General features: G+C 29.7%; 2 protein-coding genes across 2 annotated transcripts; one reads left to right on the top strand and one right to left on the bottom strand.

The window, feature by feature from the left end:
- Nucleotides 1–48,702: 48,702 nt before the first annotated feature.
- LOC135955515 (uncharacterized) lies at nt 48,703–50,346 on the bottom strand. The gene has a single exon (XM_065505865.1). It carries the CDS (start codon nt 50,344–50,346, stop codon nt 48,703–48,705), a length of 1,644 nt encoding a protein of 547 aa, XP_065361937.1.
- A 4,525-nt stretch (nt 50,347–54,871) lies between these two features.
- On the top strand, nt 54,872–119,399 carry LOC135955514 (5-hydroxytryptamine receptor 1-like). The gene is made up of 6 exons (XM_065505864.1): nt 54,872–55,375; nt 78,395–78,537; nt 78,804–79,084; nt 84,396–84,517; nt 116,960–117,078; nt 119,309–119,399. Exons 1-6 carry the CDS (start codon nt 54,872–54,874, stop codon nt 119,397–119,399), a joined length of 1,260 nt encoding a protein of 419 aa, XP_065361936.1.
- The last annotated feature ends 24,780 nt before the right edge of the window (nt 119,400–144,179 follow it).

Raw genomic sequence — 144,179 nt, 5'->3', positions numbered from 1 at the left:
TCTCATGTTGATTGGTATCGTCTCAAATTCGACAATGTTGTTTGTTGACATAGCCATTCATCTAGAAATGTGCCTTAGAGTCAGTTCCCAACTGCTTTAAGGTCCATTCAGCGAACATATGTCGTTCTTGTTGAACGCTAATTCATCCATGGCACAGTGGGGCAGAATCGAAATTTTTTTGAAATAAATCTGGCAATTCTAAACGGCTGGTCCGATCGGATTAAAATTTGACGAATACACCGAGTTTAAGTTATTAAATTTTAAAATTTTGGCATACCTTGGTCCGCTTATTTAAAAATATAGGGCGTACTTTAACACCAATAATATACAAAATATTTCAGAGCAATATCAATTATGAATCCAAAAATAAACGATTTTCAATTTAAAAATTAAAAAAAATTTTTGCTGTTTTTTGGGCGAAAAGGTGACCTAGCTCGTTTTTAATTAAAAAACAATTTTATTTAAGAACATATAAAAGTTTTATGTTTTTCTGTAAGGTATCTGTACGGAGAATATTCCGGTATAAAAGATATGTTTTACTTTTCAGATATGTCGGCCTTACGACCTTTTTTATCAAAATTTCAAAATTGGGCCACATGTTCTAAAATCCCAAGGCTGGGATCAGAAAATGGAAAGCAGCTTTGGAAGCCTTAATATGTTCCCTATTTATCACCAAAGTATTTTCTCAGCCCCGATGGAAATGTGTACCCTATGTGGAAAATTGTTAAAAATACAATTTTTGGGATTTTCGCTCCAATTTTTAGGAATTGCGATATACCCTTTGACCTTTTAACAAGATTTTTAAAACTTTATTATTTAGAATGACAATTTTAAAAAATGTTAAAAATTTCATTGAGTTTTGTTAATAAAGAAAGATTTTATTACATATGTATGTATTTATTAAGTTTCTAAATCTAAAATTTGTATCAAAATTTTAATAGGATTGCAAATATTGGAACCAATTTGATCCACATTTAGTCCGAACTATTTTTGTTTGTTTAGATAAGTTAATTTTTAGTCTTACAAAATTTCAGGTCAATATCTCAATTAGATTCAAAAATATGCCACGTTTAAAACTCAGTCTTTGATTCGGCTGGTTGAAAGACGACAAGGAAAATAGACTATCAAGGTCTCTTGACATCAATTGGTGTGGTACTCAAGTTCCCAGCTTTTGGATGAATCCTGCTGCTCGCAAACGCCTTGTAATTGCTGCATGAGTAGCTCTCCTAATGAGTTTGCAAGTTATTGTTGAGTTTGACAACAATTTTCATGGAGTAATGCCTCCAATTCTTGGTCTTCAAACTTTTTTGGCTGGAGTAGACGATCTTTGTCTTCCGTGTCAAAATCACCACTTCTGAACCGAACAAACCATCTCCCACACGTTGAAACCGATGGAACGCATTCACCATAAGCTTTGGTGAGCAATCTCTGTGCTTCAATGGCACTTTTTTTCATACTAAAGAAGTAAAGCTAAACATCCCGCATATGACGCTTGGTACAAAATTCAAAAATAATAAAAAAACGTTGGTGTTTACACTATAATGATCAATAACCAAGTGAGAAAAACTGATCACTTTTACAAAAATATTTGATTTGTAAAAATAGTTTATGGATGCCTCCAAATGCAAAACTAACTAAAAAATCGTTACATTTCCCGCTAACCTCCAAAAAAAGATCTTCTTCCCGCGAATGGCACATAAAAAACCCAAGATTGGATGGAAAAATCTTCAAATTGGCAACACAGCCTATATTGTATAAAGTCATCGTCTTCATTATTCTGTTCGACACGAAAAGATGGATCTGTGCAAACAGCAGCAACTATAAGACCACAACAGCAATGTATTGCAACATATCTTCACATGAGTTTGTCACTAAAACAGAAATAACCACCAGCATATGAGGAATACCTCACACTCGAATGCACAGCAATATAATCGTATTGTTAAACATCAACGTCACCACCAGCATTCAAACAACATCACACGCATTCAAACCAGCAACAAGTGGTAGATAGCTGTGATATATTTTCAGGAAAATGTAGTAAGCTGACATTCATCCTTTATTTTTACTTTTTCTGGATTTAATTCATGTTATCTTCATGGAAAAATAATACAAAGTTTCTTCTTGTTTGTTACACATGATGGAAATTCGTAGAGTTTTTTTATATGTCTATTAAGCTTATGTTGCAGTATTATTTGAAAAACGAAAGAGAAGAGGATTTTACTTTACTTTTTTGTCATTTTATATTATCCACACTCTATCCAATTGCTTTTTTGAGTTTGAGTTAGTTGGAATTTCTTATTGCCTTAATGTACAAAGATATTTATAAGGATTTATTATTGGATTTTATATTTGCAAAATTTTACTAATACATATGTTGTTTTTTGTTGAGGAATTTGTTGCAAAGCTATAATATTTGGAAATGGAGCCCATCTAGGAAACAGAGAAATTGCAATACAAATAAATGTACGAACTAATTTTTAGTCATGATCAGCAAACTCAATATCTTGATCAATCATCTAGTAGTTTTAAGTGTAATCGATTGAAAATATTGTCATCTTCCATTGATCTTTTGGGCAAGTTTTAGTAGTTTCGTGTAATTTACTATTCTTCTTCCTCTTTATTTGCATATTCGATTTTCGAATGTTAGTGACCATACAATTACAAAATTTACATTTCAACAATTTAATGGTTATTCTATATTAGATTAAATTTTCATACATCGTTCACATTTTGAGCAAAGTCAGCTCTATTTCTCGCCGCAGTTATGAGATTCTCCACATTCTGAGATCTGGTCCATTGTTGTATATTTTCAAGCCATAACATCTCCTTTCTGCCCCTACTACGTTTTCAATCCACTTTGGCTTGGAGGATTGTTTGAAGTACCATATATTTAGGGTTCCTCATAATATGTCCTAAATATGCAGTTTTTCGTTTCCTCATGTGAGATAAGAGTCCACGTTCTCGATTCATTCTCCTTAAAACTTCGTTATTAGATATATAAGATGTCCAGGGTATTTTCAGTACTCGTCGGTAAGTCCATATTTCAAATGCTTCCAGTCTCCTAATATCTGCAGCCTTTATAGTCCATACTTCCACAGCATACAGCAATACTGACCATATATAATTTTCCATAAATCTCGATCCTGTCCCCATGTTCATATCATGATTGGTTAAAACTTTCATGTATCCAAAAAAGGAATCTCCTGCCATCTCCATTCGGCATCTAATTTCCTTCGATACGTCCCATTGATCATTAATTAGAACACCAAGGTACTTAAAATTCTGCACTCTCTCGGCGTATGAGTTTTGAATTTTAAGTATTGTATTGCCGCATTTATTTTTCTACCAATAATCATATATTCTGTCCTATGAATATTAATTCTGAGCCCATAATTTTCGCTGCATGAAGTGAGCCTTGTAACCAAGTTCCGAAGTCCAGACATACTGTCAGCCAATAAGGTAGTGTCATCGGCGTATCTGATGTTGTTGATATAAGCCCTGTTTATTTTCATACCTTCTTGGATGTTATTAATAGATTCTTGGAAAATTCTCTCCGAGTATACGTTGAATAATAGTGGAGATAGAATGCAACCTTGTCTGACACCTCTAGATATAGCTATTACATCTGTGACATCCCCGTTAATAGCAATTTGTGCAGTTTGATGCCAGTATAAGCTTCTAATACATCTGATCTCCTTATCACTTACTCCAAGGGACATGAGAATTTCCATCAGCTTATCATGTTGTACCGTATCAAAAGCTTTCTCATAGTCAATAAAACATATAAAAACGTCCCTGTTAACATTTCGACATTTCTGTACTAAAACCTGAACACAAAAAAGTGTCTCGCGTGTGCTCTTCCCTTCCTTGAATCCGAATTGAGTCTTCCCCATAGCACATTCGCATTTTTCATAAATCTTGTTATGAATTATTCCAAGAAATATTTTAAGTGACTCATTAAACTGATAAGTCGGTATTCATTACATTTCCTAGCGTGACCCTTCCTTGGAACTGTAATAAAGGTGAATTTAAGCCAATCTTGTGGATATTGGCCCGTGTCAAACATGTGGTTAAAAAGTTTCGTAAAAAGTTGGATGTCATTTTCATTTATGAGTTCAAGTATCTCGGAAGGGACTTCGTCTGGGCCGGTGGCCTTCTTACCCTTGAGGGATCTTATCGCACCCTACACTTCACTGTCCGTGATACAAGTTCCTGACATTTGACGTGATGCTTGGATGTCATAACATGATCTACTGTCATCGTTAAATAATTGTCGAATGTATTCTTCCCAAATCATCCTTTTCTCTCTAATATCAAACACTGCCTCATTATCGTTGTTGTAGAGAACTGATGGATTTGTTTTGCGGTATACTCCAGAAGTTTCCCTCAATTTCCTGTGTAGATTGAAATCGTCGTGTAGACTCCTTAGCCTCTCAATATCCTGACATTGATCATTAAGGTGTCTATTCCTAGCAGCACGTGTTGCAATTCGAATTTCCCTATTAAGCTCCCAGTATAATTCGTAATTTGAATTCTCATATTTACGGCGTTCGTCCATAAGCTGTTGTATTTCCGTTGTCATCCAATCCTTAGTTTTTGGCATTATGTATCGTCCGAGAGTATTTTGAGCAGTTGAGTTAATGGTATCTTTCATTGAGGACCATATATTTTCGACACCTTCTCTATCAATGTTATTAAGTTCCGTATTAATGAGATCCGTTACATTCGTTTTAATATCCGAGTTTTCAAGTTTTCCGGTGTAAAGTTTATGATGTTGTTTCCCCCTTGATTGCGAATTGAGTTTAATGCGCATGTTAGCCATACGAAGGTTATGGTCAGATGGTACGTCTGCTCCCGGGTATGTTGAGGTCTTCGTTATTGAGGTGCAATATCGTTTGCACCTATACACTTTAAGACCTCTATTTTAAACGACTTTCAATTTAAAAATTAAAAAATAGTATATTTTTATTATCTTTTGGGGGAAAAGGTGACTTTACTCTTTTTTTTGTTAAAAAAAAACTTTCTTTAAAAACATATAACAATTTTATGTTTTTCTGTAATGTATCGGAATTTGACCTATTTTTTTTTTATCAAAATTTCATGTTCTAAAGACCCAAGGCTGGGATCAGTAAACGGAAAGCAGTTTTGTGTTCCGTATTTATTCCCAAAGTATTTGTGGGCAAAATTTTCAAAAATATAATTTTATATTTTTTACAATTTCGACCATAGGGTCCACATTTCATTCGGTACTGGGAAGATACTTTAGAGATAAATAGGAAACACATCAAGGTTTCCAAAGCTGCTTTCCGTTTACTGATCCCAGCTTTGGAATTTTAGAACATGTGGACCAAAGTGGAAATTTTGATAAAAACTAGGTCAAATTCCGAAGGGAGTAGGGGCGACATATTCCAAAAAAAGTAAAGTTTTTTTATACCAAATAACAACAAATTACATGTCAGAATTTCCAAAATTTTTTTTCTTGATTTCTGCAAAAAATAAACTTTTTAACAATGAAAGTATGCTAAAAGTGTTTAAAAAAAGTATAAAATTATATGTGTTAAAGTAATAATGTGTAAAAAAACGTTATTTTATCAAAATTTAAAAGTTAAAATTTCAAGACATTTCATTTGTTTACATTTCTCTGAGCTCACACGGTACCCGTATATGTGAGAGAGTAATTTGAAAAAATTGAGAGTTGGACTACTTGGTATACTTTGGTTATAACCAGAGTTGGGGATAGTGCACTAAATGTTGAGTGCAATCAACAGTTCACTAGCACTAAATATTATTTTAAAAAATATATTTTTAACTAATTTTCATCAGCATTAGTGGTAGTGAAGCTTATATTTTTATCACTAATATTTTTTAGTGATAGTGATATTTTTTTAACTATAAATCAATTGAGTGGTAGTGTAGAAATAAGCACTAAACTCAAATAGTTAAAAAATTTAACAATAACTAAACAAAGCTTCAATAATTTTCTTTGCACTAATATATTCAAAATTAGTGATCATGAAGTTATTCCAGTTTAAACTAGAATATTAATATATATATATATATATATATATATATATATATATATATATATATATATATATATATATATATATATATATATATATATTAGAGTGACAGCCGATTTTTTTTTTAGATTTCAAAGAGTGCCGGGTGGAATATTGTGACACTAGGCCTAAATGTTAAGTGATGAAAATTTGATCCAAATCGGGCAACGATTTCTGGAAGCGCATCGAAGTCAAAGTTCAGATATATGCAAAATTTTACTGTTAATATGGAATAAATAGGTGAAACTCGTTAGCTTTCTGCATTGTTTTCTAGAAATATGTAGATTTATTTATATTAATGAATATTACATTAAAAAAAAAGTTTTGGAAATTAACCCTGTATCTTTCAAAATGACCCAAAAACTGTATTATCACCAAAATTAAAGAAAAATGCAAATTTTTCAGTTTTTGAAAACTTTTGCAATTGAATGCAAAATAATCAAATATGTAAATTCGCCAGACCATTAACGTGTTTCAGGCCACTTGAACAAAAAATTTAGGAACAAAATTAAGATATTTCGAGAAAAATTAAAATAAAAGATCATTTTTACATAAAATATGTCCATATTTACTTGTATATGAGTTTTTGTCTTCGTAGGATACCGTTAACCTATTCGCAGGTATGGCCAAAAAAAATAATTTTTTTAACGGCTGTTTCAAAACTCCATTTTCAAATTTTTAAAAATTTTGTTAAACAAATTACAGATTTTTTCGATCATCACATTGGGGTTTATTGAGATCAAAAAAGGGAATAAAAATATGAAAAAATTATGTCAATACTTCTTACAGTTTTTCCGTACCTGCGATTTAAATTTTGCGTTTTTCAAGAAAAACTAATTTTTTGTCCATATTTAGGCGAATAAGCCCAATTTCCTTACTGTTATAAATTTTAAGTAAAACTTATTCATAGTATTATAACCCTGGTAATTTTAAATATGGTCTGAAAGTTTTACTAAAATCGGAAAACGTTAACCTTTAAATCGTGAAGGTCAAAGGTCAAATTTTTCAATATTTGGAATTTCTAATGAAAAGATAGCGAAATGTTATCTATTTTTGGGCCGATTTTAATGCAACTTAAGGAAAATATAACATAAAGTCCAGAATTTAAAATAACAGCACAAAAATGGAAATTAGCCCTTAGCAGCACTTGGGGTCCAAATTACCCTCAACTTTTAAAATCACGAAAAACACAACCATTTTGACCCCAAGTTCTCTTAAAGGTTAAAATTCATTTTTGCACTGTGGTTGTAAATGCTAGACCCCAATATATATTTTCCTCAAGTTTCATTAAAATCGGCCCAAAAATATATAACATTTCGCTATCTTTTCATTAGAAATTCCAAATATTGAAAAATTTTACCTTTGACCTTCACGATTTAAAGGTTAACGTTTTCCGATTTTAGTAAAACTTTCAGACCATATTTAAAATTACCAGGATTATAATACTATGAATAAGTTTTACTTAAAATTTATAACAGTAAGGAAATTGGGCTTATTCAACTAAATATGGACAAAAAATTAGTTTTTCTTGAAAAACGCCAAATTTAAATCGCAGGTACGGAAAAACTGTAAGAGGTATTGACATAATTTTTGCATATTTTTATTCCCTATTTTGATCTCAATAAACCCCAATGTGATGATCAAAAAAATCTGAAATTTGTTTAACAAAATTTTTAAAAATTTGAAAATGGAGTTTTGAAACAGCCGTTAAAAAAATTATTTTTTTGGCCATACCTGCGAATAGGTTAACGGTATCCTACGAAGACAAAAACTCATATACAAGTAAATATGGACATATTTTATGTAAAAATGAGCTTTTATTTTAATTTTTCTCGAAATATCTTAATTTTTTTCCTAAATTTTTTGTTCAAGTGGCCTGAAACACGTTAATGGTCTGGCGAATTTGTAATAACTTTAAAATTTTTTAATCAAATTCTGTCATTTATATCTCATTACAACGATAATTACGTACATATTTCGATTCTTTTGCATTCAATTGCAAAAGTATTTATTTAGTAGCAAAATTTTTTCAAAAACTGAAAAATTTGCATTTTTCTCTAATTTTGGCGATAATACAGTTTTTGGGTCATTTTGAACCAAAGGAGATACAGGGTTAATTTCCAAAACTTTTTTTAGTGTAATATTCATTAATATAAATAAATCTACATATTTCTAGAAAACAATGCAGAAAGTTAACGAGTTTCACCTATTTATACCATATTAACAGTAAAATTTTGCATATTTCTGAACTTTGACCTCGATGCGCGTCCAGAAATCGTTGCCCGATTTGGCTCAAATTTTCATCACTTAACATTTAGGCCTAGTGTCACAATATTTCACCCGGCACTCTTCAAAATTTTAGGGTTATATTTTTCAACTCATCACTAAACATTAAAAAAACTTAATGAATAATTTTACAATACCACTAACTATTAGTGATAGTTAAAAATTAGTGCACTACCCACAACTCTGGTTATAACTATGTTCTTAAAGAAAGTTTTTTTTAATAAAAAAAAGATTTAAGTCACCTTTTCGTCCAAAAAAAAAACAGTTAATATTGATTACTGCACTCCCTTACCCTTTATTGACAGGCGCTTCTCTGTGTCATTGACGGGCGAGTCTCCTTTCTCTATGGACACGCTTGTCATATACACAGATGGCTCCAAGTCTGCGGATGGGGTGGGTGGAGGCTTTTATATTCCCCATCTTCAGAAGAGGGTGTGTTTCAGGCTACATGATCAATATAGTGTAATTCAAGCTGAGATTTCAGCGATCAAAAGGGCGGTACACTGGATGAAGTACTATAGGCTATTTGGTGTGAATATCTGAATATGTACCGACAGTAAGCCTGCTATCAAATCCCTATCTGGCGTCTACTCGACATCCAGATTGGTACATGAATGCCGGGTATCTCTTAATGAGATGGCGAGACATTCTAACCTGGAGTTATTCTGGGTGCCTGGTCACTCTGGTGTACCCGGCAATGCTATTGCGGATGAACTGGCCAAAAGAGGCTCACGTCTACATATTGACGAGATCGATCACTTGGTCGGTTTACCGCTATCCTACTATAAGTCAACCATACAGCGTAAATTATTTGAGTCTGCTCAGCTCAGATATTCTAATTTCACAAATTGCTCGATATCGAGACTCACTTGGCCCGCATTTGACCATCATAGGTCAATGTCCCTCACGGGGCTACCACGCGCTAGGCTACGAGCTCTGATATCAGTGCTCACCGGGCATTGCTTGATAGGTGCGCATGCTAGGAGATTGAATACTCCATACAATGACTTCTGTAGCAGTTGCCATGATGAAGACGAGGATGAGACGATTGAACATCTCCTCTGTCTTTGCCCTGCCCTAGCAGGGGTGCGGACTGCGACAATAGGTAGTCCATTTTTGCATGGCCTAGCGGATCTATCTACTCTGGATGTCAGGAGGTTGGATTCGTTCATTCGTGCGTCAGGTTGGTTCGGCATTGAACCCATTTCTGACATGTGAAGGACCTCCTGAGGCCCTGAGCATGATCCTTAGGGTAACACAAAGGCACCAATTTAATGGACCCAAGTGAGCTGGTTGATAACTAGCTGCCTTTATACCCTAACCTAACCTAAACCACTACACAATTTTGATGTATTGTGGTTCTAGTATCACAAATATGGTCCAAATTTTAAATTCTATGGAGAATTTTTTTTTTTTTTAATTTCTAGATGTTTCTCCACATAATTTATGATAACTCAAAAAGGGTTAGTTCGATATTACTGAAATAAACTTGGAAAAGTTCAAATTTACATAGCCTTTAAATTGCATTTTTCACGTAAAAAATATATATTCAATATTGTTCAATTTGTTATTATAACTCCGAAACTACTGAGTCCATTAAAACGCAGTATATGTTTGAAAATTTTTACATAGCATGGGGAAAATGTTTTCAAAATTCAATCAATCGAAAGAAGAATATTAACCACTCAATTTTATGTATATCAAACAAAAAACTAAAATTTTGTGAAAATGAGCGAATTCACTTAATTGTGAATTAATTCGAAAACAATTAATCGATTTTTATGACAGATATCTCATTTAGTTGCTATTATATTGGGTTTTGCGATAAAATAATAAACCAGAACCATTTCGGCCGTTTTAGATTTTTCATGATTTTTTTAAAACAAACAAATTTGCTATTTTCACGAAAAAATATATTTTTTGCTTAAATTTTTTATTATAACTCCGAAACTACTGAGTCCATTAAAACGCAATATAGAAACATATTAAAGATTGTGTAAATTTGAACTTTTTTCAGTTTACTTCAATAATATCGGACTAACGTTTTTTGAGTTATCATAAATTATGTGGAGAAACAACTACAAAAATTAGCAATTTTAGAAAAAAAAAATTTTTTAAAAAATCTATACATAGAATTAATATATTTTACCATTTTTGGACTCAGTTAACCATGATGCATCAAATCTATATAGTGGTTAGTGAAGCCTTTTTTTGCTGTTGATCTGTCTTATTTTTACTCTCAGTTGCGCCTGTAGTTCTATCCTATGATCATAACTTTAACCCTTTAACCCAATTTTAGACTAACTTTATTTTGATACTAATTAAGATTCTCCTTCAGCAAAATCCAATGGATTACGAAAAGTTTCAGCTAAAGAAATTCTAAATCAAACTAAAGCTAAACTTTATTTGATACTTTATAGAAAAATAAAAGTAAAAATCATGCATTTAATGGTTAAGAGGTGAAATATTAGCATTTTCTTTTTTTTTAATTTCGTAACACAAAATACAGTTTCAACGAACATTTTTAAATTCCCCCATATATGTCTTTACTGCACGACAATTTATAAAAAGAAGATACATATATTTCTTTCGATATTTATCTATTTATACAACATGTTGTGAATTGAGCAATCAACCTCAAAGATACATATGAGCAGTTATTTGCATGGAAATAAGTGTATCAGCAATCTTAAATTGATGGTGGCTTTTCAACGGAAACATAACAAACAGCCTGACTACTGCATTAAGTAGTTTCAGCATAAGTATAAAAAAAAATACTTTCAGATTATTTATGAAATATGTATGTATGTAAGTGAATAAATAAAGATCACTGTGTGGATAAAAGTGAAAACCCACACTCAACCTGAAACAACCTTTCAAAAGGGGAAGAGTAGGGAACACGGAGAACCAAATTCCAAACTGTCTTTCAAAATAAGATAAAAGAAATAACAATAAGGAGGATCGTTAGTCACACAGAAAAAATAGAAAAACGATTTCAATCAAAAAAGTCTTTGATAGTAACTTTTTTTTTAAAATTCCGGTAGCGAAAATATTTGTATTATTAATTAACGATTTTGTACGATTGAGGTTTTGGCCTTTTTTAAGATTAATTAAACGTTTAATTGAAATGTAAATGCAAGTTTCAATTAAACGTGTAATTGAACCAATTAAAGAATTAATTAAAAATTTTTAAATTTTTCAATTAATATTTTAATTCAACTAATTAAAAAATTAATTAAAGTTTTTAACATTTATCAATAAACAAGTTAATTCAATTAATTAAAATAATAATTGAATTTAATGATATAAATATATTAAAATTTTAATTCAATTAATTAAAACTTTAATTAATTTTTTTCAAAAATATCAAATAAATAAATTGTTTAATTCAATTAAAAATTTAATTGATCTGCTGTTCTAAATTAATTAAATAATTTTATATTAAAAGACAAAAATTTTTTTTATTTCTTTATTTATAAAAACATAAAAATTTCACAGTTTTTAAATAATACAAGTATGTATTTAAATTAAAATAAATTCATATGCAATAAAAAATAATCTTTGGATTTATGATAAAGGAATAATTACATTCAAATAATAGTCTAAAGTAAATATTTTTCCATTTTGTACATTTCAGGTATATATTTATAAATCTATTTTATAAGGACAAATTAAATATTTTTATATTTTTTATATACATATTACTAATATTAAGTAAATGCTTCGAAAGAAAATTAATTGTATATAACTATAAATACTAATTTTTCATTTTAAGTATCTCATGTTTAATTATATTTGATTTAATAAATTTTTTGTTTGTAAGCAAATCATAGAAAAGAGATTGAATAAAGTGGTAAAAAATTTCGGACTTAAGGGTTGAAACAAAAGGATACCTTAAATTATCAAAGTATACAAAAATTTGTTTTACTTTCAACGTATCCCCAATCACAAGTAACTTTGGTTGAATTTTTCGACCTTGTAATTTTAATAATTTTAGTTTTGTCTCTAATTCATCCATTGTACTGGCAACAACAGCAAATGATTCTTGCGAATCCGCTATGGTAAACTTTTTCTTATATTTTGCTCCATTTTCATCCGTACTTAAGTACTTTGAGTTGGGGAGGAAATAAATTATGACAATACTACAAAATTGTAAACATTTTAGAATCTGTAAACATAAATAATAATTAGATTGAATTATGACGAAAATGTATGCGATTTTTTACCTTCATCGGTACGTTCAGTTTGCAGTAATTTTTTTGAAATTAATGAGCAGGATATTCTTGTCTTCAAAATAAATAACAAATCTTCTGCAAAATAAGGCCAACGCTCCTCAAAACTTAAATCGACTACACTATATGCTAGACTAGACTGTAAGCTATACTATAAACAAGACTAGATTATGTACTAGATTAAATAACTAGACTTGAATAAAGTACACATTTTTTTGCGTGGTACTTACCAAAAGGTGTCCAGAAGGTTTTGTGTATTCTGGCCATAATTTAAAAATTCCACACGTATCCTCAGAGTTTGTAATTTGTTGGAAACGTAACGGGGCACACTTCCGCCAATAAATATCAAATTCATCTTGTTTTATTTTTGAAGATCTTAAAACTTCGATTATTAAAGTGTAATCTTCTTCACTTTCTGCAATAAAGAAAAAAATATAGTTCAAATATTTATGATGAAAATAATGAAAATTATAATGTCAAAACTTACCAGACAATCCTTGCTTCATCTCAGGTTCATCTACTTTTAAAGCATTTTTAGAAAACCTCTTACAATTTGCTAATTTGACATCCACTGAGTAGTTTTCAACACAGTGAAACGATGGTATGTCATTGAAAATGCATATAGTACTCACTCCCGTTTCAGCCATTAACCCCTGTTCAAGCGACTCTCTATAATTAATTCTATTTCTTAAGATATTATTCCTTTCAGTTGGTTCTACTTGAGCTTCGGATTTTTTAATCAAACAAAATCTGCAATAGTAATTAGCTGAGAAGGATTTTGAAAAGCCTAGTATACAATTTAACTCTAAGTTATCTCCCAGAAATAATGACATAACAAAATGAATTTTTTTTGTACCATTTTTAGTTTTAATTAAAATTCCTTCCTTTTCTAATTTTACTAGAGTATCAACTAATCCATAAGTCTTTACGTCAGAAGATTTAACCGTCGAAGCTAAATAAATGTCATCCAATTTCGATGACTTCTTTGGAATACACGCGAAACTATAATAGAAATTGCAAATAGAGTTCTTATTAGATTTTGACCCAAGGGGATTATTGATGCCAAAATCATCTGCGTAAAGATAAAAAGGTATAACAATTTCATGGGGGTATAAACTTTTCTTTTGTCTCCACAAAGGCCCTTGAATATAATTTATGAATTTGTCATTACTTTTAATAAATTCCATATGTTCTAAAACTTTATCTAGGAAATCATCGTGCTCAAATATTTTTTTGAATTGGAATTCTAATGGCATTACTATTCCGTTAGATTTTGCGTTATTATTAATTTGAAACGAATGAACATTTCCAATAAGATCTTTTTCTTGTAAAACTTTAACTTCGATTCGGTATTTATACCATCGAACAACATTGTAACATCTTTTAAAACATTTATTAGACTTTTATTGGAATTGTTGTAAGGATTTTGGGATTGTTCAATAAATTGAACCACTGGATTTAGAATCAAGGTTTCAAGAAAAGATCGTATGTTATTTACGTCTGAACGTGACAAATTATTGAATGAATGAAGTTTTGCAACGAATTTTGTACCAGAGTTATAAACACTTAGCACATTTTCTTGGTAATTGTAGCTATTTGAAATGGAATTATTTTCAGTATCTGTCGGAAGACATTGTTCATAATTTTTTTCAGATACAATTTTATTTTCTTTTTCAGCATTTCGAAAATGTCTCGATATGTGTGTTTTAAAAGAATCTTTAACGGAAAAATTTTGGGAGCAATTTTCATATGTACATTTATAGACAATGTCTTTCGGGATAGCATGTTCTTTCAAGTGGAGAAAAAAATTGTTTAAGGAATCAAATGTATTAATACACAAAAAACATTTAAAGTTCATTTTTAAATGAATATTTAGAAAAACTTTTTACGGCCACTATTGCAATAATTGTTTTATGTATATTTACATACAAACCGAAGAAAAAATTATAATATAAATTTATTTCTTTAAAATATCTGTTTAATTTTATCCAAAAGGGAATTCTATTGATAAAATATTCACTTTATAAAACTAATAAGAAAACATTAAATTTTTCAAATTAATTTTGCTAAAAAGCCAAAAAACAAAATTAACTTGTTTTGTTTTTTATCTTATTCCTGTACTCCCTTTACAAGCATTTAATTTATTTCCTTAACATAAGCTATAAGTAGCAACGAGTATTCATATTTAAAAAGATTGAGTACTTAAATTGAAGTACCCAACGGCTTATTTTATACACCACTAAAACAAAATATAAAAACATACACACAAACCTAGAAATTTTTTAATTTCAATTAAAAAATTAATTGACCCAATTAAAAAATTGTTTAAAATTTAAATTTAAAGTTAATCATTTTTTTAATTGCTGGATTTTTTCCTATAATTTTTTCTGTGCACAAAACCAAATAGTAAGATGAATGCATACTTGAAACAAATTTGTGTTAAGTTTTTTATCAATAGCGATTTATATTGTCCCGCGTTAGTTTTTAAAATTGTCCCGCTTTTTGTAAACATAAAACTGGCAACCCTAGTACGAACTTAAAGCTAAAATAAAAAAACAGCAACCAAAATAATCATTGAATCCATAAGAAACCAGACATACATATGTATGTCATCCTTAAAAGGTTGTCGTGGTTTTATGAAGGCTATAAAATAAAATAAGTGCAAATGTTTTTATATTGTCTGTCCGAAAGCCTCCCAGTAAATGATAAACAAATGTGTGCCAAATAAAAAATTAAAAAAAAAATTCCAAATGTTAGTGTCAGTTTAGAAACATTTTTATACCCTCCACCACCACAAGTGGTGAATGAGGAATATTCATCTGAGACCCCACAAAGTATATATATTATTGATCCTTATGAAATTCTAAGTCGATTGAGCCATGACCGTCTGTCTGTCCGTCTGTGTAAAACACGCTCACGTCCAAAATACGCAAACAAACTTAGTATAGTTGCAACAAAAATATTTATTATTGTCCTAAGCAGTTTGGTATTGAAAATCGGCGAAATCGGTATAGTAGAACCAAAGTTATGAATCAAAATGTAGGACAACCTCAAACAAAAATTGATAATTTTCATATGTTTTTGGTCATTTGTGTAAATATATTGCAGCTAATACCGTAAAATTTTGCACTCGTTACTTTTATGATAAAGTAAGAAAATTATAGGAATCGGTCCATGATTTCCCAAAGCCCCCATACAAATTTCTTCCCGAAATATGGTTCTATGGTCTGTAAATGAATACAAAATTGCAGTATCCACACAAAATTCAGGAAAAATAAGTTTTGTGCTTAAAAAAATCACAACACCAAATTTTTTGTGGATCGGCCCATATTTGACCATAGCCCCCATATAAAGTTCACTTCCGTAAATGATTTAAATAAGTATAAATGTCTAATAAATATCGCTATTATGTTGAAATTCGTCATAAATCTCTTATAAATAACTTTAACATGATAAAATTCGACACAAATAATACTCATATACATAGAAATCGCTGTACCAAATTTTATGCAGATTGACCGATAATTGGTCATAGCTCCCCTATAAGGCCCATTTCCGAAAAAGATATTAACCTTAATAAATATTTACAACAATTCGATATCAAAATAAAATTACGCACAGATCAGTAATTTGTATCCAGCAATCATACTACTGGATTTTGTGAATATCGGTCCATATTTAACCATAGCTCCCATATAAGGTCTACTCCCGAAAATCACTAAAATCCACATAAATTTCTTACAAATACAGTTATCAAATCGATGCACCAAATGTTACGATGATAGGTCCATAATTGGTCATAGCATCCATATAAGAACCACCTCCGGAAAACACATTAGCCTGCACAAATATACAAAATAATCTGTACTGAACCAAAATTTTACACCGATCAGTACTTTGTATCCAAGAATCGCACTACAAGATTTTTTAAATATTGGTTCATAATTCGGCATAGCTCCCATATAAGATCCACTCTTGTTATTAGCGTTGTTTATATAAAATTCTACAAAAATAGCCCTCAAATACTTAGGCCCGTAATACGTAATAGTTTCCATATATTGAACCGAAATAGTACACAGATCAGTAATTTGTATTCAAAAATCATACTACTGAATTTTGTGAATATCGGTCTATAATTGACCACAGCTCCCATATAAATACATAAAATTCCCGTTAAAATATTTTATGATAATCGAATCATAATAGGTTATAGCTCCCACATAAGTTCCACACCCAAATATTTTGAAATTTGTCTGAATATATACCCTTTTTGATACTCTGTTTCTTCACTTGAGGTTAAAAGGGAAAAATGTTGATCCAAACGTAATAACTAATTACTAAGTATATAAATGGTTCTAATAGGAATTTCAATAATAAATTGCAGAATTAGATAAAATTTTTTGTACATCTATATAAATAAAAATCAAATGTCGTTCGTTGGTAATTGCATCAGTAGAGAACGGCCGGACCGATTTAAACAAATTTTTTTTTAAATGTTGGTCATAGCCCAACTTATCATATCTCATCAGGAGCTCTATCTGTGATCACTCATATTTCTGACCAAAAATCGATTTTTTATACAAAAACTCAAAATATCTAAATACGCTAATAACTTGTCCAATAAGCTTTGAATCAAGAAAAGGAACGCGATCTGTGATCACTCATATTTCTTTAAAAAATCTTTTTTTTATATAAAAACTCAAAATATCCAAATACGCTAATAACTTATCCAATAAGCGTTTTATCAAAAAAAGGAGCTCGATCTGTGATCACTCATATTTCTGACAAAAATTCGATTTTTTATATAAAAACACAAAATATCTAAATTCGCTAATAACTTGGCCAATAAGAGATCTGTGATACCTAATATTTCTGATCAAAATATCTAAATTCGCTAATAACTTGGCCAATAAGCGTTGAATCAAGAAAAGGAGCTCGATCTGTGGTCACTCATATTTCTGACCAAAAATCTATTTTTTATATAAAAACTCAAAATATTGACATTGATTTACATCGAACACAAGCATTTTTTTAACTTGGACAGGACAACATCTGTCGGGTCAGCTAGTTTGAAATAAAATATCTTCTTCGTAAACTAGTCTTTCTAACAATTGTTATATTATTTCAGTTGTTATACCATCATTATTAGGTGGAGGGCACGGCCGAATATAGTACTCTTACTTGTTTTTTTTAAATAATTCGGTATCTTGAGAATTATTGGATATATTGTTGCGAAATTTCACATGGCTTGAGCTGAGGTGTTTTCGAGTTGATTTACGTTTGTTCAGCTTCCTAGCGATAATGGGGGCCAGTGTGTAGAACCTCAAAGTTGGTCACCTCGGGTCTCAATTTTTTTTAAGAAAATCGCCAAAAATTCATTTATCATCCGAATGAGCTGAAATTTTAAGTATAAATAGTCTTGAGAAGGTCTACAAAAAATATGCTCACAAGTGTAGGTTATCTCTATTAGTTGAAGAGATATTCAGGTTTATTGATTTATTTTTTTTTTAATTTTGCTCGATCTTTCTATCAACTATATTGGCGATAAAATTCTAAATAAAATAAAATCAACTTGCTAACAGTTATCTTGTCCCTATAAAAAGTTATACGCACCCAAATTTGGAACTTGTAAAAACGGCCGTATTTCTTACGTTTTTTCCCAAAACAGCCCATATATTTTATCTTTTGTAGAAAAAAATTTTCTTCAGGACTATATAGAATTTTTATATGGACCGGAAAGATAACTTAATGCAAAAGCGTGTAATGAAAAACTTGGCTCACTTAAGCGGACATATCACCCCCCAGACATATCCAAACTTGGCCAACTTTAAAAAAAATTTCGGTTTGAGTAAAAAAGTCTAAAAAGGCAAAGCACCGATCCTCGAAAAAGTTCCAGATTAGTATAACCCCATATGTTTCTTAAATAGTTGCTAAGTGTTTTTACTATCACACGGTAAATAACGTCACAGTAGGCACTTTTCTAAAAAAACTCAGTTTTTGGAACACATTTTCCCCGTTTTAGGAATTTCGGTATTTTAAAATAAAAAAATGTCAAAAATTCGAATGCCATTGATTTAAGGACATTTTATTCTATATTGCCTACATATCTTGTTATGATATCTTTAACCGTTAAAATTTTACATTAAGTCAAATTTTATATTTTTATTCGTGGATAATTACAATATTATATTTTTTAGTTTTTAAGGTAAATGAAGTCCCAAAATTTTATAACTTTATTTAATTTTACTAAAATATTAATTCTCAAGTCACAATGTTTTCAACAGTATCAAATACTTATATAAAGGGCATTTATTTACTTCTCAGAAGTTTCACAAACCTTGCCCCTTTTGACAAATTAGTACATTTTTTCATATTCTATCAAGTTAAAATTTTTAATAAATATTTCCCATATATACGAAAATCTATGTGTTGAATTGTATGAAGATCGACCGATAATTGGACATAGCTCCTATATATGGACGACTTCATCATATTTATGTGGATGGCATTTAATATTCGTTATACTATATAACTTGTTATATATTATATAGATAGATTAAGAAAATAATATTTTTATTTGGAATAATAACACTCTGCTACAAAATGACACTTTTTGTCAGAACTTGAAAAGCGACCTAATGGGAGTTGTAGGCCTAGGTGAGGAAATACTAAAACCGTTTTCAAAGATTTTGAAACACTCTCAAAATTTTGAGATATTTTGAAAAAACTTTTTTAGGGTAGGTTTTTAGACCGATTTCAAAATTTTAAACAATTATGGATAGACAAAGAATTAAGCGTAATTAATTGCGTAAGTTTTTATTAAAAGTTTCGCTTTATTTTTCATATTCAACAATAGTTAATTTAATTTTTTTTCTATGAAAACCTATTCTTTTTTGCACAGTGTTTTAAGGACAACTTTATATGGGAAAAAATGAGATATTGCTTGTTAAAATCGGTTTTGAAAAAAGTTCGAAAAATGTACCTTGTAAAAATTCAAAATTTTACAAATATGGTGTTAATTAAATTTGAATAACTTTTAGAATTTTCATCCGATTTGAATAATTAAAACCATGTTTTTTAAGAACTAAATTTTCTATATATGTTGGTATAAATTTTTATAAACTTTCATATCAAAATAAGCAATGAAAAGCGACTAAAATCAAAAAAGTTGATAAATTTTCTTTTTCTTTTAGATATTCTTAACAAAAACAATACTTATAATTTAAAAATGTATCAAAAAATGCATGTCATTTTAAAGCGTATTCAGTTTTCTTTTCAAACCCGTTAAATAATTTAAAGGTGGACAAAAACTGACTAAGCTACAGGTCGATAAGTCGACAAACATCACTGAAAACTTTTTTTCAGAATAACTTCTGAATTTGAGGGTGTTTCTGAAATTTTTAGAGACAATTTGTAGTGTACTCAGCAAGATCTATAACCCAGGCCATTTTCCAAGTTTTTTTTCCATCGTAGCACCGTGTAACCAGAAAAATATAGATCAACTTTTAATTTGTAAAATATGTACATTGTTTTTCATAAAGTGAACAATATACTATTTAAGGATGTGGAAAAATCTTTTTAAATTGATAAGGCAGTTTTCATGTTGATGTACTTCTTGCATTAGAATCTAATGTATGAAGTACATCTAATGATTAGATAGAGGTGTTGCTAATAACACTGTGGTTGCCATTAACTCTATATTACACTACTAAGACGGTAAACATTAAAGCAACAGAGTATTTACAATGATAAGTAATTTCTTTGTAAACACAATAAATATTACATATTTAAGATTTGAAAATAAATAACTTCTCATAATAACTTATTTCTAAAAGGAAAAGCATAGATATAATTAATTTCAATCGCAATTGCTCCAACTTTTTCGATAGAAATGTTCTTAAACTTCAATATAAACTGCTAAGCAACGCATTTAATGTAAGCAATGTACCAACATTGTCATAAGTATTCTAAAAGTGAAAAAAATACATAACTAAAAGTTAAAGATTAAATGAAGAAACCAAACAGAAAAAAAATAATAACTAAAGCACTTTACTGTGTAAAATGTGGAAATGATGATAAGACGAAGACAGAGAATTGGACTGAAACAATTTTGAAAAAATCTGTGCTCAAAACCTCAACAAGTTTAAGAAAAGTTTGCTTAACACTAAACTCTACAAATAAAAACTAACAATAAATAGTTGTACTATATTCAATTATTGCAGTAATTACCAATATAATTTATTACTAAGCGCAAAATGTTCTTAAAATTAGTTTAATTCATTTTTGAAAAAATAAATTCCATATAATGTCATACTGTACGTATGAGTGTTATGTTGATATTGTTAGCACTCATACATCACAGGGTTTGGTATACCGATGAATTGAAAAATAATAATATACCCTAAGCTATTTACGATAAAAAAATTAAAATTTTATTATCGACTGAATTTTAATGCCTAAACGAAGGGAATTAGTATTCTTTGTTGCTCAAAAATATATAACTTCTAAAGCAATAGTCCGATTTTAATAAAATAAAGCAGGTGTAGCTGAGTTTAAGTTTTGAATTTGGACTTTAAACAGTAAGGTGGGGCAGAGCCTCAAAGCCTTAAAGTGGGGTTTCTCGGGTATATGACAAATTAAAAATTATGCCAAATTTTTGTCTCCACAAAGTGGGTCAAACATTTTAAACTCAATTATTTCGAAATGGCAAAAAAATTATACACTATTGTTTTATTAGGGTTTTCGTTATTGGTTGTACTTTAAATACAATAAATATTGAATATTAAATTTTCGTAATTGAAAACACATAAAATAACAAAAATGTGTTTTCAATTACGAAAATTGTATATTCAATAATTTTTGTATTTAAAGTTCAACCAATAACGAAAATTGTATATTCAATTATCTAAATGATCAAATTCAAAACTCAAAATTCAGTACAAAATATTAGAAAATTTTGTTTTTGATTCAATTATGAAATAATTGAAACCTGTTCAATATGTGATAAATATTTGAATTTAAATCTGTGTACAGAAAATAAGAATATAACAAGAAAAATAATTTCACAATTTGTATAACGGCAAGTTCCAGAGCCTTCCGAATTAGACCTATTTTTTGTTTAAATTGCAAATTTATGACAAATTTTCTCTAATCGCATAACTGCTTTAAAAACTTAAAACCATTCTTGTATGACCTGATATGTTCGTTACAGTCAACAGAGTAAAAAATGTAAAAAATAACATTTTAAGGATTTTTGAATTTTTTTTTTGGGAAATTGTGGGATTGTTAATAACAATTAACAAATTTCATGAAAAACGATTCAGAAACAAAACTTTTATTGCATTTTAAAAATTAAAATTTTCTATAAAAATCAGCTAAGATTTTGTATATCTATATTTTATATATTTTTGAAATGAAGACACAATTTCCTACATTGATATATTAATGGCTTCAAAATACATAACTCACAGTAATTAAGTTCATCTTGTAGTGTTTTCCGATTTTTGGTAACAGAGAGCACAAAACTATATTACAAAACGGAAATATTCTGTAAATTTTCTGTTTGTTAAATTTACAAATTATAAAAATTGCCTTTGATTCTGATAAGCGCTAAATGATATTCAAAACTCACAAATTTGGTTCATATATGAATTAGCATGATGAGTTCCAATATGAAATTGGTGGATTTCGAGTCGAGTCACAAATTTGTTAAAATTATTTCTCAATTTCGTAGCTTATTGCGTGTTTTTATTTTTCTAGCGCTTTGTTAACCCTTTTATAGCTGAGTTCAAAAATAGAAAAATTTGTTTGAAATTTCGATTTGAAAATGCATAATTTGATTTTGAGGTATGTATGTTTTAAAAGTATTACGTATTCATTTTCAAAATATATGGAACACTCTCGAGTGTCCCAATTACATCATGCTGGAAATTGTAAGAGGATGTGCGCGGTATATAAATAGTGCCAGCAAAAACCAGGACCAGGCAGTTTGTCGTAAGCAGTTATTGAATTAACAAGTGTAATTCTAAAACCGTACTTTAAGTGTGTATATTGAAGTTAATTATTAAAAGTCTATCTGTATAATAACACGGAGTGACTATTTAAACTGTTGCTGTGTAAATTTTAATGAACAACAACTCTTTAGAGATAAAGCAAAGTTTTAAAAACGATATGAAATCTGTCACTATAACTTTAGCCCCATTGTGAAAATATTAGGTTACCTGTTTTCAAAAATCCCTTTATAGTGAATCTAATTGACTGATGTGGTATGCGTTTTTCCAAAATAACACTGACTGACAAAGATGGTACTTTTGGGATATTGGAAAGCTATAAATTGGCAACAAGAACTTAGAGGATGATATTTTCATCAAATATTTTCTGTTGATCATAAAATTTTGATATTTAAAAATAGAAATAAATCCGTCCTTAAAAAACAAGTAAGGCACAATAAGGCCGAAACTAGGAGACCTAGAAAATAGAAATTGTGTCACAAATATTATGTCGTGATCAGAAATGTTTGGTACTCAGAAGGTGCTAATATGTCCAACCAAACAATTGTGCCGTCTGTACAATAGAGCCTATATGAAAGAACTTAGGAAGATAAAATCTTCCTCAAATATATTCTATCAGAAATGATTGGTATTGAAACTGGGTCCAACATAAAAAATAAGAACAAATTGTCCTTTCGACTTTTAAAAACAATTGAAGAACGATATGCCCTAATCGAGTATAACTTGAAATTTGATAATAGTTATTGTGTGTAACGTGTGTCCAAAATTTAAAAAAAATGGTTGAACCGGTGAGGTTTTGAATCAATATTTATGAAAAACTTTGTTCAAATTTGCCACTATATATATTTGATTCCCTATAACAATTAAAAGCTTGAAGCTAGCAAGGTGAAATTTCAGGAGATGGTTTGTAAAGAAAAAAATCTAAAAATTCCGGGTAAAACACGTAAATTTTTTTTTTGACCCCAGTCAAACTCCAGCTCCCTAAAGTATGCAGTACAAATTTAGATATTTTATTTGCAAATAAATAAGAACAGGCAGGTGTATGTGGGTTGGAGAAACTTGAAGAACTAACATTAACAGCTATTGGGCGAAGCCGGGGCGGTCAACTAGTAACAAATATAAAATTAAGCAAACTAGACTAGGTTAATCAGATACATTTTTATATAATGTACAAAATCGGTATGTACTTGTTTTACAATATATTGATGGTGGTTACATAAGATATAAATTTTAATATTTTTTTTTAATTTCTTACATGACCTTTAATAAAACGATATCTATAAATAAGCATTTGAATGGTTGACATGTTAATAATGAATCAATTTAAATGAAGTATTTATTTAAAAGAATTGAAAATAAATAGTTGTATAACAATAAATCCGCCTGTCAATTTATAAATAACTGTAGGAAAGTATTGCAATATTGCACAGGTTTACAAAATGATGGCAAGAAAAATTAAACAAATTAATAATTTAAGGCAATCATGATTGGATTTAATACAAATAAAAAGAAATGCAAAACATATTTCTGTAAAACTGTACATAAGTGTGGAAAAACATTTTGTACATATGATTTTGTAAAAAAGAGTCAACTCAGTCATTCCCAAAATATTACAGAAATGAGAAAATTTATTTTTTGCCAGGCCCCAAAATATCGTTTATGTTTTAGTAATAGTTATTTTTAAATCCAAATTGTAGAAGTGACATATGGCATATCCGATCCTTCCCTCTCCTATGTTCAATTATTTCTAAATAAAAATAAAGACTTGTGAATTCAATATTAATACTTTTTAAATAAAAGTCTTTACGGTTAATTGGCAAAAGTTATCTCTTTTAGTTCAGGAGGTATGTAGGTTTATTTATTTATTTATTTATTTATTTTAATTCAGCTCGAACTTTTTTTAGTCTTTTAGATATGGCGAGCCTATGTAGGGCCAAAATTTGTTCTAAAAATATCAGCTATATTTGCTATAAAATTCTGAATAAAATCAAAACAACTTGCAAACAATTATCTAGTACACAGAAAAAATTATATTTCAATTCAAACATTTATCCCATATTGAACTGGTTTCAATTATTTCATAATTAAATCAAGTATTCATGTGCTCAAAAACAAAATTTTCTGATATTTTCTATTGAATTTTTAGTTTTGAATTTGATAATTTTGACAATTGAATATACATTTTTCGTTATTGGTTAAACTTTAAATACAAAAATTATTGAATAGATAATTTTCGTAATTGAAAACACAAAAAATAACAAAAATGTGTTTTCAATAGCTCTGTTCAATAACTAAAAGTGGTTACTAGTTAGTAACAATTGTTACTGGAAAAGCGTTCATTAACTCAAAAAACTTGCAAGTAGAGAAAAAATCAAGAGCGTATAAATTTTCGAGAGTGTTCTCTCGTTGCAAACTATTACAAGTTCTATTTGGAACTCGTAATAGTTAGCAGCTTATATTTCAAATGTTTTGTATTATTGTTTATTTATTTACAATTTTATTTTTGTGGTGAAAAAATGCCAAAGAAAGAATTATCAATAAAATTTAAGAAAATGTGAGTATTTATACATTTTAAAAGGAATAAAATAAGAAAATTGTGTGTATAAATCAATTGTTACTGGAAAAGCGTTCATTTACTTTTTACTATTATTGAGAATTTAAAAGAGTAATTTTGTAAATTTTGATTTTATTCTCTCGTAGCAAGTATTTACTGGGAAAGTAAATGAACAGACCTAATTACGAAAATTATCTATTCAATAATTTTTGTACTTGAAATTCAACCAATAACGAAAATTGTATATTCAATTGTCAGAATTATCAAATTCAAAACTAAAAATTCAATAGAAAATATCAGAAAATTTTGTTTTTGAGCACATGAATACTTGATTCAATTATAAAATAATTGAAACCAGTTCAATATGTGATATATATTTGAATTGAAACGGTTTAAGAAATAGCTTTTTTTGTGTATCTACAAAAAGTTACATCAAACGTTGTAACATGTAAAAATAGCCCTATTATTAACGTTTTTTTCCCAAAAAAGACCCTATGTTTTATCATTTGTAGAAAAAAAAATTTTCCGGGACTAATATACAATTTGTATATGATCCGAAAAGATAACTTAATGTGTAAAGTAAAACTTGGCTCACTTAAGCGGACCTAGTCGCCCCCAGATCTATCCAAGCTTTGCGAATTTAAAAAAAAATTTAGGTTTGAGTAAAAAATTCCGATCATTATAAAATTTAGTGACATGACTTTTGTATATATGTATTAGGGTATTCATTCGACTAATGATCGTTCGATTAATCGAATAATATATTGCCTTGGCGTTATGCCTGCCAATGTTTTTATATGGGATAGAAATATACTCGGGTATGTCTCAGCATAACACCTCAAAACTTAAGCAAAGTTTTAATAGAGTACTTAGATATATTTTTGGACTTAGGTATAGGGATCAGAGACATATGACTTCTTATGTGATTAATATTTTGGGCTGTGATTTTGAAGATTTTGTTAACATAAGAATTTTGTTACAATTTTATAAAATTTTCAAGTTTGGAGCACCGTCATATCTTCTTGAAAGATTCAGTTTTGGACACTCAACTCGGACACATTCATTAAATTTTCCAAATTATTCCACACTTGTTATGAACAGATCGTTTGTAGTTCGGGTAACCAGATTATGGAACCAAGTTTTACCATATGAGGAGCGAAGATTATCTAGGTCTGTTTCTAGTTTTAAACATTTTTTATTAAATCAAGTATAGGAAACATTTTGTCGCTGCTGCTAAAAATCTACTTGGTTCGGTTATATTTTTCATTTTCAATATATGTGCAAAAAGGGGGGTTTTATTATGGTACAACTATGTACATATGTACAACATAATAATTTTTAAATCAACAATATTTTATATATGTTAAGATTAAATAGAAATATGAAAATTTTGGAATTATTTAAATAATAATTTTAGCCAATTGTATTTACTGGATTAACTAGGCCCTAAGGGCTTGAAATCTACAATGAATAAATAAATAAAATAAATAAATAATTATTCGAACAATTTCAAAATGGCCATTTTCGCATAACGAATAATTCGAACAATTTTATGTAGAATAATCGAATGTTCATATATATTTAAATTTATTAAATTGCTTAAATTTTTTCATAATTTCAAATTTAAATAAGTAATAATGACTCATAAAAATTGTATGGTTTCTGAAATTCGACAAATAACTAAAGACAAATGGACTTTCGATCACTGTTCCGATAGCTCCTTCTATAAATATATAAATATTACTGCAAGATGTTACAATTCTAAAAACAAATCTTTCAAAATTTTTAACTTAGGACTTGAACCAATGAAAATAAAAGGTACGGAATAAAATATTTCTTATTTGGCTGGCGAAATATTAGAAGAATCGCAATTAATAATCAAAATATTAATTAAGATTAAAGTGGAGTTGAATGTGATGGAGAATGTGATTTTGAAACGGTCGTCGAAAGTGATATTGAGGATGAAATTTATAATGATTACATTGAAACAGATGAAGGCCATGATTTTAAAATATATTTATGTGATGTTATTAACCGCACACATAAGTGTTGCAAAATATTTAATAAATCGAATGATAATCACAAATATTGCAAACTAACGTTTTGTTGCAAGAAAAGCATGGAGTTCGTCTAATACATGATTTTGAACATCGTTGAACATCTTTATCTAACATGGTAATAAAGCTTTTGCGTATTTGTAAATGCGTCAATCATGCACGGCCTGACTTCAAATTAGCCACGTTCACTGACAATGATATCAAACTTTGGACAGATTCCTTTATTGTGTAATTCCCCAAGACCACTTTATTAAGCAAAGATTCGGCAACGTTGGTAGAATTTGATGTATAATACACTTTGTTATAAATAATTTAGAAATAGTGACTAATTAATTTACTAAAGAATTAGTTTAAACAAGCTTTTTTAAATTTTTGATAACAGAAATTATGACAAAAAAATTTTTTGATGAAAAATAAAATCGGGTTAAACATTTTTTTCCGATTTTTACCCATTTTAGGTCCAACTTACCTTATATTAGCCTTATATACATAATTGCAATGGACTTTTAAATATCTATCAGTAGATATCCATATTGTCTACATTAATGACATAGTAATCCACATATACAGTAGCGAGCCTAAAAAATGCAACGCTATGCAATGTGATTTTCAACAGCACTGATTTTGCTTAAAAAGGTATCCAATTGTCCACATCTGCTGTTTATACCCTACACCACCATAGTGGGGAGGGTATAATGCGTTTGTGCAGATGTGTGTAACGCCCAAAAATATTGGTCTAACACCCACCTTAAAGTATACCGATCGACTTAGAATCACTTTCTGAGTCGATTAAACGATGTCCGTCCGTCTGGCTGGCTGGCTGTCCATGTAAACCTTGTGCGCAAAGTACAGGTCGCAATTTTGAAGATATTTCGATAAAATTTCGTACAATAGGCACAAGCCTATTGAAACTGGCTGAAATAGGTCCATTATTTCACATAGCCCCCATACAAATGTCCTCTCGTAATTGGACTTTATAGGTCATAAATATTTAATTTAAATATGTATATATACAATATTCATGCCACCAAATTTTGTTACGATCGGTTCATAATTAGTCATAGCTCCCATATAGACCCGCTTTCGAAAATCACTTTAACGTGCATAAATCGCTTAAAAATGTTGGTATGCTCACAAAATTCAACATAGTAAACTTTCATATAGACATAAATCACACGACCTAATTTCATGGTGATCGGTCCATAATTGGTCATAGCCCCCATATAACCCCACTTCCGTGAGTTGGTTCTGCTTACAATTTTATTATAAGTAATGCTGATACAAAAACAAGTAAGAGTACTATATTCGGCCGTGCCGAATCTTAAATACCCTCCACCTAAATATAATGGTATAAAAACTGAAATAATATAACAATTGTTAGAAAGACTAGTTTACTCAGAAGATATTTTATTTCAAATGTACAAAAAATTGTATCTAATTCAGCAATTTGTAACTGAAATTCCTATTAGAGCGTATGAAATTTAATAATGTATATACTTAAAAATCAGTTAAAACGTTTGGATCAACATTTTTCCCTTTTAACATCAAGTGAAGAAACAGAGTATAAAAAGGGTATACAAATATATTTAGACAAATTTCAAAATATTTGGTTGTGGGACTTATATGGGAGCTATGACCTATTATGATTTGATTGTCATAAAATATTTTAGCGTGATTTTTATAGACTTATATGGGAGCTATGGCTAAATATGTACCGATATTCACAAAATTCAGTATTATGATTTTTGAATACAAATTACTGATCTGTGTACTATTTTGGTTTAATATATGGATGCTATGACCTATTATGGTCCTAAGTATTTGAGTGCTATTTTTGTAGAATTTCATATAAACAACGCTATTAACAAGAGTGGACCTTATATGGGAGCTATGCCGAATTATGGACCAATATTTAAAAAATCTTGTAGCTCGATTCTTGGATACAAATTACTGATCGGTGTAAAGTTTTGGTTCAGTACAGATTTTTTTGGATATTTGTGCAGGTTAATGTGTTTTCCTGAAGTAGTTCTTATATGGAGGCTATGACCAATAATGGGCCTACCATAATAAAATTTGGTACATCGATTTTTGTATATACTGAATAAATTTGTTTCGAATTTCAACCTGATAACTATATTTGTAACAAATTTATGAGGATTTTAGTGATTTTCGAAAGTGGACCTTATATGGGAGCTATGGCTAAATATGGACCGATATTCAAAGAATTCAGAAGTATGATTACTGGATACAAATTACTGACCTGTGCGTTATTTCATTTTGATATCGATATGTTTTAAATATTTTTTAAGGTTAATATCTTTTTCGGAAATGGGCCTTATAGGGGAGCTATGACCAATAATCGGCCAATCTGCATACAATTTAGTACAGTCATTTCTATGTATATGAGTATTATTTTTGTCGAATTTTAGCATCATAAAGATATTTATAAGAGATTTATGAGTACTTAACTGATTTTCGGAAGTGGACCTTATATGGGAGCTATGGTCAAATATGGACCGATATTTACAAAATCCTGTAGTATGATTTCTAAGTATAAATTATGGATCTATGTAAAATTTTGTTTTGATATTGATATTTTTTAGATATTTATGTAGATTATTGTGTTTTTCGGAAGTGGTCCTTATATGGGAGCTATAACCAATTATCGGTCGATCTTCATTGAATTAGGTACAGCGATTTTGGTATATATGGGGACTATATGACGAATTTCAACTTAATAGCGATTTTTATAAGACATTTATGCTTATTTAAGTGATTTTCGGAAATGAACTTTATATGGGGGCTACGGTCAAATATGGGCCGATCCACAAAAAATTTGGGGTTGTAATTTTTTTAAGCACGAAACTTATTTCTCCTGAATTTTGTGTGGATAATGCAATTTTGTAGGCATTTACAGACTTAATAACCATATTTCGGGAAGAAATTTGTATGGGGACTAGGAGAAATCATGGACCGATTCTTAAAATTTTCGCCAGAGTTAGTCCCTTTAACATAAAAATATCGTGTGTTCAATTTTATGGTATTATCTGCAATATATTTGCACAAATAAGGAAAACTATGTTAAAATTATCAAGTTTTTTTTTAGGTTGTCTCACATTTTGGTTCATAACTCTGGTTCCACTGAACCGATTTTGCTGATTTTCAATACCAAACTGCTTAGGAGAACAATAAACATTTTTTTGCAAGTCTACCAATTATGTTTGCCTATTTTGGACGTGAGCGTGTTTTACACAGACGGACAGATATACGGACATGGTTCAATCGACTTAGAATTTCATAAGGATCAGATGAATATTTCTCAATGTTACACACGGAATGACAAACTTATATATACCCTCATTCACCACTTATGGTGGTGGAGGGTATAAAAATTAAGTGCGTTTATAGGAATATGCACCAGTGTAGTCTTAGAATTTTACAAGTACCCAAAATATATATACTTTTTGGTTGTACGTTTCTTTTTGGAGCTGGGTATAAAAAATAATAATAAAATATTAAAAGCAATTTTTAATTGTATTTTTAATTGTATCAGATGACGGGGACATCCATCATCCGATTTTGCTAAAATTTACAGCTTTTTAGATAAAAAATTCCAAAAACTGCAAAATAAGGTCCAGCATAATATAGATTGTAAGTGGGACAACAAAGACCAGTGTGAAAAAGGTAAACAAACCGGTATTGTTTTCCTGTTTGTATCATTTATTCATGAATTACAATGCATTCAATGTTTATTACTGAAATCTATACAACTAACAAATGAGAATAAAAATTTCTCTGTTTCCGTATTTTGTAAGCAAGCGCATAGCATCCATCGAGTTTTAAGAGAGTAGCAGGTATCCTGTTGAATGGTATTTTTTGTTCATGGAAAAGCACTGGAAATGCCACAATTGGACAATGTTTTTCTTTGCATTTCAAGAAAAATATCATTTAAAGTAGCAGTCAGTTGTAAAATAACTTTAGTCGTTGCTGTTGCGTTTAACTGTTAACATTCGAAATAAAAAATATAAAACAAAAAAAAAATTATAACTTTTAAAACATAAAAGGATTAATTAACGGATTTTATTACAAGAATGTTTCAATTAATATAAAAATGCCAACATGAATTAAAAATTTGCAACATCGGTGAATTAATAAAATTAAATAATTGCATATTTAAGAGAAATTGTTATGTGTTAAACAAAATATTAAACTTGAAAGTGAATAAATAAATTAATTCGGAATTTTTGAAAATCAATAAATAATAAAATTTTAACTAAATAACAGAAATTTAAAGGTGAATTTTAAATTAAAAAAAATGTCAGTGTTTTAAAATGTTTGTCATAAATTTCATTTTCATATTTTAATGAAAACCAAAAATAATCTTCTTAAAAATAAATGCTTCTGCATTTCAAGGAATAAATGAAAATGCTGCTGACTTGGAAGCCATTAAAATATTTATTGCTTTATTTAATAAATGCTTCCGCAGTGGCAACAAAGTAACATTAGTGGCATATTTTAGTGTTTCCAGGAACTTTATAATGACTGTTTGACAATACCATTTGAAGTTTATGGTTAAGTTTGTGAACAAATTATTTTGTTTTAATAAAAAATAGCTTTTTCAAAAAATAAAATGTTGGTGAATAGCATTGTGATTAAATAAAATTCTATAAAGTAGTAACAAAATATCTTTCTATAAGAATTTGTAAAACAAAAATAAACAAAGCTATTGTTTTAAAATAAAAATTAAATATTACAATAGCAAAATTACACATGGAATGAATGACAACCTTATTTCGCCATAGCACAGTGGTTTAGAAACTTTTTATTTTGGAATTAAGTCTGTAGCTCATAAACTATTGGATATTATCTTAATGAAGTTTCACATATTTAGTGCTGGGCTGTTTTGAATTGATTTATAACTACATGAGAACGGCGGCTACAGGGCGGCTCTCCAAAGTTGCTCACATTAGTGTTTTCACAATTTTTTAAAAATCTCAAAAAATCAGTGTATTTAGATAGCACTAAAAATTATCTGCAACAAATATCCTTACACGAGTTGGTTATCTCTTTAAATTCATGAGATGTTTATGTTGACAAATATTTTTACAAATTTTTGGTCGAAACTTTTTTGATATTTCTGATAAAATCTCGAATAAAATATAAAAATATTCCATACAGTTATCTGGTCCCGTTTGTTCAGCTTCCTAGCGCTAATGGGGGGCAAGTACGTAGCCCCTCAATGTTGGTCACCTCGGGTCTCAAATTTTTTAAAAATATCTCCAAAAATCCATTTATGATCCGAATGAGCTGAAATTTTGAATGTAAATAGTCCTTGAAAATATCTAATACTAATATAAATACGCTTACAAGTGTAGGTTATCTCTATTAGTTGAAGAGATATTCAGGTTTATTGATTTATTTTTTTTAATTTTGCTCGATCTTTTTATGGTTTATTAGATATGGCGGGTCTGCGGAGGGTTAAAATTAATTTTTAAAATATTAGCTATATTGGCGATAAAATTCTAAATAAAATAAAAAAAATTGCTAACAGTTATCTCTTCCCTATAAAAAATTATACGCATCCAAAGTTGGAACTTGTAAAAAGGACCGCATTTTTTACGTTTTTTCCCCAAAAAAGCCCATATATTTTTTCTTTTGTAGAAAAAAAATTTCTTCGGGACTATATATAATTTTTATATGATCCGGAAAGATAACTTAATGAAAAAGCGTGTAAAGAAAAACTTGGCTCACTAAAGCGGACATACCACCCCTCAATCCTATCCAAACTTGGCCAATTAAAAAAAAAAAATTCTGTTTGAGTAAAAAAGTCTAAAAAGGCAAAGCACCGATCCACGAAAAAGCTTCAGATTTGTATATCCCCATATGTTTCTTAAATACCTATTAAGTATTTTTACTATCATACAGTAAATAACTTCACAGTAGGCACTTTTCTAAAAAAATCAGGTTTTGGAACACATTTTCCCGTTTTAGGAATTTCATTATTTGAAAATAAAAAATTTCAAAAATTGTAATGCCATTGATTTAAGGACATTTTAGTCTATATTGGTTCCAAATTTGGTTATGATATCTTTAATTGTTAAAATTTTAAATTAATTCAAATTTTATATGTTTATTCGTGGAAAATCACCATTTGAATTTTTTTTTAGTTTTTAAGGTAAATGAAGTCCCAAATGTTTATAAAATTATTTAATTTTAATAAAATATCAATCCTCAAGTCATAGTGTTTTCAACAATTTCAAATACTTATTTTAGAAGCCTTTATTTACTCCTCAGAAGTTCCACAAACCTTGCCCCATTTGACAAGTTTGTACGTTTTTTATATAATGAGTGCATGGTTTCAGCTCATACTATGTGAAATTTCGTAACAATATCTCCAATAGTTCCCAAGATACCGAATTATTTCCAAAAAAAAAGTTTCTAAACCACTGTGCATCGGCTCTCTCCAAACTTGACCAATGTTGAATAATAATGTCAGATATATCATAAAAGTTCTAGATTACAAAATAAATAAAATGTAAAGATTTTACATACACAATGAGTTCTCTTGTGACAGTGACAGAAGTTATCATCACATTTGCATATACTATAATATATGAAAAAACGTTAAAGGGGCAATGTTTGTGGAGCTTGTGAATAGTAAATATAAACATTTTATATAAGTATTTAGCATTTGTGCAAACCTTAGGACTTGTAGATTTATATTTTAATAAAACGAAATAATTTTATAAATTTTTAAAACGTCATTTACCTTAAAAACTAAAAAAAATATAATATGGTGATTTTCCATGAAGAAAAATATGAAATTTGAACTAATGTAAAATTTTAACGGTTAAAGATATCATAACAAAATTTGGAACTAATATAGACCCAAATGTCCTAAAATCAATGGCATTATAATTTATGAAATTTTTTTATTTTCAAAAGCCGAAATTCCTAAAACGGGGAAAATGTGATAAAAAAAACTGAGTTTTTTTAGAAAAGTGAAAACTGTGACGTTACTTACCGTGTGATAGTAAAACAACTTTGTAATTATTTAGGCTACATATAGTGTTGTGCAAATATTGAGCTTTTGCGAGGATCGGTGCTTTGCCCTTTTAGAATTTTTCACTCAAACCTAAATTTTCTTTTTAAATATTCAAAGTTTGGATAGGATTGGTGGGTACTATGTCCACTTAAGTGAGTCAAATTTTACTTTACACGCTTTTTCATTAAATTCTCTTTTCGGATCATATAAAAATTGTAGATAGGACAGAAGAATTTTTTTTTTTACAAAGGAATATATGTATATAGGGACTTTTAAAATACCGCCCTTTTTACATGTTCCAATTTTGAATGCTTGTAACTTTTTAAATGTACAAGATTAGCATGTTCATTCATACATGAACCATTTCATTTATATATAAATATACTAGCATATCACCCACTACTTCGTTAGCATATATTTTGTTATTAAAAAAAAATATATCAATGTACAATTAGCATGAAACATCTTAACATAACAAATTATTTGATTAGCAAATAACGTTTGTACTTAATTTTCAAAATATTTAATCGTCCTATTTCATCTGATTTCTATTTAATTTTATTTTTCCAGGTCCATTATTATAGAAAATTAAAAAAAGTACCATAAAAATATAAAGCCCAAACAGCATTTCCACTCGATCGATTCCATATAAGCTTTATTTCATGTTACTGGGTTCGTTGGTGAAGTAAATACAAAAACTACAATTAGAATAACGAAAAAGTACCATATATTCTTAGAAAATTCAAAAAGTACCGTTATAATAAACAAAAAGTTCCATATTGTCACTACTTCTTGATTTGGGTCCATATAAACTAAGCATAATATTGCTAAGTTCATGGGTGAAAAAAATATAAAAAGCAATTTATGGTACCCCTTTAAATTCTCACTCATTTAGAACCATATATGCTTAATTTTATGTTTATAGGTTCATTATCATCATAATATTAATAGGCAAGTCGATTTCTTTAGACCCCTTTTACGCTCACATTATACATTCAATTTGGGCAAGAAATATATCATTTTAAAGGGATTTATTCACAGAACTGCAGAATATATATTTTATTTAAATCGGTTCAGTTTTTAGGAGTTATAAGCGTTTAAAGATGTTACTAACACATATGCAAAAACGTGTAGAGTAACTTCGGGTAATGTGGACTACCGTTTTGTTTTTTCTAAATTTTGGCAACAATATATAGGGATATTAAAAAAGTTGTGAAGCAATAAATTAGCTAATGTATTCTCTAATTGTTTTTGCAGTTGAAATTTTTTTCCGTCAAAGGATAAAAAATTTATGTGAAAATATTTTAAGGAACCCAAAAATCAGCATTAAAAAAATTGGAGGGTAATATGGACCACTATATGAGGGTAATGTGGACTAGTATTTAATACATAAAATTCATGAACAAGCTAATCATGAATGATTAAAAAATTTAATTTCAATATATTTTTATTAATACAAACTAAAAAGTCGCGTTCTTGGCTTAGATAGATTGCTTACAAAGTACATAGTTATTGTCGGGTAATATGGACCAGTAGTACATAATCAAGTAATTTAAGTTGTCCACATTAAACGAACTTGAGTTACAGTGGTAACAAATTATTTTTACCTTATAATCTAAATGTGCTTAAATTCTTACCAAATATATGCAAAACTACGTGTCCACTTTAACTATATAAAACAACCAAACATTAAATTCTACCAAGTAACTGTACCAAATTTTGTTTCTTACTTGAGCCGAAAAAAATGTTGAGCTGTCGCATTAATTTCAATACAAGAATAAAAAGCCAACATATCAATTACTCATGAAAGCAAATGAGCAATTGTCGTTTCAAACAAATTGTAAAATGTACGATAAATCAGTTTTATCATACCTTCAATAGTTTCTGAAAAAAGACACTGGTCCACATTAGACGCATAGTCCACAACTACGCTCTGTTTTAAGTGAGAGTTGTTATAGAAAACAATGAAGAAGAAGATTTTAATAATTTAAAGTCGCTTGAAAAAAATATTTTGAAGGTTTTTTTTATTTTCTCAATATGTAAATAGTAAGTAAATAGTTATTTTATAATATCTGCAGAACTATAATTGTGACGGTCTTTAACCTTTATACGAATCAATTTCTTATCACTGCATGAAGTTTAAGCAAAAATGGGACGGATCGGAACAGGTGCCGAGTCACCTCCCATATAAAGTAAATAGTTATTTTTAAATATTTTGTGAACTATAATTCCAAGATTATTCAAACTTTGTATAAATAAATGGCTCTTTTATCATTTTGCATAGTTTCGCTGAAAATTTTCGGGATTGGAATAGTGGGCGTTGCACAACTTATACAAAGTAAATATTTAATTTTGAATATCTGGAGAATTATTACAATAATAAAAGTGTTAAAACTTTTTACGAATTAATTTCTTATTATTGTGCGGAGTTAGCTGAATATAGGCGAAGTTAGATTAGAGGGCGTAGCACCTCCCATACAAAGTAAATATTTATTCCGAAAGTCTGGGGAACCAAAATGGAGGGTTGGTAAAGGAGGTGAGTCACCTCCCATACAAAGTAATAATTACAAGATTCTTCAAACTTTGTCCGCATAGCTCTATTACCATTTTACAGAGATTGGATGGAAATGTGTCGGGATTGCATTAGTGGTCGTGGCAATTCCCATACAAAGTAAATAATTAATTTCGAATATCTGGAAAACTATAATTCTAAAAGTATTTAAAATGTGTATCAATCAATTTATTACCATCTACGGAGGTTAGCTAAAAACGAATTTATTCCTGATCCTTTTTACAAATTTTATCTAAACGTGATCGGATTAATAGGAATGACCCCTCCCATATAAAGGAAAGTTACCAAATCCAAATCCCATACCAAATTAGTTATTGTTTGAATATCAAGTAAACTGTAATTGAGAGATTCTCAAAATTTTTAGGTTGTATAAGAAATCCATTCATATTTTTTAATTTTACTAGAATAGGGGTAGCGAAGTGCACCGGGATATGCTAGTTATAGAAAATTCAAAAAAGTATCATTACAATAAAAGTACGATGAAGTATCCCCTTGAATTATCACCCACATTGGCCCATATACGCTTAATTTTATATTTCTAGGTTCATTATTATAGAAAATTTAAAAAGTACCATTACAATAAAGAAAGAGTACCAAAACACCAACACTTGTGGTTTCCCACTCACTCGGGTCCATATAAGCTTCATTTCATGTTTCAAGGTTCATTGGTGAAGAAATTACAAAAAGTAGAATCCGAATAAAAAAAAAAGTAATAAAAAGTCTCCCCCTAGAATTCTCACTCACTTAGGACCATATTGCTTAATTTCATGATTCTTGGTCCATTATTATAGAAAATTCTAAAACTACCATTATAATAAAGAAAAAGTACCATGAAGTATCCGCTTGAATTTTCACTCACATAGGACCATATATGCTTAATTTCATGTTTCTAAGTCCATTTTTATAGAAATTTCAAAAAAGTACCATTAGAAGAACAAAAAAGTACCTATAGTTCAGTTCTCACATTTTGGTACCTAAATATTATCCCCTATTCCTAACACTAACTTCACTCAGATGCATATCAGCTATCTTAATGTCGATAAGTGAAATAATTTAAAATATTAAAAAAGTACCATTAGGAAAAAAGAACCAATTTCCCTTTTCCTCCTTGAACACCCCTTAAGTTTGAAATTTAATTTAATATTCCATTTTGTCAAAATTGTTTATGCTATAGACATTAGAGTGACAGCCTATTTTTTTTTTAGATTTCAAAGAGTGCCGGGTGGAATATTGTGTCACTAGACCTAAATGTTAAGTGCTGAAAATTTGAGCCAAATCGGGCAACGATTTCTGGAGGTCGAGGTCAAAGTTCAGATATATGCAAAATTATACTATTTATATGGAATAAATAGGTGAAACTCGTTGAATTTCTGCATTGTTTTCTAGAAATGTATAGATTTATTTATATTAATGAATATTACATTAAAATTTTTTTTGGAAGTTAACCCTGCATCTCCTTTGGGTCAAAATGACCCAAAAACTGTATTATCGCCAAAATTCGGAAAAAATGCAAATTTTTCAGATATTTTAAAAATTTTGCTACTAAATAAATACTTTTACAATTAAATGCAAAAGAATCGAAATGTGTACGTAATTATCGTTGTAATGAGATATAAATGACAAAATTTGATTAAAAAATGTTAAAGTTATTACAAATTCGCCAGACCATTAACGTGTTTCAGGCCACTTGAACAAAAAATTTAGAAAAAAAAATTAACATATTTCGAGAAAAATTAAAATAAAAGATAATTTTTATTTAAAATATATCCGTATTTACTTGTGTATGAGTTTTTGTCTTCGTAGGATACCGTTAACCTATTCGCAGATATGGCCAAAAAAAATATTTTTTTTAACGGCTGTTTCAAATCTCCATTTTCAAATTTTTAAAAATATTGTTAAACAAATTTCAGAATTTTTTGATCATCACATTATGATTTATTGAGATCAAAAAAGGGAATAAAAATATGAAAAAATTATGCGATTTCAATTTTGCGATTTTCAAGAAAAACAAATTTTTTGTCCATATTTAGGCGATTGAGCCCAATTTCCTTAATGTTATAAATTTTAAGTAAAACCTATTCATAATATTATAGTCCTTGTAATTTTAAATATGGTCTGAAAGTTTTACTAAAATCTGAAAACGATAACCTTAAATCATGAAGGTCAAAGGTCAAATTTTTCAATATTTGGAATTTCTAAAGAAAAGATAGCGAAATGTTTTATATTTTTGGGCTGATTTTAATGAGACTTGAGGAAAGTATACATTGGGGTCTAACATTTACAACAACAGTGCAAAAATGGATTTAATCCTTTAAGAGCACTTGGGGTCAAAATGGCTGTGTTTTTCGTTATTTTAAATGTTGAGGGTAATTTGGACCCCAAGTGCTGCTAAAAGTTAATTTCCATTTTTGTGCTGTTATTTTAAATTCTGGACTTTATGTTATACTTTCCTCAAGTCTCATTAAAATTAGCCCAAAAATATATAACATTTCGCTATCTTTTCTTTAGAAATTCCAAATATTGAAAAATTTGACCTTTGACCTTCACGATTTAAGGTTATCGTTTTCAGATTTTAGTAAAACTTTCAGACCATATTTAAAATTACAAGGAGTATAATATTATGAATAGGTTTTACTTAAAATTTATAACGTTAGGGAAATTGGGCTCAATCGCCTAAATATGGACAAAAAATTAGTTTTTCTTGAAAATCGCAAAATTTAAATCGCAGGTACGGAAAAACTGTAAGAGGTATTGACATAATTTTTTCATATTTTTATTCCCTTTTTTGATCTCAATAAATCCCAATGTGATGATCAAAAAATTCTGAAATTTGTTTAACAAAATTTTTAAAAATTTGAAAATGGAAATTTGAAACAGCCGTTAAAAAAAATTATTTTTTTTGGCCATACCTGGGAATAGGTTAACGGTATCCTACGAAGACAAAAACTCATACACAAGTAAATACGGATATATTTTAAATAAAAATTAGCTTTTATTTTAATTTTTCTCGAAATATGTTAATTTTTATACCCTTTAGCTTCGTGAGAAGGGTATATAAGTTTGTCATTCCGTTTGTAATTTCTACATTTTTCATTTCCGACCCTATAAAGTATATATATTCTGGATCCTTATAGATAGCGGAGTCGATTAAGCCATGTCCGTCTGTCTGTCTGTCTGTCTGTCTGTCTGTCTGTCTGTCTGTCTGTCTGTCTGTCTGTCTGTCTGTCTGTCTGTCTGTCTGTCTGTCTGTCTGTCTGTCTGTCTGTCTGTCTGTCTGTCTGTCTGTCTGTCTGTCTGTCTGTCTGTCTGTCTGTCTGTCTGTCTGTCTGTCTGTCTGTCTGTCTGTCTGTCTGTCTGTCTGTCTGTCTGTCTGTCTGTCCGTCTGTCTGTCTGTTGAAATCAATTTTCTGAAGGCCCCAGATATCTCCGGGATCCAAATCTTCAATAATTCTGTCAGACATACTTTCGAGAATTTTGCTATTTAAAATCAGCAAAATCCGTCCATAAATAACGGAGATATGAGCAAAAATCCGAGACAACCTCTGAAAATTTCATCAAAAAACACAATGTATTGCATGCTTTGACAAAAAAACAACAAAACGTATGCTTGGATGTGCAAGCTTTGTGTATTTTGTTTTTTTTTTGTGTTTTGTTTCTTTTGGCGTTGTTGTTGTTTTTTATACAACTAAAGTTTAAAGGGGGGTCAGACGGCATGTATTGCTTGTGTTTTGTGCCATGTATTGGGACATTTTTCCATATGTAAACATATACATGCCGTGTGATCCATATGAAACTTTGTGTATGTAAAATACATGTGTATTACTCGTGACATTTTTGGCAATTAGAGCATGTTCTATTTTCGTGTGTATAACAGAGTTGTATTTTGAAATACAACACTGTGTGAGTGCAAAATAAAAAAAACAAAACAAAAAAGAGTGAAGAAAAATCATAACAAAATAAATTTCATTGCATTAAATATATATATTGTGATTTAAAAATGTTTTAAATAAATATATTGTTAAAAACAACAAACATATAAACTAATAGAGGTTATGTCACATGCAATTACATATGTACGTTTGAACGTGGAAATTATGAATCACATGTATAACGTGAATTTTGACATACACATGGAATTCCATATGTATCGAATACATGTCCCAATACACAAGCAATACATGCCGTCTGACCCCCCTATTAGTTTGGTTGTGTGTTGTTTTTTTTGACAAAAAAACAACAAATCGTATGTTTGGATGTGCATGCTTTGCGTATTTTGTTTTTTTTTGTGTTTTGTTTCTTTTGGCGTTGTTGTTGTTTTTTATACAACTAAACTTTTGTTTGGTTGTGTGTTGGTTTTTTTCACAAAAAATCAACAAATCGTATGTTTGAATATGCATGCTTTGCGTATTTTGTTTCTTTTGGCGTTGTTGTTGTTTTTTTATACAATTAAACGTATGTTTGGATGTGTGTTGGTTTCATTGCCTTGCGTATTTTGATTTTGTTTTTTCTTTGGTGTTTTGTTTCGTTTGGCGTTGTTGTTGTTTTTTGTGTTCTTGATAAATTTAGGATGCTGTACGCTGAAAGTGGGCAATGTACATACATATATACTAATTATAAAAAATAATAATGCATCCACAACAAAGGTGAAGGGTATATAAGATTCGGCATAGCCGAATATAGCACTCTTACTTGTTTTTTCTAAATTTTTTGTTCAAGTGGCCTGAAACACGTTAATGGTCTGGCGAATTTGTAATAACTTTAACATTTTTTAACCAAATTTTGTCATTTATATCTCATTACAACTATAATTACGTACACATTTCAATTCTTTTGCACCCAATTGCAAAAGTATTTATTTAGTAGCAAAATTTTTAAAATATCTGAAAAATTTGAATTTTTTCCGAATTTTGGCGATAATACAGTTTTTGGGTCATTTTGACCCAAAGGAAATGCAGAGTTAACTTCCAAAAATGTAATGTAATATTCATTAATATAAATAAATCTATACATTTCTAGAAAACAATGCAGAAATTTAACGAGTTTCACCTATTTATTCCATATAAATAGTATAATTTTGCATATATCTGAACTTTGACCTCGATGCGCGTCCAGAAATCGTGGACTGATTTGGCTCAAATTTTCAGCACTTAACATTTAGGCCTAGTGTCACAATATTCCACCCGGCACGCTTCAAAATTTTAACAAAAAATTTTTTCCATACAACTGATTGTCACTCTAATAGACATGTCTCAAACGATTAAAATCTGTGTTAATGTGCCCAATAAAAATATGTTTTTGTCCCAATATTCACTCGAGTTCCAAACAACACCCTGTTAGTTAATTTTTTCATCGAAAACCCTTTCCATTTCAATCAAAATATCGCGATTTGAAAATTGAAGAAATTGTTAAAATTGTCAAAAATTATATACACATAATAGCCCATAACATTGAAACTACTCCAACATAATTTTTTTTTGATTCCATTTAAATGCAAATATATTGTCCTTAAAATTGTGTGAATAAAATGGTTTGATTCCAAAAGGTTAAAGGTATATATTTCGCAGTATATATTTCAATGTAAAAAATATCAAAAATCGCGGTGTTAAAAATTCAAAAAAGAAAATAGCATGAAGACACCTTACTCTCTACTATATTCGTGCAAAATAATTTCGATGGAGACTCGATTAGTTCAGGAGTTATAAAGAAAAACATTGTTTATTTATTATTTTATTTATTTTTATTTACTATAATTAAAATTACAATAAATCTTAAGAACTAGAGCACTAGCAACTAAAGCTATCGGCTTAAAAACATTGTTAAAAATACGTTTTTTCATACAAATTCATATAAAATTTATGCAAATAGAAAACAGAACACAGTTGAATCAATTTCAATTTATGTATATGGGGGATTTCACGTCAAGTGAACATACTTTTAAAATCGATGTCTTCCGATCGGGATGACATTTACACCAAGGTTAGATATATTGGATAGTAATTCAGACACAATTTTTCAACAAGATCGGTCCACTTTCTTTTTCAAAATGGACTCTTTTTTTAATTGTTTTTTTTTTGCTCAAAAGAAAGCTTGGATATTTTCCTTTCAGACCTATATAGTCGCTTAGTGGGATGCGAGTGGGATATCTTGCAAAATAAATGTTTTGTAACTCAAAACATGCAAACATATTTGGTCGCTTAGTGGGATGCGAGTGGGATATATAGCAAAATAAATGTTTTGTAACTCAAGATATACAATTTTTGATTTTTTTTTTTTGGCAAAATCGAACTTTTTTTTCAAAAGGAGCCCTTTTTTTAATTTTGTTTTGCTCAAAAGAAAGCTTAGGTCTATTCCTTTAAGAGCTTTTTGGTCTCGTAGTGGGAAGTAATCTTTGGCTTTAAAATGGAGTCAAACATTATGCTGGTCTTTGAGTGGTTTCAAAGTTATGGCCAATTATGTGCATATAATTTTAGACAATTTTTCATTTTTCAAGTCGCGATATTTTTACATCGGAATGAGTTTCCATTGAAAAAGTCACTGTTATAAGGAACATATTGGATATATTATGTATGTGGTAAATTTCATTAAAATCGGAGATGTTAAATTCGACTGCTGTCCGCTTTTGCATGGATCCTCCCATTGATTGTTACTATTGGATACAATACTTGTTAATTTTTAACAATTACTATGTTACCTTATGGCTAGTAGTGTCATTGACATAGAATCATTTCCTATTTTGTCCAATTCATAAACACTTAATAAATAATGAGAAATTAATATCAGTTTCATAGATTTTAAAAGAAAAATATTTTGCCCATATTTAATTGAGTTTATAAAATAGTTTAAGGATTAAATGTTTCAATTTTCATTGAAAAACTATTTTATTTTACAGAAATTCTGTTATATATTTTTGTACTAAGTGAAAGTAAAATGCAAAAATCTTGAGCCATAAATAGATGGAAGGATTAAAAACTTGTTGCTATTAGGAGGTTTTAGAAGTATGTAATGTTTTGTTTTTCAACAATTAATGAGATTAAATTTTTCTTCAAACAGCAAAAGTGCTTTTCAAATAAAAGATGTTACTATTTATGTAACGTCTTAATTCCTAACATCTTATTTCCTAAATATGCACAATTAATCTGATTATTTCGCATAATATATTGAAAGCTAAATCTAAATAAAATTATAAGTATTGTTGAATAATGAAAAAAACTAAATAAAATTAACAAATTGTATTTTGGAGTGCATATTTACAAACAATATTATTTGCATAATTAAATTCTTTATAGAGATTTAAAAGAAAACTAATTAATTATCAAGACCAACATTGCAACAAAATTGTTCGCTTAATATGTTGGTTTGTTTAATTTGAGTTTCCTTTTAAATGTCTAGAACTTTTTAGTTTATTTTATTTTGCAAGGATTAGCTGAGGACTGGTGTGAATAGTTAATTATGAAATTGCAAAACAAAACAGTTGCTTTTTGAAAGATAATGGAAGTTTTAGGAAAGGATTTATATAGAATTAATGGGAAATATAATTACATTTGAAGACAAAATAAAAAAACAATAATATATAGTCGGTCAAGTCCGACCGACATAGTATCATGATTTCTGAGCATATTCAACTTATTTGAGTTAAATTTTATCTAGATATTAATAAAAATTATTTATATAATTTAATAATTTTCCGATTCACCTTATTTGTAAATTAGTAGACAACACGAAAATCAAAAGCAATCTATGTATGTTCCTCAAATAACAGCCTGGATTATACTACATTGATCACGTAGCCTGATATTTTTTAAAATTTTGCCCATAAGGTCCACATTTCCTTCGGGGCCGGTAAAATACTTTGGAGGTAAACAACAAGTTATCCAAGGCTGATTACCGTTTTCTGATCCCAGCATTGGGATTTTAGAACATGAGGCCCAAAGTTAAAATTTTGATAAAAAAAAAATAGGTGAAATTCCGCGAGGCTTAGGGCCGATATATTCGAAAAAAAGGACATGTTTTTATACGAAAATGTTTTGCTTGAAGATACCTTACAGAAAAACATAAAATTGTTATGTGTTCTTAAAGAATTTTTTTTTTAAATAAAAAAAGAGTTAAGTCACCTTTAAGTTCAAAAAACAGAAAAATCTACTATTTTTGGAATTTTTAAATTGAACATCGCACAGTGGTATGCGAAAAAAAGAGGGAAATAAATCTGTAACTGCTAAACCCTTAGCCCGCAAAGGGGAAGTGTATTATCGCAAAAATTAAAGAAAAATGCAAATTTTGAAAAAATTTTGCTACTAAATAAATACTTTTGCAATTGAATGCAAAAGAATCGAAATATGTACGTAATTATCGTTGTAATGAGATATAAATGACAAAATTTGGTTAAAAAATTTTAAAGTTATTACAAATTCGCCAGACCATTAACGTGTTTCAGGCCACTTGAACATAAAATTTACGAAAAAAATTAATATATTTCGAGAAAATTTAAAATAAAAGCTAATTTTTATTTAAAATATATCCGTATTTACTTGTGTACGAGTTTTTGTCTTCGTAGGATACCGTTAACCTATCCGCAGGTATGGCCAAAAAAAAATATTTTTTTTTAACGGCCGTTTCGAATCTCCATTTTCAAATTTTTAAAAATTTTGTTAAAGAAATTTCAGAATTTTTTGATCATCACATTGGGATTTATTGAGATCAAAATAGGGAATAAAAATATGAAAAAATTATGTCAATACCTCTTACAGTTTTTCCGTACCTGCGATTTAAATTTTGCGATTTTCAAGAAAAACTAATTTTTTGTCCATATTTAGGCGAATGAGCTCAATTTCCTTACTGCTATACATTTTAAGTAAAACCTATTCATAATATTATAGTCCTTGTAATTTTAAATATGGTCTGAAAGTTTTACTAAAATCGGAAAACGATAACCTTAAATAGTGAAGGTCAAAGGTCAAATTTTTCAATATTTGGAATTTCTAAAGAAAAGATAGCGAAATGTTTTATATTTTTGGGCCGATTTTAATGAAACTAGTGTAGATTGTGTAATTTAAAATTCAAATAAATATTATTTAATTTTGTAAACATGTGCATCTATAGTAATTAAATTTGATATAAATAATATACACTACAACAAAATTTAAAACAACAATAATTTACATAAATAAATTTGATACAAAGATTGTTTAAATGCTACTGGCAAAAACCAGTGACCAAAGCAAATATTATAAGCTTATAACTGAGAAACGTAGAGTAACTTCGGGTATTGTGGACTATGCGTCTAATGTGGACCAGTGACTTTTTTCAGAAACTATTGAAGGTATGATAAAACTGATTTGTCGTACATTTTACAATTTGTTTGAAACAACAATTACACATTTGCTTTCATGAGTTATTGATATGTTGACTTTTTATTCTTGTATTGAAATTAATGCGACAGCTCAACATTTTTTTCGGCTCAAGTAAGAAACAAAATTTGGTACAGTTTGTAACGACACGTTTTTCCGCTGGTTGCCGGGGTAGTATCAGCGGAGTCCAGGGTCGTATTGTTGTCTTGATTGAAGAGAAACCACAAAGTTCTCCTATGTTGTCTCAGTAAAGAGAATAAAAGACGCAGTTCTCTTAAACGTTATAATACGTATCACTTTATTTTAATTTTACAAAAAACACAAAAACTCAATCTAGAGAGTAACGCCAACTGTCTGGGTGGAGCCACGGGAAGCAAGGTAGCAACTAGTCAGTCGTGCTAAGATAAAATCTGCTGACAACGACGCTGTTGGGCTAAAGTAACAAGCGACTATTGGGACTTGCCTACACCACGTCGCTAACGTCGTAGGTGTCGGACAAGAGTGTCACAAGGTAGAGGTATAACCTCTGGATGTACCACTGGTTTCCCACTAGTGCCTCTTAGAATAGCCAATTAGTTGTACCCTGGTGAGCTAGATCAATAAGCTACTATTGGGACTTGCCTACACCACGTCGCTAACGTCGTAGGTGTCGGACAAGAGTGTTACAAAGTAGAGGTATAACCTCTGGATGTACCACTGGTTTCCCACTAGTGCCTATTAGAATAGCCAATTAGTCTTAAAATGCCTCTATTGGGACTTGTTTACACCACGTCGCTAACGTCGTAAGTGTCGGACAAGAGTGTTACAAGGTAGAGGTATAACCTCTGGATGTACCACTGGTTTCCCACTAGTTGCCTTTTAAAGCTAACCAATTAGTTAGTACTACTCGTCGCTAACGTCGAGTGGTTCTTACCGCTTGGCCTCCTGCTGGCAGACTGACTTCAATTTCACAGTGTGCCTTCTTTTATACCCGTGTCGGACAACTAAGTTACTACAACCATCGTTGGTAACGATCGTACTATGGTAATTTTATTACATTCAACATGGTTGTATTTTGGTGTAATATTAAATTGACTCTCTGATTTACCAACAGGTGGCGTACTTATACAAATAAAAACGTTAAATTCAAATCATTTATATAAAACAAATAAAATAAGTATTTCATTTAAGCAAAACATAAAATAAATACAATTCACTTAGAAATAAAAATAAAAAAAATAATAAAATAAAATTCGATGTGGACAAAAACGAGTTTAACGACTTTTGTCGTTACATTATCCCCTTCCTTCCCCTTGTGGAATTACGGGTTGAGCCACATTATGCGTATATTGCCTGTTCGGGATACCAGTACGCGATAACGCTGCCCATCAATGATTTTCATCATACGTAATTGTTGATGTGACTCCCGGACAGCCAAGTCATCCGCTATACTTTGTCTGAGGCGCTCGGGAACCTGCGCCAGACGTAACTCCCTGGGGCTTGACGGTATGGGAGGTTTGGTGGACATCGCCGGTGATCGTAGGGTTGTAGGTGAGGGCGACATTAATGGGGGCAGTGTGGGTGATGTGGTTGATGACGTAGCTGATGATGTAGATGAAGATGATGTAGATGAAGATGTTGATGATGATGATGATGATGATGTAGAAGCAGATGTTGATGATGATGATGTAGAGGCAGATGTTGATGATATTTTGTCTGCACTACTACTTATTGGCTTGGGTGGTGTAACCATTTCTGGTGGTTGTGTATTTGATGGAAGCCATGATGCAGCCGAATTGGGGCATGATGACGGCGACTTTGTCGATGGACTAAACCAATCTCGGCCAGGCGTCTTCGGTACATTGCCATCAAAGGAGGGAGTTGTTGTCTCATTGGTTGTGGTTGGTATGGGTGAGGCTAAAATATGCTCAATATGTTCCTCTGGTATATTATGACTTATGTTTTCCCGGTTGAGTTCTAACGCCGACGAGGGTTGCGTTGCAGGTACTAACAACCTCACACGTAAGGTTCTCTCGTAGCATTGATAACCTAAGTGACGATACTGGCTATCCCTAATCTCCCAAGATCCAAGACCTTGTCTACGTGGTGGTGTTGGTGCATGAAAATTTTCATTTTCCCAATCGAGTGATGAGGGTGAGCGGGGTGGCAGTGGAGATGGTGGTGTTGGTGGTCTCACACATACTGTTCTATCACTGAAACCAAAAAAAGTCCGATATACCTCCTCTACCAAAGGCATATCACAGTCTTGGAGCAAAGTTTCCACATCGTCCAACCCAATAAAGGTTTCCTCTTCTTCTATTGCTGGTGGTGGTGGTGGTGGTGATTCGATTTCCTCCTCTTCTTCTATTTCTGGTGGTGGTGATGGTTCGACTTCCTCTTCTATCTCTGGTCGTGGTAATGATCCGACCTCCTCTTGGACATCCTTATTTTGAACCCCTTTCGGCGGAGTGTCATCAATCAAGATCACTTCTGGATCACATGGCCTGTTGACGTTTTGTTGTGCTGACATCCGGTAATAACAGGCGGATCCTCTAGGCTTAGGAGTCCTCAATGGTGATTTTTTTAGCTTTGGGTTCTCGGTTTTTACAAAAACTGGCTCGGCGTTTCCTTGAGTTGTATTGACTGCGAGCCCCTTTGCTGGTACTGGGAATGTTATCTTCGTCCAAAAAAATGGTTTTTCGAATTTTCGCTTTCTCTCTTTCGACATTCTTTTTGAACTTCTGACTCGTCTTTTCAAACTTGCGTCGTTCTGCACTCATCTTTGTTTTTGAAATTTGTTTTTGAATCTGAAGTTCTTGACTTCTATTGCAGAGGTTCATATTGTTGTTTTCCGGTTTTCTACTTCCACAGTTTACTTCAAGGCCGGCACAAGTGAGAGTAGTGTTGAAGATTCGTAAGAAGTCAATCCCCAGGATGATGTCTTCTGTAGATTCTTCCATAATTAGGAAATTACATTCTGCTGAAATATTTCCTAAGGTAACCATATATTTTGCAGCTTCCTTTATGAGTTTCTTTGACCCATCAGCTAGGAGTACATCAATGTCTACTGGTACATAAACAGGTTGGCTGGAAAATCGTTGTATTTGCTGTGGAGTTATGAAACTTCTAGTTGCACCGGTGTCAATAATGGTGGTGACAAAATTGTTTCCGATTAAAACAATGGCCTTTAATTTTTCATCTTCATAGAGAAGTCGTGTGCTGTTCATGGTACCTTTGTGACCTTGGACTTCGAAGTCATTACATCGTGTGACGTCATTACGAGAGTATGGGCTTTCAATAACCATTCGATGATGAGCGCTTCGACTTTGGGGTGTGTTTGTAGGTATACTTTCTAGATCATCAGCTAATTGTAAGAGATCATCGAGGGTAGTAAAATCCTTTCTTCGGATATACCACTGATAATCCGGCTGGGCATTACGGAAGATTCTCTCCAGTTTCTGCGCTTCGGATAGATCTGCATGTCGCATTAAATCTTGTAAGGCAAGGACATATTCCTTAAACGGTTCTCGAGCGTGTTGAGTTCTTTTACGGATTTCGTCTTCCAGCTTCTCGAAGTAGCGTGTGGGAAGGAAAAATCTATAAAAATCTTTCTTAAAAAGTGACCATTTCGTCCAGTGTCGGTTATTGTTTCGTAACCAAACCAGTGCTTTCTCTTTGAATAGCTCCGGCAACACTAGTGGTAACTGGTCCAGGTCGATGTTGTACATTTTGGCAAGTTCTTCCGCCCTTTCAATAAAACCTAATGGATCTCTGCCTCCATCGAACTTCAATCCCCATTTTCGAACCAGCTCTACGACCATAATACGGCTTTCACTTGGTGCTCGTTGGGGTTCATTATGACTCGGTAATGGTATTGGCAATATCATGGCTGCTTCTGATGTATCCCCTGTTTTATTGGGAGTCTCCATTTTTACTGGTGACGTTGGCGGGATATACGTGGCTGCGACAGGTATCTGTAATGTTGAACCAGGGGATAGTGGAGCTGGATTATTTATAGCATCATGTTTTGACTGCAATTCCAGTAGATCTTTCATCTCGTCCTCCGTGTGATCTGTGGTCAGGAATTTTGCAAACCTTTTCCGTAATTCATCTACGTTTCCTGTGGCATCTTTTCCAACCTGGGATAGATATTTCACTAGATCTTCCCGTTTTAGGGAGTATGCCCAGGAGGTTTTCAGCATTTTCTTCTGGGTTGTTGGACAATTTAATGTCCCTGCTCGGGCGCCAATGTAACGACACGTTTTTCCGCTGGTTGCCGGGGTAGTCTCAGCGGAGTCCAGGGTCGTATTGTTGTCTTGATTGAAGAGAAACCACAAAGTTCTCCTATGTCGTCTCAGTAAAGAGAATAAAAGACGCAGTTCTCTTAAACGTTATAATACGTATCACTTTATTTTAATTTTACAAACAACACAAAAACTCAATCTAGAGAGTAACGCCAACTGTCTGGGTGGAGCCACGGGAAGCAAGGTAGCAACTAGTCAGTCGTGCTGAGATAAAATCTGCTGACAACGACGCTGTTTATGCGTTAGGGACTTGCCTACATCACGTCGCTAACGTCGTAGGTGTCGGACAAGAGTGTCACAAGGTAGAGGTATAACCTCTGGATGTACCACTGGTTCCCACTAGTGCCTCTTAGAATAGCCAATTAGTTGTACCCTGGTGAGCTAGATCAATAAGCTACTATTGGGACTTGCCTACACCACGTCGCTAACGTCGTAGGTGTCGGACAAGAGTGTTACAAAGTAGAGGTATAACCTCTGGATGTACCACTGGTTTCCCACTAGTGCCTATTAGAATAGCCAATTAGTCTTAAAATGCCTCTATTGGGACTTGTTTACACCACGTCGCTAACGTCGTAAGTGTCGGACAAGAGTGTTACAAGGTAGAGGTATAACCTCTGGATGTACCACTGGTTTCCCACTAGTTGCCTTTTAAAGCTAACCAATTAGTTAGTACTACTCGTCGCTAACGTCGAGTGGTTCTTACCGCTTGGCCTCCTGCTGGCAGACTGACTTCAATTTCACAGTGTGCCTTCTTTTATACCCGTGTCGGACAACTAAGTTACTACAACCATCGTTGGTAACGATCGTACTATGGTACTTTTATTACATTCAACATGGTTGTATTTTGGTGTAATATTAAATTGACTCTCTGATTTACCAACAGGTGGCGTACTTATACAAATAAAAACGTTAAATTCAAATCATTTATATAAAACAAATAAAATAAGTATTTCATTTAAGCAAAACATAAAATAAATACAATTCACTTAGAAATAAAAATAATAAAATAAAATTCGATGTGGACAAAAACGAGTTTAACGACTTTTGTCGTTACAAGTTACTTGGTAGAATTTAATGTTTGGTTGTTTTATATAGTTAAAGTGGACACGTAGTTTTGCATATATTTGGTAAGAATTTAAGCACATTTAGATTATTAGGTAAAAATAACTTTTTACCACTGTAACCCAAGTTCGTGTAATGTGGACCACTTAAATTACTTGATTATGTACTACTGGTCCATATTACCCGACAATAACTATGTACTTTGTAAGCAATCTATCTAAGCCACGAACGCGACTTTTTAGTTTGTATTAATAAAAATATATTGAAATTAAATTTTTTAATCATTCATGATTAGCTGGTTCATGAATTTTATGTATTAAATACTAGTCCACATTAGCCTCATATAGTGGTCCATATTATCCTCCAATTTTTTTAATGCTGATTTTTGGGTTCCTTACAATACTTTCACATAAATTTTTTATCCTTTAACGGAAAAAATATTCAACTGCAAAAACCATTAGAGAATACATTAGCTAATTTATTGCTTCACAACTCTTTTAATATCCATATATATTGTGGCCAAAATTTAGAAAAAACAAAACGGTAGTCCACATTACCCGAAGTTACTCCAGTTTCAAGTAAAATTACTGTCTAAAGTCTTTAATTTTTAAATGTCTTAAAAATGCTGGATTTTTTTAAATTTTTAGCTTTTATTATGAAATATAAATTTATTCAAAGTATTGGCCATTGTTAGCTATGAACTGCTCAGTTTTGTAAATTATATGCATTTATAATATTCCAGCATAATTTCGGACATGCAAAAGTTCTCTCGGTTTCAATTCGTATGGTGCCCAATTTCCCAGCTTTTGGATGAATCCTGTTGCTTTGTCTTTCGTGTTAAAATCACCACTTCTGAACCGCACAAACTATCTCTGGTACAAAATTCGACATTTTCGTTTCATTTTTGTTTTCACTATAATGTTCAATTTCTAATTGAGAATAAAGTACCCTTCAAAATGACACAAAAGTTATGGAAAACAACAAAAGATATCAAATCTATAGTAAAACCCGCAAATAAAACCGATATATATAAGAAAATAAAAAGAAATTTTGAGAATCAATTTTTTTAGAACTTAATTCAAATGGCTAGTGGTCTTTAGTGTTCACACAAAAAATTTTATTAATTATATACTTTGTTTTTTTTGTTAAATTAAGATAATAAAAGTATACAAATAAAATACTACAAAAATGGTAAAATTTATTAAAAAAACAAGTAAGAAAGTATGGTCGGTCAAGCCCGACCTACACCAAGTAAATGAGTAAAAATATTTTTCTTTTAAAATATCAATAATTTATATTTTTGAGTGATTTTCGGAAGTGGGCCTTATATGGGAGCTATGACCAATTATGGACCGATCACCATAAAATTAGGTCGTGTGATTTATGTCTATATCAAAGTTAACTATGTTTAATTTTGTGTGTATACCAACATTTTTAAGCGATTTATGCACGTTAAAGTGATTTTCGGAAGCGGGTCTATATGGGAGCTATGACTAATTATGGACCGATCGTAACAAAATTTGGTGACATGAATTTTGTATATATAAAACTTATTCGGAGCGAAATTTGTGTAGATACATAGATAAATTAAACATTTATGACCGATAAAGTCCAATTTCGAGGGGACATTTGTATGGGGGCTAGGTGAAATAATGGACCGATTTCATCCAGTTTCAATAGGCTTGGTCCTTGGGCCAAAAAAGTAATATGTACCAAATTTGATCGAAATATCTTCAAAATTGCGACCTGTACTCTGCGCACAAAGTTTACATGGACAGCCAGCCAGCCAGCCAACCAGACGGACGGACGGACGGACATCGTTTAATCGACTCAGAAAGTGATTCTAAGTCGATCGGTATACTTTAAGGTGGGTGTTAGACTAATATTTTTGGGCGTTACAAACATCTGCACAAACGCATAATACCCTCCCCACTATGGTGGTGTAGGGTATAATTATTTCTGATTTTAGGCCACTAATGAAATATTTGGAAAAGTTTCCATTGTTTTGTCAACCACGGTATATTCTGGATCATTATAGATTGCGGAGTCGATTAAGCCATGTCCGTCTGTCCGTCTGTTTGTTGAAATCAATTTTCTGAAGACCCCAGATATCTTCGGGATCCAATTCTTTAATAATTCTGTCAGACATGCTTTCGAGAAGTTCCCCATTTAAAATCAGCAAAATCGGTCCACAAATGGCTGTGATATGAAGAAAAAACCAGGACAACCTCGATTTTTGGCCTATATCTGGATTATTATATCATTAATATAGACAATATGGATATCTAATTATAGATATTTCAAAGACCTTTGCCTTTGGACCAACAATGGGAAAAAAAATTTTCCAAATAATGAAAAAGGAACTTTGGAAAAAAATTAAATTTAGTTTACCTAAAAATATTTAAAATTTGTATTTTGAAGTATAATTTGGTGAAGGGTATATAAGTTTCGGCACAGCCAAATATAAGTAGCTCTCCTACTTGTTAAACTTATAGTGTTATTACCACACAGATAAAGCATATTCGTTTTGAATTATAGCTAGCAAGACGGACGGACGGACATAGTTTAATCGTCTCAGAAAGTGATTCTAAAAACATAGACTCTGAGGAGTATGTGTTTATCGAATATGATTAAAACCGGAACATTTCAAGGTCAATTTTTTGTGATGTTGTATTGGATTCATGATATAACAGAGATTTATGCGTTTGCTTTTCAATTGAATTTAAACCAAAATTTTCACCAATATTATGTGTATAACAAATTAAGTTTTTAATTCGACGTTTCTTAAAATATAGGAAATTTTTGTAAAATAATAAAACAGTTTAGAAGATTTTAGCACTCAAATCTTTTGTTAGATTTTGAAAACGTACAATAAACTTGTCCTGTAAAATATTTTGTGTTCTAGTTTCAATGTTATTGAGAAATTTACAAAATATTGTTTACAAATCTTTTGCAAACAAACCAATAAATAGCTCTATTATAATCGGTAATTCAAGGCAGGACAGAAAAACAATACGCATATCAATTTGCTGTTAATTTGAGGGCAAATATTTTTAAATAAATGAATAATAAAAACAATATAAACAATATTATAATAACAATCTTTAGTGAAACTACGCTTCTTACAAAAACTAACAATAACAACATAATGAGGACAAAGAGCAGCATAACAACGTCCATGTCGGCTAATATGACAAGCCCAACCAACAATATGACCAATACAGCAACTTGGTTGAGTGAATATGAATTGACAACCATTGGCAGCAACAACAACAATTTTAGACATCCTTTTAAAAACCTCAACACCACAACAAACCACACCTCCGCCATTAGCAACGACACTTACAGCGACGATAGTGAAATGTTACAAACCATCGAATACATTGGCACAGTCTTGAGCTTTTACTATATTCCCATCATTGTGGGCACCGGGTCGATTGGCAATATTCTTTCGGTGTTTGTATTCTTCAGCACAAAATTACGTAAACTTTCGTCGAGTGTTTATTTGGCCGCTTTGGCTGTTAGTGACACTTGCTTCTTGTTTGGTCTCTTTGCCCAGTGGCTGAACTTTGTGGATGTGCACATCTACAATCGTGAATACTTTTGCCAGTTCTTTACGTTCTTCAGTAATCTGGCATGTTTTTGTTCGGTCTGGTTTGTGGTTGCCTTTACGGTGGAACGTTTCATAGCCGTAATGTATCCTTTGCGACGTCAGACCATGTGCACGGTGAGAAGGGCCAAAATGGTTTTGGTTGGCTTGACGTTATTGGGTTGCTTGCATTGTGCCCCTTTTTGGATTTCGTCCACGCCTGTGTACTCGCCCATGCTGGGAACTACAATATGTGATATCAAAAGTGAATATAAGGTAAGTGCATTTTATTTATTTATTCAGTTACATATTTATTTAATTAGTTGTTATTTATTTAAGCTTCACTTCATGTGTTTGGGAATTTAAATTTATGTAGGCGTTCTTATGTCTACATTTGTAGTCAGACTGTAGCTACATATTTGTATGTAAAAGCCTCTAATTGTAATATATGAACAAAAAACATTTGTACGCAGATTGTTATGCACTTTAATAGGTTTATTTATTTATTTAAACAAGTAGATTTTTATACCCTCCACCCTCCACTCACCGCCAAAAGTGTTGAATGAGGGTAGGTATTTACAAGTTTGTCATTCCGTGTGTAACATTAAGAAATATTCACCTGAGACCCAACAAAGTAAATACATATGTATATTCCATATGAAATTCTGTCTGTCCGCCTGGTTAAAACACTTTCGCAATCAATATACGAAACTGAACTTATCAAGATTTACATAAATACGTTTATCATTCTTATAGGCAGTTTGGTATTGAAAATCAGTAAAATAAAAAAAAAGTAAGAAAGTATGGTCGGTCAAGTCCGACCATATAATACCCTACACCAAGTATATGAGCAAAAACATTTTTCTTTTTAAAAAAATATCAGTAATTTATATTCGTGAGTGATTTTCGGAAGAGTGCATTATATGGGAGCTATGACCAATTATGGACCTATCACCATGAAATTAGGTCATGTGATTTATGTCTATATGAAAGTTATTTGTGGTGAATTTTTGTGTGTATACCAAAATTTTTAAGAGATTTATGCTAGGTCTATATGGGAGCTATGACTAATTATGGACCGATCGTAACAAAATGTGGTAACATACATTTTGTATATATAAAACTTATTTGGAGAGAAATTTGTGGAGATACATTTATAAATTAAACATTTATGACCGATAAAGTCCAATTTCGGGAGGACATTTGTATGGGGGCTTGGTGAAATAATGGACCGATTTCAGGCAGTTTCAATAGGCTTGGTACTTGGGCCAAAAAAATTGTATATACCAAATTTTAAATTCTTCAAAATTGCGACCTGTACTTTGCGCACAAGGTTTATATGGACAGCTAGCCATCCAGTCAGACGGACGGACGGACATCGCACAGTGGTATGAGAAAAAAAAAAGAGGGAAATAAATCTGAACTTGGACCTCAAGACCCCTCCAAGAGCGGGACCAGGGACCCCAAAGTAAGACACCTCTTGTATGTTAAATTTTAAATATGCTCCTATTTCTTCGTTTGTGTTCCGATTTCAAAAAAATTACACATATAGAATTTTCTCGTGGAGCACTACATAAAATCAATTATCTCTTATAGCTTAGGAGATATTCACATTTGAAAATTAAATTTTCAACATTTTTACCCACCCTACTCCAGTTTTTTGATGACCGCGGTACCAAATATTTCCCGATCCATTTTGTTTTATAGGATTAACAACAGATGTGTATATCAAATAAAGAAAGACTTGTTTAAAAATCATGACTGAGTTTAAAGTTACATGCATTTGAATTTAAATAATTTAAAAAAGCAATTTTTCGCTATTTTTTTGGAAATAAGTACTTTTATTCTTTTTAAGTTATCTAAAAAATTTCTAAAAAGATGTATAATGAGTTTGTGCTCTTTAAAAAGCTAACTTTACACCAAATATTTAAAATGAAAAAAAAAAAATATAATTTTTGATACCGAGGGGAGCAGGTCCATTCAAAAAATGTCTATTTTTTATGTAGAATTCAAATTTAGGGAAAAAATCACATAGTCGATATCAAAATATAGTAATGCATTTTTGATGGCCCAATATGTTCCAAATTATTTTGTAAAGGGTTCCGATAACCCCACCCCGCCTTGGATATTATAGCAAAAGAACGAAAATATCCCATTTTTGGAAGTTTTTAATATTTTTTTTGGGAATTACGGGATTCCTGATTACAAATTTCAAAATTTGGTTTTAGTTTTCTATTTTAAATTAATATTAATTCATAAATAAACATTTTTATTTCAATTTGAAAAATTTGTATCTATGCAAAAACTCAATAAAAAGCATTTTTTGTCATATTTTTCAAAAAAGTATTCCATGAATTTGTTAATTGTCAAAAGTTATATACCTTATTGAAAACTAGACAAAATCTTCTATCCATTGATATATAAATAACAGTAAGGAAATTGGGCTCATTCGAGAAAATATGGCCAAAAAATTAGTTTATCTCTAAAATCGCAAAATTTAAATCACAGGTACGGAAAAACTATAGGAGGATTGACATACGTTTTTATTCCTTATTAAGTTGTAAATAAATCCCCATGTTCCAAATTTTTAAAAATTTTAAATTGGATTATTGAAACTACCGTTAAAAAAATATATTTTTGTTGGTTATACCTGTGAATATGTTAACTTTATCCTATGAAGATAAAAACTCATATACAAGTAAATATGGATATATTTTAAGTAATAATAAACTTTTGTTTTAATATTTCTCAAAATATGTTAATTTTGTTCCTACATTTCTTGCCTGAGACACGTTAATGGCCTGGCGATTTTTTAATAACTTTAACATTTTTAAACCAATTTTTGTCTTTTATATCTCATTAGAACGACAATTACGTACAAATTTCGATTCTTTTAAATTAAATTGCAAAACTAATTACTTAATAGCTAAATTTTTTTAAAAAAAACTGAAAAAATGCTTTTTATCCCCTTGTAAATGCACCTCAAAACTAAATCGAAAGTCGGCACGGGTTGCACTTCTTAGAACAAGCTAAAATTTTTTTGGTGGTATTTTAGGTCATTACGAAAGTTTTCAGCGGGTACCGTTTCAACATTTCAAAAAGTTTAATGCTAAGGGACATTCTAATCTTCTATCTATATACATATATAAAAATGAAATGGTCGATGTATGTAATCTCATCACTTGAGAATGTCTGGAGCGACTTGGCAGATTTTTTTTTTATTCGATTCGAAATTTTCAGGAGATGGTTTGTAAAGAAAAAAATTCAAAAATTCCGGGTAAAACTCGGAAATTATTTTTTTGTGAGTCCAGTCAACTGTAATAAAAAAGCTCCCTAAAGTATGCTGTACAAATTTAGATATTTTATTTGCAAATAAATAAGAACACCAGAACTACCCAGCGGCGAAAAGAAGTAGTAAGCAGGCATTCTGGACTGGTAGTAAGCAGACACAAGGACTTATTGACCCATTGCATACTCATACATTTTTTATCCACGATGTCCTAGCCAGCCAAGGCCTTCTTTAACAGGCCTTTTAAACTATGTTTAAAATTTAATAACTTACCCGGCCTAAACGATATCTTATTTATTTTAATTTTTTTATAATAAAATCCAATAATGACCAAGTAAAAAATTCTCACAACCGCTTTGTCCAAGAATTAAAGCAAAACTATTTTAAGTTTATTTATTTTTTTCTCTTCACTTTTTGCATTTTTTTGTATTTGTAGTTTTGTCTTTGGAATGTGAGTTTTTAACGGTATTTTCTGCTTGTACTACGTTTGTAGCAACAAAAAGAAGCGAGCAGGTAGGCCTTCCATAAGGTCTTCCTGAGAAGGCAAGCGAGCATGACTACTGGATCTAAAAAAAGGTCCAGGAAGGTCTTACAGATGGCCTTATAGCTGAAGGCCTCAAAAATTTCGCCGCTGGGTACTGGTGTGAGTGGTTGTGTATGTATGAATATGATCAGATAGAGGTTTTTGCATTTTACTAAAAAATAAATTATTTTGATTTCATGCCAATTGTCATTTTTTAACGTAATTTATTTAAGATAACGGCTAATTAAATATTAGTGGTTAGTTTGTCGAACGATTTATGCATAAAATAAAAAAATAAACAATATTAAACAAAAAGTTATAGAAAAAAAGTTTTTTTTAAAGTTTGATTGGTGTAAATTATCATAAAAATAATGGTATGCCGGTGGTATTAAGCTCTTCCACTTATTTGCCTGAATTGATAGTGGACAAGAATATAGAGGTTTTGTTTCAATATGTCCTGTATAAGGTTGAATACGAACAGGCAGATCAGTGATCTGTATCTAAATTTTATTTATATTTTATGGTATCATCTGGAACATATAAAAGAGATCTTAAATTATACAATGTAATCTCTATCTTCTCTAAGAACTTCTGTTCAACAACTTTATTATTATCAAAATAATGGTTGCGGTTTTGATAGCCACAACCATGATGATGACACTTAAAAAGTAGACACATTTTAGTCCCTCGATATGTAAATAATTATGTATGAAATTTTATGATTACAGTGCACTCGCGATAATATGAACTACATAATTAAAACCAGGCCAGTTCACGTTTACAAGATTGTTCATATTTGCGAATGGCATCTAATACCCATCTATAGGACATATTTTGGGGTGTTCATATTATCGCGAATGGACTGCATTTGATATCAAATTATAATGAGTTATCGATGTCAGAAAATGTTTTGTACATATGTATGTACATTTAATTTTGTTTGCAAAATATTGCTACTAGAAAATTTAAATTAAATATCGCTACCTTAATATAGAAAGGCCCTAACTAACTTTTTCCTTACTTTACGGGAGTAGGAAACAACTTAATAAAACTTAAAGTTTTGCAGTTGCGATTTTTTTTAAAACAGAGTTTTATGAAGATTTTCAAACAATTTAATGTTGTGGTATTTTATTTTATCAATGGTCTATTAGGGGATTACCTATCGAAGTATGCAAAAAAACTTAATTTTGGAAAAAAAACGAGTTAGGGCTTTTCTATATTAAGGTGACTATTTAAAACATCTAAACATTATGGCTTCCTGGGCATCAATTGTGGCTGCTTTATCAGCATAACCCAGCTAAAAATGAGCCTCATCGTTAAACACAATTTTGCGATAAAGCAGTCGTCTACAAGTTGCTCGAATCGATGAATACTTTTCATAGTAAATTTTGTAGCAATGTTCAAGCGAGAATCCATTCATGATGATTTGCCAGAGTATACTATTAATAAATGTCAAAAAGTGAGCGCAGTATGATACTTTGTTTGACAGTTAACCCTTTCGTAAGTTCAATCGGGCATAAAGAACACCCTTTATATAAATTTTAAGATGATGTCAGCTTTAGCATTTCTTAAACATTCACAAAGAAGCTATCATATAACATATTAATGGAGTATTGACAGTAATCATATTGCAGATAATAATAAAAATCTAAGAGTATAGAAAAAACAGAAGTATGTTTTATATACAAGAAATAATACGAGTGGGCCGACAAAGAAATAGATTAGAAAGACATAATTTACAAGTAGTTCAACAACAATTGTATTAGAATTGAAATGTTTGTGATCAATGTTTTGACATATGTATGTTGCTGTGTTGCATCAACATGTAGTTAAGCACTACTTTTCCATTTGCAATCTTAACAACTATTTATGGAATCTGAAAGAGACTGAATGGAAAAAGAAAACTTAAAATACCGAAAAAAAATCGTTTAAAGAAAATTGCAGTCATTTCAAATAGATCTGCATATTAAGTGTATGGAAATTGGAAGACCAAATTGTTTAAATTTAATATTTAGTGACTGATAGTGAATTGTGTGCATGATAAGTAAATTTTTGCAAAGCAGTTAACAAATACTTTGTTAAATGTATTCGCAGCAATAATTTATATTTATTTTATTGCTTTATCATTAAAAGAAATTTTAATTTCTGCATAATAACTGGCATTAATTTTGTCAGATAAAAGAGTGCCATGAATAAAACATGAATAAACATGCGCCAAATCTTGTATACCCATCGTCAATGTCAATATGTTGATATACACTTACGGCCGTATTCATAAAAATTTTAAACAGCATTTTAAGGCATTTTTAAGCAAAATTGCTTAAATTTGTATTCATAAACGTATTTTAGCTTAAAATACCTATTTCAAATGTGTTTTAAATAAACGAATTTTAAAATTGCTTCGACCCTATTTTAAAACCTATTTTAAGGTATTCTTTTTACATTTTATCTTAAAAAAATGGAATTTTAAAGATAAATGTTTATAAATTTGCAATAATAGACGATAATATTGCAATTGCTTAACATAATTCTAACTCCGCTGGGGAATAATTACCTTATAATAATAGCTATGTTCAATAACTAAAAGTTGTTACTAGTTAGTAACAATTGTTACTGGAAAAGCGTTCATTAACTCAAAAACTTGCAAGTAGAGAAAAAATCAAGATCGTATAAATTTTAGAGAGTTTTCTCTCGTTGCAAACTATTACAAGTTCTATTTTGAACTCGTAATAATTAGTAGCTTATATTCTATATGTTTTGTGTTATTGTTTACTTATTTAAAATTTTATTTTTGTGGTGAAAAAATGTCAAAACAAAAGAATTTTCAATAAAATTGAAGAAAATGTGAGTATTTATACATCTTAAAAGGAATAAAATAAGGAAATTGTGTGTATAAAACAATTGTTACTGGAAAAGCGTTCATTTACTTTTTACTATTTTTGAGAATTTAAGAAAGTAATTTTGTAAATTTTGATTTTATTCTCTCGTTGCAAATATTTACTGGGAAAGTAAATGAACAGACCTAATATATGATTTTGTTAGATATTACTCCGGCAGTGAACTACAAGAGGTTCACAAGTTAGTATTATAGAGATTTTTGTCATTTACTGTTAACCTGTAATGACATGTAGTAATTAAATGTGTAAAGATCGTGGAAGAAGGTCTAAACAAACTAATATACTCACTCCGGCATTAAAATTAAGAGTTTTATCATAGAAATTAGATTTTTAGATTTAGATTTAGAAATGCATTTTTTTCAGTTTTTTTTTAAATTTAGCTATTAAGTAATTCATTTTGCAATTTAATTTAAAATAATCGAAATGTGTACGTAATTGTCGTTCTAATGAGATATAAAATACAAAAATTGGTTAAAGAATGTTAAAGTTATTAAAAAATCGCCAGTCTATTAACGTGTCTCAGGCCACTACACCATTTCCAATTGTATTTCAGAAATTTCGAATTGAATTTAAGAAATTTCTAATTTTCAGAAATTTCCAATTATATTTCAGAATTTTCTAATTATATTTCAGAATTTTCCAATTGTATTTCAGAAGTTTCCATTTGTATTTTTTGGAAAAATTGGAAAAATAAAAACGAATTTTGAAATTTATTATCAGCAATTTCCAAAAAAGTGTTGAAAAATTCCAAAAATTCCATACCAGGGTCGGGTTTATCGGGACTCTTTACACAATAATTAGAAACATATTGAGCCACCTATAATCGATTACTATATTTTGATATCGGATACGCGATTTGAGAATTTTTGCCCTAAAGTTTTATTTTACATAAAAAATAGGTGTTTTTTGAAAGGACCTGGTCCCCTCGGTAACAACAATTTTGAAATTGGTTTTCCTTTAAAATATTTTGTGAAAACTTAGCTTTCAGAAAGTAGAAATTCCTTATACATCCTCTTAGAAATTTTTTGCGATAACTTAAAAAGAAAAAAAGTTCTATTTTCCCAAAAAAATAGCGAAAAATTGTTTAAATTCAAATGCATATAACTTTGGACTTAGTCATTATTTTTAAACAGTTCTTTTTCCATTTGACACATACATGTGTTGTTAGTCCAATAAAGAAAAACTGGAGAAAATCGGGAAATATTTGGATACGCTGTTATCAAAAAACTGGACTAGAGTGGGTAAAAATGTTGAAAATTTAAGTTTCAAATGCGAATATCTCCTAAGCTGTAATAGATAATTGATAGCTACGATGAGGTTTTTTGTAGTCCTCGATGAGAAGATGTATGTATAATGTTTTTGAAATCGGAGCTCAAACCAAGAAATAATATCGTTTTAAAAATGTAACATACCCGAGGTGTCCTATTTGGAGGGCCCTTGGTCGCGAACCTTGTAGGCCCATGAGGTCCACGTTCAAAACTTAAACTCGACAACACTTCTTCTTTGCGCATGTGAAATTTCATTCAAACCAATCTAACCATTTAGAAGTTGCAGATTTATTTCCCTATTTTTTTTCTATACCACTGTGTGTCGCTTACGATAAAATTTGTTTACTGTAAAATATAAACATTGACTTACAATAAAATCTTACCCCCTATATTTTTGATGTTATTAACAATTTTGATATTCTGAGAACGCTAAAACATCAGTCGGTCCATAAAAAATGTCGCTTACGATAATTTGGCGCTAAGGGCTCGATATATTTGTTGTTCTCATCCAATAGCAAAATTTTACTTTTTTAATGAGAGACAAATTAACGGTTTTTTTCTTATGCTTGTTGTTTGCCTTAATTATGCTACCAAATGTTCTTGGTGGAAGATTCGTAAAAACGCAGACGTGAAATTTGTTTTTAAAAAAGTTACCAAAAATAAAATATTATCAATTTTAGTTTTTTTTCTTCAACCAAAGGTACGTTTCTAACATCTCAATTTACTGCAACTTTTTCTTTTTGAATCAATAAATTTCATCACTTTTAAAGATGCCCTAGTGAACCTTTCTGTCCTATCAAGAAAAGATTCAAATTAAATTTTTTCACGACCAAGGATGTTCCAATAGAGAAATTGGAAGTAAAATCGATCGTTCGAAAACTGTAGTGCGAAGAAAGGCCAAAATTATGGAGTTCGCAAACCTACAAAGAGAAATACAAAGCTAACAAGAAGACAACTTAACCTAATAAAACAAGAAGCAACCCGCAACAAATTGAATTTCACACAAATAAAGAATAAATTGAATCTTCCAGTGACTTCCAAACACGTTGCACACATTTTACGAAACGATGAAAACATAAAATGGAAAAAGCCGAAATGTAAACTAATGCTAAAAAAGCACCATAAAGAAAATCGTCTAAAATTCGCAAGAAAATATATGAAATGGATAGATGAGTGGACGAAAAAAAAAATTTAATTTAGACGGTCCTGACTCATACTCATGCTATTTGAACGATTTGAGATCAAACGATGTTTGGATGTCAAAACGTAAAAAAAGATGCTCTTCTCTCATTTATGGATGAAAAAATGGATGAAGATTGCATATTCCAACAAGATAATGCTGCAATCCATGTTTCTAAGCAATCGAAATCTTGGTTTAATGAACACAGAATTCCTCTGTTGGTAGTCCAGACTTAAACCCAATGGAAAACTTGTGGGGATACATGGCCCGTAAAGTTTATGCAAATAATGCCCAGAATGAAAGCGTAATGACTGTGACAGAGCTGAAACTAAGAATTAAACAAGTCTGGGAGGAAATTGATTCCGATCTGCTTAAAAAATTAGTGGAATCAATGCCAGACCGTATTTTTGAAACAATCCATAATCCATAAAGGATCACCCACGAAGCATTATTAATAATGCTACAGTGGCCCTTAAATTAAAGTGCGTTTATAGGAAAATACACTTAAAAATGTTTTTTAATCTCGAAAATTAAGTAAAAAAAAATAAATAAAGTACAAATGATTTTTTTTAAACAATATTTTAAGTGAAGTCTTAACTAATTTAATAAAAAAATGTGTAGCCCCCTAAATATGTTCTTGTTTAATTTTTACAATCTTTTTTAAAAAAAGTAGTTGGCGTTTATAGGAATATGCACCAGTGTATATTTAAAATTAACCGGACTATAATATTCTGAACAGGTTTTACATAAAATTACTTAATAACAGTAAGGAAATTGGACTCATTCGCCAAAATATGGCCAAAAAATTAGTTTTAAATCGCAGGTAGGGAAAAAACTATTGTCATACATTTTTCAAATTTTTATTCCCTATTATATTGTAAATAAATCCCCATGTTATGATCAAAAAATTATGAAATTTGTTTAACAAAATTTTTAAAAATGGAGTTTTGAAATTGCCGTTAAAAAATTATCTTGTTTGGTCATACCTGCGATTAGGTTAATGGTATCCTACGAAGACAAAAACTCATATGCAAGTAAATATGGACATATTTTAAGTAAAATGAGATATAATTTTTTAATATTTCTCAAAATATGTTAATTTTTTTCATACATTTCTTGTTCTAGTGGCCATTGAAAAAGTAATTATTTAGTGGCAAAATTTTTACAAAAAGTGAAAAAATAGCATTTTTCTCCTTGTAAATAACGAAAAAACGCATATTTCACTCTTTAAGGCCTTGTCGCTTAGGGAAGGCGTTGTCGTTGGGGCGTAAAATTTTACATGAGTTATATTCAAGTCCAATAGAAAAAAATAGCGGATACCGTTTCAACATTTCCAACATTTTAATCTAAGGGACACTCTAATATACATATAACATATAATTAAGTATTTCTAAGTATTTCAGTGAAATAATTAATGAACAGGATACGGATAAAAGGATATGGTTAAACAAATATGATGATAAAAATTATAATAAATCAATACGCATAGCACATATTCAAATTACGTTAGAAAAAAAATATTATTTTATTACAATTTTAATAGGAAAGGAAACTTAACAAAAAGCTTTGTTTTTTACATAGAATACTTTGATTTTTTTTCACAATCATTGAAAGTTAATTTAATATTTTATAGAATTGGATTTTTTACCGTAAAAAAATTGATTTGCTTGCAAAAATAATTGTGTGTGGATGTGTCTAAAAACAGTATGTGTATGTTATCTTTATTATATTTTTATTGGAAAATGAAAAGTCAGCAATTTATAAACGAACAAATCAACAAGCTATATTGAGTTCTAGAAATGAATTTTTTGTTTGTTGAAATTATGACATGTGGTAACATTTGAATGCTGTGACAGCAAATATAAAATAAAATATCATTCGTAATATTTTATTTTGGAATCTTTGAATTTTTTCAATATTAGAAGCTGAGGCCGTGCCCCATAATTGAATTCCGTAGCACCATATGGGTTTTATTATTGAGCTGTACAGCAAAAGTTTGCAATCTAAACTCAATCTCGAGTTTTTACCAATTAGCCAGTAAATTTTTAGTAATTTTAACTTCATTTGAGTCAATTTCGTATCTATATGCTTTTTCCAGGTAAGACGTCGGTCTGGATGCAGACCTAGATATTTAACTTCAGTTTGTTAAGGTATTATATGATTATTTATTAGGATTGGAGGGCACGATTCTCTACGCAATGTGAATGTAAGATGTATACATTTTTGCTCGTTTACTTATATTCTTCATTGTTTTAACCACCTTTCTATGTCGAGTATATGGTCTTGTAACAGTATAGCTGTGTCATCCGCAAAAGTTGATATGTGGGTTCGACTGTTTGTAGGCATATCACAAGTATATAGCAAATATAGGAAGGGACCCAGTATTTTTTCTTGGGGTACGCCTGCTTCAATAGGCTGTGGTGAACTTATAAAGTCTCCCTCTTTAAGAACGAACTTTCGATGACTTAAATAACTTTCTAGATGCTTGTGTGTGTTCACTGGTAAATATTGTTTTATTTTTATCGATAATCCTTCATGCCATACTTTGCCGAAGGCTTGCGAAACGTCGATGAAGAGTGCAGAACAATATTTTTATCTTCAAATGTCTTGGATATGATTTCTACCAACCTGTGAGTTTGTTCTATGGTGTTATGTTTTTCTCGAAATCCGAATTGATGAGTTGGAATACAATCAAAATGATTCACTATCGGCTTTAACTTGTGCATTAACAGTTTTTCGAATAGCTTTGATATATTTGAAAATAGGCTAATGCGTCTATATTATTCTACTTTACTGCGATCTTTTCCCGGCTTAGGTATCATTGTAACTAAAGAAACCTTCCCTTCTGGTGGATAATATTCAAGGCGTAGTATAGCATTAAAAATAAATAGGATTATTCTTAATGCAATTTGGGGTAGCTCGAGGAGCATCTTGTTACTGATTTTATCAATACCAGGTGATTTTTTGGAGTTTAAATCAACAATAGCCTTGACAATGCTGCAGTAATATGGGGTAAAGTAGGTGGTAACTCTAGTATGTCGTTTGACTCTTTTGGGGGAAATACATTCTTTAGATGACTAACAGACAGGTTTCCTTTTTCAGTATCGTTTCTCGCCCAGCCTCCACTAGAATTACGTAGAGGAGGTCTGCTCATAACAGGTCTTTTTAATTTTTTTGTAGCTCGCCATAGAGAGTAATTTGAGTACTGGGTGGCATCTAAGTTCTCCAGGATATTTATTAATTGAGTCAGTTTTGCGTTTGTGAAGAAGCATACTGAGGCGTTTGCGACATTTTCTAAGCTCCGTCTTAAGTTGAGGGGATCTGTAGAGTTGCCTTTTTCAGCTAATAGCTAAAAACCTTTTAGATGATAATTTATTTGTTTAAAAACAAAATTATACCAGCTTTAACTTTACAAATTTTTAAATTTACACTCTTAACCATAGAGAAAACACATAGAGCGGAAACTCTCCTGTCAAAGACCTAACTCAGTTGACAAAAACCTTAGTGGTGAGAATGCATTAGTAAAAAAAACTATGTGAAAACAAAAACAACACTCGCATGTGTTTTTTTTTGTTGAGTTTTTCTCGAGTTTCCGCTCTATGTTCTCTATGCTCTTAAGAACCAGAATTTGAAAGACACTCATAGGGCCTGATTTAGACACATTGATAGGAAATCAATTTTGAAATTTTTTTTATGAATAGCTCTCAAAAATTATTTAAAAACTGAGTGTTTTCATATACAAATTTTTACATTGTTTTCCTTTCGTGTTTCTGAATCAGGTTCTTAATTTGTATTAGCATATTTTCAAGGAAATTGCAGCCATTTAAACAGTTTTTGCAATTTCAGTGTAATTGGGAGGCCAAAATGTTTAAATTTTTGTGAATAAATACTTTCGCAATGGAAACTGAAGGAATAACACAATTTATTTCTTCTTAATTACATTTATAGACATAATATTCTTGCATTTATTTAAATGGTTTTTCGTTAAAACAAATCTTATTATTTCTTCTTAATTATATTTAAAAAATTAATACATAAATAAATAACATTAACAGTATTAAATGGCAGGTAAAAGAATTCCATGCATAGCATACGGAGAAATATAACAAAATATAAATAATTGTCCTTGAGAATGAAATCATTAACAAGAAAAGCTTAAAGTTTATCAAACACATATAAATTTATTACGTTAAATGTTTAAAGAAGTAAGAGTGCTATATTCGGTTGTGTCGAATCTTAATTACCCTCCACCAAAATATAATAACTTAAAAATGCCGATTTTTTTTAAATGTTTAGCTTTTATTTTGAAACATTTGTACAATTTGTACAACTGCTAATCTGTTCGGCCCAAAAATATATAACATATGGCTATCTTTCCATTTTTTTCTCCATTACCCCACTTGGGGGCATTTGGCTTCCACAAAGCATATCTATCTTCTACGAATTATTGCAGTTGTTTTTCGCGTACATCCTAATTATTGGGGTATCGTGCGTCTCCATGCACGATTTTGCCATTAGATCCATTGATATACCCTACACCAACACAGTTGGGAGGGTATTATGCGTTTGTGCAGATGTTTGTAACACCCAAAAATATTAGTCTAACACCCACCTTAAAGTATACCGATCGACTTAGAATCACTTTCTGAGTCGATTCAATAATGTCCGACCGTCCGTCCGTCTGGTTGGCTGGCTGGCTGTCCATGTAAACATTGTGCGCAGAGTAAAGGTCGCAATTTTGAAGATGTTTCGATCAAATTTGGTACATATTATTTTTTCGGCCCAAGGACCAAGCCTATTGAAACTGGCTGAAATCGGTCCATTATTTCACATAGCCCCTATACAAATGTCCTTCCGAAATTGGACTTTATCGGTCATAAATATTTAATTTATAAATGTATCTCCACTCCAAATAAGTTTTATATATACGAAATTCATGTCACGAAATTTTGTTACGATCGGTCCATAATTAGTCATAGCTCTCATATAGACCCGTTTCCGAAAATCACTATAACGTGCATAAATCGCTTAAAAATGTTGGTATACACACAAAATTCATCATAGTAAACTTTCATATAGACATAAATCACACGACCTAATTTCATGGTGATCGGTCCATAATTGGTCATAGCCCCCATTATAAGGCCCACTTCCGAAAATCACTCAAAAATATAAATTATTGAAATTTTAAAAGAAAAAGGTTTTTGGTCTTTTACTTAGTGTAGGGCTTGACCGACCATACTTTCTTACTTGTTATTGTTTGTATCAGTTTAAACGGTTGTTGTTCCAGTAGATGATTGATCAGAAATTTGTTTAACGAAATTTTTAAAAATTTGTAAATGGAGAGTCGAAAAAATAAAATAAATAAAACGAATAAAAATATAAAATTTTACTTAATGTAAAATTTTAATAGTTAAAGATATCGGAACAAAATTTGGAACGAATATAGACTCAAATGTCCTTAAATCAATAGCGTTAGAATTTTTGACATTTTTTGTTCTAAAATAACGAAATTCCTAAAACGGAAAAAAGGTGTTCCAAAAACTGAGTTTTTTCAGAAAAGTACATACTGTGACGTTATTTACCTTGTGATAGTAAAAACACTTAGTAAGTATTTAGGAAACATATGGGGTTATACAAATATGGAGCTTTTTCTTTGATCCGTGCTTTGCTTTTTTAGAATTTTCTACTCAAAACTAATTTTTTTTTTAAAAATTGGCCAAGTTTGGATAGGTCTGGGGGGTGATATGTCCGCTTAAGTGATCCCAATTTTTCTTAACACGCTTTTGCATTAAGTTATCTTTCCGGATCACATACAAATTCTATATAGTCCCGAAGAAAATTTTTTTCTAAAAAAGAAAAAAATATATGGGCTTTTTTGGGAAAAAACGTAAAAAATACGGCCTTTTTACAAGTTCCAACTTTGGATGCGTATAACTTTTTATAGAGAAAAGATAACTGTTATCAAGTTGTTTTTATTTTATTTAATTTAGCGATGGCAGGCACAAGAATAAATTGGCTCAAATATAAAAAATACCTCAGTACACATTGCTCGGAAAACATACCGCTAAGAACACCAGAAAACATCGATCACTCTCTTATCAATTTCGATAAAAATCTCAGAATGGCTGCTCAACATGCTACCCAAACACCCCGACAATTCAGATATAATAGAATTAATTCTGCAGATGTCGAACGACTCTTAAATGAAAAAAGAAGATTTCGAAGAGAGTGGCAATTGCACAGATCCCCCCAACTAAAATCGAAGCTTAAAGATTGTATAAAAAGACTTAAAAAGCTCTTGGAATTTCGAAAAATGGAATCATTGAATAAATATTTAGAAAGCCTGGACGCAACGCCGCAATCGGATTACTCATTATGGCGAGCAACAAAAAATCTTAAAAGACCCGTTATATGTAAGTCCCCCTTGCGAAATTCAAGTGGTGGTTGGGCAAGAAATGATACTGAAAAAGGGAATCTGTTTGTTAATCATTTAAAAAAAGTATTTACACCGAACACATCAAACGAAGCAATTGAGTTGCCACCTGTTGCACCCTATTTTGGAGCAGCCGTACCCCTACGATTTGAGATTCGAGAGATCGAAAATGCTATTGCTGATTTAAATCCCAAGAAAGCGCCTGGTATGGATAAGATCAGCAACAAGATGCTTATGGAGCTACCCCGGATAGCAATAAAAATAATTCTTTTTATTTTTAATGCTATATTACGACTTGAATATTATCCTCCAGAATGGAAGGTTTCACTGGTTACCATGATACCCAAGCCGGGAAAAGATCACACAAAAGTAGAATCATACAGACCCATCAGCCTATTGTCTAATATATCAAAGCTATTTGAGAAGATACTTATGAACAAGTTGTACCCGATGTTAACTGAAAAGAATTGTATTCCGAATCATCAATTTGGATTTAGAAGAAAACACAGTACTATCGAACAAACCCATAGACTTGTAAATATGGTGAGAAAAGCGTTTGAAGAAAAGAAATACTGTTCTGCACTCTTCATCGACATCTCTCAAGCGTTTGATAAGGTATGGCATGCTGGATTAATATACAAATTGAGTCAAAATTTACCGGCAAACACACATAAGCTGTTGGAAAGCTATTTAACTGGTCGAACATTTAAGGTTAAAGAGGGAAACTTTTTAAGTACTGCACAACCCATTGAAGCTGGAGTCCCCCAAGGCAGTATCCTGGGACCTTTTTTATATTTGATGTATTCGTCTGATATGCCAACTAACAATCGCACTCATACATCAACATTTGCTGATGATACTGCTATTCTAAGCATTCATGAAAACCCTCAAGAAGCGTCTCGTTACTTACAAAACCACATATTTGAATTAGAAAAATGGTTAAAACAATGGAAAATTAAAGTCAACGAGCAAAAATGTACACACATTACATTTACATTGCGTAGAGAATCATGCCCCCCTATTCATATCAACAACCAAACAATAATTCAACAATCGGAAGTGAAATACCTCGGAATACATCTCGATCGTCGCCTTACATGGAAAAGTCATATAGATGCAAAGTTGACTCAAATGAAATTGAAATCAATTCAAATTAATTGGCTTATTGGCAGAAACTCCACGCTTAGTTTAGATTGTAAACTTCTACTTTACAACATGATCATAAAACCGATATGGTGTTATGGCATACAGTTATGGGGCACGGCCTCAGCGTCAAATGTAGAAAAGATCCAAAGACGCCAAAACAAGTTTCTAAGAATGATCACAGTTGCCCCCTGGTATATCTAAAACGCGAATATACACAAAGATCTAAACGTGCCCATTGTAAAAACTGAAATCTCGAAAAACGTACAAAAATATTTAAAAAAACTTGAAGTTCACCCAAACCCGCTGGCCCGCAACATATTAGATAACCGTGGCCACACTCGATTAAGAAGGAGGGACACAGCAGACCTAATCTAGAAGGAAGAATGCCAATTTAACCAAAACAACCATGAACACAAAATTTTTTCGTCCGGCACTGGCTGGACTAATTAAATAATAATATTAGATATAAGATTTGAATCACTTATTGTTAGTTCATTAAATAATGAAGATACAATAAACAAATGATGAAAAAAAAAAAAAAAAAAAAAAATAATTATTTCGAATTTTATCGCCAATATAGCTGATATTTTAAAAATAAATTTCGACCCTCCTTAAGCCAGCCATATCTAAAAAACCATAAAAAGATCGAGCAAAATTAAAAAAAATAAATCAATAAACCTGAATATCTCTTCAACTAATAGAGATAACCTACACTTGTAAGCGTTTTTTTGTAGACCATCTCAAGTACTATTTATATTTAAAATTTCAGCTCATTCTTATTATAAATGGATTTTTGGCGATTTTTTCTAAAAATTTGAGACCCGTGGTGACCAACTTTGGGGGGCTACGCACTGGCCCCCATTATCGCTAGGAAGCTGAATAAACCTAAATCAACTCGAAAGCACCTCAGCTCAAACCACATGAAATTTCGTAATAATATATCCAATAATTCACAAGATATCGAATTATTTAAAAAAAAAAAGTTTCTAAACCACTGTGGCATGTCTTAACCGCAACCGATTTACCAACTTTCGTTTATTAAGGGCCACCCTAATGTGCACAAATTACGTTATAGGAAATTGTTTTAATTCAGTTTTAGTAAAAAAAAAAACGAAAAAACAAATTGCATTTTTTTACATTAAATACTTTAATTATTTTTCGTAAGTCATAAAAAGTTTATTTAAGTTTGTATGTTATTGTATATTTGCTATACAGATATTACTTTGGGTGCTTAAATGAAAATTGTTTATGTTTAAATTTCTTTAATATGTACAATACATTTTTCTAAAGTTTAGAAATAAACAGTCAACAATCAACGAAGCAGTTACAAACTCAGTTGAGTTTAAAATTTATTTTTTGTTTTAGTTTAATTGCTGTAATTTCAATTTTCTTTTCCTGACATCAAGACATAAATCGCATTATAAACAACATCAATGTTGTTTGTCTTCGCTTTCAACACATGTTATAAGTGGACATAAGGAGAACAACTAAACAACTTATGTTTAACTAAAATGTCACCTGTCACCACCATACCAACAATATAATTAAATTGCAATACTATTTATTTTCTCCTGGTTGTAAGAATGAAAATTTATTACTTTTTATTTTGCATTAATAGCTTTCGAAAATAACGTTTCTCCATAATTGATTATTTTAACTAACCTCTAACATAAACATACAGCATTAATTGATTAACAATTATTATGCAAAAAAAAAAATTAAATAATGACAGCAATCAATTGATAAATGTACTGCTTACGTAAATATAAGGTTTCAATCATTTATATTTTATTAGTAACACGACATAAAACGATTAAATAACTGTGAAATTTATACAGTTTAATAATGTCGTCATTCATTAATTCTTCAATTTAATAATTTGTTTAGGTTACAATAAATGTCGAAATAAAAATTCCGTGTCACATTTTATGTGGCCACAACAACACAAATGGATTAAATATTTCTTAATTTGGCTAAATAAATTCCATGTTTATACCCTACACCAACACAGTTGGGAGGGTATTATGCGTTTGTGCTGATGTTTGTACCGCCAAAAAATATTAGTCTAACAACCACCTTAAAGAATACAGATAGACTTAGCATTACTTTCTGTCTATTAAAGTGATTAAAAATTAAAGTGAAAAAACGCAGTCCAAAGAATATATAAGAAAAAAAATAAGAACACGATATAAGTATAGACTGGGATACACATAGTTGCGTTACCTAAAAAAATCCTGCCTATTCTCATGATAAAACCTTGTAGATTTCCTAGATCATATCTAGCTATATTCCCTAGTTCATCATGGAGTCTTTCCCTTAGCAAATTTTGCCTGAGACCCTGTTACACAGAATATCTTCCACTGTTACTAGTTCTTCAATATCCTCGCACAACCTACAGAAGTCCAAAACCCAACTCCTTTGCCTTGGCCGTGGTTGAGAGACTTTTCCTTGATCAGAATCACAACTTCATCCGCATCAACAATCTTGAGAATAGATTGTAACCATAACAGGAGAGACAATACTCCGTCTTCTAATCCGTCTCGCCTAGGTTTGAGTTGATAATCCAGCTACCAAGTTGGAACGTCCAGGAAGTCCTAAATTCCAAGTTCAACTAACGACTCTCTTATGGCCTATAATATAGGCCATATATCCTAATGTTATATCTCCATCTATATCTAAAAACGCAGCTAAAGTAAATTCCCTATGCTCTTATATATTTCGATCAAATTTGGTAAATATAATTTTTTCGGCCCAAGGACGCAGCCTATTGAAATTGGCTGAAATCGGTCCAAGCCAAGCCCCCATACAAATGTCCTTCCGAAATTGGACTTTATAGGTCATAAATGTTTAATTTATATATGTAGCTACACAAATTTAACTCCAATAGATTTATATACACGAAATTCATGTCATAAAATTTTGTTTCGATCGATCAATAATTGGTCATAGCTCCCATATAAGGCCCACTTCCGAAAATCACCCACGAATATAAATTATTGATATTTTAGAAATTTTCTGTTTGTTGTTTATAAATTTGACTAGTGGAAAATATAAGATATATATATTTGATACTATATATCAATGTGTAAGAAATTCTGTCTTCTTTTCACAAATACATACATATATACAATTTTTAAGAATGAAAAAATTTATAGAAGACTTTTTGCAAATTGTAATTTCTTTTGTGTATAAAATCAAATGTTGTTGCCAGATCTTAATCATTTGGAGCTTTTTTTGTTTGGAACATTGTTTTCTAAAAGCGTAGCTGCACAGAGAAAACAGATTCGTGATAGCAACCGAATTTGTTGCCAATCGAATGATTCTATATTAGTAATCGAATTTTACAGTTGTGGGCACAAAATTTTAGAAGGGGTAACATTGATTGCTTCAACCGAAATTCTTCTTTATCAACTGACTTTCTGTTGATAGAACCGAAAAATTCTATGGTTGCATACGTATGCAACCGAATCATACGATTGGCAACAAATACGGTTGCTATCACGAATCTTTTTTCTCTGTGTGCATTTTCCAATTTAAAACCAAATCGATATAATTTTTGCTACAATTTGTTATTATAACTCCGATTGAAACGCAATATATCATTTTGTTTCTATTATATGTGAAAAATTTCTGCCGTTTTCGATTTTTCATGAGTTTTTTAAAACATAAAAATTTGCTATTTTCACGTAAAAAATATATTTTTTGTTCAATTTGTTATTATAACTCCGAAACTACTTAGCCGATTAAAACGCAATAAATTATGTTGAGAAACATGTACAAAAAAAATGTTAAAAAAATCTATCCATAGAATTAATAAATTTTACCATTTTTGTACTTAGGTAGCCATGATGCATCAAATAAATACAGTGGTTAGTGAAGCCCTTTTTGTTGAAAAAAAATTGTTAAATTAGATAAACATTTGAAATCAGTTATAATTTGAGTAAATTTGTCTTCCTAACAAGATACAAAATATTAATACCGAACAAAGTAATGAAAACATACAACTAACTAACACGTTTTCCCAATTCATATAATCCCTGCTAAGCCCAAATAACGAACAACAAATATGGAAATTCTAATTGAAATTCGAATTGTTTTCATACCCTCCACCACCACAAGTGGTGAATGAGGTAATATATAAGGTTGTCTGTCCGCCTGTGTGTCTGTGTAAAACACGGCCACGTCCAAAATACGCAAAAAAAAATTGGTAGACTTGCAAAAAATATATTTATTGTTGTCCTAAGCAGTTTAATATGGAAAATTAACGAAATCGGTACAGTGGAACCAAAGTTATTAATTAAAATATGGGAAAACCTCAAAAAAAAAAAATTGATAATTTACACACATTTTCACATTTTTGGTAATTTTTGTAAATATATTGCAGCTAATATCATAAAATTTTGCACTCGTTACTTTTATGATAAAACGAGTAACTCTAGTGAAAATTATAAGGATCGGTCCATGATTTCTCCTAGCCCCCATATAAATTTCTTCCCGAAATATGGTTCTATGGTCTATAAATGCCTACAGAATAGGAATATCCATAGAAAATTCAGCAAAAATATGTTTTGTGGCAAAAAAAATTATATTACAAAATTTTTCGTGGATCGGCCCATATTTGACCATTGCCCGCATATAAAGTACACTTCCGAAAATCTCTTAAATAAGCATAAATGTCTTATAAGTGTCGCTATCAAGTTGAAATTCGACATAAATAATCCCCATATACATATACCAAAATCGCTGTACCTAATTCTATGAAGATCGGCCGATAATTGGTTATAGCTCCCATAAATATCTAAAAAATATCAATATCAAAACAAAATTTCACACAGATCCGTAATTTAGAAATCGTACTACAGGATTTTGTGAATATCGGTCCATATTTAACTATAGCTCCCATATAAGGTCCACTTCCAAAAATCAGTTAAGTACTCATAAATCTCTTATAAATATCTTTATCATGCTAAAATTCGACATAAATAATACTCATATACATAGAAATCACTGTACTAAATTGTATGCAGACGCACAGATCAGTAATTTGTATCCAGTAATCATACTTCTGGATTTTGTGAATATCGGTCCATATTTAACCATAGCTCCCATATAAGGTCCACTCCCGAAAATCACTAAAATCCTCATAAATTTTATATGAAATTCTACAAAAATAGCCCTCAAATACATAGGCCCATAATAGGTCATAGCATCCATATATTAAACCAAAATAGTACACAGATCAGTAATTTGTATTCAGAAATCATAATACTGAATTTTGTAAATATTGGTCCATAATTGGCCACAGCTCTCATATAATTTTTTGGAAAATACTCATAATACTTACTTTGATTCAGCTCATTCGACTCATGCATGTGTAATTTTTGTATTTATAAAGGTTGCTAACAGTGTTACCATAACTCTTTAAAATAAAGAAAAATATCATTTCAACTCATTCATGTATTTGTAATAGTTTAGTCATTAAACAGTTTGCAACTAGTATAAACTGTATAAAAATATACAAAAGCATAAAATTGTAAGTTTATGCAGAAACATTTCGGGTAAATCATGACAGAATCAACCAGGTACAATTATTAGGGAGAGTTGTCAATATTTATCCTTACAACGTCAAACTCTGCATGTTATCACGTTATGTTTTCATTTGATTTGTGTGCGTTTTTAGAAATTGTTTGCGTTAAATTTTTCACATTTTTATTTCGTAAAATTATTTATTTTTCAGAAATAAACTTTTCAATTGGATTTTTTTCAACAAAACTGGAATTAATTTTATTTGTTTTAAGATTTTATTTTGATATTTTTAGTTTTCTTTTGTTTGACATTTTAGGGAAATTATAATTGAGAACATACTTTCTAATAATTGTCCTTTTTGATTCTGCCATGGGGTAAATTAATTTTTTTTTATTATTTATCATTTTTATGAGCAGGTTGTGAAATGGATAGCAAGAGTGAGATTGAGGAAAAAATAAATAGCAGAGTTTTTCAATTAGTGCAAAAACGTAAGGGTAAAAGCGCAATATGGGAAGCTTCCGCTCCTGTAAAAATATATTTAAGTATAATGGACGGCAGTCATCCAATCTGAGTCGTCATAAATGCCACATTTTTTTTTCTACACACATTTTTATCAGCTATTTGTACTTTCGGATTTATTGCAGATATTAATCCGCAAATATTGGACGGAAAAAATCGGCAATTTGCATTGAATAAATATTAATAATAATAATAATAATGTTTTTTTAGAAATAAAATATTGACAATTTGTATATTAAACGTTGAAAGAAAGATTACACACTTTGTGTGTAAAACTTCTATTTATGCACAATACTTATGTATATGTAATTTTAAACATAAAATATTCCAAATACTATATTTTGTTTGTATTTTTGCAGATAAAATTATGTATGTAATTGATTTTGATAAACAAATAAATAAGTAAATTTACTCATATTGTGCAATTTTACTTGAAAACTTACTTATTTTATAATAGTAAATATAATATTCATAATATATGTATATTAAAATTATTTTTTTTTGTATTTAGGACTATATAACGTTACTTAATTATTGGGACACACTTGTTGTTTTTGCTGTGCCCTTTACAACGATTGCCGTCCTGAACACATTTACCGGATTTACTGTTTGGAAATTTGCCACAGTAAGAAGAACATTAACCATGCAAAAAATGTAAGTATAAGTAAAAGAAAATATTTGTAAAAGAAAATAAATACAAATCAAAGACATTCTTAGTCATTGAAGCATAATGTTATACTAAATTAGTTTGAAATATTCTTAATGTCCGCATTAGATTATGTCTCAATGATTTTTCGATATCTGTTTTTTGTTGTTGACACATACTATGTACAGATATTGTAATATACTTATGTATATGTATGTATGCACTCACAAACTCTTGATTTAATTCATTATTTTTCATTGTATGTCATTCTTAGGAAAACGAAACATTTAACACTACACGGTACAATGTCATCGCCTTCATCAACCTGTTCAGCAAGAGAATGTGGATCAGTGACAACAGCAGCAACTACAATGGCACAACAAGGTATTTCAACATATCGTATCACGGTTTCATCCTTAAAACGACAAAAGACAGCATCTTGTGCGAATACATCATCACACTCCAATGGACCACAGCATCACACACATCCTAATCGTGCAACCATGATAAAACATGCAACAAATGGCAGCACTGATATATTCTCCAGAAAATCAAGTAAGTTTACATTCGTTTTCAGGCTTAACATGGCATTTCTTATGAAAACAAATTTATCTGACCTGAGCAAAAACAAGAATTTATTCGATTAAGGTGAATCACGTATGACTTTATCACAAACGTATCATTGGAGGGCAAATGTACATACAGTCAGCGTCAAAAGAAAGTGTACAACTTGTTTTTACATTTAAAACGTTTTATTTACATATTAAAAAACAATTTTTTCTCCAGTTCTAGTATATTTAACAAAACACTTAATTGTTCTCTTGCAATATATAAACAAAAAACTAAACTATTTCAACTACAACAAAAACAGTAGCAACAAAACCAAAAATACTCCATTTTTAACGCGTTTTCATTCATCACTTTTAACGTGAGGGTCTTACTTTGAATCCTGTATCATCCTTATCTATTATAGAGATATCGGCAAAGTGTATATTTTTTTAAATTTTAGATATTCGCTTCTGGATTTCTTCTTCCTCGCTCCAATAATTTATTTCAGATGGTAACAGATGATACCCACTGAACAATAAAATACCTACCAAACATTTTTTTTGTCAATTTTCACAATGAAATCTGGACCATTTTTGGTTTTTGCATATTTTAGCGTTTCTTTAATAATACACTACACCAAGTAAATGAGTACAAATATTTTTCTTTTAAAATATCAATAATTTATATTTTTGCGTGATTTTCGGAAGTGGAACTTATATGGGAGCTATGACCAATTATGGACCGATCACCATAAAATTAGGTCGTGTGATTTATGTCTATATTAAAGTTAACTATGTTGAATTTTGTGTGTATACCAACATTTTTAAGCGATTTATGCACGTTAAAGTGATTTTCGGAAGCGGGTCTATATGGGAGCTATGACTAATTATGGACCGATCGTAACAAAATTTGGTGATATGAATTTTGTATATACAAAACTTATTTGGAGCGAAATTTGTGTAGATACATAGATAAATTAAACTTTTATGACCGATAAAGTCCAATTTCGAGGGGACATTTGTATGGGGGCTAGGTGAAATAAAGGACCGATTTCAACCAGTTTCAATAGGCTTGGTCCTTGGGCCAAAAAAGTAATATGTACCAAATTTGATCAAAATATCTTCAAAATTGCGACCTGTACTCTGCGCAAAAGGTTTACATGGACAGCCAGCCAGCCGGCCAGCCAACCAGACGGACGGACGGACATCGTTTAATCGACTCAGAAAGTGATTCTAAGTCGATCGGTATACTTTAAGGTGGGTGTTAGACTAATATTTTTGGGCGTTACAAACATCTGCACAAACGCATAATACCCTCCCCACTATGGTGGTGTAGGGTATAAAAACGGCGCACAGTGGGGGAACTGAAAAAAAGTAGAAATAAATTTTTATTTTCTAAACGAATAGCTCGATTTTAATAAAATTTCCCATGGCTATAGAGGAAGTGTTAATTAGATTAAGTTTTGAATTTGGGCTTATAACACCAAGGGGAGCCGTGCCACAATGCCCCAAATTGCAGCTCGGTTATATCAAAAATTAAAAATTATGCCAAATTTTTGGCATCCGATTTGAAAGATTTTTATATATATGGAATCTACTAGACGAGATCTCTATATTATACTATTTATTAGTATATATTATCTCTTACAGTTTATGAGTTATTCGCATTTGAAAAGTAAAATTTTATTTTTTTACCTATCTTGGTCTGCTTTTTTGCTAATAACGGATCCAATTCTTTCTCGATATGCTTGAAATATCTTTTTTTGAATTAACAACAAATTTATTAATAATCGTAATAAAGTAATCTCAAAGTAAAGTCAAATGTTATATGCATTCAAACTTAAAAAAATAGTTTTTTCGCCATTTTTTTCGAAAAAAGTACATATGTACATTAATTTTAAATTATACAGAAAATAAGACAATCATATATAATGTATTTATATTTTTCTTAAAGATAACATCTCGGGAAATACTAAATTTAAAGTTTAGACAACATTTGCTCTAAGCGCATAGCCGCTTTCAAAAAACTAAGATCTGTTTTGTATATCCCAATATGTTCTTCAATATCGTGCAAAAGGATTTCATAGCCCCGTACTTGGTGACTTCAATAGATCTAAAAGCCAAAAAATCCCAATTTTGGGATTTTTGGGAATTGTGGGATTGTCATTAATAACTCACAAATATCTTTTTCACTTTTGGATTTGGATCAAAAAAGTGTAAAATTTCATTGAAAACGACTCATAATCAAAACTTTTATAGAATTTTAAAAATTTCAATTTTCCAAAAAAACATTTTTTTAATTTTCCTTTTTTATATCAAACCTCCATTTTTCCTTTTTTATATCAAACCTCTGGATCGATTCCTATTTTGTTTATAATCTAATGAGTTAGTATATCTATATTAGAGTGACAATCAGTTGTATGGAAAAAATTGTTTGTTAAAATTTTGAAGAATGCCGGGTGGAATATTGTGACACTAGGCCTAAAAGTTAAGTGCTGAAAATTTGAGCCAAATTGGGCAACGATTTCTGGACGCGCATCGATGTCAAATTTCAGATATATGCAAAATTTTACTATTTATATGGAATAAATAGGTGAAACTCGTTAAATTTCTGCATTGTTTTCTAGAAATGTATAGATTTATTTATATTAACGAATATTACATTAAAAAATTTTTTCGAAGTTAACCCTGGATTTCCTTTGGGTCAAAATGACCCATAAACTGTATTATCGCCAAAATTCGGAAAAAATGCAAATTTTTCAGATATTTTAAAAATTTTGCTACTAAATAAATAATTTTGCAATTGAATGCAAAATAATCGAAATGTGTACGTAATTATCGCTGTAATGAGATATAAATGACAAAATTTGGTTAAAAAATTTTAAAGTTATTACAAATTCGCCATACCATTAACATGTTTCAGGTCACTTGAACAAAAAATTTAGAGAAAAAAATTAACATATTTCGAGAAAAATTAAAATATAAGCTAATTTTTATTTAAAATATATCCGTATTTAGTTGTGTATATGTTTTTGTCTTCGTAGGATACCGTCAACCTAATCACAGGTATGGCCAAAAAAAATATTTTTTTAACGGCTGTTTCAAATCTCCATTTTAAAATTTTTAAAAATTTTCTTAAACAAATTTCAGAATTTTTTTATCATCACATTGGAATTTATTGAGATCAAAATAGGGAATAAAAGTGTGAAAAAATTATGTCAATACCTCTTACAGTTTTTCCGTACCTGCGATTTCAATTTTCAAGAAAAACAAATTTTTTGCCCATATTTAGGCGAATGAGCCCAATTTCCTTACTGTTATAAATATTAAGTAAAACTTATTCATAATATTATAATACTGGTAATTTTAATTATGGTCTGAAAGTTTTACTAAAATCGGAAAACCATAACCATAAAATCGTGAAGGTCAAAAGTCAAATTTTTCAATATGTGGAATTTCTAATGAAAATATAGCGAAATGTTATATATTTTTGTTCCGATTTTAATAAAACTTGAGGAAAGTATAGCATAAAGTCCAGACTTTAAAATAACAGCACAAAAATAGAAATTAACCCTTAGCAGCACTTGGGGTCCAAATTACCCTCAACTTTTAAAATCACGAAAAACACAGCCATTTTGACCCCAAGTGCTCTTAAAGGATTAAATCCATTTTTGCACTGTTGTTATAAATGTTAGACCCCAATGTATATTTTGCACAAGTTTCATTAAAATCGGCCCAAAAATATATAACATTTCGCTATCTTTTCTTTAGAAATTCCAAATATTGAAAAATTTGACCTTTAACCTTCACGATTTAAGGTTATCGTTTTCCGATTTTAGTAAAACTTTTAGACCATATTTTAAATCACAAGGACTATAATACCATGAATAGGTTTTACTTAAAATTTATAACATTAAGGAAATTGGGCTCATTCGCCTAAATATGGACAAAAAATTAGTTTATCTTGAAAATCGCAAAATTTAAATCGCAGGTACGGAAAAACTGTAAGAGGTATTGACATAATTTTTTCATATTTTTATTCCCTAATTTGATCTCAATAAATCCCAATGTGATGATCAAAAAATTCTAAAATTTCTTTAACAAAATTTTTAAAAATTTGAAAATGGAGATACGAAACGGACGTTAAAAAAAATATTTTTTTTTTGGCCATACCTGATAATAGGTTAAAGATATCCTACGAAGACAAAAACTCGTACACAAGTAAATACGGATATATTTTAAATAAAAATTAGCTTTTATTTTAATTTTTCTCGAAATATGATAATTTTTTTCCTAAATTTTATGTTCAAGTGGCCTGAAACACGTTAATGGTCTGGCGAATTTGTAATAACTTTAACATTTTTTAATCAAATTTTGTCATTTATATCTCATTACAACGATAATTACGTACATATTTCGATTCTTTTGCATTCAATTGCAAAAGTATTTATTTAGTAGCAAAATTTTTTCAAAAACTGAAAAATTTGCATTTTTCTTTAATTTTGGCGATAATACAGTTTTTGGGTCATTTTGACCCAAAGGAGATACGGACATCTTTTTTTGAGTCCAGTCAAAAGCTCCCTAAAGTATGCTGTACAAATTAAGATATTTTATTTGCAAATAAATAAGAACTAATATTAGTAAATGCTATCGGGCGAAGCTGGGCGGTCAACTAGTTACATATAATTATAAAACAATTTACAAAGCTATATTGGGCTGTCCCGCATCTTATATACCCTCCACCTAAAGGTAAAAATCCAATATTTGTGGACTTTTCATAAAAATCTGTGAAATTCAAAAAGTTTTGATAATTTAATTTAACTTAATTTTTTGATTTTTTTTAACAAAAATGTGTTTTTTTTAATTATTTTGATTCTACCCCATTGAGCAATGTTGACCAAGTCTTGTGTTAAAACTTTTCAATGAATTTAAATGATTTCAATTATTTTCCATTTAAGAGTTTGTAAAATAAATTCTTTTTATGGCTTTCACAAATTAAATTTGTATAAATATTGCCAATTAAGATATTGTTGTACTTGGAAAAATATTTGCAACTAAAAATATATATAGTTTTTAGTTTTCATGTTATTTAACAACTATTGTTGTTGATAGCTTTACATACAACATTTGTTATGGATGTATGTATGTATTTATACATTTAATTCATTTCAACAATTTCCTTCCCATCGGGTTTTATTTTCTTCAACATTTTATTTCTGCTTTTTTAGTTTTTTAGACAAATAAATAAAATAAATAATTGAAAAAAGTAAACATTTTATATTTACTTTTCTAATTTGATTTTATTTTTCATTTTACAGGAAGACGAAAAGTTACAAATTCATCACAATTGAAGGTCACAAAAATGCTCTTAATTGTCTCAACGGTCTTTGTGTGTTTAAATTTACCAAGTTTTATTATGAGAATGATTACGTACTTGGAGGTAAGAACGAACATCTATCATATTTACTTTATATTAAGAATTCTTTTATAAATACTTAACTGTTTGCTTCTGCTGAAGGTAAATAACTAACAAAAAAAGAGCTCTTATAAACTTGTTATCGTTAACTATAATACAAAATACCATATCTAGAGTTTCACCTTTTTACAGGAGAAGCTTTAATTTTTTGTACTTTTTTAAAATGTGTTTTAATTTTTATTAAACATTAAAAAGTACCTTTTCAAAAGAAGTACCTTCTTGCTATTTACAACTTTTATTATAAAGTAATTTTCAATTGTTCCCAGTGATCTAAATACCAAATACTGAACACTTTAGCAAAATCGTGTTACACAGATGTTTTAAAATTCAAATTTTTGGTCAAAGACCAATTTTTTTTTTAAAAAAATTTGAAAAAAAAATTAAATTAAAAATAGCTTTTTTATTTCGGTTACTTTTCCAAACCACTGTGTTTGATTTATAATTTTTTTTTTGGAAATAATTCGGTATATCGTTAACTATTGGGGATATAGTTACGAATATATCGAGCCCTTGCGCCAAATTATCGTAAGCGACATTTTCTAAATTTTTTTTATTGCAAAAATTAAAATTTTATGGACCGACTGATGTTTTAGCGTTCTCAGAATATTAAAATGGTTAATAACTTAAAAATTATAGCGGGTAAGATTTTATCGTAAGTCAATGTTTAAATTTTACAGAAAACGAATTTTATCGTAAGCGACACACAGTGGTATCGAAAAAAAAGAGGGAAATAAATCTGTAACTTCCAAATGAAATGAAATATTGAATGAAATATCACACGCGCAAAGAAAAAGTGTTTTCGAGTTTAAGTTTTGAAACTTGAACAACACATTTATATGTCAATTAGAGAAAGAATTGTTTAAAAATAATGATTAAGTCCAAAGTTATAAGCATTCGAATTTAAAAAATTTTAAAAAGACGATTTTTCGCTAATTTTCTGGGAAAAAAGTACTTTTTTCTATTTAAGTTATCGCGAAAAATTTCTAAGAGGATGATAAGGAATATATATTTTCTGAAAGCTAAGTTTTCATAAAATATTTTAAAAGAAAAAAAATTACAAAAAATGTTGTTATCGAGGGGACCAGGTCCATTCAAAAAACACCTATTTTTTATGTAAAATTAAATTTTAGGGCAAAAATTCTAAAATCGCGTATTTGATATCAAAATATAGTAACCAATTTTAGGTGGCCTAATATGGTTCTAATTATTTTGTAAAGGGTTCCGATAACCCCGACCCTGGTATGGATATTATAGCCAAAAAACTAAAAATTCCCATTTTTGGATTTTTTCAACACTTTTTTAGGGAATTGCGGGATTGCTGATAATAAATTTCAAAATTCGTTTATATTTTTCCATTTTAAATAGAAAATTTTACATAACTGTGAAATTTCATTAAAAACTATTCATAAATAAAAATTTAATTTCAATTCGAAAAATTTGTATCTATGCAAAAATTCAATAAAAAACATTTTTTGTCATATTTTTCAATAAAGTATTCCATGAATTTTTAATTGTCAATAGTTATAAATATTTTTGAAAAATAAACAAATAGCTTGAACGAAATTATATTATATCTCATCATAACATTTTTAATTGTATGTTTAAATTTCAAAGTAATCAAAAAAACCTTCTCCTGTAAAATTTGTGTTTTTTCGCTTTCGATAATTTGGCGCTAAGGGATCGATATGAGGAGCCGCAGAACAAAAGGTACTTTTACGAATTTTTTTACAAATTGATTTTTTGGTATTTTTATAATATTTGGGTTGAAATCTTCTAGAAAAAATAAATTTTCCAAAATTTTTAAATTTTCAAAAAGTACCTTTTGTTCTGCGGCTCCTTATGGGCAATTCCATATCATCGTACGTGACATTTGTACGCCTATAGAGTGGAATAAATTTTGCATAAATAAGAGTATCTGAAAATATTTGAAAATAATAAAAAGCACTTTCGAAACATTGTTGTCCAAAATATCGAGCGAAATAAGGGTATATCGTACGTGGCATAAAACGGAAGTCATTTTGAAGTACATGTAGAAATATGCGAAAATTTTTAATTTTTTAATTTCTTACACTAAAAGAAATATTTTTCCTTTACAATCCGTCATATTTAAATAATCATTGAATGATTTTATAATAAATAAAATTTAATATCGTACGTTACATACCGTTCGTGACAGATTTTTCTCTTATAATAAAACAATATATATTTTATAAATATATGTATACAAAAACTAAAAATATGAATGGAAAATATACATTCGGTTTCGATAAACAATTTGAAAATAGCAAAAAAAACAATCAGATTCAAATTCATTTCATACCACATGCTAATTCGGAACTTAGTTTAAACCGCAATTTTAGCCTAAAACATGCCAATTAAATTAAAAAACAAGTAAGAAAATATAGTCGGTCCATCCCGACCATATAATACACTACACTAAGTTAAAGAGCAAAAACATTTTTCTTTTAAAATTTCAATAATTTCTATTTTTGAGTGATTTTCAGAAGTGGGCCTAATTGGGCTATGCCCAATTATGGACCGATCACCATGAAATAAGGTCGTTAGATTTATGTCTATATGAAAGTTTACTATGTTGAATTTTGTGAGTATACCAAGATTTTTAAGCGATTTATGCACGTTAAAGTGATTTTCGGAAGCGGGTCTATATGGGAGCTATGACTAATTAAGGACCGATCGTAGCAAAATTTGGTGACATGAATTTTGTATATATGAAACTTATTTGGAGCGAAATTTGTATAGATACATATATAAATTAAACATTTATGACCAATAAAATCCAATTTCGGAAGGACATTTGTATGGGGGCTATGTGCAATAATGCAGCGATTTCAGCCAGTTTCAATAGGCTTGGTCCTTGGGCCGAAAAATAATATGTACCAAATTTGATTGAAATATCTTCAAAATTGCGACCTGTACTCTGCGCACAAGATTTAGATGGACAGCCAGCCAACCAGACGGACGGACGGACATCGTTTAATCGACTCAAAAAGTGATTCTGAGTCGATCGGTATAATTTGAGGTGGGTGTTAGACTAATATTTTTGGGCGTTACAAACATCTGCACAAACGCATAATACCCTCCCCACTATGCACATAGGTCTGGCGACCCACTTTTTTTGGCCAAAACTAAAATATTCACTTATATACATAAATTCATACAAATGATACAATTAATAACAAAAAACATACATTTTATTAAGTTTTTAATAATTTAACTTTTTTCTATTTTTTTCACTTCCAATCTGCCAAACTCTGAGTAAATCACAATTTTTGAAGTAAAAGTATCCTGAAACAAAAATTGATTTCTTAAAAATAAGCAAAAACTAGCAGAAAGTTATAGATGATTCCTAAGCACAAAATATCACTGTAATTTTGTGCGTTTTTGGTTGGTTGAAATCGGTTGAAGTTATGTATGTTATATACATTATATAATTATGAGTAAATTATAATTTTTGAAGCAAAAGTTTCCTGAAACAAAAATTGATTTCTTCAAAATAAGCAAAAACTAGCAGAAAGTTATTGATGATTCGTAAGCACAAAATATCACTATAGTTTTGTGCGTTTTTGGTTGGTTGAAATCGGTTGAAATTATATAAGTTATATACTATTTTTTTTTTATAAAAAGTTAAAATCACTGATTTTTAGGTTATGAAAGTTTTTTATGTAATTTCTTATTACCATAATTTTTATTGAATATTTCACTATTAAAAATTTAACAACTTTCCATCGTCATTAATATCCATAACTAACTGACTTAAAAAGTTTATTTATTTTCGTGTAATATGTGACTCAAAGAAAACAAAAAATTACACCACGTGTTTCAGTTTACCACTGCACTTAAAACATTGAACTTTCTCCCTTCATAGAATAACGGTTAATTGAAGTTTGTAAAAACAAAATATTTTTTTTTTGTTTATCTGAAGTGTTTGCTACTACATCCTAACAACAAATATAGGAAAAAATGTTTTGAGTTTTGGCCAAAAAATGTGGTTCGCCAGACCTATGTGCTATGGTGGTGTAGGGTATAATAAATATAGTCAGTTTAAACTATTATTATGCCAATAAAATGTTGTAATAAGCTCTAAATACTTACGCGTAGTAATATTTTAGTGTTTTCTCCTATTCAAATAATCTTGAAAAAAAGTTTCAAGGGTTTTGGTTTTCGGCCGTGGTAGTCATTCTCGTGGAATTGCCCATATGTATATGAAAAAACGTACAAATTTTGCAAAGGGGACATGGTTTGTGGTACTTCTGAGGAGTAAATCAATGCTTTTTATACACACAAAAAAATAATCGAGGCTATATTACTAAGCTTAATTAGTTAATTTCTTTTTATATGAAAACTAAAAACTAAGTTCTATTATCTATGCTAATAGGTAATTCAAACAATACACTTTACCTAAAAACTATGTTAATATAACTATTGGAATTAGTTATTTGATGTTTGGTACCTTTTTCGATGTTGTTTTTGTTTATTTTATTGTCAATTGAAAATATTTTTGGTGCAAAGGGTATGTATGAAATTATCTAAAATGTTAGTTATATTAACTAAGAAACTTTGTAAATGCCATTCTACGCTTGCGCTTAGTTAAATTTATACTATATTCTTAGGAAATATAACCTATGGATTTTTTTGTGTGTATAAGTATTTGATATTTTTGAAAACCTTAGGAGTTCAAGTCCTAATCATTTCATAAATTTTTGGAATACCATTTACCATTTAAAATGGTGATTTTCCTGAAGAAAAATATAAAATTTGAATTAATGTAAAATTTTAACGGTTAAAGATATCATAACAAAATTTGGAAATAATATAAACTCAAATGTTCTTAAATAAATTTTTACTCAAATCTAATTTTTTTTTTAAGAATTGACCAAGTTTGGATATGTCTGCGGTTTATTGTGTTCGCTGAAGTGAACCAAAATTTACATCACATGCTTTTGCACTAAATACTCTTTCTGGATCATATAAAAATTGTATATAACCCCGAAGAAAATTTCGTTCTACAAAAGAAAAAATATAAGGGAAAAAAATATTTGGGAAAAAATTTAAAAAATACGTAACTTTTTACAACAAGTTTTCTTTATTTTATTTGGAATTTTATCGTCAATATAGGTGATATTTAATAAAAAAATTCGACCCTCCGTAGGCTCGCCACATCTAAAAAACTAGAAAAAGATCGGGCAAAATTAAAAAAAAAAACCTAAATACCTCGTCAACTAATAGAGATAACCTACATATGTAAGGGTATTTTTCATTTTTCCTTGAGTAGGGCTCTAAAAAATCAATTCTTCACCTTTTTTTTAAATCCTCTTCAAATGAAATAGATTTTATCTCAGATGAGGAGCTTGAACAAAATGGAAATATTTCGATTGCTAAAAGATAAGGTACTGTTTTTACCAGTATGTACATTAGGCTGGGTCGATTTGTATGGACGGTCAAAAACTAAAAAAACCTATAGCAGAAACGCAATCTACGGAAAATTCTAAGAAAGTTTACTCAAGAATCCATAGGTCTAAAATCAAATCCTATCTTGCATATTTCGTATTTTATCCAATAAAAAAAATACGGAAATATCATTGGATAAAAGATGAAATTCGCAAGATAGGATTTGATTTTAGACCTATTGTTTCTTGGGGAAAATTTATTAGAATTTTCTGCTATACGATTTTTCGTGAAAAAATCGACCCACCCTAATGTATTTATTGTTATTTCTTCTTATATAATATACTCATGCAAGTATTTTATGCTTTTTAGTGTCTAATATAAATTAATTGCTAAATAAAAAATTTTCTTTCTTATAATTTTCGGGATTTTAGATTTTTTACCAAATCTCGAACCCCGGGATTTTCAAAAATCAGTCCCGATTAGCATTTCTAACAGTGACACAGATGATTAAATATATGAAATTTCAAAAAAAAATTAAAAACTTTTTCTCGATTTTAATAAATTTTAAATGAGGATTAAAATTGACAATTTTATCAGATTTTCCTATTTTGGGTTAGCGTGTGGGGGTACCCATTTGATATTATCGAGTTTCGAGGAAATTTAGTTGTTGGTAATTTTTTTTTTTTAAATTACGTCTTAAAAAACATTTCGAAACACATTTTATAATACTTAATTTTAGCTTGTTTCTTCGGGTTGCTATTTTACGAATTTGTAGTTTAAAATTTCTACCATATATAAAAGGGTTAAGAAACCTTTCATAGAGACGAGACACTCTGATTTGTCAAACAAAAATACAACAAATCATATGTCTGATACAACAACGAAATACATTGAGTTACATGTGTTTTATTGTTGCAAGAGATAGGTTTTTGACAACAGACTTAGTTTTTGACAATTATGTCTCGTGTCTATATTACACTATGAAACCAAGGTTTTTTTGGGGTTGGCATTAAAAATAACTATGATAAAAATGTTTGTTTTGTATACATTTTTTTGAAATCGAATATTTTTGACTAAATTTTCTGACCAAACAAACGAAATAGCAAAGTAACACTGAATTCGATGAACAATAAACACTCTGTACCTTTTTTATTGAATGCGTGAAAGTTTTTTAAAATACAGATTTTTAAAATATTTTCAAATTAATATATTTATCTAACCAGAGCACCCTGACGCCAAAGTTATGCAACGGAACAAGATTGACCATCAAAAAATGTTCAACAAATTTAATTGAGGCAACAATCATTGGTGGCAGATTCAAAGGCGAAAACGTACTGATTTCACGAATACCGATGATCAAGCAGCTCCAGTTCCCGTTGCGTCTTGCCATTGTTATAGCCATTAAGAAAGCACAAGGCCTATCGTTGACTATTGCTGGCTTACATTTGGAAAATTCATGTTTTTCACACGGTCAATTGTATTTGGCTTGCTCCCGAGTTGGCACAACAAATAATTTATATATTTTTACACAAAATTAAAAAACAAGAAACATTGTTGTCCAATATGAGTTAAATACATTCGTTTCTTTTTTAAGGGCATATCATGGCGGTTTCGAAGTGCTTTAGTTTTGTTCACACTGTATATTCAAATCGAGATCGAGATGCAATATAAAACAGATGTTTTCTAAGGCCCACCAACACGGACCGGGTTCAGCTAGTAAAAAATGAAGCATAAACTTATGAAAGTCAATGCTCTATAATATAGAGTCTATACGCTGAAGTAATTAACCCTGTGTTGTATGATTTTTCTCGATATTAAATATCACTCATACGTACCCCATGACGAACAGTGGGAGAAAACCATAATTTAGTGAAACTAAATTCGTATCTTCTAAACGCTTGGCCAAATTAATTTCATTTATATGGAAATATTGCAGGCAAGGAGGTAAGCTAATAAAGTAATGCAAAATGGGTACTGCTACTTCAGTATAATGAGCGGGAGAGGCTGCTAAACTACACTACCTCGGAAGAAATTCTATACTATTTTCAATTGTAAGAAATTATTTTAATATATCTTTCAAAAAATTTAAATTATATAAGTAATTTTATTTATAACAAGTAACTATTTAAATCTATAGATTTTGGACATTTACCCTATTGCCGGCATAGGTCGAAATATTCATATAAAATTAAACTTTTTTTAGTTTTATTAATAAGTTTATTTTTAAAAACGAATAACAATTATTAGTTATGAAATGATTTTATTTCATTATTATACATAATTTAGTTATAATTAAACAATGAAATAAACAGTAATTAAGTTAACTAACACTTGTTAGAACTTTGTGAATTTTTATTATGAGATTTTTAACATTTATTTAAATTAGTCGACTTCAGAGTCTGATGAATCACTAGGAAGTAATGGATCCAACAAAAGTTGCCTAACATCTTTCGATAACGATTCCACTTTTTTATAGCTTGCAGATGAAACTAGAGATGCTAATCGGGACTGATTTTTGAAAATCCCGGGGTTCGGGATTTGGTAAAGATTTTCGGGAAATCTAAAATCCCTAAAATTATAAGAAAGAAAAACATAATTATGTCTTTACAATTGAAAGAAAATTTTTTTATTTAGCAATTAATTTTTATTAGACACCAAAAAGCTTAAAATACTTACATTATATAAGAACAAATAACAATAACGATAGGTCTAAAATCAAATCCTATTTTGCGCATTTCGTCTTTTATCCAATGATATTTTAGTATTTTTTTATTGGATAAAAGGCGAAATACGCAAATGTTATATTTTTAATCTAAATAAAGCACTACCATATTTAAAAGGACTCATAATTTTAAGGCAAATTTGGTATATGGGCATTTGTTTTTAGCAACTTGTAAGTAGTTAGAATTACATAGATTTCATTTATATATAATGTAATTACCAATTACACTTCTTATATACAATCTTAAAAAAATAAGGAACAAATTTAGTACGAGATTTTACATCGTCCCAGCGAAAATAATTTCTTAAAACAATTATATAAATTCACCTCGCACTTTTTCGCAGCTGAATTTTTCACCATATGTAGCCTATAATATAGCCTTGATATTGGTAAAAAAAATAGGACTGCATCTTACAGCATTAGTAACTGGCAACCTTCCGAAAATTCAAGAAGTAAAAAAAATAAAATTCTATAAGAATATGGCCACTGTTATCACAAATAGCGGAAAATATATTTTTATTTTTCTGATTTACCAAGCCTCATATTCCATCTACATAAAAAAGTAAAAATACAACTTAAAGAAAACCTTGTACTAGCCAGCTTAATAACAACTTTGAAACCAATTCTTCATAAAAAAAATTTCTGAAATATTTTTTACATTTAAATAGTTGTCAATACCAAACCATTGAAGTTATTAATAAATGTTAAATATTTTTAAGTACAGCAACAACTATAGATTGAAACTACATAACAATAAATCAAATATGCGAAAGTTTTTTTTTATTTTGCGCCACTAAATTGTTGATTTCTCCCACAGTGTGACGTCAAGTAAAATTTTCATAACAAACGAACAAACGAATTAAAAAAATGTTTGATTAATCAGAAATCAGTAGGCATTTTAACGGTAATATAATTAAACACTAATACAATATTTGAATTTCTATTGGGCGTATAACTTAAATATTTGGGATTTTTTAACATTTTTAGCGTTCATTTATGGTCGGTCTTGAACTTTTTTAGTTGTTTTTAATAGATGCGTGCAAAATACTTAAAATAGATGGATGTTAGATTTTACAACATTAAAGTTTTTAAAGTATTTTTTTTCTAGAAATCCGTTACTCATCAAAACAGAATATATCATATAAAATCGCAGTATAACAAAGGATATCTCAAAAAGATATGTATCTTCCATTTTCCAAAGATGTCCGTTAAATAAGAGCCCTTGCACGTTTAAAAACTCAGAAAGGGGCCATGGAGGCTCCTGCATATAATTGAAATTTAGGGATACATTTGAAAACTGTATGTACATTCTACACGCAGAGAAAAAATATAGTTGTGTATGGTTACTGTAACCATTTCAATATTGTTAAAAGTTTTTTAACTATATTATAGTCACAGTAACCATTTACATGATTAACCATTATATGGTTAATTTACGATTCACATGATTGTATCAACCATATATGGTTACAGTAAACAAATATATGTTTGTGACAACCATTTATATGATGAAGGACTTATCATATTATGTTGCTCTCGGCTTAAGGCTTATCATAATCTGAGAACAACATATTATGATAAAATTATTCATCATAAATATGGATGCCACAAACATATATTTATTTACTGTAACCATATATATGGTTGATACAATCATGTGAATCATAAATTAACCATATTATGGTTACCACTATCATGTAAATTGTTACTGTGACTATAATATTGTTAAAAATCTTGTAACACTATTTAAATGGTTACAGTAACCATGCCCAATTATGTTTTTTCTCTGCGTGTAGTTTACACATATTTTAATAGCTAATTGTCCCATTTTTGTAAACTTAGTCTTATATTAATGCTTGAAATTTGTAATGTATTACTAAAAAAAAAACATTTCGTCAGAAAGAGAATAATTAGTTGATTATGGAAGAAGGATATCTCGAAATGCATGTTCTTCATTTTTGTATTTTGTCTTCATAAAATATAGTTGAGAAAAACATGTCAACAATTGGAAATGGGATTCTAAGCAGGCACAGTGGAAATAGTACAATATTTTTGAAAGACTGAGTTTTAAAAGTGGCATATTTTTGAATCTAATTGAGATATTGACTTGATATTTTTTTTGTAAGACCAAAAATTAACTTATATAAATAAAAAAATAGTTCGGAATAAATGTGGCTCAAATTGTTCCTAATATTTGCAATCCTATTAAAATTTTGATATAAATTTTAGTTTTAGAAACTCAACTTTTTCAAACTTTTTTTAAATTTGTCTCTCTAAATAAAAAAGTGTAAAAAAAAACTTGTAAAACGGTCAAAGGGAATTAAACAATTCCTAAAAATTTAAGTGGAAATCCCAAAAATTGTATTTTTTACATATCCATCGGGGCTGGGATCCAAAGCTGTTTTCCGTTTTCTGATGTCAGCTTTAGGATTTAAGAACAAAGTTGATATTTTGATAAAAAATAGGTCAAAGTCTGAAGGGCGTAGGGGCAATTACCGAATCATAATTATTTTTCGAACAACTAAATAATGATAAATTGGTAAACATAGTATTATTATGTACAACCATTAAATGTTAAGTTTCTATACGCGTAGTCATAATATGTTTAAGATGTAAACAAAATATGTTTACGTTTAGTAGCGTATTTTTCCACCATTTGTGAGTGTTGGTGTTTGTCTAAGCTTTGTTATTTTTACAAGTGTCTGTAATTCTCATTCGCTGTATAGTTTTATTTGTATATTATCTTTATCATTCCTAGAGCGGATAACAATAAATGTCAATAATATTTTAATTAAAATTAAAACCAATTAAAATAAAATTTTGTATTTCTAAAAATAAATTTTAATAATAATATGCTTATGATTTCATTGGATCATAATATGATTTAATTGGGCCATATTACGATTGAATTATATCATAATATGAATATTTGACAACATATTATGATTGATTTGTATCATAATATGATAATTTCAGAACATATTCTGATGTTTTATGATACTAATAATAACCATAATCTATCTTCTTCTTCTATAAAATAAAAATCAATTGTCGTTGGTTGCATCAGTTCAGAACGGCCGCCACTGTGGGAGAAATCAACAATTTAGTGGCGCAAAATAAAAAAAAAAACTTTCGCATATTTGATTTATTGTTATGTAGTTTCAATCTATAGTTGTTGCTGTACTTAAAAATATTTAACATTTATTAATAACTTCAGTGGTTTGGTATTGACAACTATTTAAATGTAAAAAATATTTCAGAAATTTTTTTTATGAAGAATTGGTTTCAAAGTTGTTATTAAGCTGGCTAGTACAAGGTTTTCTTTAAGTTGTATTTTTACTTTTTTTATGTAGATGGAATATGAGGCTTGGTAAATCAGAAAAATAAAAATATATTTTCCGCTATTTGTGATAACCAATGGCCATATTCTTATAGAATTTTTTTTTTTATTTTTTGAATTTTCGGAAGGTTGCCAGTTACTAATGCTGTAAGATGCAGTCCTAATTTGTTTACCAATATCAAGGCCATATTACAGACTACATATGGTAAAAAATTTAGCTGCGAAGAAGTGCGAGGTGAATTTATATAATTTTTTTAAGAAATTTTTATCGTTGGGACGATGTAAAATCTCGTACTAAAATTGCGCAAAATAGGATTTGATTTTAGACCTATCGTTTCTTGGTTTTTTTTTCGTCAAAAAAATCGACCCACCGTAATGTACATACTTTATTGTTATTTGTTCTTATATAATGTACTCATGCAAGTATTTTAAGCTTTTTGGTGTCTAATAAAAATTAATTGCTAAATAAAAAATTTTCTTTCAATTGTAAAGACATAATTATGTACGTTTCTTTCTTATAATTTTCGGGATTTTAGATTTCCCGAAAATCCCGGGTCGGGATTTCAGGATTCTTTACCAAATCCCGAACCCCGGGATTTTCAAAAATCAGTCCCGATTAGCATCTCTAGTTTCATCTGCAAGCTATAAAAAAGTGGATTCGTTATCGAAAGATGTTAGGCAACTTTTGTTGGATCCATTACTTCCTAGTGATTCATCAGACTCTGAAGTCGACTAATTTAAATAAATTTTAAAAATCTCGTAATAAAAATTCACAAAATTGTAACAAGTGTTAGTTAGCTTAATTATTCTTTATTTCATTGTTTAATTATAACTAAATTATTTATAATAATTAAATAAAATCATTTCATAACTAATAATAATATGCCGGCAATAGGGCAAATGTCCAAAATCTATAGATTTAAATAGTTACTCGCTATAAATAAAATTACTTATATAATTTAAATTTTTTGAAAGATATATTAAAATAATTTCTTACAATTGAAAAAAGTATAGAATTTCTTCCGAGGTAGTGTAGTTTAGCAGCCTCTCCCGCTAATTCTACTGTAGTAGCAGTACCCATTTTGCATTACTTTATTAGCTTACCTCCTTGCCTGCAATATTTCCATATAAATGAAATTAATTTGGCCAAGCGTTTAGAAGATACGAATTTAGTTCCACTAAATTAGGGTTTTCTCCCACTGTGGGCCGGACCAATTTAGACAATTTTTTTTTTAAAATGTTGGTCATAGTCCAACTTAGCTTTTTACGAAATGAAAAATTTACCACGCCCACTTTTACGACCACTTTTTTCAATTTATCTAAAATCGGAAAACGGATACATCGATTTGGCTAATTTTTTGTTTAAATGTTCGTACACCCAGAGAAAAAATGAACACATCCGTGTCCGATTTGACACCATTCGGTGTCAATAGTGTATCAACCCCGTATGTGCACAAATTGTACACGAACGGTGTCAATTTGACAACGAAAATATGACACCATTCCGTTGCGGAATTGACACCATCCGTTGTCGATTTGACACCGTTCGTGTACGATTTTATAACAGACCGTTGACAATTTGTCACCGTTCGTGTACGATTTGACACCAGACCGTTGTCAATTTGACACCATAAGTTGTCGACTTGATACCGTTCGTGTACGATTTGACACCTGAAAATGTTTCCTTTCTATTTTTTTTGGTAATTAATATAAATAACAATTTCTTTATTTTTTACATTTTTTTAATACAATACTTATAAATACTTAAATATAAAAACTATAAGTTTCCATTTGGCGTTGTATGTCGTCACTGGATTCGGTGGTCTTCTCTGTCTGGATCTTCACTGACTGCACTGCCTGTATCTTCATCTGCATCAACACAAATTCACAATCAAACATAATTACACTTTCTTTTATATTTTGTTTTTTTAACCATTTATTTGCATCACTATTACCCTTTATTATTTATTAAAATATTTTAAATTGTTTAATGTAAATAAAATTAAAACACACTTATAAAAAGCAACTCACGTTGAAATGCGTCGCAAATAATTTAACAACATTGCGTTGTCGATTCGTACCCGTTTGTTTACAAATTGTAAACGTACGGTGTCGAAAAAAGTGACACTGTATGGTGTCAAAATGACACCAACCGTTGTCGATTTTGCAACGTCGTTTTTCCCTCAGTGTAGTTATCCAATTTAAGTTTTTACTGAAGGAAAAACTGACCACGCCCACATTTACACCCACTTTTTTTTCGATTTATCTAAAATCGGAAAACGTCTATTTGGCTAATTTGTTTTTAAATGTTCGCAGTAAATTCGTAAGAAAAATTTACCACGCCCACTTATTTTCGATATATCTAAAATCGCAGAACGCCTGGACCGATTTGGCTATTTATTTTTAAATGTTCGCAATAGTCCACAAAAGTTTTTTACGCTCACTAATACGCCCACTTCTCCAATGCTGTAAATATGTGAACAAAGGTGGTGACATGGCATCTGGAAAATGGTTGATCGACCGCCATCTACAACATTGACCACAACGCTGCTATACTCCGAAATGCCAAGATATAATACTTGGAATCAATCGTCAAAGAAATTTCAACGGCGGAAACAAGGAATTGCAGTTTTATTTTTCCCCTATTTGTTTTCCAACAAAACACATTATGTCCATCCGAGAAACGATGAGTGTTTCTATTTGCGTTGGCCAAAAATCGATTTTTTATATAAAAACTCACAATATCTAAAATCGCTAATAACTTAGCCAATAAGCGTTTAATAAAGAAAAGCAGCTCGATCTGTGATCACTCATATTTCTAAACAAAAATCGATTTTTTATATAAAAACTCAAAATATGTACATTGATTTATATATTTTGCTTGGACAGGACAACGTCTGTCGGTTCAGCTAGTACATTCATAAATCTTATCATAATATATTGCTCTTAGATTATGGTTTTAGATTCATAATTGATATTGCTCTGAAATTATTTGTGTATTAATGGTAATTTAGTTGTCAACAAAAGCACGCCCTACATTTTTTTAAAAAAATCGAACCAAGATATTAAAATGTAATGAAACTGAAAATGCGCCCATATTAAATATTAAACATACTTGAACTAACAAATTAGTTTTTTTACCACTTTCATTAGAAGTTTCTGTATTTTTCATTTAATGAATAAATACCACACACAGTTTTTATAATGACACCGCATACAACGTAATATTAAACAAAATTATTTTTCATTATTCTACTATTATTAACTAAAACTTTGTACGTTATTAAATTCTTTCTTTGTACGTGTTTAAATGTTATTAAAGTTGCGGGAAAAAAACTACACAATTTGAGAAAAGTGTAATTATTTATGTTTCATATGGCGGTAAATATTAAAACATTTTTTAATTTACTCACAGGAAAAATAACTCATTAAAGTTATCAAAATCTCAGAAAAGTATAAATTGTGTAATAGCTTAAAATAAACCCAACATTAACAAAAAAAATAAATAAAAATTGTTCTCTATTGTTTTCAAATGAATTTCAGTTGAAATTAAAATTGCTGAAAAATCTATCAAATTTCCTCATAAGCCTAAATAGTGAAATGAGATGAAATTATTTATTGATAGCTTATTTAATTTTTTAATTGTTCCTAATCAATAATTCAAAGAACAATAAGTATTGTAGCGAAAACGATATCATTTTATGCGGCGATTACAATGTACATACATAGTACATACAACGTGTAGTTTATTATTGAAATTATTCAATGATATTGTTTTAATATTGTTTGGTTTATTGGATCAGTACACATTTGTTAAAACTGATATGTACCCAGTAAGGATTCTATGTTATTGAAGTTAATTCAAACAAGCCAGAGTTCTATAATTGGATGCTTCAGTTGCCAAATCGTTTAACTCAATTTTCGGAATTTTGTTAAATATATGAGAGAATCGCTGAAACTTAATTCACATGGTTTGTATATATTGTTACGAATTTGCATTAGCGATTTGAATTTAACGGTCTGTAATGACTGCCTGCAACATTCATCATGTTTATAAACTTGTCCATCAGTAGAATCTTCTACACTAAATGTTTAAGCTGCTATTATTAACATTAAAAGCTCTAGAATTCGAATATACTAGTTTTATCCGTTAACATCATTGTAGAAATATAATCTTCAAGAAGCATCTAGATGGTAATATATGGTATATAAATTGGCCGTGAGAACACCAACGAGTCAGCCTAATTTGAAGCATCGTTAAGTAAAGACAAATTAACTCCGTTAAAGTATAAGTTTGTGAATTATAAATGTGTTTGTGTGCATTTAAACACAGAGTGACTACCCTGAAGGAAACCTGGGGACAAGTGTCTCCAAGTCACCAGTTTTGTCGACTATTTTGGTGACTTTTTAGCGACATTATCAAAGAAGCGTCAACGAATACGACTCTTCCATCTATAATGAATTCATACCATTTCGTTTTTTAATTTATTTAATATTACATCAAAAGTTAACAAAATATGCAGTTTCATTATTTACATCTACTTCAGAAAAGTACCAAAAGTGTAGATTAGAATTACTAAAATGTGAATAAGTATCTAGTCAATAGTAATATCGTCAGTAGTAGACTTCCAATGACGCACATGTTAAATGTCTATGGTAAATAGCATTGTCTGGGGTAAAATAAGTCACTAGTACTGGTGGCTGTGTCAATAGTAAGTCAGTATAGTTTCACTATTGACACTTCCTGCAGGGTATTTACTCTGTTGTTGTGTAAATTTGAATAAATAAAGAGTTGTTACTAATTTGAAACTGCTAAACTGTTTTTATTTGCAATCAAAAGTATCCGCTTTATTTAAAGGAAATAAACCACCGTTTTTAAAAGGTAAAAACGTAACAATATTTTCTTTTGAAATGAAAAAAAAAATCATTGACACATATCGGAGCGCAAATTTTGACAACATCATTTAAAAGATTTTCTAATTTGTTACACTTTTAGGTATATCTCGTGGATGTCAGGTCACCAAGAATTGCCGTGAATTTCTAAAAAATGTATGTTTCATCCATTTAGACTTTTTTGGATTTGGCTATCATATTGCGTAAACACAATTTCTTTATAATTGACATCTCCGAGTCGTTTGGGCATTAAAACAGAGATAAATGCTGTTGTACTGGAAGTAAATAAAATAAACGTCTGTTTCATATTATAATTAAAAAATCCTGCAGGCATTAAATTTTTTTAAGAACATAAAATTTCATAAACCAAAATATACACCCAGAGAAAAAACAACTTAAAATCAATAAAAACCATATTGAATCAATAAGAAACATTGACGAAAGTCTAGTAATGTTGAAATTTTTTATTTCAATATGGAAAATTGTTAATTTAAAGTTGAAAATTATTGATTTATTGTATTTCAACATAATTTTTCTATTGAAATCTATTATAATGAACATTATTGATTTAATATGACGCGTTCTTATGTTTAAGTTGCAAGTTTTCCCTCAGTGTACTTTTATAACATAAACAAATATCCTTAAATATTTAATGAACCGATCGACAGAATATTTTAAATCGCATTTGTTAAGCGGTTTTTATAATTAAGAACTTTTTTGATGTTTGGTCAAAAAATAAAAAAATGTTATAACTTCTTGCACTTGCTTTGCTGTTTTTACTTTTTGACAATATTTATTTATTATCGTAGCAATTTCACTCTGCATAGTGGGGCAATGAAAAAAATTGGAAATATATTTAAACACTAAGGGGGCGAAGGCCCCGAATTGCGGTATCTCGTTTAAAAATTATATTCAATTTTTAAACGAGATCCGATTTGAACAGTTTTTATATTTGTAGAATCTACAAGAAAAGTAGAAAAACATATATTATCTCCTTTTGGATTTGGATCAAAAGTTTCTTTATAGGTGTAAAACGATTAATAAACAAAACTTTTGTTGCATTTTAAAAATAAAAATTTTCCAAAAAAAAATCAGCTAACATTTTTGATTCCCATATTTTTGAAAAAAGTATTCTAGCAATTTTTTAATTCTAAAAAATTTTGTACATTTTTGAAAAGAGGACATAATTTCCTACACTTTGATATATGGGCAATTCCATATCATCGTACGTGACATTTGTATGCCTATAGAGTGGAATAGATTTAGCAAAAATAAGAGTATCTGAAAAATAATTTGGTCTTTATGTTCCATTCAGAGGGTACTATATTTTAAAATAATAAAAAGTTCTTTCAAAATATTGTTGTCCAAAATATTGAGCGAAATAAGGGTATATCGTGCGTGACATAAAACGGAAGTCATTTTGAAGTACAGAAATATGCGAATCGTAAGAGGCGTTGTTTTCTTTTACTTTCTTACACTAAACGAAATATTTTTCCTTTACAATCCGTCATATTTAAATAAAAAAGTACGTGACATACAGTACGTGACAGATTTTTCTCTTATAATAAAACAATATATATTCTGTAAATATATGTATATAAAAACTAAAAAAGTGAATAGAAAATATACATTCGGTTTCAATAAACAATTTGACAATAGCAAAAAAAAACAATCAGGGTCAAATTCATTTCATACTACAAGCTAATTGGGACCCTAGTTTTCGCCGCAATTTTAGCCTAAAACATACCTAAACATTAGAAAATTAAACATAATCAGTTTAAACTATTATTTTTGTCTTTAAAATGTTTTAATATGATCTAAATACTTTACATAGTAACATTTTGTTATTTTCTTATATTCAAATCATCTTGAAAAAAAGTTTCAAGGGTTTTTGTGTTTTCAGTCGTGGTAGCGATTCTCGTGGAATTGCCCATATGTATAATATGTGTATCGTTCATTTCCGCTAATCTCATTAATGACTTCCAGATACATAACTCGCAGTAATTAGCTTCATCTTGTAGTTTTTTCCGATGTTCGGTAATGCAGGTTATCGGCAATGCAGTAAACAAAAATATATTACAAAACAGCAAGATTGTATAAATTTATCTCAAAGCTAATATTTTGGGAAGTGCCATAGTAAAAATAATTTGAAAACATGAATTAGTACCAGGTGCAGAATCTTCCGAAGTAGACCTATTTTTTATGTAAATTTAAAAACTGCTTCAAAAAATTAAAAACTTTTTTTATTCTCAATAAAAAAATAATAAATTTATTTTCCCTTTGCATTACATTTAAAAATGTAAAAAAATAAAAAAACAATTAAGAAAGTATGGTCGGTCAAGCCCGACCATATAATACCCTACACTAAGTAAAAGAGCAAAAACATTTTTCTTTTAAAATTTCAATAATTTATATTTTTGAGTGGTTTTCGCAAGTGGGCCTTATATGGGCCTATGACCAATTATGGACCGATCACCATGAAATTAGGTCGTGCGATTAATGTCTATATGAAAGTTTACTATGTTGAATTGTGCACGTTAAAGTGATTTTCGGAAGCGGGTCTATATGGGAGCTATGACTAATTATGGACCGATCGTAACAAAATTTGGTGACATGAATTTTGTATATATAAAACTTATTTGGAGCGCAATTTGTGGAGATACATTTATAAATTAAACATTTATGACCGATAAAGTCCAATTTCGGAAGGACATTTTTATGTGGGCTAGGTGAAATAATGGACCGATTTCAGCCAGTTTCAATAGGCTTGGTCCTTGGGCCGAATAATATGTACCAAATTTGATCGCAATATCTTCAAAATTGCGACCTGTACTCTGCGCACAAGGTTTACATGGACAGCCAGCCAGCCAACCAGACGGGCGTTACAAACATCTGCACAAACGCATAATACCCTCCCCATTATGGTGGTGTAGGGTTTAAAAACTATTATAAACTACAGCATACTTTTCGGCAGCTTTAAAACAATTTATTTCGAATTTTTTTTAAAGTTTTTTCGATTTTGATCTTGAAGATGAAGTTTTTTTGATTTTATATGTTCACAAGTTTTGTTCTTCATAACAAAGGCTACAACTTTGCCTCAGAGAGTAAATCCAAAATTCCAAACTGTTTGCAAGATATGAGCCTGAGAAAATAATCACTTTTTTGCAATGACATCCAAGGATCCAAATCCTTGGGGACCATAAAAAAAGTGACTGACTTTTTTTTTGTTGCACTGACTTATTTAACCTCCAATGACATCACCGTGTTAAATTAAAGAATTGAAATGTCAATGTATAAGTAGTGGATAGTAATTAAATTAATATTTTAACTCATTACTTTGTAATGTAAGTTATTGCAGGGTATCCCCATAATTATTAATTTCATATTCCCCATCTCATTCCACTGTCTTTAATACCAGTCAAATAATGACTGACATATATTCGTGTAGTGGTTTTCAACTCAGTGATGAAGATTTTCTTTCAACAAAATAATAATAATTAAAAGTGAAAAAGAATTTTATATTGTGCCATAAAGGAAATCTTCTGGAAGCAATACGTGCACATTGCTTAAACGTGTGTACATTCGACACCATAAAGTGAACAACCACAACAAGAGTGTTATATTCGGCGGTAATGAATCATCTGTATCTACCATCAATATAATTTGGTTACTAGGGTTGTCAATTATTCGAGTTTAATATTGATCGAATAAAAAAATAAAGTTTTACCGTTATTTTATTGTGCGTGTTATCGATTAGTTTTTAAATTTCCCCGATTATTCGAACGAATAACGAATATAAAAAATTATTCGATTAATTTATTAAATTTTATTTAAAATCAGAAAATTTTGTTATTAATTTCTTTGATTTCATATCAAGTGAACCAACATTTGAAACGGATGTCTTCCCATGGAGATGAAATTTGCACAAATTTGTCAAGAACTCTATGAGATGTTTTTTTTCCATCCTTGTAACTTATAACCTATTGTTCTAAGAATTCTTAATTATTTTTTGTTGAAGACTATAAAATCATTTAAGTACAAATATCATTATGTTGCTATCCAAATGCCTCCCAGTCAATGTACATATGTTTTCTCATACAAAAGACATAAAGTTCAAAATGTTACCTTAAATGTCAGTTCAGTTTGTTTCCGTTTTAATTGTAATTTTAATTAAACGGACAACTATTAAAAGTGCAAATATGATAGAAATATAATACACAAAAGGTACATAAAAGGTTACAATGTGGTTATAGATTCGCGTGTTTTACATTGTTTTTAATGCAGTGTTTTCAGTCATTTACGGATTAAGTGACTGTTTTAATTTACATGAATATTGACAGAAAATTATTTTAATTAAAAACAGGGTAAATGTTAATCCTATAACCATATACTTCACACATATCGTCGACTATGCATTTAATAAAAATAGTAAGCTGAAAATTTGTGAAGACTTGTGCCTTGATGTGCTGTATACCAATATCAATTTAAAACTCAATTTTAAACTTTTTGGTTGCTACGCCCCACATTTTTTGGCAAAAATTATAAGGAGTGGTCGTAGAGCGCACCGAGAATTATATGGACCAAACTAAGAAAAAAATAAAATTTTATCAAAATAGACCAAGCCCAACGCCCACTGCCCATACAATCCAAATAGATTTTTTCGCATAAAATTTTTCCTATCCAAGTAGAAGTCTAGAAATTTGGTATATATAAATCGGACATGCCCACATTTTTGTGCAAAAATTATAAGGAGTGTCGTAGAGCATTGAAATTTGGCACCGAGAATTTTATGGACTAAATTAAGAAAAAAGTTAAATTTTATCAAAATCGGCAATCCAAATTGATTTTTTCGCATAAAATTGTTTATATCCAAGCAAAAGTCTAGTGTTTATAAAAAACCGACTTTTTAAAAAACCGGTTTGTCGGTTAACCGAAAATTGGACTTTTAAAAAATCGGGTTTTCGGTTAACCGACTTCGAAAAAACCGGCTAACCGACATTGAAAGGAATTATTTTAAAAGTTTAAACACAGCAGTATACATAGCTTTAAAATTTATTTGTAGTAGTCAGGAATGGTTAACATTGTTACGTTTTAACCTTTTCAAAACGTTGGTTTATTTCCTTTAAATAAACCGGATACTTTTGATTGCAAATAAAAGCCGTTTAGTAGTTTAAAAATTGTAACAACTCTTTATTTATTTAAAATGTACAACAACCACAGAATTAAATAGTCACTCAATGTTTATAAACGTGTATAAACGTTTATAAATTCGCAGAAATACAGAAATACCGGTTCGCAAAAAACCGACATTTCGAAGAAAAACCGGGTTTTCGGTTAACCGGTTTATAAACACTATTTGGTACATACATTTATTGAAACAAAGGAACGCATGCCGAGTTTCAATAAAATCGGTCACGCCCACCGCCCACGAAACCCATACATTGATATTTAGTTTATTATTCGACATAAAATGTTAAGTTTTCATCCTGTTCCGAAAACTATTTTTTTTAATCGAAACAAGACACTCCCACCTTTCATTTTTTTAAAAACAGCTTGGAGGAAAGTGGGACTACATTTTTTTTCCATTTAAAATCAAAAATAAAATAATTTTTAGAGACTTATAGATTTGGGCATATCTTGTTAACGATTTATGATATCCCCATAATTTTTTTTTAAATTTATAGAGAAATGTTATATTTTTCAAATATGTTAACGGTAAATGGTATTATTAGGAAAATTATACATATACAAACAACTGAATTGGGCGAAAATATAAGTAAATTTTTGGACTTTACTTAAATTTTTTAAAAATAAAATAAAATTGTTCTTAAAACTATAAATGCACATTTCATTTTTAAACATTTCTCTACAAAACTGCATCATTTGATTTTTAAAATCAGGCGACGATGTGTACTATGATAATCAAATAACTCATCAGATATTCAATAATAACTATTTAATGTATATGGGAGAGGCCATGTCCACTAATCGGCCTCGTCCATTTTTATCCAAACTACATACTTATTATAATAATAATAAAGAGATTCGGACACAGTTTGATGACTTTCGATATTATAATACTCTTGAAAAAAATATAAGGCTATTATCCCCTTATTCCAATCCCGTCAATTTATAAACAAACTTCGTGCAGTGATAGGAAAATGATTTGTACAAAGTTTAAAGTATTTCGCAATTTTAGTTATCCAGATATTTGAAAAGAACTATGTACTATGTATGGGTGGTGACACGCCCACTAATACAATACCGTCCGCCTTCAGCCTAATTACGTACAATGGTAAACAAATAAAATCGTGCAAAATTTTAAACTTCCCACTATTACAGTTCGCAAGATACTCGCTAATAAAACCATTTAATTTTGTATGAGAAGTGCCACGGCCACTTGGAATTTTTAAAGAAAATGTATCCTATAATTAATAATGTAGCCTACAATTAATGCTATCACGCTCGTTTTTATACCCTTCACCTTCGTGAGAAGGGTATATATAAGTTCATCATTGCGTTTGTAATTTCTACATTTTTCATTTCCGACCCTATAAAGTTCATATATTCTGGATTCTCGATATATATTCTGGAGTAGATTAAGCCATGTCCGTCTGTCTGTTGAAATCAACTTTCCGAAGCTCCCAAATAACTTCATTGATTCATACATCAATATCTCCGGAATTCTCCCGTCTCGGTCGCTATTTAAAATCAAGAAAATCGGTCCACAAATGGCTGAGATATAAGGAAAAAACCCGGACAACCTCGATTTTTGACCTATATCTGGATTACTAAGTCATTAATATAGACAATAGGGATATCTAATTATAGATAGTTCAAAGACCTTTGCAATGACGTATGTATATAAGACCATAGTAAGTTGGACCTACAATGGGTCAAAATCGGAAAAAACCCCGATTTTTTTTTCACCAAAAGTTTTTTTTCGCTAAATATTAAAAAAAAAATTTAAAATTTTTTTAAAAAAAAAAAATTAAAAAAAAAATTTAAAAAAAAATTTAAAAAAAATTGAAAAACAACTGTTAAAAAATAAAATTTGTTTACCTAAAAATATTTAAAATTTTTATTTTGAAGTATAATTTGGTGAAACTATGCAAAATTATAAAAGAGCCATTTAGTTTGAAGAATCTTGCAATTATAATTCACAAAATATTTAGAAATAACTATTTACTTTGTATGGGAGGCGACTCACCATTTTTCCGACCTGTCCCATTTATGATTAAACTTCATGCAGTAATTGATTCGTATGAAGTTTGAAAACTGTCACAATTATAGTTCGCACATATTATAAAATAACTATTTACTTATGTACAATTACATATTTACCCCCGTATGATTTATTTAAAAATTTTTTAATGCATATGGGAGTTAGAAAATAAAAAAAACACATTCAAAATACATATACATATATTTTTTTTAAATGACTTTAAATTACTAAAGTCTTCTTCTTTGTTTTCTATAACAACTCTCACTTAAAACAGAGCGAAATCAATACAGTTTAATTGTTTCTCTTATTTATTTACAACAAATTGGACAAACACGCATTGCTTTGTTTACATTTTAGCTTAAGGTTCACATGTACACGTTTTTGCATATGTGTTAGTAACATCTTTAAACGCTTATAACTCCTAAAAAACTGAACCGATTTCAATAAAATATATATTCTGCACTTCTGTGAATAAATCCCTTTAAAATGGTATATTTCTTTCCCAAATTGAATGTATAATGTGAGCGTAAAAGGGGTCTAAAGAAATCGACTTGCCTATTAATATTATGATTACAAAAGTTGTACGAAGTTTGGACTAGATATCATAGTTTTCCAGATATGCCAATATTTAATAAAATGCTAATATTTAATAAAAATTTCTATATCGCACTGGTTCCTCTAAGAGAGTCAAAATTTAAAAATTTTCAGTAGAAGCAAAAAACTGTTTTTTTATAAGTTTGTCATTCCGTATGTAACATTGAGAAATATTCATCTGAGACCCAACAAAGTATATATATTATTGATCCTTATGAAATTCTAAGTCGATTGAGCCATGTCCGTCTGTCTGTCCGTCTGTCCGTCTGTGTAAAACACGCTCACGTCCAAAATACGCAAACAAACTTAGTAGAGTTGCAGGAAAAATGTTTATTGTTGTCCTAAGCAGTTTGGTATTGAAAATCAGCGAAATCGGTACAGTGGAACCAAAGTTATGAATTAAAATGTGGGACAACCTAAAAAAAAATAATTTTCACATATTTTTGGACATTTTTTGTAAATATATTGCAGCTAATATCATAAAATTTTGCACTCGTTACTTTTATGATAAAAGGCGTAACTCTGGTGAAAATTATAAGAATCGGTCCAAGATTTCTCCTAACTCCCATACAAATTTCTTCCCGAAATATGGTTCTATGGTCTATAAATGCCTACAGAATAGGAATATCCATATAAAATTCAGCAAAAATAATTTTCGTGGTAAAAAAATTATATTACAAAATTTTTCGTGGATCGGCCCATATTTGACCATAGCCCCCATATAAAGTACACTTCCGAAAATCTCTTAAATAAGCATAAATGTCTTATAAATGTCGCTATCAAGTTGAAATTCGACATAAATAATCCCCATATATACCAAAATCGCTGTACCTAATTCTATGAAGATCGGCCGATAATTGGTTATAGCTCCCATATAAGGACCACTTCCGAAAAACACAATAACCTACATAAATATCTAAAAAATATCAATATCAAAACAAAATTTCACACACATCCGTAGTTTATATTTAGAAATCATACTAATGGATTTTGTGAATATCGGTCCATATTTGACCATAGCTCCCATATAAGGTCTACTTCCAAAAATCAGTTAAGTACTCATAAATCTCTTATAAATGCATTTATCATGCTAAAATTCGCAAAAATTATACTCATATATATAGATATCACTGTACCAAATTTTATGCAGATTGGCCGATAATTGGTCATAGCTCCCCTATAAGGCCCATTTCCGAAAAAAGATATTAACCTTAAAAAATATTAAAAACATATCGATATCAAAATGAAATTACGCACAGATCAGTAATTTGTATCCAGTAATCATACTTCTGGATTTTGTGAATATCGGTCCATATTTGACCATAGCTCCCATATAACGTCCACTCCCGAAAATCACTAAAATCCTCATTAATTTCTTACAAATATAGTTATCAGGTTGAAATTCAAAACAAATTTATTATATATATAAACAAATCGATGTACCAAATTTTATGATGATAGCCCATAATTGGTCATAACCACATAAGAACCACTTCAGGAAAACACAATAACCTGCACAAATATCCATAAAAATCTATACTGAACCAAAATTTCACACCGATCAGTAATTTGTATCCAAGAATCGTACTATATATTGTATTAAGTATATAAATTTTTAAATTTCATACGTTCTACTAGGAATTTCGGTTATAAATTGCTGAAATAGATACAAGTACATTTGAAATAAAATATCTTCTGCGTAAACTAGTCTTTCTAACAATTGTTATATTATTTCAGTTTTTATACTCTCATATTTAGGTGGAGGGTATTTAAGATTCGGCACGGCCGAATATAGTACTCTTACTTGTTTTTAATAAATTTGAAGTCAACAGTATTTTTGGCGAAAGAGTAGAGAAAATAATAGCACTCATAACAAAGCTTCATGATTTTAGCTGTTATAATTTCCCAGATATACGAATTTTAGTATTTACTTTATATGGGAGTTGCCATGCCCACTTTGCGATTTTGATCTTGAAGGTGAAGTTGTTTTGATTTTATATGTTCACAAGTTTTGTACTTTATGACAAGGGCTACAAATTTTCATTTAATAATGGCTCACAAATATAAATTTAGCCTTTTTATTTGTATTTACTCTTTAGTCTCGAAATTTTGGTTTTAGACTTTTTTGATTTCAAAAAAGGCTATTTTGAAGTTAAAAAAAGCCTAGAAAAAAGCCTAAAGAGTAAATAAAAAGCTAAAGACTAAATAAAAAGGCTAAATTTAGCCTCAAAAAGGCTAAACTGGCAACACTGCTGGTAACATTAACATTGAAAGCTCTAGAATTTGAATATACTAAACTGCTTTTATTTGCAATCAAAATAAACCGGATATATTTAAAGCAAATAAACCACTGTTTTTAAAAGGTAAAAACGTAACTATATTTAAATTCTCAAAACTTAGCGTGAGTTATTTTGTTGCCATTGTACGTATTTGAGATAAAAGCGGATGGGTTCGAATCAAGTGAACGGTAATTGTGTGTCATTAAACTTTATTTAAATTACTTTGATGCCAGTGTTCTTTTAATTGTTATTAATGGATATCTGGCAATCTATAATAGTGGTAAAAGAAATGAGTGGTATCAAAAATATTTTCACAGTTCTTTTTATTTTACTACTTACTTAATAATTACTTAATTAATTGCATTAAGGAAAACGAATTATACCCTACACCGCCATAGTGGGGAGGGTATTATGCATTTGTGCAGATGTTTGTAACGCCCAAAAATATTAGTCTAACACCCATCTTAAAGTATACCGATCGGCTTAGAATCACTTTCTGAGATTAAACGATGTCCGTCCGTCTGGCTGGCTGGTTGTCTGTCCATGTAAACCTTGTGCGCAGAGTACAGGTCGCAATTTTTAAGATATTTCGATCAAATTTGGTACATATTACTTTTTCGGTCCAAGGACCAAGCCAATTGAAACTGGCTGAAATCGGTTCATTATTTCAGCTAGCCCCCATACAAATGTCCTCTCGAAATTGGACTTTATCTACACAAATGTGGCTCCAAATAAGTGTTATATATACAAAATTCATGTCAGCAAATTTTGTTACGATCGGTCCATAATTAGTCATAGCTCCCATATAGACCCGCTTCCGAAAATCACTTTAACGTGCATAAATCGCTTAAAAATTTTGGTATATACACAAAATTCAACATAAATAACTTTCATATAGACATAAATCACACGACCTAATTTCATGGTGATCGGTCCATAATTGGTCATAGCCATAGCTTCCAGATTTGACGATTTTTGGTTTAAAAAATAGCAATTTGACGATTTGACGATTTCTTTCTCGAAAATGACGATTTTCTGCATTATGAAAATATGGTACTATTTTATGAAATAGGTAAAGAATTTTCTCATTTTGTTGGTGAATATTTAGATTTTGAATTTTGTCAATTAAATTTTTAAATTTTAAACCAATAAAATAAATTAATTACTGAAATAAAACGGAAAAATTCTAATGCAACTTTTTCTATTTTGACAAAATTTATTCAGAATATAATGACATTACCCCATTCAATTGAAGCCGCCAAGCTCGAATTTATGCTTTAATCTCAGGCATTATTACCTTCCGAATTGACCACCTACAGCGTGGTGCTATATTTTAATGAATTTAAAGTAATGTAATTATTAAAAGTAATGTCAGAGATTGTTCTTTCAGGTCATAATAAAGATTTAGACATTAAATTCTATTTTATGTGTTTTATTTAAAAAAACTTCTGAATGAAATCTTATATTATAATTAAATTGAGTTTTACTTTTTTATTTTAGTGATCCCTTATTTATGAACTTCCATTTTAAGAAATTTTTTTTGATAAATGTGATGTTTTTGTTCACTTTTTAAGTAGAAATTTAAAATTCCTGTTAGAAATCTTGACCTTTTTAATTTTCAGATTTTTTTTGGCGATTTTTAAAATTCAAAATGACGATTTATTTATCGGGATATTGACGATTTTTTCCCAAATTCATCTAGCAGCCCTGGTCATAGCTCCCATATAAGGCCCACTTCCGAAAATCACTCACGAATATAAATAATTGATATTTTAAAAGAAAAATATTTTTACTCATTTACTTGGTGTAGGGTATTATATGTCCGGCTTGACATATACTTTCTTACTTGTTTTTAAATTTGAAATGTTTTCCATCTAATCTGTAATATTAGTGCGAATAAATATTTAACAAAAAATACTTGAATATTAAATATTTCTAACTAAATTATGTGAATTATTATTTTTGTGAAAACTATGGATTTTTAAGTATATTTTTTATGAATAGATAAAATGTGAAAAGCATTGAAACGCCACCCAGTAAAATAAATAAATAATGGCTAAAAAGTAGCTTAAATAAGGTCCCTACTCAGAATAATTTTTCACAAAGCGATACTTTATTTCAGGAAATAAGAAACATTAACTGAGAAAATATAAACAAACAAAAAAACATGTGCGTCATGTTTGTTTAACCAATAAAGTAGTTTATATTCCTACAAAAAAAAAATGGCATATGTTAAGAGAGATTAATTGAGATGACAGATGTTAAGCTAAAAAGTCAGAAGGATTTATTTTTTTCCATATTGTGAACATATGGACAATAAATAACACTTATTTTCAACAGCACTCTTAATAAAGCTTTCCACATAGTTTTTTACATTACAGTATTTGTAAAGATTTTTTAAAAAACTCATTAGTTTCGGTCAACGTCCCATTATTAAGCGTTACTAGTGGATATTTTTTACACTTGGCAACTTTTTATGGTGTTCTGGAAAACCCCAACAGATTTGAAACAAAATGAAAAACAAAGTATTAAATAAAGCTGCTTTATAAAACAAGTACACTCCAACTGTATAACTACACATGTGGAGCACTTCAATTGTAATAAATGAAATAAAATAAAATAAAAGAAAAAGGAAACACAAAGAAAATATGTAATTCCCAAAAGCAGTTTTAAGTTCAAGTCATGTTTCATTACCCACATTTTTATAGAAGTATTTCACATTGTACGATTGAATTCAATTTAAAATAGTAAACAAATTTAAAAATTATTATTTAAAACTGGACCTACATATTATAGTAAAATAAAAATATGAAAGGATTTTATAAAAAATTTAATGAACATATGACATAAACAATACCGGTGTATTTTAAATTTTCTAGTCTTTATGTTGAGATTTAGTTTAGAGGCGCACAGTGGTATTAAAAAAACAAGTAAGAAAGTATGGTCGGTCAAGCCCGACCATATAATACCCTCCACTAAGTAAAAGTGCAAAAACATTTTTTTTTTAAATTTCTATAATTTATATTTTTGAGTGATTTTCGGAAGTGGGCATTATATGGGGGCTATGACCAATTATGGACCGATCACCATGAAATTAGGTCGTGTGATTTGTGTCTATATGAAAGTTTACTATGTTGAATTTTTTGAGTATTAGGGATTCCAAACCCGAAAAATCCCGGGATTTTCGGGATCGGGATTTTTGATATTTTAGGACGATTTTTAAAGCTCCCAAAAAACCTATAAAGCTAAATTTCAGCATACTAATCTCGCTTCAAATCCAAACGGAGCCTGATTGAATTTTATCACGATATTAATTATTATAAGACAATTATGAATGTTCAAGCTATTTTCTTAAGGGGATTAGGATTAGCCCGATTCCGCAATACATTACAGTATTATTTCAGAGTACTTAGAACTTATTTAAAGTGATTTTCGGAAGCGGGAAGCGAGATACATTTATAAATTAAACATTTATGACCGATAAAGTCCAATTTCGAAAGGACATTTGTATGGGGGCTAGGTGAAATAATGGACCGATTTCAGCCAGTTTCAATAGGCTTGGTCCTTGTGCCGAAAATATGTACCAAATTTGATCGAAATATCGTCAAAATTGCGACCTGTACTCTGTGCACAAGGTTTACATGGACAGCCAGCCGACCAGCCAGACGGTCGAACGGATGGACGGACATCGTTTAAACGACTAAGAAAGTGATTCTAAGTCGATCGGTTAGGGATGCCAGATTCAAATTCGCAAAAAGCGAATCTGAAAAGCTGGACAAATAAAATAACTGGACATTAAAATTACTGAGAAAATGTTAATTTTGGTTTTGTGTAAATAATTTTTTTAAATATATTTTTATCCATTGTAATCCAAATATATATGTATTACACGGTGCTATAGTGAAACAAAAATTGAAAACGACTTATCGTGGGTATATATCATGTTGAGTAGGTACAAATTGTGTAATGAAATTTTAAAAACACCATCAAATTCAGGAGTTATTCAAACGTTTTCAGTGATGTACATCAACTTAACTACCAGTAACTCAGTCAGTTTTTGTCCGATTTAAATTTTTTAATGGGTTTAAAACAGTAATGTTCATCCCATACAACAATTGTTTAAAAAATTTAAACACATTTGTTACGCTCTTTTAAAGAGCATAATAAATGTCTCATTTTTTGAGAAATTCAATAAGCATTGTTGTTGGTTGGTTTTTGGATGAAGCATAGCAAACACACGCGTTTCAATTACAATTGAACACAAAAAAACAAAGTTAAAAATAAATAAAAAATTTGAGAGTATTTCGGCCGTATAATGTATATTCTTTCATTTCCTTAAAATTTAAATTATATTCATTTAATAAATTGGTTTTATTTGACAAAAATTCTAAATCTAAACTTTCTTCATTTTGTTATTATTTTAAGTGTTTGACATTGTGTTTGCTGGGTAGCTCTCTCACCAATACATCTTCAATGTTTCAATATTTGATGTAAAGTTAGCTTTTCAAACAGTATAAATTCATTATTCATCCTCTTAGAAATTTTTTAGATAACTTGAAAAGAGTAAAAGTACTTTTTTCCCAAAAAAAAAAAATAGCGAAAAAACGCCTGTTTTAAATTTTTTAAATTCAAATGCATGTAACTTTGGATTCAGTCATGATTTTTAAACAGTTCTGTTTTTTTTTGATATATACATCTGTTGTTAATTCTATAAAAGAAAAATGGAGAAAACCGGAAAATATTTGGAAAAACTGGAGTAGGGTGAGTAAAAATGTTGAAAATTTAATTTTCAAATGCGAATATCTCCTAAGCTGTAAGAGATAATTGATAGCTACGAGGAGGTTTTATGTAGTGCTAGAAGATTCTATATGTGTATTTTTTTGATCGGATCATAAACGAAGAAATATGATAATTTTTAAAATTGAACATACAAGAGGTATCCTACTTTGGGGACCCTTGGTCCCGCTCCTGGTATGGTCATGAGGGTTAAGAAGTTACAGATTTATTTCCCTCTTTTTTTTCTCATACCACTGTGCACTGCACATCGATTTCTTGCAAAAAGTGAATATTGAAAAATTTTGAGTTGACGATCTTAAGAGGAACCTGTGCGATATATAATACATTATCATTTTATGTAGAGTTGGGCATAATCGATCTTTTTACTGATTATTCATTTTTGTTCAGCTTTGCACAGTGGGTTGGTTTTCAAAGAAAGTTTAACACAAATAAATTTCATTCTATTAATGTCCTCTTATGAGAAATAGTATAAAATCACTTCGAAAACTCGACAAAAATTATTGAAATTTTAAGATAAAATATATTTGCTCATGAACTCTATGTTGGGTATAACATGGTCGGCCATGACCGAAGCTACTGTATTACTGGTTTACAATGAAGTTTTATGAAATTTTCTGTTTCCATATAGGCAAATTTTGTTCTTTTTTAAGTTATATACCATAAAGTTATTTTGTTTATTTGCATAAATTCTATTTAAATTAAAACGCTGGAGTGATCAATTCTGGACAAATTTATGAATAATATTTTACAATATACAAACCCTTTTGCTTGAATTTTATTATTTACATGTTTTTAAAACCAAATTTAATTTATTCATAACGTACATAAGTTTATTCTCAGTCCTATTGTCCTCTCACTGCTACTATTACGCATAATCGTATTTATGGAATTTAAAACAAATAAAAACTTAAATCTAATTGCATATTCATATTTATGAATGCATGATTGAACATTTTTGACCTTCCAATAAATGTGTTCGTTTAAGCAATATGTATTTTTTGATGTACTTTTTTTTTACTCATTTTAAATTTTGCTAGTTTGTTAACTTTTTGTGATTATTTTTACTTGGCTTTTACTAGAAGTGAAATCGAACAAAGCTTATATGTAAGTATTTAATATTCTGTTTCAATGTTTATTTTCTTTACAGACTCAATCATCTACAAATGAGAAGACAACCGTAGTGTTACAATACATTTTCCAATTATTGTTTATAACAAATTTTGCCATCAATTTTGTGCTGTATTGTGTCAGTGGACAAAATTTTCGGTAAGTCTTTTATGCTTTTCCATCTGGAGTTTTATTACATAGAGTCTATGTCATAGACAGACCAGTTAAATCCATATACATAAATATATAAATGTCTTTGTAAGTTTGTTTGTTGGTTTGTTTGAGCATCACGCCTAAACGGCTGAACCGATTTTATTGAAATTTTGGAACGTAGATAGATCCTTACTTGGAAGCTATCTATTTTTTTAATACTTGGACCAGAAAGAGATTTAAAGGGGGAAAACCGGTAAAATTGGTACCTTTTTTTTAAACAATCAAGAGTAAACGGCTGCACCGATTTGATTGAAATTTGGAACATACATATTCCTTTACTTGAAAGCAATAATAGACTATATAGTTTTTCTTAACTTGGACCATAAAGGGACAAAAGAGGGCAAAATTTGTACCACCCATACAAAGTAAATATTTATTTTCGAATATCTGCAGAACTAAAATTGTGACTATCTTCAAACTTTATACGAATCAATTTCGTATCACTGTTTGAAGTTTAACTAAAAATGGGACCGATCGGAACAGGGGCTGTGACACCTCCCATACAAAGTAAATAGTTGTTTTCAAATATATGGTGAATTATAATTGTGGAAGTCTTGAAATTTAGTCCGAATAGCACCCTTATCATTTTACATGGTTTGGCTGAAAATGGGCGGTATTAAATTAGTGAGCGTGGCACCTACCATACAAAGTAAATAGTTATTTTCGAATATCTGGAGAACTGTAAATGTGAAAGGCTTCAAACTTCATATTAGTTAATTTCTTATCAGTGCAAGAAGTTAATAAAAAAAAAATGGGAAGGATCGGAACTCGGGGTGAGTCACCTCCCATAAAAAGTAATTAGTTATTTCTAAATATATTGAGATCTATAATTACTAGATTCTTCCAACTTTGTCCGAATAGCTCTCTTATCGTTTTACATAGAATAGCTGAAAATGGGCGGGAGTGGATAAGTGGGCGTGGAACTTCCCAAGCAAAGTATATAGTATTTTCGAATATCTGCAGAACTATTATTGCGACAGCCTTCAAACTTTATACGAATTAATTTCTTATCAGTACATGAAGTTTATCCAAAAATGGGACGGATGGGAACAAGGTGTGTGGCACCCCTTCTTAATTTCTGGCATAACAGGACACTGGCATCAACGTAATTTACACAAAGTTTAAAAACTCTTACAATTAGATTCACTTAATAATCGAATATTTATATATTTTGTCTACAATGGTAACAAAATAACTCATTTGAAGCATTACTTTAACTATTATAATTCTCCAGATATTCTTATTACTAGTACGGAGGTTAGGTGAAAATATGAAGAATTGGATTAGTGGGCGTGACACCTACCATACAAAGTAAATAGTATTTCGAATATCTGGAGAACTATAACTATAAAAGTCTTCAAACTTTACATGATTCAGTTTCTTATCAGTGCATGAGGTTTAACCAAAAATAGGAGTGATCGAACAGGGGGTGAGTCACCTACCAAAAAAGTTAATAGTTATTTCTAAACATCTTGAGAACTATAATTTCAAAATTCTTCAAACTTTGTATGAATTAATTTCCCATCACTGTACGGAGTTTAGCTAAACATGGCTGGGATAGGTACGGTGGGTGTGGGCTTAGTATGCAATTAATCACAAACTAGAAATTCCGGTATTAATTATATTCATTTATTTGCTTATAAAATCTTTTCACATTTTTTTTTATTTTACTTCGACAGGGGTAGCGAAGCGTACCGGGTCAAGCTAGTAAGTCTTATATTGTAATGAAAGAAAATTGACAAATTCATTACATATTGTTCTTAACAAAATGTGTCCTTAATAGTTTAGATATCCACTTCTTCAAACTTTCGAACAAAAATAAAAATTTTTTGAATCTTTTTTCCAAATGGGGCCTTTTTTCTCAAAAGAAAGCTTGAAGACCTATTTGGTCGCTTAGTGGGATGCGAGTAGGATATCATCGATCAATATAAATGTTTTGAAGGAAAATACCTAAGCTTTCTTTTGAGGCTTTGAATAAGCCTTGTGCGAGGCGTGTGAATAAGTCCGCGACTACTTACTTGAAAATACTTTGCTGGTGTTGCTTGGTTATTTTATATGAAAGTCATATAACCAAGTAAAAACTTTTTGAATACTTTTGTTTCTCATATTATGTTAAATGATAATTTAATTTTAATATAACTTTTCCTTTTATTTTTTGTTTTCTTTTAAAATATAGCAAAGCAGTTTTGAGCTTATTTCGCAAAGTTTCCGCAACGCAAAGGGATGGCACAACACAGATTACAGGTAAAATTGAATTAAAACTTTAATGTATTCTACATACTTAGTAATTATTACTTACAATTCATAATGATGGTAAAACGCTTTGGTATTGAAGTCTAAATAAATTCAGATACAAAATTCACAAAGACAACAATAATATGAAGCTGCTGCAAAACTGCAAACATTTCCAACAGCTAACTAAATGATGCTTTGATTGCATAAATTTGCATTTAAAAAAAAAACACAAACGTCAAAGAGTTTTGCTTTTCTGTAAATACAACCAGAGTCTCTGACGGGAATCAAACCCCCAATCCTCAGATTAATAGTCCAGCACACTACCGACTAGTCTATCGTACCCGATTTGTATCGCACAAAAATTCAGTCGATAAAAAAAATCAAATATTTGTCCCTAAATAGCTGGCCACCAATTTTTTTTGGAAATAAATCTGGCATTTCAACACACAAAGAGAAAGTGTTGTCGAGTTTAAGTTTTGAACTTGGGCCTCATGGCCCCACCCGGGGCGCGACCAAGGGTCCTCAAAGTATAACACCTCGGGTATGTTACATTTTTGAAACGATCCTATATCTTCGTTTGTGTTCCGAGTTTAAAAAAATTACATACATAGCTATCAATTATCTCTTATAGCTTAGGAGATATTCGCATTTGAAAATTAAATTTTCAACATTTTTAACCACCCTAATCCAGTTTTTTGATAACAGCGGATCGAAATATTTCCCGATTTTATTTTATTTGAGTAATAACATATGTTTATGTCAAATAGAAAAAGAATTGTTTAAAAATAATGACTGAATCCAAAGTTATATGCATTCGAATTTAAAAAAGCGATTTTCCGCAAATTTTTTGTGAAAAAACTACTCTTTTTCTTTTTAAGTTATCGCAAAAAATTTCTAAGAGGATGCATAAGAAATTTATACTTTTTGAAAAGCTAACTTTTCATCAAATATTTTAAATGAAAAAAACATTGAAAAGTTTGATACCGAGGGAACCAGGTCCATTCAAAAAACCCCAATTTTTTATGTAAAATTCAACTTTAGGGCAAAAAATTCTCAAATCGCATATTCGATATAGAAATATAGAAACCGATTTTAGATGGCCCAATATGTTTTTAATTATTTTATAAAGGGTTCCGATAACCCCGACCCTAGTATGGATATTTTAGCCAAAAAACTAAAAATTCACATTTTTGGGATTTTTCAAAATTTTTTTTGGGAATTAATTTCAAAATTTGTTTTTATTTTTCCATTTTAAATGGAAAATTCAGCATAACTGTAAAATTTCATTAAAACTAACTATTCATAAAAAAAATTTAATACCAATTTGAAGAATTTGTATCTATGCAAAAATTCAATAAAAACCATTGTTTGTCATATTTTTCAAAAAAGTATTCCATGTATATTTTAATTGTCAAAATATACATTTTCGAAAAGTCGACAAAATACCCTATTCATTGATATACATATATGACGTGTTATGTTTTTTACGTGGCAAATGAATAGGGAAAAGTTAACAACTCGCAGAGAATTTACTAAAGTATGCTTTAGTAACAAATTGAGACTTTTTGATTGGAACAGAATAGCGACCCTATAAATCTGAAAGGGCATGTTGAGTAGAACCATAGTTGGGGGTAGTGCACTAAATGTTGATTGAAATCAGCATTGCAGTATCACTCAATAAAATTGCAAAAAATTTAGTTTGCACTATTTTTTATCAGCTTTAGTGATAATGATTATTTCTTAACTAGCACTAAAAAAAATAGAATCTGCACTACAATTAATTAGTGCAAAATTTTAACCTGCAATCAAAAAAAGGCTGCTTTAAACATACTATCACTAAATTTTCAAAAATGAGTAGTCATAAAATTGTTGAAACCAAATTCGAAAAATAAAAATTTTAAATATTTTTTGTTATTTTTAATGAAATATTAGTCTTAAGTTTTAAATTAGTGTACAGGAATAAACTTAAACAATTTTGAACTTAAAAATTTAGTTCACAATTTGAAGTTGCACTCAAATTAGTGCATACAAAAAAGTTGCAATAAACTGATGATTGCATTTTTTTAAATCAACTAATTTAATTTTGAGTGCAAACTCACTATCACTAATGTTCAGTGAGGCTGCTAATTTTCAACTCAGCACTAAATATGAACAAAATGATTGCACTAATTTTGCACTATCACTAAGTATTAGTGCAAACTGCAAAATTAGTGCACTACCCCCATCTATGAGTAGAACATTTTTGTAGAATAAACTTATAGTCCACCTGGTCGGAATTTTTTTTACAATGGGTCAAAGTTTTCATTTTTTGATCGAAGGGAGCAGTAACTAACTGAAAAAAATGTTGTAAGTTAATGTCTAAGAGAATTCTTATTGTCAGAGTTATATTGTAGAATTTTATGGGTATAATTTTTGTGGAAGATCTTAACCTTCTAGCTCATCTCCTTAGGGGTCAATTTGACCCTTTTTTCGAGAAAATGAAAAAAAGTCCTTTCAAAAAGGACATTTAAGAATTAAAATATTCGACGAAAATTTTTGCCGGAAAATTTCAGTGGGGGTAACCAAAGATACCAAAGATGTAGATGAAGCAGTTTACGCTTAATTAACAAAATTGCACGCCACCTTGGGTCTCACATTTTATAAAAAAATTGCCAAAAATCTATTTATAATCCGAATGAGCTGATATTTAAAATATAATTATCCCTAGAGAAGATCTACAAAAATATATATATATATATGTATATATCGCTGGCTTAACATGCAAAGGCTCTAAGTCCACTTTTTTTAGAAGTTGAGATTTTAATGCAGTAACGTACAATAAGTAAAAATACATTGATTACAAAAAAAATTGGTTATCTCGCTTTTTATTGTTGTTTTGTAGTGATGAGCAAAAGCGCTTAGTCCAATTTATCACAAGAAAAAGCTATAAAAAGTACAGTTTAACCATTTCTGTCAAATTGTTCAATGACATGTATTAAAACAAGTAACAAAAAATGGTCGGTCATGCCAACCACTTTTTTTTAAATTTAAAAAAGTAATTTTCGGAAGAGGGTCTTATTTGGGAGCTATGGCTAATTATGGACCGATCGCCATCAAAGTTATTTGCGTTGAATTTTATGTGTATACCAACATTTTTAAGAGATTTATGATCGTTAAAGTGATTTTTGGAAGTGGGCCCTATATGGGAGCTATGACTAATTATAGATCGATCGGCATGAAATTTGGTGACATGATTTCCATAGTATAAAGTATTTCGGGAGGACATTTGTATGAGAGCTAGGGGAAATAATGGACCGATTTCAGCTAGTTTCAATAGGCTTCGTCCTTGGGCCTAAAAAAGTGTATATACCACATTTTATCGAAATTTCTTCAAAATTAATCGACTCATAAAGTGATTCTGAGTCTATCGGTATAATTTAAGGTGGGTGTTAGACTAATATTTTTGGGAGCTTAGAGCCTTTGCATGTTAAGCCAGCGATATGTAGATTATCACTTTTAGGTCAAGAGTTATTTAGGTTTATTTATTTACTTTTTTTAATTTTGTTCGATCTTTTTTTAGTTTTTTAGATATGTCGGGCATACGGTGGTTCGAAATTGTTTTTTTAAAATATCACCTAAATTTGTACATGATTCGAAAAGAGAACCTAATGCCAAAGCGTAGAAAGTAAAATTTGGCTCACTTAATTGGACCTAGTCGCCTCCAGACTTATCCAAACTGTGCCAATTAAAAAAATAAATTTTTGGTTTGAGCAAAAAATTCTAAAAAGGCAAAGCACCGATCCTCGAAAAAGCTCCATGCTTGTATAGCCCTATATCATATTTAAAAACGTACAAAGTTATTTTACTATCACACAGTAAATAAAGTCGCCGTAGGGTGTTTTCTAAAAAACTCAGTTTTTGGAACACATTTTCCCTATTAGGAATTTTTATATTTGAAAATAAAAAGTGTTAAATATTATAATTCCATTGCTTTAAGGACATTTGGATCTACACTATTTCCAAATTTTGTTATAATATATTTAACCGTTAAAAATTTACAATAATTAAAATTTTATATTTTTGTTCATGGAAAATCCCAATATTCAAATTTTTTAGTTTCTAAGGTAAATGAAGTCCGAAAAATTCATTTCACTAAACTGTTAATCTTCAAGTCCTAAGGTTTTCACCAATACCAACTACTTATACAAAAAGCTTATATTTGTTCATCAGGAGCTCCACAAACCTTGCCACCTATTTGAAATTTTAACGTTTTTTATATATTCCATGCAAAATGTGTTTTTTGAAAAAAACGTAAAAAATACGTCCATTTTTACATGTTACAACTTTGGATGCGTGTAACTTTTTATAGGGACGATATAACTGTTAACAAGTTATTTTTATAGTATTCGAAATTTTATCGCAAATATTGGTGATATTTTAAAAAACAATTTCGAACCACCACCACAATTTCGAAAGCCCGACATATCTAAAAAACTAAAAAAGATGGAACAAATTTAAAAAAAAATAAATAAATAAACATAAATAACTGTTGACCTAAAAGTAATAATTTACATATGTTTTTGTATTATTTTTTGTAGATCCTCTCTAGGACTATTCATATTTTAAATATCAGCTCATTCGGATCATAAATAGATTTTTTGTGATTTTTTTAAAAAATGTGAGACCCAAACGTGTAATCTTGCGAATTAAGCGTAAAGACCTTTATTTACAACTTTGGTATCTTTGGTGACCCCCACTGAAATTTTCTGGGAAAAATTTTCGTAGAATATTTGAATTCTTAAATGTCCTTTTTGAAAGGACTTTTTTTCATTTTCTCCAAAAAAAGGGTCAAGTTGAACGCTAAGGAGAGGAGCTAGAAGGTTAAGATCTTCCACAAAAATTATCCCCATAAAATTCCACAATATAACTCTGACAATAAGAATTCTCTTAGACATTAACTTACAAAATTTTTTTTCAGTTAGTATACTGCTCCCTTCGATTAAAAAAAAGAAACTTTGACCCACTGTAAAAAAAAATTCGAAATTTTAAGTTTATTCTACAAAAATGTTCTACTCAACTGCCCTTTCAGAATTATAGGGTCGCTATTCTGTTCAAAAAATGTTGTTGGACAGTGTAATTTATAGGTTTATGGTCAAAACATTTAATCCCTTCAGTTTTTTCTTACTACTTAATTGACCTACCTAAACGGCGTTAAGAAACATTCCTAGGAAACTCATACACATGCTCTAAAAATTTGTTTATTGAGATCTTAGGTACATTTTTGTAGTTGATTATTTCCTTGAATTTTGAACCTATGGAACTGAACAGGGGAAAAAATGTTTGATCTTGAAGATGAAGTTTTTTTGGTTCTTTGCCTCAGAGAGTTAATCAAAATTCGGAACTGTTTGCAAGATATGAGCCTGAGATAATGATCACTTTTTTTTGCAAAAATGACACTGAGGCCCCAAATCTTTGGGGGCCCATAAAAAAATGCATGACTTTGGGCAAAACTGGGAAACACTGTTTTTTTTTGGTTTTTTTATCACATAGCGGTGTCCGTATATGGTTATGGTTTTCGTGTTAGAAAAATTGTATATGCAACAATCATGGAAGATTTAATTTAAACGATCAACTATTAAAAAAAATTCAAAAATATGTAGTTTTATTTGGTCTAAAATAAAAAATGTTGATTTAAAATTATGAAAATAAAGTCGATTTTTAATTTGTTTAAACTTAGACAGAAGCTAATTCAATGTTAAAACTGGCTATAATCATTAAGGATCATTTGGGGAATACATAGGGTTGCATTTATTAAAAATCTCTAAATATATAAAATTCTCCTTGCCTTTTGAATTACAAATATATTTAACGCAATTATGTTGTTTTTTCCACACAATTTATAAACTATAGAATTATAAAATAAAGAATATTTGTTTCCACAGAAATTTATTTCTGCATAAAAGTGAAAAGTTTTTATGGACGCAATCGTCAGCTTAGTTTTACTATAAAAAAAAATATTATTAAAATAGAACAAACTTAATACTCCTACAAACTTAAAATTAGAACATAAAAAATGACCTCAAATCAAGTAGAAAAATATTTGTGTAGTTTATATAAGACCAAAGAAAACAAATTCAAAAACTTTGTCAATAGATATTTATGGCTTTAACACTTAACTACTCCCATATTCATGAGTTGGTTTCATAATGAAAAGTACACACGAATTGCCAAATGTTTGTATTATTTAGAACAGTTTTATACTGAACATTTACTATGCATATCAACATTAGGGTGGACCGTAATAAACAAGAGTTGAATTTTGGCCAGTCTTACCCCCCCCCCCCCCCCAGTTTGGTGAACATAGGTAAAAAAATCATCCTGAAAAAATTTTAGGTAAATCGGTTGGGGTTAAGACGTGCCGTGCCGCAAGCCCTCTGAAGTTTTGAGATGCATTTACAAGGGAAATGCATTTTAATTAATTTAAAAGAATAGAAATGTGTACGTAATTTTCGTTCTACTGAGACGTAAAAACCTTCAGCCGATTTACCTATAATTTTTTCAGGATGATTTTTTTACCAATGTTCACCAAACTGGGGCGTGAGATTGGCTAAAATTCCAGTTTTGTTTATTAAGGACCACCCTAATATACATATTGTATTCTGGGTCCTCATAAGATTCTAAGACGATCTGTCTGTCTGTTGAAAACACGAATGGAACTGCCTGTAATTTAAAACAAATAATATCTGTTTTAAAAACATATAAACTTTTTGAATAATTAAAAGATGAAGGCCTTAGCAGCCAGTCTTAATTTTAAAAAATTGTATTTCTTGTAAATTTACTTTATAATAAATAAATAATAAATAAATAAAATAAAATATCTGTTGATAAGGTTGGGGACCCACTTTGGGCGCCATTTTTTTTCTTAAGGATATTACACAATGATATAGTGAAATATTGAAATAAAAAAGATCTTTATAAAGAAAGACTTTAAACTTAAATATAATATTTAAATATTTAATAAATATTTTTAATTTTAATAAAAACAAGTAAGTCAAGCCCGACCATATCGAGCACTTAGCGCCAAATTATCGTAAGCGACAAAACACAAATTTTACAGGAGAAGGTTTTTTCGATTATTTTGAAATTTATACATAGAATTAAAAATTTTATGATGCGATATATTATAATTTCGTTCAAGCTATTTGTCTATTTTTCAAAAATATTTATAACTTTTGACAATTAAAAATTCATGGAATTCTTTATAGAAAAATATGACAAAAAATGTTTTTTATTGGATTTTTGCATAGATACAAATTTTTCGAATTGAAATTAAATTTTTATTTATAAATAGTTTTTAATGAAATTTCACAGTTATGTAAAATTTTCTATTTAAAATGGAAAAATAAAAACGAATTTTGAAATTTATTATCAGCAATCCCGCAATTCCCAAAAAAGTGTTGAAAAATCACAAAAATGGAAATTTTTAGTTTTTTGGCTAGAATATCGATACCAGGGTCGGAGTTATCGGAATCCTTTCCAAAATAGTTATTTGAGAATTTTTGCCCTAAAGTTTAATTTTACATAAAAAAATTGGTGTTTTTTGAATGGACCTGGTCCCCTCGGTAACAAAAATTTTAAATTTTTTTTTTTCATTTAAAATATTTTATGAAAACTTAGCTTTCAGAAAGTATAAATTCCTTCTACATCCTCTTAGAAAATTTTTGCGATAACTTAAAAAGAAAAAAAGTTATTTTTTCCCAAAAAATTAGCGAAAAATCGGCTTTTCAAAATTTTTTAAATTCAAATGGATATAACTTTGGACTTAGTCATTATTTTCAGTTCTTTTCTTATTTGACACATACATACATATGTTGTTAGTCCAATGAAGGAAAACTGGAGAAAATCGGAAAATATTTGGATACGCTGTTATCAAAAAACTGGAGTAGATTGGGTAAAAATGTTGAAAATTTAACTTTCAAATGCGAATATCTCCTAAGCTATAAGAGACAATTGATACAACTGGGCAAATTAGGTCCACGTTCAGAACTAAAACTCGAGAACACTTCTTCGTAGCGCATGTGATATTTCATTCAAATCAATTTAACCATTTAGAAGTTACAGATTTATTTCTCTCTTTTTTTCTATAAAATTTTAATTTTTGTAATAAAAACAAAAATTAGAAAATGTCGCTTACGATAATTTGGCGCTTAGGGCTCGATATAATACCCTACACCAAGTAAATGAGCAAAAACATTTTTCTTTCAAAATTTCAATAGTTTATATTTTTGAGTGATTTTCGGAAGTGGAACTTATATGGGAGCTATGACCAATTATGCACCGATCACCTTGCAATTAGGTCGTGTGATTAATGTCTGTATGAAAGTTATTTATGTTGAATTTTGTGTATATACCAACATTTTTAAGAGATTTATGCACATTAAAGTGATTTTCGGAAGCGGGTCTATATGGGAGCTATGACTAATTATGGACAGATCGTAACAAAATTTGGTGACATGAATTTTGTATGTATGAAACTTATTTGAAGCGAAATTAGTGTAGATACATATATAAATTAAACATTTATCACCGATAAAATCAAATTTCGAGAGGACATTTGTATGGGGGCTAGGTGAAATAATGGTCCGCTTTCAGCCAGTTTCAATAGGCTTGGTCCTTGGGCCGAAAAAACTATATGTACCAAATTTTATCGAAATATCTTCAAAATTGCGACCTGTACTCTGCGCACAATGTTTACATGGATAGCCAGCCAACCAACCAGCCAAACGGACGGACATCGTTTAATCGACTCAGAAAGTGATTCTAAGTCGATGGTATACTTTAGACCGATATTTTGGGCGTTATAAACATCTGCACAAACGCATTATACCCTCCCCACTATGGTGGTGTAGGGTATAATTAATTAAATAAAAGAATACAATAACCAGCGTTACCACTCATAAAATATTTTTCCTACCAAATTTCAGATTAAAAACTACCAAAACATACCAAAACCTACCAAAATTTAAATATTTGTGAAATGCTATTTGGATTCCTTTCAAAATTAATAGTTAAATTAAAATTATATTATTGCTGCTATAGCATTACCCTGAGGATGAATATTATTTAATTACACTACAATCATAATTATGTCACATCTAAAAATTGTGTGTGAATCGTTTTATAATTGACCATAAGCCCCATATAAGGCCCATTTCTAAAACTTATTTTAAGGAGCATAAAACTCCTAAAAGTGTTGGTATGCCGACAAAATTCAACACAAATAAGTTTAATGGCGATCGGTACATAATTGGTAATAGGTGCCCACTTCTGAAAATCACTCACGAAAATAAATTATTGAAATTTTAAAAGAAAAATGTTTTTGCTCAATACTTATTACTTCTTTTAACATGACTACACACAATTTAAATAATATGTGTTATAATTTTGAAATATTTAAAATGTGTAAATTAAATGTATAATACGTAAAAAGTTTTAGTATTGCAAGGCCTTTGGCATTTTTTGAACTGAACACTACTAAATACGTACACATTTACTTGAATAAACTAAAAATTAAAGATAATTCTGTCTTGATATTTTATAAATTATTTTATTATTTTGGATTAACATAGTTTTTTTGTTAAGTTTTTTGTTAATTTTTTCTTAAAAATACATATTCAAAAAACCTACCAAAATGCGACAATAATCGGAACAAACCAACCAAACTACCAAAAGTCAATTTGTTAACTTAAAACTACCAATTTTGGTCCAATTGGACCAAAGCGGCAACGCTGACAATAACTATTTGTTCAAATTGTTCAGCTGGGCACTCATTTACCAAATTATTTGAGAAGAATGAGAACATTTTATATAGAAAGTGTATCGTAAAGTTTTATTGTTAAGCTCTTAAACTATTCTCTGAAATATTCAAAAAATATTATTAAAAATTTTAACAACTATCTCAAATGTTTTCTAACTTTCACAATATCCTAACAATACTTTTGTTTAGACAATTATAAATTTTAAAAATTTAAAAAATGTATGTGCAACAAACTGTATTAAAAATTAAAACTATTACTTTAAACTTTTCAACATCAAAAATATGATAAAACTAAACTAAAAATGCTTAACTAAAGTGGAAAAAAAGTGAAAAAAAATACACAGCTAAACACAAAAAGTTTATACGAATTTCAATTTAAATATGATTGTAAAATTCTCGTATATGAGCAATAACCATAATTATGCAATATAAATAAAATTACTGAGCATCATTTTCCAGAAGGGGGCTTTGTCAACAACATGTATTCACAAAAAAATATTAAAAGAGAGAGGGCTTTGAATTTTATAATTCATGAATTAAACTTTTGAAAGAAATGTGATGTATTCATATAATTTTACAGGACATATCTTATAAATAAAATCAAACTTAATATGTTAGATTGTATGCTTTAAATGTTATGTGCAGTTATGTGTGTACATTAGAGTGCTCCAAGATTGTATAGACGAACAACATTTTCTAGGTACAGGCCGTTAACTCCCCACTAGAATTGTTCTATATATTGTAGAAACACGTTGTGTAAAATATTAGGATGATAGGATAACGTTAATTGGTGGCGCAATGACGCTGAAGTTTTGAAGTGCATTTACAAGGGGAAATAATGCATTTTTTTCCGTTTTTGTAAAAAGAATCGAAATGTGTACCTAATTGTCGTTGTAATAAGATATAAAAGACAAAAATTGGTTAAAAAATTTTAAAGTTATTAAAAATTCTCCAGGCCAGCATATATTTTTTGGCCGATTTTGGTGAAACTTAAGAAAAATATAATATATAGGGCCATTATTACAACTTGCCATTATAGTAAAAGGTAGCTTAAAGCAATAGAAAAAAGTACCCTTAAAGGTAACTTTAACTATAACGGCAAGTTGTAATAATGGTCGATAGTCTTGTAGTTACAAAAACAGCAGCAAAATTAAAATTAACCCTTAATAGCACTAGGGGTTAAAATTTGACTTTTTAATCACAAGTGCCATTAGGGGTTAATTTTAATTTGTATACTGTTTTTGTAAATACTAGACCAAAGAATAACAAGAAGGGAAGCCTCTCAATTGTTCTACAACAACAACTTCTCCCTCTTCTCACCAGTGTTGTCAGATTAGGGGATTTTTCCCCAAATTGGGGATTTTATTAATTGGGTTTGGGGAGATGGGTTTTGGGGAATTTTGAATTTTTTGGGGGATTTTTATTTTAGTTTTTATTTTTAAGTTTTACTTTTCGTATTTACGGAATTGTTCTATGTAATTTATGTAGTATATACGATTTAATGTGTAATAAAGAACTAAGATTAAATGAAATGATTTATGACAAAATACATTTATGCCTCGTTTCGCTATCAGTAAGAATTTAAAAGCTATCAATAATTGCGGGTTTCATCATGCTAGTGAATGGTATGAAAAGCTAATAATCGATTTTCGACTTTTCGAACAACCATTTTCATATCGACTTTTATAGTCGATTAATCGAACCCAATAATCGATCTGCATTTTTGGGAACTATAGCAAATGACCCATATACATTATAATTACGGAAAAAAACATATTTTGGGAGAGTATTATAACTCATTTATTGAGAGGTGCTCATTTTATAAACGCAAACATTTGACAAAAAATTTGTGGACAAAATACTCCGAGCATAAAAATCGGACTATATATAATCGATCAGGAAAAAATCGTTTTCAGACCCTGAAAATCGATTTTCGACCATAATCGTAATCGATTTACATAAGTTTAGATTCAATGGATTTGGGATACAATTTTGAAGAAGAAATTAAAAATCAACCATTGATTTTGTCGTTTAAAATAAAGATGACGTGTTTTTATGTAAATTCTACAACAGGTAGTGAATCACGTTTTTGATTTTATAAACCAACATCATATTTTACTTATATCATTGGTCACTGTGAAAGTATTGTAGTACAAATAAAGTACAAAGTAAAAAAATTAAACTATTATTTTTAATGGGGATTTTTGGGGATAGACAAACTGTTTTTTGGGGAATTTCGGGGATGAAAATTTTAAAATTGGGGATAAGCCTCGAAAAAAATCTGGGAAGCCTGCTTCTCACATACAAGTAGTATGTGAATTCAACACACTTGAGAGAGAGATTTGACTTCAAAACTTTTTCTTGAAAATTGCAATAAAATTGCAATTCTAATACACTTTTTCACAGACACATAATATTCTTTTATTTTTTCCACACATATAAACCTTAAAATAACCGAAACATGTATATTTTGCACAAACGATAAATATTTTTTTGACTTTTAATTTTTGGGTGTTGAAATTAAAACTGAAAAAAACACACTTGTAAAATTTGGTATTGATAACACAGAGGAACAAAATTGACATTTTGGTTTGGTGCCGCGGAAAAGGTTTTTGATAAAACATGTATGGGACATTAAATAGTCAAAACTATATTTAGTTTTTTTTGAGGAGCTCTTGTTTTTAAGATATCGCGGTTTTATTTTTTTGGTTATTCTGTATTTTTTTCTCTTTTTGTTGGGTTATTTCATAAATGGAGACTAAAATTAAAAACGCATCTTTGTACTGCTATTCTACACAAAATTATCTTTTCTTTGACATCAATTTTGTTTATCTTAGTTTCAGGATATATTGGTGATATCGCAAGGATGTTGAAAATTAACTTTTTTCAGTTTCATCCTTATAAGTTTGACCTATGGTAAAAGGGTTCAAAATTTTGTCACTATATACAATAAAAACTTATCAATAAACTAATTTATATAAAAATGTTGAAAGTTCGCTGAAAATATACTGAACTATTTGGCAAATAACTCAAAGTTTTACAGTATTTTTCATATGTATTTCATATTAAAAAAACTATATAAATGTTCGTAACTTGAATGTTTTACACCTTTTTTTTTATAAATATAATTTCACTTGTTATATTATTTCATTATGGCTAGTAAGATGAGATGCTGTGTTAAAGATCCTAATATGTTTTGTTACATTTGTGACGAATATATGTTAAAAGATCAGCGAAAATCCAATTGTATTTTGCTTACTTTGGTATTCAAATTCGCAACATAGACAATTCCTGGATATATAATGTAGAAATAAATCTATATGTTTGTAAAAATTAATTTTTTTCTGTAAAATACTAGTGTTTTTAAAAAAAATTTAAGATATTTTCACCAAAAACGCTGCAAATCACGTGAATACAAAATTCGCACTATTTTAAAAACGTCAAATGAAGTATTTACATAGCTGTAGTTAGATTTAAATGTGTATTAAAAAATAAGACTAATGACTACCTAAAAATTTATTTATTAAAAAAATTGTTTTTTAGGATGTAAAATTTCGAGATATTATCTAAATATTTCATTAAATTTTTAACTAATTTTTCATTTTAATTAAAAACTATATTCGCTATAATGCCTTGAATGTGCAGGGATACATTTTTATTTAAAATTTTCATAATGCACAATTTTATTAAGGATAAAGCTAAAAAAGTCAAATTTCAACTTTCCCGAAAGATCAGACAAATATGCCAAAATATCCATTAAAATTATTATACTCAAAAGAAGCATATGTTTATGTAGACCAGTCTCATGCTAAAAAAAATCACATTCTTAATTACATTACCCAAAATTTTGAAGAAAAACACAAAAAAATACGGTATTCAATGAAAATATAAAAACCGCGATATTTCGAAAACGCGAGCTGACTGGAAAAAAACAAGTATAACATAGTAATGAGGGTTCATCAACGTGTACAAAAGGTAGTTCAAATCTCGGGCACCAAAATCTCTGTTCCGCAGTGTAATTAATAAAAAAATCAAATAGATTTAATTTTTGCAGAAATTATGGAATAAAAAGCAGAAAAACTAATTATATAATCTTTCCAGTTCAAATATACATTAAATAATTTGAGAATTGTTTGAATTTTTTAAATTTAATTGTAATAAAATTTGTGTATTTGAGGAGTGTGGTGAAAGTGGTTTGAAAACTAATACATATAAACAAAATGTTACCAATACATGCATAGAGTTAGGTTTTTTATGACAACCGACTTAGGTTATTTTTGACATCGTTTCACTTCTTGTTGTTATTCTTGTTATTCTAGACTATGTGTTATATTCTTCTTAAGTTTCATCAAAATCGGCACAAAAATATATAACATTTCGCTATCTTTTCATGAGAAATTCCAAATATTGAAAATAATTTTTTTTATTTAATTAATTGTGTAATAAAAAGCTTTCAATTGACAAAATATATTACAATTGATAGTAGAAATAGTAATACAGAATTACACTGTATTTCCCAGAGAAATAGAGAGTTGTACATGTTTACTGTCAAAGTATACCAAGTAGTCCGACTCTCAATTTTTTACAATTACTCTCTCACATATATGGGTACCGTGTGAATTCAACGCCCTTGTGAGAGATGTAAACACATCAAAAGTCTCGAAATTTTAACTGAAAATTGTTGATTAAATATAGCTTAATTCACGTTAATTCATTAACACACATAATTTTATAATTTTTTTCAAAACTTTTAACGCATTTTCATTTTCAAAACACGTCCAATTTGCACAAACTGAAATATTTTTTTTTTTAATATTTTTGACATTTTATTTTGTTTGTGGTAGATATTAAAATATAGAACAGAGCATGATAAAAATATAGAAGGTAGTTTCAATAAAATTTTTTTTTTAAATATAAGGTTTTTTGAAGTTTCCTTTTTTTGTGAGCATTATAAAAAGCGTTGATTTTTTTTTACAAAAAATGTGTAATTTAATTTATTATTTAAATAAAAATGTATTATGTTGTGTTGGGAGTTATTGATTCAATTCCTAACGTTCGATTACTTATTAAAACACGTTGACTATTTTTATATGTATGCATTTTTTTAATTTTTTTATTACTATGTAAATATTTTATATCTTTTAAATGGAGGTTTAATTATAAGAGACACGCTTTGTTTTAACTGAAATATTACTTTTAACTAAATGGTCGGAGCACACCATTGGCTGTTTTGGCAAATCTTCTTCGCAAGCTTTACATATATCCATAAACTGTTGTTGTTGTTGGGTAAATATTTTTTCTATTTTTTTTAATAATTTTCCAATTAATGAAAATTATGTATTCCCAAAGGGAAAATTTGAAATTGATATGGCATTACTATTTTTACGAAAACTAAAAATTCTTAAGCATGTCAGATATAGAATTTGAAAAAATAAAGAGAGAATGAAACTACCTTATATTTTTCTACTATGGAACAGAGTTTCAATTTTTGGTATTGAAAGTAGAACAAAATTTAAACATTTTTATAGAACTCTGTTTGTCTGGTGAAATTTAAAAAGGCACCAACACATGTACATTTTAGTTACTAACACATGTTTAGAGTTAGGTACTTTTTCACTAACACATGTATAGAGTTAGGTACTGCTGTCATAGAGTTGGACTACTTGTTATACTTTGTTTACTGTATTCAACATTTCAAAACTGTTATTATTTGTATGATTGTTGAAACTATAATATTGTAAAGTTACCATCCTCATGATTATCGTAATCATTAATAGATTAATAAACCAAATTTTAATAAACAGATGGAAACGTTATTCGATTTTTCTCAATTTTTTAGCCTTTTTAGATGACGGTTGATATTATAGGTGTATAAGCGATGCCCGAATTAAAATCAATTTTTCTGGAAATAGTGATGATTTAGTTTTCTTGGGAAGTAACAAAAGAAATGGTATTGCATGTCAAAAAAATCTGCATTTGAAAATTTAGATCTCAATTTAATTAAAAATAAATATTTTTTTTTTTTTTTTTGAAAATAATCTCAATATTTTCACAATTATGAACTTATTTCTCGCAAAACTATAAAATCCAAAATAAAAAAATGTAAATTTTTAAAATTGTATTTATTTACTTTTAGCACTCCGTTGAGAGTTGTACGTACCGGTTAATCCATTTTAAAATATCATCAATGGAGGAAATATGGTTATGATGTTGGATGTTTGGTGTTTTTATTCGTGGTATGGCACGGAAAATCATAGCTGACGACATACACACCAAGGTACGTATCATATAATAATTTTAAGGCATTTTGCTTATTAATATTATTTTATAATTTTCTCAAAGGAATCTTCATTTGCGATAAATGCATCCAGAACAAGATAGAAGATGACATTGTTATGGCACAAATATCGCAAACTTTTGTACTCCTTGTTTATATTTTCAAATATTTCGATGATGATGTCAATAATCAATTGTCGATGGTGTCAACGTAGACTGCTGTTATATAGGAATTCCAAGACTAAGCCAACGGCCAGACATCAAAAATCTCTCAAAAACTATAAATGTATCAAACACGTTCTCAAAAAGAATCTTGAAATAAAGCTGGAGAATAAACACGCTTTAAATTAACTCTAGAGTGACAATTAAAACAATCTCTATCAAATGAGAAAATTCAAATATTTTAAAATTTTTATCTTTTATTTTGAAACATTTGTACAATATAAATTTCCACGCCAAAACAACTGCTCATCTTTAAAGGACAAGGGCGAATCATGCCGATTTCGGATACTCTGTTCTGAATTGAAGCTTTTCCTAGAGAGACCGTTCTGCATCGATCGAACGGGGCAAGGTCTGGATTATAAGACGGGTGATGCAAAAAATCCCCACCACTTCATTCTAAATAGTTTTTACTCTTTCAAGGTCTATCGGCTTCAATCCGTATGGTACCCGATTTCTATGGAGTAATGCCTCAAATTCTTGGTCTTCAAACATTTTTATCTGGCCTTAGGGATTTTTGTCTTCCGTGTCGAAATCACCACCATCTCTGGCACGTTGAAATTGATGACACACATTCACAATAAGCTTCGGTGATCAATCGGTGTGCTTCAGCGGTTTTTTTTCCAAATTAAAGAAGTAAAGCAAAACTTCCCGCAAATGACAAAATTCGTCATTTTTTTAAAACAAAAAAAAAAAAACAACGTTGCTGTTTACACTAATTCAATAACTAAGTGAGAATAAATGACATACATACATATATGTAACATTCAAATGGACATATAAGTTATTAAATACAAAAACCGCGTACAAGAGATACGTCATTATTAGTTGGCTCTATAAGTTAGGACTAGCTACTGAGCCTAATGGATACAATCCGAAGAGATAAATTCTTCTGCTCTCATCGGCTAACTACAACTTATTGACTATGACTAGGTAATGAGTACGATCCGACGAGATAAATGCTTCGGCTTTCGGTCTGCTAACTACGGATTTGAACTACGGCGCACAGTGTGGCAAAATTAAAAATAGCGGCCAAAACTCTATAACTTTTGACACAGGCGGAATGTTTTAATGCGTTTTTTTTTGTTTGATAGGTGACTTGTTTACCCTTATTTTGGTATATTAATTTGTATATTAGGTTGTGGCGGAATGTAGTTATGATGACTAGAAAAGTGATAGTTATTTTCTGAAGAATTATTAGCCATAATTTAAGTAAGGATTTTTTTTTTGCAATTTGCATATGAAATTTATAACAAACAATTGAGTATTTATTGTATTGTATAATATAAAAACCTTTCTGAGGCCATATTTTTGTTGAATAATTAAACAAATTTTGAATTTTTTTAGAAAAGTTTTATAAGAAATATTTTATTTTCCAATAAAATTTAATAAATAATGATAATAGTAGTAAAGAATTGTAATAATAACAAGTTGAAAGTATGGTCCGTCAAGCCCGACAATGTAATACACTAAACTAAGAAAATGAGCAAAATCATTTTTCTTTAAAATTTCAATAATTTATTTTGGTGTAAGATTTTCGGAAGAGGGCCTTATATGGGAGCTATGACTAATTATGGACCGATCCCCATGAAATTAGGTCATGTGATTTATGCCTATATGAAAGTTATTTGTGTTGAATTTTTTTTGTATACCAACATTTTTAAGAGATATATGCTCATTAAAGTGATTTTCGGAAGAGGACCTTATATGGGAGCTATGGCTAATTATGGATCGATCACAATGAAATTAGTTCGTCTGATTTATGTCTACATGATAGTTATTTGTGTTGAATTTTGTGTAGCTACCAACATTTTTAAGAGATTTATTCTCGTTAAAGTGATTTTCGGAAGTGAGCCTTATATGGGAGCTATGACTAATTATGATCTGATCGCCATGAAATTAGGTCTTGTGAGTTATGTCTATATGGAAGTTATTTCTGTTGAATTTTATGTTTATAACAAAATTGTTAATAGATTTATGCTCATTAAAGTGATTTTCGGAAGCGGGTCTTATATGGAAGCTATGACTAATTATGAACCGATCGTCATAAAATAAGGTGACATGACTTCTGTATATATAAAACTTATTTGGAAAGGAATTTTGTGTAGATACCTATATTAATTAAACATTTATGACGGATAAAGTCCAATTTCGGGAGGACTTTCGTATGGGTACTTGGTGAAATAATGGAGCGATTTCAGCCAGTTCCAAATTTCCACCTATACTTTATTCACAAGAATGCATTTATACTATACAACATATATGGTGGTATAGAGTATAAGCATCATACTTGAGTCAGAAAAATTTATCAAGCTCAAAAGGAGCAAAAAAGCGCAAAACGAAATAGGCACGCTAATAAAGTAGAGAGTACGTACTTTCAAATGGTACTAGACTTTTTACGAAATATTAGGAATTCCCTAAGGTTCTATTCCATCAAACCTTAAATTTATGTAAAATTTAACACATTTTTAAAAATAATATGGAAATGAAATTAAAGAAATGAAACCATTTTAACAAAAACCGTTTACTTCATAAAAATCCCTTTTGCTAATAAAAAGTTATAAGCGATTTAATTTTAAAAATTTATTAGAAAATCCTACTTTTCAATCAGATAATAATAGGGAAAGTGTTTACATAGAGACCTGAATTTTTGGCTTCTGAGGTTCTCAGGTGTTTACTTTAATATGAGTATTTAAAATTAAAATTTGGCGGCAAAATAAAAAAAGACTTTTGGCCGCTATTTCAAAATTAGCAACACTGTGCGGCGCGCCGTAGTTCCGCCGCGGCGTTAGTAGGAAATAAGAATTTAGGCCTAGTCTAATTATACCATGGCATCCACTTGCCCAAATTTTATTTAGGCATTAATGTCATACAATTATCAAATTAATAAAGCGAATTTGATGGATAAACAAAAATATGACGAATTCGTTTAAATTTTTTGGCCATAGCTCCCACGAATTTCTCAAAATATTTGGTATTGAAATTTAATTTTCACCAAGAAAGTTTGTAAGAAATAGAAATCTCTCTTCCGATTTTTTTTTAAATTATCATACACAAATTCACATAAAAATAAAAATGATTTTGTGAAAAGTTTCCTTAAATTATGGTAACAAGATAAAATACCACACAAATATGTTTTATGATATTAAGTCCTTTAGGAATTCGACTTTAGTTGACTATAGCTCCCACTTATGACCCATGCTTTATCGGACATAAACGTCTTACAGATCTAGCTATCGAGTTTATGTATTTATTGCAATTTACTAATATTGTTGTAGAAAATCATATAATCCGGCATGTCCGATTATACTTTCCTGCTTAAATAATTTAAGTTTTATACTCTGAATAAATATTTTTCAATTATTTGTACATTTTTGTATAGGAAATGAGTTGATAACGTATTCAACTAGGTCACTGTATTTTTGCTAAATTATGCTGTATTTGTTTTGATAGCTTTTAAGATTTATGTATATAAAATAATGTTAAATAAATGAAGTTATATATAACTGGGGTTTATTTTTAATTATTTGGATTTTCCTGTTGATTTAAAAATGAAATACCTGAAAGGTAAGTAAATACTACTCAGAACAAACAATAATAAATAACAAAAATGATAAAAGCTTTTATTTTATTTGAAATATTGGTTAGTTTGTTTGTTTAGGTCAAAATTTTAAACTGAATTTTGTTTGAACCAGTTCTCGAAGCCCGAAGAGACTGGAATTTGGCATTCATGCTTAAATATTATGTTGAAAACATTTTTAAAACTGTTTAAATTATTTCTAGGTCATGCATAAACCTGATGACAATGCAATATTATGCTCGGTAATATTTGAAAGATCTTAAAATAATCTACAAAGCATGAGTATTCTTAAACAATTAATTTTTGTTTTATTTGAGGACATTTTCTCAAAAATGTAAAAAAATAATAGTTTTCATGAATTTTGAAGTATTTGCAATGAAGTTTATGAATAAATGCATTCGAAATATTCAAGGTTCTTTAAAAAGATAACAATAAACTTGAAATTAAATCAATACAATTTATATGATTTAAAAGCTTTAGGAAAATATCGCTGTAGATACCAAAAATTTTCGACAAGGCACCCGAAATCCAGTGATTTTTCGGGATTATTAAATACCAAATTGTTTGTATATATTTCGGCTAATACCATGATTTTTGATATTTTCGGAGCTTTCTAATGCCCAAAAATGTCTGAAAACTTAAAGTCGACTTTCAATACTAGGGTATTCAATTAATCGGGTTTCTGGTTTAATCGGTTAATCGAGCAAATAATTAATCGGGGTTAAGATTTAATCGGTTAATAATCGGTTAATTTTAAATTAATCGATTAACCGAATAATTTGTTTTTAAATTTTAAACTGAAAATATATCCACGAATTTTCTGTACTTAAATACAAAATAGACAAAACATAGCAATTCAACCAAAAAGTAATTAATTTTCTTTAGTTTTAATAAAACTCGACTTGGAAAAAACTCTCTCGCTGTTTGTAGATGTTAGTGAAATCGAAAGTAAGGCATGGTAAAGAATATCCAATATCTCAGTTATTTTTCTAAGCATATAAAATCTCCATTATACCATTGAAGTCCTTTTTGGATTTTTTAGAAATACTTTTACTAATTTCGATAATTTCTGATAAAAACTTATTTCCGTAGTGTCTCCAGTTTCGTCTATTATCATGTTCTCAACCGACAAGTACATGTAAATTAAATATGTCAGTTTTTATGCTAATTAAGGTATTTATAGACGGCAATACTGAGTATTAACACTTTTCAAATTGAAAATGAAAAAAAAGTGAAATTTAAAATATTTAATACCCTCTTGTTGATCAAGTGCAATATCCGATATATATGAAAATAAAAACTTTTTTAAACAAATTTTGATACCGACAGTAAATCAAAAAATCATTTGTATTTTTTGAAAATCTAATCAAATTTTGTTTTGACGATGAAATTGTAGTATGATACTTGAGTTTTTGCCAAATATTAATACTCAGTATTGCCGTCTATAAATACCTTAAACATGATTCTTGGATGTTCGAACAAATATGTAATTTTACTTTGACATTTGAATTAAAATTTAAAAATAAATACAAAAAAGTGCAAAAATAATAAATTTCGGTTAATCGGTTAATCGACACAAATTAATCGGTTTATTTGTTATTTGAAAATCGCCAATTTTGAATTATTCGAACAGTTAACCCACAAAAATTAATCGGTTAACCGATTAACGGTTAACCGACATCGACAATTCCGTTATTTTAGTGTACTCTTTTACTCTTTTTTCGTGACGTCAACATTGACCCTTTTCTTATGTTTTGAATGTAAAATACTTACTTTTTATATGAAATTTCAAAACAAATAGTGAAAAATAAATAAAAAAAATTAATTAAATATTATAATGTGGTGTGCAGTCAAAAATTGCAATAATAATAATAACTAGGATCGCCCGGTGGCCGAAATTCGACCACTTTTTAAAAAAAATTATGTTCTGCAAATCTAGCGAAAATAACCTTTTAAACCATATATGTTTCATCAAGATTGGTGGACAATAACTTACTTAAAATGTACCACAAAAAAACGTGTAAACGTATATGTAAGATAATAATAAAAAATCAAAATCGTGAACTAAAATATAGCAAAAATATTGAAAATTAATAAAGTAAAATATGTCTAATAACAAAAAACCTAAAATACATTTTATTTTATTAAACATAAATAACTTTTAAACATAATTATTGACATTTCCATTATAAATCACATACAATTTTCATATAATACAATCAGTTTAGGTCACTGTTGACGTCACTGAGCTTAAGAGAATTTTTTTAAGAGAGCCATGTCGCCATCTGTGTTTATTACTTTATGCGTATAACGGCCATTTTCACAATGTACGATTAAAAGTTAACGTGAACTTTAACCGCAAGTTAGGCTAATATGAACTTCACAATGTACGATTAATTCTTAACTGACACTATTTAACAACAAAGTTGCTGTTAAATATAACCGAATAAATTTCGCCGGTTAGCATCTTAATTGTAAGAAATATAATAAAAGAACATGGAAAAACATTTATATTTTTGTAATATTTATAATTTTTAAATGTGTAAAGCGAAGAAAAGTAAATTTTGCACGGGGTGATCCATATACCACCCGGATATTGCACTTACAAACCAAACAACAAATGTACACTTTTCCTTGTTGGTTTTCAGTAATTGTTGTTCAGTTTGTTCTGTAAATTTTACAGTTAGGTACCTTAATATTTTTGAGTTTTATATCGTTTTTTTATTATACCACTAAGAAAACACAAAGTATTATTTTTTATGCCATCTTTTAGACAATTTTTTATATTTCAATCTTTCATTACACTATTTTTCGTAAACAAGTGTATGCATTATTGCCATACTTTCTACTGAATGCTTTGGTTAAGTAATCAAATGATGGTGAAACGTAAATCGGTAACCGTTGGTTAAATGGTCCCCGTTAAACAAACCGACAGTTAGTTAATTTTCCGGTTAAAATTAAATAATCGTACATTGTGATAATGGCCGTAAATAATATATTTTATTATAAAGAGCGCATGCCAAATGGTAGCAATAATTCGGTATCTCGTGATACTTCAGCTTCATAGCGCTAATGTTGGCCAGTGTGTGGCCTCTCAACGTTAGTTACCTCGGGTCTCAATTTTTTTAAAAAAAAATCGCCAAAAATCCATTTATGATCCGAGCTGAGCTGTAATTTAAAATATCAATAGTCCTTAAGAAGATCTACAAAAAATAGGTTACATGTGTAGATTATCTCTATTAGTTGAAGAGATATTTAGATTTATTGATTTTTTTTTTAATTTTGCTCGATGTTTTTATGATTTTTAAAGATATGGCGAGCCTACTGAGAGCCAAAATTTATTTTTCAAATAAATCTTTCACATAGTCTTTCTTGCCTGAAACCTTGTAATATAGGTCAGTTACACAGAATATTTTAAACTGTTCCTAGTTCCACAATATACTCGCACATCCTATGTAAGTCCTGTGCGCCCATATCCCATTTATAAAAGAAAACACCAAATCGGCAGTGACCGGTTATCACTTCTACTGAAGACCTGAGACTTTTCCTATCCAACCCAATTAGTATTCAGGTTGCCTTTGCATGCAACTTTGTCGGAATAGGCCTGGACACCTTGAAATCCGTCATACTACACCAGGATTGGTTCGTAGAATCACGGAATCTTTTGAAGATCTACGTATACCTAGCAGTTAAGCAGAGAATCTAGCAATAAGACAATTGTCACTGAAGTGTCTCTAGAGTGTAGTCACTTTTAAACTTTATTTTGTTATGTTCTCTTTAGTGAGTAATTCATACAAAATGGTTTTATAAAAATCGTGTTGATATAATTCGTATACAGTTTATTTTCTTTTTGCTTAAGTATACTGATATCCCATGCAACCTATTGTAACTTTAGTGTCTCTAAGTAACATGGATTTTAGCCACTTTAAACTTTTTATACCCTACACCACCATAGTGGGGAGGGTATTATGCGTTTGTGCAGATGTTTGTAATGCCCAAAAATATTAGTCTATTAGTACTCTGGCCATGTAAACCTTGTGCGCAGAGTACAAGTCGCAATTTTTAAGATATTTCGATCAAATTTGGTACATATTTTCGGCCCAAGGACCAAGCCTATTGAAACTGGCTGAAATCGGTCCTTTATTTCACCTAGCCCCCATACAAATGTCCTTCCGAAATTGGACTTAATCGGTCATAAATGTTAAACTTATATATACAAAATTCATGTCACAAAATTTTGTTACGATCGGTCCATAATTAGTCATAGCTCCCATATAAACCCGCTTCCGAAAATCACTTTAACGTGCATAAATCGCTTAAAAATGTTGGTATACTCACAAAATTCAACATAGTAAACTTTCATATAGACATAAATCACACCCTATTTCATGGTGATCGGTCCATAATTGGTCATAGCCCCCATAGGCCCACTTCCGAAAATCACTCAAAAATATAAATTATTGAAATTTTAAAAGAAAAATGTTTTTGCTCTTTTACTTAGTGTAGGGTATTATTTGGTCGGGCTTGACCGACCATACTTTCTTACTTGTTTTATTGTAAAGTAGTTTTTTACGATGTTTGGCTGTTGATAAATAAATTACAATTTATTTTACATTTTCCTTTTTAGTATTAAAACTTTTCGGTTTTGGGGGAAATTTAATTTTTTCACACAAATGGAATAAAAAATACACTTCACTATATATTGAAATTTTTTGTTTAGTTTTCAATTGTTTTATTTTGCATATCAAGTTCTGCTCCAAAAAATGAACCAAGAAACCAACATATGAAACCACTATTATTTTTATTAGGACATTTTTTACACATGACAGCATTTGCAAATATTTATAGAGAATATTTACCATCAGTGTTATATGCAATATTACAAATATGGAGTGTTCTGCTTGCCTACGTATTTGTTTCTTTTCACTTGGGATTTAAATA

Source organism: Calliphora vicina, chromosome 3 (assembly GCF_958450345.1).
Source record: "Calliphora vicina chromosome 3, idCalVici1.1, whole genome shotgun sequence".
In the NCBI taxonomy this organism is placed as follows: Eukaryota; Metazoa; Arthropoda; class Insecta; order Diptera; family Calliphoridae; genus Calliphora; species Calliphora vicina.
The sequence above is the reverse complement of the archived record's forward strand: the minus strand, read 5'-3'. Positions and strand labels throughout refer to the sequence as shown.

Excerpts from the sequence above, each read along its gene's own strand:
- LOC135955514 (XM_065505864.1), top strand. The coding sequence starts at position 54,872 with ATGTTACAAACCATCGAATACATTGGCACAGTCTTGAGCTTTTACTAT. Across the intron at positions 55,376-78,394 it reads ATATCAAAAGTGAATATAAG|GACTATATAACGTTACTTAA; the intron begins GTAAGTGCATTT and ends TTTTGTATTTAG. Across the intron at positions 117,079-119,308 it reads GTCAGTGGACAAAATTTTCG|CAAAGCAGTTTTGAGCTTAT; the intron begins GTAAGTCTTTTA and ends TTTAAAATATAG.
- LOC135955515 (XM_065505865.1), bottom strand. The coding sequence starts at position 50,346 with ATGCTGAAAACCTCCTGGGCATACTCCCTAAAACGGGAAGATCTAGTG.